This window comes from Trichosurus vulpecula, chromosome 3 (assembly GCF_011100635.1).
Source record: "Trichosurus vulpecula isolate mTriVul1 chromosome 3, mTriVul1.pri, whole genome shotgun sequence".
Classification (NCBI taxonomy): domain Eukaryota; kingdom Metazoa; phylum Chordata; class Mammalia; order Diprotodontia; family Phalangeridae; genus Trichosurus; species Trichosurus vulpecula.
In genome coordinates, this window is record NC_050575.1 from 304,654,826 (window position 1) to 304,776,721 (window position 121,896).

The 121,896-nt window shown below is 37.8% G+C and overlaps 1 protein-coding gene across 1 annotated transcript; it reads right to left on the reverse strand.

The window, feature by feature from the left end:
- Positions 1–19,835: 19,835 nt before the first annotated feature.
- LOC118842520 (disintegrin and metalloproteinase domain-containing protein 18-like) lies at positions 19,836–119,241 on the reverse strand. Its single transcript, XM_036749998.1, has 20 exons — positions 119,196–119,241; positions 114,319–114,398; positions 105,693–105,748; positions 104,228–104,306; positions 102,483–102,559; positions 94,828–95,005; positions 91,797–91,865; positions 88,928–88,999; positions 88,541–88,707; positions 87,127–87,208; positions 83,955–84,091; positions 75,047–75,230; positions 67,792–67,896; positions 61,482–61,680; positions 56,119–56,224; positions 55,024–55,213; positions 50,570–50,653; positions 42,758–42,872; positions 21,239–21,389; positions 19,836–19,878 (listed from the first exon to the last, which is right to left on the reverse strand). Exons 1-20 carry the CDS (start codon positions 119,239–119,241, stop codon positions 19,836–19,838), a joined length of 2,220 nt encoding a protein of 739 aa, XP_036605893.1.
- Between the last annotated feature and the right edge of the window lie 2,655 nt (positions 119,242–121,896).

A 121,896-nucleotide genomic window follows, 5' to 3' on the forward strand; every position in this document is an offset into this window, starting at 1 on the left:
CACAACCTTAGGGGACACCCACAGTTAGCCGATGTGATCTGGATGAAGATCTAGCAAAGGAGACTGAGAAGATCAGGTAGAGGAAGAACCAGTAGAAAGCAGAGTAATGAAAACCTAGAGATAAGTATCAAGAAGAGGATGATCAACAGTGCCAAAGGCTAAGAGGTCAAGAAGGATGAGGACTGAGGAAAAATCATTTGTTTTGGCAATTAAAAGATTATGTCTAAACTTGGATGGAGCAATTTTAGTTGAACGATTAGGTCAGAAGTTAGACAACAGAGAGTTAAGATGGGAATGAGAGAAAAGGCAGCGAAGGCATTGATTGTAGGTGGCACTCTGAAGGAGTTTAATCAAAAAAAGAAGAGAGGATGATTGCTAGCAGTGGTGGTTCTTTGAGGATGGGGATGACATGGGCATGTTTATAGGCAGTAGGGAAGCAGCAAACGACTTCAACTTTTTCCAGTGAAATACGAGGCAAGGTTCTCAGCTAAGGGTAGGGGGAAGAGAGTCCATGGGAGATTTGAGGAGGGATAAAAAGTTTTGAAAGATTGGCTTTGGAGAGCAATATACTGAATCAGGGATATGTAAAAGGATTACATTGCTACAATGAGGGCCCAGTTGAGATTATGTAACATAAATTTGTAGTAGAACTAATTAGCACAGCTTTGTGATTTTTCTCCATCTTTGTCAATTATCAGATGAACAGGTGCAAACACAGAAATAGTATGACAATACAAGGCTGAGATTTTCAAGGGCAAGATCAGTGATAGGATAAGGATTCCAGGAACTCTTGAGATGAGGACAGTGTAGAGTTGAACTGGTTTCCCAAGGGATCAAGATGGAAAAGGTAGAAGAATATAGCCAGAGCAGGTGTGATGGCCTGGGAAAGTACTGAGAGGTTGGAAGGATTAAAGATCATGACAAAAGCAAAAACAGAGTTTTGGAAAGCCAGGCAAAGGGAGAGGTAAAATGATAAAAGACTGTGAGCAGATAAAGGAATTTCAGAATTCATGAAATGGAAGTTGTGTAAGATCAAGGGATCTGACCATCTGTGTGTGCAATTGTAGTGGGATATAGGAGTAGGACATGGGAAACGAATTGGTTGAGGAACTCAGAGGTTAAGATATTTGAGAGTAAGAATATGTGTATTGAAATCTCCTAGTATGAGGACAGGAGTTGGGGAGGAGAAAAAGATTGTGAGCTAGGCACTGAATTCATTGAGGAAGGAAAGGGGATGCTATAGGGGCTAGTAGACAACAGCTACTTGAATCTTGATTGGGTGATAAATATGGATTGAATGAATATCAAAGGAAGAGAGGTTACTGAGTGATGGTGGTAGAGAGAGTCTACAAGTGTCATCGAGGAACAAGAAGTATTCCAACTACCCCACTTTGACTAGTGAGTTGGAAGAATGATCGAAATTGCAGCTAGTGCTGGAAAGTGTGACCAGGGAAGCTGTGTCATCAAGAAAGAGCCAGGTCTCAGTGATTGCAAGATGATGGTGAGTGCAAGAAAGGAAAAGGTTTAAGATAAAAGATAGTTTGTTACCTGTGGAACAGGCATTCCAGAGAGCATAGTGGAAGGGATGGGTAACTTAAAAGTGGGGCATAGGTGGGTTTGAGAGAGATGTAAGGGAACAGTCAGTGGAAGATCAAGAATGAGGTTTGAACAATGGCAGCTGGTGGTCCAGAGTTACTAGGGTAAAGAGGGAATGATGGGGTAGGATGATGTAAATCATTGTGGAATGAGTTCAGGTAGGTTATCATTGTCCACAAGGTATCAACTTGGGGGTAGAGTCACCCTGGAGCGTCAAGCAGCAGTGTATAGTGGAGTAGGACATCAGGGGGAATGGAGGAGGGCAAAGCAACTGCTTTGGAGTTCAAGTGGCCAGAGTGTGCCTAGAATACGATGTGTGTGGGACAATAGACCACTGACTCAAATAAAAAAACAGAGGTGACTCAGCTTTCTCAAGGTAGAAACAAAACAAAAGCTTTATTTGAGCAAGTCTTGCGAGAATTGGGCATCTCCCACTACCAGGGCGGAGAAGGTAGTGAAGAGAGGCAAGGGGGAGAAGGCAAGCAAGGGGATATATATCCTTGTACAAACAATTCTAAGAAATCCCACCCCAGAGGCTGGACTTCTGTCCCCATTTGCGGGGACAGGTGGCCTCACAATCTAACCAGGAATAAATTTAACCCAATACCAGCACAGAAACTACAGAATTACCTTATAAGGAAACTTTAATGTTAAGATGGCAGTTTGTGAGTAGGATAGGGGAGGGGGAGAGAGGAATACTACCTGATTTCCCCAAAATCATATGATTTACAGAAAAATGAAACTTAGGCCTAGTGAGGTCCACATCCTAACTAAATTTGTACTATTTGAGTATCACCTTGCCTGAGTTGTTCATAGGGAAGCTTTCACAATCTTGTATTCCATTCACAACTGAGGTGACATCTACAAATCTAAAGAAGAAGGGGGAGAAAGACATTCCTAAAGGCTAAATAATCAGATTCACACAGACTCAAATGTATCTCATTTCCCTTTTCTCTAAATATTGATTCTCAAACATTAATAATACACACACATATATATACATATATATACATATATGTGTGTATATATATATATACATATATATACATATATGTGTGTATATATATATATATATATACATATACATATGCCCTGTGAAGTCTTCACACTTTATTCTCTCACTACCTCACACAATCCCTCCTCTCCTTAACACCATGTTGAAGACTTCACACATACACCATTGCTGATATGAACTATCCACCCACCTATCTTCATTCATCACACTTATATACCACAGTTTCTTTCCCATCATGATGGTGTCCCCATTACCTTTTTTAATAAATATCGGAAGGATTTATCAGTGTCTTGACAAATCAAAGGGGGCAGTCCCCTTTACAAGTACAACTACAGAGACCCAAAAGAAAACAACAATACAATCATCCCTTTAACATTCAAAAGTCTCTTCCCATACAGCTGTCTGGCAGGGAGCATCAACGAAGTCTTCTGGTCCTAGGTATTTGTTTCAGCCATCCCCACAGCATATTCTTCTTGGAGGAACCGGCTTTCTGTCCATTCTCCTACAAAATTTACCTTAGCACAATTTTAAGTTACCATTTCTAATAATGATACTCTGGTCATCTTTACAAGTTCAAAATTGAAACCTTGGCCAATTGCCATGTTGAAGAAATTCACATCAGAACCCAAATTCCCATACTTTACATGACTCATCATTAATTTCCCCACCAGAGGGATGAGACTCCAGTACATACATAAATACAACACAGTACATATAAAATCTTAACCTAGTCATGTCATGTTTCCTTGATGGCACTACAAGATAACCCAGGCCACGAACCATTTTTCTTTTTAGCATAATTAATTGTACCAAAATTTAAACATGCATGATATTAATCAAATAACAAAATAACATTCTCACATTGCTTAGGGAACATTTACAAAGTGAGTTCTAAGTGGCTCGTATGCATTTCTACTCTTCTTCACAAAGCTTTACTAAGTTGGTGCAAAAGTCCATAAGTAACACTAATTCCAAAGCATCATAACAAACAAAGTTTCTAGTTATAGCAGAATTCCTAAATATTACAAAGTTTCTTAGTCAAAAAGGTGTTGTAATGGCATCTCACATTGATAGCAGTAAGAGATCATAGGAAAATACTACTGCTCTTAGAATCCTTTTAGACAAAGGGAACATCTTAAAGTGAGCCTTAAGCAGTTTGTTTAAATTTCTGTACCCACCCTAGTTCTAGATAAAATAATATTAGATTGCCCAGTAAGATAACACAAAAAGAGCTCATATCTTTTACTGACTACTTGCTCTGATCACAGAAATTTGCTATAGAAGGAAAAAAGGCAGGGACACGTAATATGCCAAATATGACAAGATAAAACATCCTTGGCTCTGTTTATAATCCAGATATAGTTTTGATTCCTCAGTTATGTAGTATCTCTGCCACCGCATTGCTACACTCAGAAATAGGTGGGAAACTTCCTTTCAAAAGGAACATAGGGGGAAACTGAGGACAGGAGGATCCCATCCTAGACTGAGGCTAAGATTTTCCCCTTGGCTTTTGTCCCAAATGCAGATCTCCACCGTTAACAGTATGGATCACGTTCCTTCTGAGTAGCTTGTGGCATTTCTCTCAGATACTGATGCAATGTAGACAACTATACTCAGATTCAAACTCAAAACGAAAGTAGTTATGGTCCCAAGTGCCTTTTAACCTTAAACAGCAAGTCTCACCAGTCACAGCTTAGAGTCAGATACAGAGCTGCAATAAGCAGTAAAGATTTACCAGGACTCACATACATAAGGGATTTAATTAAACATTTTCGTTCTCCACTTTAAACTTGTCCTGTTGTAAAAGCCAAATATTAGAATCCTTTCTGTCTATTGTACATAAACTTTTAATTTCTCAGCAAGCTAAGTTCAGTGTTTAGGACCTACATAACTCAAACAAGTTCCTTGTCTGGGGCTGATGACCTTGCCCATGCAGATAGTTTCCAGGTGCCTTGGCAATTTTACAAAATAAGGAGAAGTAACATGGGCCCCCAAGAAGGGGTTAAATAGAAAAACCTTGGGTCTGTTTGCTATCTTTTGCTGTTTCTCTGAGCACACTTATTCAAGGTTGAGGCTTTCTAAAAATCATGCAAAGGATTTTACAAAACTTTTCTTCATAAAAAAAAAATCTCTCCTCAGAAACAGCTCATAATTTATCCTGATATTATTATTAATTCCTAAGTGCTAAACAATTCCCAAATTTTGATCACCAAACCTTTTCCACATAATTGAGAAAAAACCAAAACTAAACATACTCTGGTAAATACTATCTCTAAGCAGTAACATCAACAGCTTAATTAACGATCTCACAAATTTCCCAAATGATAGCAAAACAAAGACAAAATTTGGTAATTTAAGATTTCTTAAATTACAATTCTTAACCTAATAACATTTAGATTGTAAAAGAAATTGCTTCTCTAACAACACAGATGATACAGCTGCTTACCAAGTTACGCAATAAGAAAAATTTTAGACATATAACAATATCATAAACAATTATCATCTATTTAAACTTGAAAACCAAAACCAATTAATTTCCATTGTGGTGGCTTTACCTCAGTCAGATATGGCCCCGAACTGCCTGATACAGAGAATCATTATCTCATCACCAAAACTTCACAGTGAAGAAAATACACATAAGGCTAATAAATATGAAGCAATTATTTTTAACTTAAAACAGTGTACATTCAAATAGCATTTATTCTATGCCAAGCATTGTGCCGAGCACCTTTACAGTCATGTGATCTTTGTAATATCCCTGGGAATGGATTCCACCACCATCCCCTTATTGAACAGTGAACTACAGTAAATAGAATTTTCTTGGGGCTATATAGTTAATAAATTTCTCAATGCCAAATAACAATATGCACTTTTTCTAGAAAATTATTCAAATATGCATTTCTAAGTTCCATTCACATTTTCCTGGGAAAGTTTTACATATAGTTTGCAATCACCTATTATAATTAGATCAGTTTAAAATGTGCTGGGCCAGTATTTTAATTACTTCTTTTGCCCCAGGTAAAAAGGAAGCCTAAGAAATTTGAATCATTGTTAACAAGGTATAGTCAGTTTCCCTTCCAGGTGGAGAGGGTTGATAATTAGTTGAACAGCAATAATAATAACTTACAATAATCAATATCTTTAATCAATATCCATATAAGATTTAATAGAACCCACCCACAAATCTAGCTCGAAAGGTGGATGGACATAATTTGTTTTATCTCTTCAGAACTTTCTTGGTTTTTAACATTAAAACAGTAATCCCAAATAACCTAGTTAACAATCTTACAAGTAAGTGCTGGCTGAATTGTTTTAGCTGTGACCTTCCATTAACTACAGGTAAAGTAGAAAATACCTGGTCTTCTAAATGGCAATTAAGGCTGAGAAAGTAACTTAACCAGTTTTACACAATTGTTTTCATATCATTTTTTTTCTTCTCTTCAACAAAATTCAGATTAATAATTGCTTTGTCTAACACTATTTTTAGTCACTTAAGTTTTGCAATATAGGACATTTTACTACAATTTAGAAGCATAATAATAGTACAAATAGAAAGATTTTCAGATGACATTAATTGCGTTCCCAAAACATAACATATTTTAGGCTTACCAAGCATAGAGGCTTTTCTTCTCTCCTCATAGTTGCAGAGCCTAGCTGTGGACTGAAGGGGGGGTGGTGCTGGGAAGCTGCAGAGTCCAGCACCTGAATTAAAGGTCTAAGGAGTCATTTAGGAGGGTCCCTGAGAGATCTTTACTTTCTAATAGGGGTTGTTGGCTTTGGAAGACTAGGAGCAAAAATTCCAGGTTCCAGTGGTGTGGGAGCAATTGCCTAGAAGTGTGGGCTTCAGGGTGCCCAGGGGTCCAGGCCTGTTGTCAGTGGGGTAATTATTTTTGAAAAGGAGCCAACTCTCTATTGTACATTTGCAACCGAATCACTTTTTAAACTTTTCAAGTAACAAACTTAGGAAAATCACAGCAAGTTTAGAAATATCTATATCTATTGAGCTAATTCCTATTCTAGGAAGTATTTTTGTTTCTCAGGAATGTAATAAGCAACAATCTTTTGGGTAAAATATGTTCAGATGGTTCTCATTCTCTGGTCATATTTCTCTATTTTGGAAGCTTTAAGCCACTTTTTTTTCTTCTCTCAAATTCAAATAGGAACGAGGGTCACTAAATTGCACATAAGGATCTCTGTAGTTTTATGTAAAAAAAAAAGTACTTACTAACTCAGTACTTACTAACTCTAGAGATTTATTTAATACCTTTATATTATTAAATATTTTCCAATTCTATTTGTAGGATCATTACTTAAAGTTCTTAATTCTGAGAACTGGGAAACCATAATTACAATGCAGTGTAGTACACATTCTAGGTTTTTCCGTTTCTCCTCATACTAGGGAGCCCAAAGTGTCTCTTTTTCATATCTATGCATTTTCCAAATTTGCCTTAGTACCAAATAGCATAATAAATTCTGAGCATCAAATTAGGAGTAACACATTTCACTTAAATTTAAAGGAAAAGTTCCCGCTTTCTTTCTTATCTCCCCTCACATTCCAAACTGGCCAGATCTGGAATGGAGGGAGATAAGAAAGAGCGTATATATATATATATATATATATATATATATATTTTTAACACCTTGCCAAAAGTTTCCACCCTGTACTCTCAAAACCTGTATTGACACTGTTTTGTGCAAATAGATTATACCTTTCTTAAACTTCCTTCACATGCCTCTTAACATAGTTAAACTTTCTTGCCTTTCCTTTCTGGTGGACTTTGATGAAAGCCCCGTTAAAACTGCGTGCACATACCTTATTTCTTTCTAATTCTGACCTGACACTCCTCTTTACCTTGCCTTTTCCATCACATAACTTAAACAAGAAAACATTTTTCTCTCTCTTTCTCCCCCACTCTCCCACTCCTCTGAAGAGACTAGAGTCAGGGAGGGAGAGAAAACCAGATAGTGGACATTACAGGGTGTCAGATTACACACAGAGAGAAGCACAGATACAGACAGACACAGACACAAAGATACAGAAATCCAAAAGCTTTTTCGCTTTCCCTGGGAGAGCTTTCCTCGAAGCACCAGGAAAAATCCATTCTACCCACCTAGGTCAAATAATTTAAGAGCTCTTGTCTATGGCCATTTTCCTCTCTATTTTGCTCCAAAGCAATGGGTTTTAATTGCCCTTTCCCTTATACTTTTGTTATTCATTCCAGTTTTGCAATCGATTGCCTAAAGGACTATCTACAGGTACCTCACACTTGTGCTCCGACTGCACAGACCCAGATTGTTTTGTCCCCATAATTTATGAGGGCCATCACCGCACCCTCCAAGTTCAGAAGAACTTAGCCGAACTGAACGGGAGGGTCGCCAACTCCCAGGAAGTCCCCCATGAAGCGTCCTCGAGAGCATCCTTGACCTTGGGGTTGTATCCCACCCTAATTTGGTTGAGAGCCGTCACCAAACTCCCCGAGTCTCAGACTCAACAGATAACCCCCAGACCTCCGAGTGCTTACCTCCGGAGAGTACGCATACTTGTTTAGGACTTCACCACACACCACACCAGCCGGCCGGGCTTTTCCCCTTACTTTGGAATGCCGGAGCCTAGCACAGCTTCTGTTCCTCCGAGTCTCTCTCTTCGGGATTTTTCCCCAACGGAGAGGAACCCCACACCAGGACCAGGAACCCCCAATAAATCTTTGTGGTGTGCGCTGGATCCTGCTCCCTGGTGAGGAGAACCCCCCCCCAATCGAGGGGAATCCCGGAGGAGCCCCCAAACTGTGTGGGACAACAGACCACTGACTCAAATAAAAAAACAGAGGTGACTCAGCTTTCTCAAGGTAGAAACAAAACAAAAGCTTTATTTGAGCAAGTCTCGCGAGAATTGGGCATCTCCCACTACCAGGGCGGAGAAGGTAGTGAAGAGAGGCAAGGGGGAGAAGACAAGCAAGGGGATATATATCCTTGTACAAACAATTCTAAGAAATCCCACCCCAGAGGCTGGACCTCTGTCCCCATTTGCGGGGACAGGTGGCCTCACAATCTAACCAAGAATAAGTTTTACCCAATACCAGCACAGAAACTACAGAATTACCTTATAAGGAAACTTTAATGTTAAGATGGCAGTTTGTGAGTAGGATAGGGGAGGGGGAGAGGGGAATACCACCTGATTTCCCCGAAATCATATGATTTACAGGAAAACGAAACTTAGGCCTAGTGAGGTCCACATCCTAACTAAATTTGTACTATTTGAGTATCACCTTGCCTGAGTTATTCATAGGGAAGCTTTCACAATCTTGTATTCCATTCACAACTGAGGTGACATCTACAAATCTAAAGAAGAAGGGGGAGAAAGATATTCCTAAAAGCTAAATAATCAGATTCCCACAGACTCAAATGTATCCCATTTCCCTTTTCTCTAAATATTGATTCTCAAACATTAATAATACATATATATGCACATATATATATACATATATATATACACACATATATATATGTATATATACATATATATATACATATATATATGTATATATATATATACACACACATATACCCTGTGAAGTCTTCACAGTTTATTCTCTCACTACCTCACACAGATGGAACAGATGCTCAGAGAACTATGATGTCCTCCTAGTCAATCTCAAAGAAAGGACAAAGACCATTAGCCTAGGACTGGCAAAAGCCTATTCAATTTTGACACCTCATGACCTAGGCTCTGAGGTTGTCATCTCCCACACAATAGGTTAGAGAACAGATATAGCCTCTCCTCACAACTTTTCCTTGTTAAGGATTGGGCCTCCTCAGTGAAAGTCTTCACCCTAATTATGAACATCCAGTACCTTGTCCAAATCTTCACCTCTATGGGCTAGGCCATATATCAGGCAATAGCCATTTGCCCAACGAATCCCTCAAACCTCTGGGATTCAGGTTCTCCACTTTTCAAGCTCTAATATTCTGTTGGTCTATTCAAAAGGAACAGTTAGATCAAAGGTGTTAAGGCAGTCTGGGGGAAGGCAGTAAGTTCATTGTCTCCACTGGCCTTTTTGTATGCAACTAAGCTACTCAGAACCTCATATAAACACTTTAATAAGGTTAGAATGATTCAATAGTGTTTTAAAGGGCCTTACTCTCACATCTCATCTCTGTTCTCACCCCTTACCACTTTGCAAACTTGCCCACTTCTTCTTGGCTGACTACTTCCTAACTATCAGCATCTTAATGATAGAAGAGAGAATGTTGTAAGGGAAGAAGCTTTGGGAACAAGGAGTGAGGAACAACCTTCAAGACCCATGTTAGGAGTAGCTGAGACAGAATTTGCTCATCTGGATGTGAATTTCATGGAACCAATGATACGGAGAAACTACATTAAGACTAAGCCTCCTCTCTCTGGGAACTGAGGGAGTATAGGGCGGTGATATCAAATTCAAATAGAAATGGATCTCTGCATTTGTTAAATATCTGCCAATTGCATTTTAATCTGGTTTGGGCCTCATTCAGGAATAATGTGGGTTGCATGGGGCCTGTGGGACTGAGGATTGATATCTGGTAGACTAAAAACAACTAAACAACAACAAAAATAGGGGAGAGTGTGCCCCCAGTGTGTTGGAGGGAAATGTGTGTACCATTATAGTTCTTGCTATAGCTTGAAAGTAAATATCCCTTTATAAACTTTAGTTTATGTCAGCGGATTACCTCTAGCATTAGGCAGTGATGGAGCGGCAGAGTCCACACCCAGAATGGGGGCTTGAACCAATAGCCTTAGAGAAGAAATATAACAACCCCTCTGAACCCTGAAAGGAAAATACAGTTGGCTTTGTTCTGGAATAGTGAAGCCAGAGAAATCATCAATACAGTCTGGCAAGGCGAAGGGCAACCTCTTTACCTGAAACTGGAAAGGAGGAGGAAATTGTGGGAAAACATATCTGAGTGATGTGAGATGAGGGGAGAAGAAACGGGAGCACTTGACAAATGCCTTAGTTTGTTTTGGTTTTTTTTTTGGTGAAGTATGAGGTAAGACCCTCAGCAGATAGAGCAAAGGAAATGGGATGCCATGGCAGGCCTGGGGAGAGATGATATGGTTGAGAATAGCCCTGGTGGGAGTTGGGAAAGTGAATTGATTAGGGAGGAGTAAAAGATTTGCCTTGCTTCATGAGGGCTTGGTTGAAATTAGATAAAAATTTGTAGTGATCCCAGTTTTGTTGCTTCTCATCCTGTGATGGTCATCATGTTCCCCAAGTTCCCCAGTGTGTAGGAGCTACAAGATGCTGAAGGGTACCTCATAACAATGCCTCAACAGTACCCCACCTTTTCCCGTGGCTCATCCATTTAGATTTTCTTTTTGTTCCTGTCAACTTCCATCTTTTCCCTACTACAAACCTGATCAAGGATCAAAAGTTATGGCAGACCAGATGAGTAAACTAAGCTGTCTATCAAGTTAGATTTCTTCCCCAAGTCTCTATGCTTCCTGCAGCCATGGCCAAAAAGAGGTGACAAAAGCATCAGAGAGACCCTGACAAGTGAAGCCAGAATATTGCTACTTGATGTTCAAATTATACATTACACACCTAACTAATTAACAAGATGATAATCCTAAAAAAAGAGTTAAGGAGATCACAAAATGAGAAAAGAAATGTTTGATTACATGAAACTGAAAAGCTTTTATATATACACACACACAAAAATGAAAAATAGAGGGAAACCATTTATCAGGGGAAAAATATATCTTTGCAATAAGTGTATCTACTGGAGCTTTTGAGCTGAAGCTGGATGACTAGTTAGAGGGTAGAACAGGAGTTCTTAACCTTTTTTGTGTCATGGAATCCTTTGGCATTCAGGTGAAGTCCATGGACCCCTTCTCAGAATGTTATTAAATGCATGAGATACATAGGATTACAAAGGAAACCAATTGTGTTGAAACACAGATTTTTATAAATACAAGTTCAAAGACCCAAAGTTAAGAACCTCTGCTAAAGGAAATTCTTATTCTGGGATAAGCTGAACTATAGTTCCTAATCTTTTCAAGTCAGGGAACCTCCCCCCCCCCAAAAAAAATATTTTATTGCAAACAACACTGAACCTAAAAAAACAACTAAAATGGTTTAATTTATTTTACAAAAAGTTCACTTTTTTATGAACTTATCAACAAACAAACATTTCAGGATAACACAGGAACAGGGAAGAGGATTGTGTAAAGAAACTAAACTGCTACTTAGTTTTTTGATTGGGTCATTTTTTTTAAGAAAAATAGAGTTTAACAAGTTGGCAACAAAATATTCTATTTATGTCTAATGTATTTTTTTCTTTTGTGTCTGAAGTTTGTGGGTAGAAACAAGGTGATTGTGGTGACAATCTGCTGAAGACATAAAGGGGGTGAAATCAACGATATATGTAAGAGAGCAGTGGCAAAGAAAAGATCCACCTCATTGTCTCTAAGCTGAGGGAAAGGAAAAGAGATTGAGGGGTTATTTTAAAGCTTTATGGAGAGACAAAGAGTCAAAAATACCTTCAAGGAGTTTACATTCTATAAAGAAGGAAGGAGAAAGGATAAAGAGCATAATGAGAGAGATTGGCTTTGGTGAAAAATAAAAGGGCCATCTCTTCCTCTAAGACTGGGGAAAAGGAATAGAGAATGGGGAATGATATAAGAGGTTTTGAAGCATAGAATATGAGATAAGAGGGAATTTATTACAGATGTCCCAATTCTCAGTAAAATAGAAGGTGAAATCTTTGCTGAAAGCAAGAAATAAAGCAACAATGTAGGAGGCTTGATGAGGGAAGATTTGAAACAGTCTCATGAGAGAGTGTGATTAGAAACTGGGAAAGACTACCCCAGTGCCTGGTACTTTTTTTTCCTGCCACATCACACTGTTGACTCACATCAGTTTTGCTTGTGTAATTAAGATGACTCGAAGGGTAGAATTTGTATCAATTTAATGTCATCTATTAGGGGTTTTTTAAACCAGTACCAAGTTGTTTTAATAATTACTACTTTATAGTATAACATCCCAAAGTATCATCAAGTCGAGATATTTTTGGATCCTGATTTTATCATCCAAAATGTTGGCTAAATTTTATCTGCAATAATATAGTTAACATTTAAATAGCACTTTCAGGTTTGTAACTCATTTTAAATATATTTTGTCATTTGGTCCACAAAATATCCCCAGAGACAGGTGCTAGCATTATCCATTACAGATGAGGTGAGTGACTGAGGCTGAGAAGCTACGTGAAGGGAATGCATGCATAATAGTATCATCAGGTTAAAGGGTCACAATTTTATGATTTCATGGTTACAATTCTAAATTTCTTACTTCTTATCCTAACTGAATTTATCGTGGTATGCAAAAGCATTTCAATTTAATGTAATAAAATTGTTCATTTTATCTTTTATGATCATTAATTAACCTGTTCAACCCCAGATCACCCATACTGGAGTTCCTTTGCTTGATTGGTGAAAGCTTCACTGGGCCCACTTTATCTAGGGAGTCTCTAGCCATAGGTCACTTAGCAACCTGGCTATTTTCCCTCCATCAGCCTTACTGTCCAGGGTGGAGATCAGGCACTAGAGTACCTCTTCCTTTTAGCTCCATTATCCTGCCCTGGAACCCTGCTATCCTGATTGGTGAGTGCCTCATGTGGTTCATTACATTTAAACTGGCTCCAGGAATGCTTCATTTTATTCCCCAGCTGTTTTCCTGACAGCAGCCATGCATATCATCAGTAATGCTATTGCCCCTAGAAAGTATCTTATCTGGTACTCCATCTTCCCTGTAATTTTCTAAACCAAAATTTCCCTGGCCACCTGTCTCTTGTTATTAAAACAAACTCCTCAAGGTCCAGGACAGTCTTTGCTTTTGTATTTGTATCCTCAGGATTTAGTACTATGTTTTGGCATCTAGTAACTGCTTAATAAATGTCTATTCATCCATTCATCTCCCTTCCTTACGTAAGAATTCTTCCCACCAACCATAGTTGTAAAAGGTATATTCTTCCGCCCTCTAATTTTTAAAAAATGAGAGTCTTTTATATTTAATATATTAACTAGGAGTTTATTTTGGTATATGGTGAGATACAGTCTAAACTAGGCAACCAGGTGGCACAGTTTATAAAGCACTGGGCCTGGAGTCAGGAAGATTCATCTTCATGAGTTCAAATCGGGTTTCAGATACTTACTAGCTGTGTGACCCTGAGCAAGTCATTTAACCCTGTTTGCCTCAGTTTCCTCATCTGTAAAAAGAGCTGGGGAAGGACCTGGCAAACTATTCTAGTATCTTTGCCGAGAAAACTCCAAATGGAATCACTAAGAGTCAGACACAACTGAAAAAACAACTGATAGTCTAAACCTGGTCTGCCATACTGCTTTTCAGCTTTCCCAGCATTTGTTGTTGAATTGCTTCTGGGTCTTGTTTAATCTCTTCTATTGATCAAATTTTCTATTAGGATAGGGATTTTTTTAAATCAGTAGTAAGTTATTTCAATAATTACTATTTTATAGTATGAGTTGTGATTTGATACTACTAGACTCTGTTCCTTCTTACTATTTTCATTATTTCTCTTGAAATTCTTTACCTTTTGTTTCTCTAAACTACATCTTGAAATGTGTTGTCTAGATTTATAAAATTATTTTTGGTATGGTACCAAAATTTTATATTAATTTAGGTAGCATCATATGTTATTGTTATAGCCTAGCCATGTACAATTAAAACCTTCCCAATTATTCAAATTGCAGCTGTACTTGCAGCACAGGTTCTTTCTAAAGGCAAGTAACTTTAAAGGGGTCAACATTCTTACTTTAATCAAACATATATATAGATCATTCACTTAGTTCGGGGGAAAAGTCAGCACCCTGAATGTTAGAGAAAATACAAACAGAAATTACAAGCAGAAATTATATAAACAGAACAAATACAAACTGCAAAGACCAACAGACAGGGCTTCCAACTGTCTGACCAAAAGCAATACATACATAGTTACCAGAGAGAAAAGTACCAACATCTGGGTTTTTCAAAGCTGGGGGGCTCCTTAATGGCTACGCAAAGTCTCATCTGGCTAAATCACACAAACATTCTTCCAATGAGTGAGCCCCAAAGCAAAATGCTAACCTCAGAGTATATATACACTTCTTCAGGGCCAGAGGGCATCACAACCCTCGTGACCTAGGCTCATGTGACTCAGGCTTCCATGTGACTCAAGTTCAAAGCAGGTCACATAGGCCTATTAAAGGACAGTGAAGATCTTCAGATTGTATTAACATTACACACCATTACACTAATTAGTTAATTTAAGCTTAGAGGCTTAGGTCCTTGAAGTTTATTCCTATTTGGCTTTCAGGAGTTTATTTTAGATGAAAAGTTGTGAGTTCAGTCACAATTTCTCTGAGCCCCCAGTTAAGAATATTCCTAACCTTTAGGAAGAAATTAAATTCTAACTTTATATGTGTGTGTGTAGATATATAGTTAGTTTAATTAGCTCCTAGAATCTTTGTAGTTGAGGCAGAATTCAGTTTATTAATGTTTGGATAATGAAACAGATTATGTTCTAGTGTCTATAGACAGACAAGTACTAGAAGAAGTTGAAAAGAGCTTAACTTTTATTGGGATTTCCATCAGCCCATGCCTTCTGATCTAAGATGCCAGGACTTACCATTATTTCCTTTCTCTTCCACAGTCAGTGCTTCCAAGGTGTGCTGGAAAGCTACATTTTCTCCTACCTCTCAAATGACTCTGATTCTCTAACTTGATAATTTATAGAAAATCTTGTGATTTGGCCAAGGTTCCTCAGCCTATCTGAACATGATTCTTGTAAAATATCACTACAGTTTTACACATTTAGATTTAAATTTTACAGATTTACACATTTAATCTAAAGAGATGCAATTTATTGGACATCTTATCACTTAAAGTGGGGTGGGATTGAGTAAAACAGTTATTCCACCTTTAAATTTCCTCTGTTATATCTGCTATCCCTATAAAATCTGCTTTAGTGTGTTTAGCAAAGACCATAGTGCCAAATACTGTATAGCAATAGTGTCAAATTCAAATAGAAATGGATCCTTATGGTACACATATTGACTTAGGAAACCACAAATATTACCTGTTGTATTTTTATTTTTTTGTTAAACATGTCACAAATACATTTTAATCTTGGCAAAAATGCCAAGTACAGGCAGTGAGTTTGGCCCTTCTGCTCTCTAGTTCTTTCATGTCTTTAGAAGGTTCTGCATTGTTCACTTTGGATGCCTTTCCTAGTGCCTTGTACTAAGTCTTAAGAAAAGACTACATGCCCGGTTTGTAATCAAATTTGGCAATTAACATTCTTCCCTCTTCAGATGATTCAAACTCTTATTTAAAAAAAAAGCCTGCCATCCACTTCTGATCCTGACATCACTTCCTCTTTTCCCAAACTAGTCAAAAATACAACTCCCAATTTTTAGAGACTTAGAACTCCTCTCCTCTCACCCCACCCCGCCAACCCTGCAAAGCAGCCAAAGTCTTACCAGAATGACTGTTACATACATGTGATAACATGGATAGGCTATACAAAATATATAGATTTGCTAACAAATTAAGCATTGTTAACAAACAATACAATAGGTTTGTGATGGTGACACAAAGGAATTACCAGAGAAAAAAATAGAAGCATAAAACAAAATTTGCATCAGTGAACACATATATTACATGCTAGATGCATACTTCATGGGTAAGCATACAAGATGAAGCAAGGAGCCAATAAACTTGTGCTAATTCCTTTTTGGTGAAGTGAGAAGAGAAGGGAGGCTAAGCTCCTCTAAGAAGTAAGGAAATGCTTTTGAATCTGAATATTGGGGCTTATAAGAGAAAAGGGGAAGTGTGACTACTACCAAGTAACAAAAATCTCAGCAGTTTACAAACCCACAGCCTTACATTGTTTTTCTTTAAACCTTATGCTGACTTTAGCCCAGTTTCTTTGTGACATCTCCTGAAATCCCTGGAGTAGTCCTTTAGATGCTGGCTATTCTATTCTTTATGGAATGAAGGGGCTCAGTAGTGTTTTCTTTGGTTTTGTTGTCCTATGTGGCCATCTTGATTGTTGACAGGTGTTTCTCTGGGGTGCTAGGATTTGCTTAGAACAGGGATGGGGAAACTCTGTCACTACCATCTTAACCAGAAGTCTCTAAATTAGTTAATTTCAATGCATATCATAACATTTTTCAGTTCCTATTTCTTATACGGATTGAAAATCCCTGTAAGGATGTTTAATCCATTCTCACTCTCCTCCTACATAGTTAATATATACTCATTCTGATTTTTAAACTTTGTATTATTTCATAGAGATCTTTCCAGATTTCTTTGTGTTTCTCATACTTGTCCATCTTAATTGTATTCTAGTGTTCCATTATGTTAATGTACCCCAATTAAATTAACCATTACACTGTTATTGGATATCATAATGGTAACTACATACATTTGAAAAATAATTAATATATTTATTGGCAAGATATTAACTTACTGCCTACAGAAGATATGCTTGATTATTTATGGAGTCACAGATACATCAGTGGACTTCTTATAATAATTAGGTGGCTCTTCAGAGATAACCACTGGACTAGATCACTAAATAGGAATTACTCTGATGCCCTTTTTCAAATTTCTACTATATACCTCTTCCTCATTCTGGTCCACAAGATCTGGCCCCAAAATAGAAACCTCCATCTAAAAATATGAGAGGGCACTTATTCGAGTACATGAATCTATTCTGTAAATTCCTTTCGCTACAGTATTTGATGACTGAGATAGGTGGATCTCTCCCTCTGATTCCTACAGTGGCTAACTACTTTATTGGGCAGTGTCAGAGCTGCCAAAAAGGTAATTATTCCAGATTACCTTACGGTCCATTCACTCATCTTATTTTGGACCTAGAGATCATAAATTAAAACAATATCATTAATCACTGTTAGAGAAAAACTGGAAAGAAAGACTATAAAGTAAACAAGTTTTCATTCATTTGATTTATTATTGTGGGAATTGATACCTTTAACAAGAAATGAACAGAAAGCAAAGTTTTTCCTTATTTCATTAATCAGGCTTCTGTGAAAGTATGGTCATTTCCTCACTGTAGATTCTACTTTTTGGCAACTTAGGTGCTGTGATCACTGAGAAGCAAAAAAAAAAAAAAAAAAAAAAAAGACCAAATATTTAGCAAGGAAGCAAGAACTTTCCCAATTCAGCTATTACAAATTTCTCAGTGAAAAAATGTAATTAGTACAGTTAGTAGAAGAAGTTGCCTATCTTGTTCTCCCTTTCCCTCTGTCTTTGTTAAATTGATCAGTTGAATCTAACCAGACCTTTGGAGCATAATATTCTCTCCTTCCCCTTGGGAAGATCTGTTTAGAGAGAATAGCTCTCTCTAGATCTCTAAGTGCCTAACTCAATCTGGAGAAGGAATTTTGGTCTTGTAAAAAATGGATATTAAAACTCTATTCGGGGAACTAGTAGTAATTCTGGGGAAAATAAATGGGCAGAAAAAAATACATTGGCCATTACTGAATAGGAAGGAGATGAGAAAAGGAAAGCAGGAAAAAGTTTGACAATATGAGTTAGAACCACAAAAGAACAGTAAGTCCATCCTGACTTCTAATAAGTTTGTTCTAATAATTCCAGTCTCTACTGGAATGCAGAAGACCTTTTAAACTGCTTTCACTTTGCCTCACTTCAGCAGAAGTCATGGCTCTATCTTATGAAACCCATCAAAACTTGAATTTGGTGTCAGAGATTAGGGGAGAAAACGAGCACTAATCCTGGAAGAGGCAATATCCTATGCTTTAGGAGTCGGAGTGTTTTCTCTGGGCTGAAATGACTGCTCTAAATATAATTATGAGGTAATTACTGAGGACTCACAGTACTGGAGAAAAACAGTTCACGTACTTCAAGTTCTAATTACATTGATTAACTTCTTTAATTGATAACTAAACACCTATTCAATTAGGATAGATTGGAGATTGTTTATTATTTATTTTATATATAATGTCTTGTCTTATGTGGACACTCAGTTAATATGAAAAATGAGCTACAGATTACAAATTTCTGGATAACAAGAAGTAGATAGTTCTTATCACCACTTTAGCACAAAAAATGTCCAGTCCTTGCATCTCCAACTTAATTAAGACACAGTGAACCTGGAGAATATATATAGCCTAACCAGAAATATCTGTGGGGAAAGTTCAATTCATTTTTGTTTCACTATAGTAATCTCTAACTGCCTCCTGCCCACTTCCTATTCATACTTTTTCTCCCTACCACCTTCTATAAAATACTAGATTAGGATGAGTGAAAAAACATGTATTACTGCCTACATTATAGAATTGAAAAAGAGAGAAAACAAAAGTTAAACTTAAAAACAATTTCTTTGAATACAGCATTTTATCTTGTACCTATGGTACCCTAGTCTTGGAATACAAAGATAGATAATACCACATAGGCTCTGGCCTCATGTATGGTCTAACAGGGTGAGTGTGATATGTATACCAAGTGTAGCTGAGGAAAGGTCTGATGAGGACAAAGGAGAAATCCAGATAAAGTACATTAGGAACATTTGAGGAAACTAATTTGAAAAAGACAACTTGAGAAAGAAAACACTTTCAGCTGGGTGTGGAAGGAGGAGGAAAGAAAATCAGCAAAGGTTTCAGAGAGAAGGTGAACCTTGGAGAAAGGAAACGATTGTGAAAGGTGCTGAAAAGAAAACGGATTCCCTAAGCATAGGAGATGCCCTGTAAAATGCAGAGATGGAAGAAGTAAAGCCAACTTCATCTAACTGCCAGTAATCTAGTTTGGCTAAAATATACAATTTATGACAGGAAGTAATATGAAGTAAGACTGAAAAAATAGACTGGAAGCAGACTATAGAAGGCCTGGCCTAAAATGCCAGGATGATGCCAGGTAATTTTATTTAATCTATAAATTAGAGGTCTCTAAGGTCAGGGTTGGGGTCTGTACTCCATGAAGGTATTGTGACATGACCCCAAGGAACATAATGATCATAAGCAAAAGTGTTAAATGCTGCAGGAAGGTCAAGGAGGAAAAAGCCCGCAGACAGCAATTAAGAGAATGCTGGTGATTGTTACAAGAGATGTCTCAGTACAATGGTGTAGTTGGTAGCCATATTGTAAGGGGTTGAAGAGTGAATGGGTAATGAGAAATCAATGCAATGATTCTTAGTTCTTCTCCAGCAGAAAACTTCACCTTGTACTATAAGATATGCTGCTGTCTCCTGATAGGGATCTGTTTTAAGAAAAAAAAAGACTTATTTTAAAATTAATATAGAATCCTGAGGACTTAAGTGGTTGGTTGAAGCAAAATCTCAGAAAGAATCATTCTTAATTAAACATAGTATAGACAATAGCAAATAACTGGTACCCACTTGATCTGGCTGTATTCTCCCACCCACTTTTCCTTTATGGCTACCTTTCATGGTGTATGTTATGGTGAATTTGTTTAAAAGTTGTTTTTTTTTCTTTTGGAAAGCCTGGTTACCTTTAGATGGTGATCCATCTACTAAGAGGAGTACTACAGTTTACTAGGGCTGGTGAAACAAATTTTGCAGTAGTTAATCCCTGAAATAGGACCTACAAAAAAAACCATTATATTCCCTCTCTCCTAACTTTATCCCCAATTTTATTCCCTCCTATTCACTCCAGAAAGCAATGGGTAGTCATTTCACAGTGTCTTGAAATACAAGAGGAAAAAAAGGAGTTAGACTAGAATTCATTCACTTAGATTTAACTATAGGAAATTGCTGCTTAATTCCCACCTAACTCTATGGCTACAAGTGAGACGCTAATCAAAATGTACATCACCCATATAGCCTTATAGATCATTCTCTCAGCTAGATAAAAGTCTCCTCCATAAAGACAGACAGTCCTTAAGATAGACATAGATTTCCCAGGCATAAATGTAGAAGCCAGACTGCCTTCTCTCTTTACCAAAGCATTACAAAACTAATGCTTCTTACAATCACTAGAATAGGTCTCTTTTACACTATTTACAATGGATGATAATTTTGATAACTGATTTTGATCTGAAGATAGAAATATCTGCTGAAAGGGAAAACCCAAGCACTCCAGGCAATTTCCAAAGTGAGGACTATTCTATTACCTTCTCTCTCTCATTCTCTGCCCAGATTCCTAGTCTTTCTTTGATTTTTTTCATGTCTGTTTATTCCCAGTCATCATTAACAGGAAAGAGTTATTTTTGATTGTTCCTGTTATGATTCTGAGATGTTTGGGAAGTTCAATGCACATCATAAAACATTCTTAGCCATCATGGTTCCTTGCTATGGTGGGGACCAGAACTCTCTCTCTCCTAAGAGCTAGAGAAAAGTTAAAGTTAAAGGACCACCTTAGCTCTTTAGAAAGGTTTTTTTTTAAAAAAAATGTTTATTTCTACATCATATCTTCCCAGCTGGAATACAAGTTGCCCAGGAGCAAAAATATATTCTCTTCTTTATTTAATCTTTTACATAAGCATTCTTTTTATGATCTTACTAATTTACTCAGCAATGACTTTAAACTTGGGATGCTCCAAGTGTAAAGTTGGGTATTTTTTCCTTCATTTTATCTAAAAGTATACAAAATTAATTTACCCTTCACTTTGTATTTCTTCTACATTGCATAATTCTTTCACTTTATCCCATTTTGCAACAATAATGATAGTAATGATGAGAAAAGGTAGAGAGATGTAGAAGCCTAGAATAAGCCAGTTCTTTCGAGTAGTAGTATAACCTCGAGTAGTAACTGAACCTACAAAGAGAAGACAGATCAACAATCTCATATGAATATAAACTGTGCAATTAACCATTGAAGGACAAGTTGTATAAAATTATATATGGAAACAAAATTACCCAGGATTAATAAAAGAAAAGAGGCCCAATGATACTTCATACAGTCATTCTGTCTATAGGGATTATATCAAGCAGAATGTAATTCATAGGATTTCCTACTCCTGTTATTTAGGAAGCTGCAACTCCTGAGTAGAAACATAATTGCATAATTGCCCTTTTTGTGCAACCAACTAAGTTTTTTATGTAGTTTGTATAGAAAAGAAAGTAGAAGAATGTAGCCTGCAATATACAACATAATCAAAGGAACTAATATTTGAGAGGATTTTGAAAAGAAGGTCTTGTGACAGAGAGAAACAGATGGTTTTTAAGGACAGGCAGATGGATAAAAGCAGGGATAAACAAAGCAAAATAATCTCTTCCTCCTTAGATTTCTTGTATTTTACTTGGTAGCACCCCTTCTGAGCTGACCAAACTCCACTTGTACAAGCAGAATATAATCCATATGAGTGAGTAACCTAGAGTCCCAGGACCTGTCTGCCAAAGTCCTAAAATTGTTTTTATATTCCCCTTGCCTTGAGGGCCCATAGCTGAGTCCCAGATCAATCCACATGAGAGTGTGGTTAAGTTAAATGGCTCTGGTTCTGCCCCATAAATTCTTGGCTTTCCATAGCAAAGGTTGGTGTTGTGGGAGTGTGGTGGATTAACTCAAACCTTCCCAGTTCCACTAGGGGTCTGACCCACAATGACATAATATCTTATTACCACTTAGGCTTAATTTTCCTTATTCAGAATATTATATTACTATGATTATTATAGTAATGCTGATTGTACTAAGTCTGAAGTGGTTTTCTGTAATTGTGTAGTATGCTGCTTACAGAAGATGTGACTCCTGATTGGCAGAGAGGAGCCTAGCAAGGAACTGCTGACATAAGTGAAGAAAGACCTGACTAGAGATTACTGGAGAATTTTTATAAGAGATGATCATGAGAGACAAGTCCAAGATCTCCTTAGATTTACAAATACATAGAAGATTCTAACATGTTGAACTTCCAGAATTTGTAATACAGGGAGAATTGCCTATGGGTGAGACTATTCTCTCTCTCCTAGTTTGATCCAAAGTCTCATCTCACTCTCAGGTGAAAATCTCATTCACTATTGCACGGTCTTTAATATATTTTAATCTTTATAACTTTTTCAGTTTGTTCTTTCCTTGGATACGTGGATTTGATATTTGCAATTTGTGATGATCTTTTATGCAATCAGCATTTGTTGAGAAGAAACTAAGCCAGTCCTCCTCAAGAGTAACTAGAGAAGCAGCTTTCTTTCCAAATCCAAGATCATAACTCTAGATTGGTTGTCTTGGAGAAGTAGCAGTTAATATGAAATTCTAGCCCAATATCCCAGCCCAGCCTAAGAGGAATTACTAGGGCCTACCTATCTCCTCTCTCCTCAAATAGTGTACTGACAGGGCCCTTGGCTTTTCTCCTTTCTGCAATAACAGGCCAAGCTTCAGATTGTATATTCCATGTCATGCATGTGCCATCTTTATGCATTTAGACAATACATGTGAACATACCTGTCTTATACTATTATATTATCATTATTTTTAAATAGTGTTCATATAGAAACAGTCATGGGACAAGTTCGGCATTCTACAGAACATCTCACAGGTAGATTAAATAAGTACTACTTGTAGTTGAATCCTCTGTAGGCTCAGTGAACCATCTTTAGCACACCTCTGGTAGGAGACAGGACCACAAGGATGCCATACATCTCATCCTGTTTCCACGTGATGATGTCCTCTGTTATGCCTCTGTCTTTTGAAAGACTTGTGTTCTATGTTGTTTGGAAATTATGATTATTTGGCATTGTGACATCTTAAAATATTGTTAAATTTATATGGATTAATGTTATGCCCAGGCAATTTGGACAATAGTTTGATTTGTGATGATAGTCTCATTCCAGTACAATGAATTAGTTGAGATCTGTAGGATATTTTGAAGTCAGTATTGTCAGTGATAAGTCTGTGAAAGGTACCAAGCTTTTGACATATAACGTCAGCCATGTCTTCCTAGGTATTTAGTAGGTAAAAATCTTTCGCAATTTGCAATAATATGTTACATGGTCTCCACTATTTCTTTACATATTTTACACCGATTTTCTAAGGAAAATCCTTCTGTTGATTCTGATGGCAATAACCTCATCGTGAATTGCTGTCACAAACCCATTTTCACAAATGAATCCGAATGGCAGTCAGTCGCCTGGCACAGGGGTTCAGGTGCATGACTCCCACTGAGGGCTCTTTGAGTCTGCTCTGGTATTTGCACTTTACACAGGCTCCATCAAAAGATAGGGCGCTCACAAATCCTCGGCATTCCTGTGTATGACTAACAAAGCCCAACGGCAAGAGACAGAAAGAGAAATTCCATTCAAAGTTACTGCAGACACTATCAAATATTTGGGAGTCTGCCTGCCAAAACAAACCCAGGGCCTATAGGAACACAGATATGAAACACTTCTCACACAAATAAAGTCAGATCTAATGAAATGGAATAACATGAGCTGCTCGTGGTTAGGCCGAGCTAATATAATAAAAATGACAATTTTACCTAAATTAATTTACTTATTCAGTGTCATACCAAACTACCAAAAAAATATTTTACAGAGCTGGATAAAATAATAACAAAATTCATCTGGAAGAACCAAAAGGCCTGAATATCAAGGGAATTAATGAAAAGAAATGCTAGGGAAGGTGGCCTGGCCATACCGTATATCAAAATGTACTATAAAGCAGCAGTCCTCAAAACTAGCTGGTACTGGCTAAGAAACACAGTAGTGGATCAGTAGAATAGGTTAGGTACACAAGACGCAGAAGTCACCAGCTATAGCAATCTACTCTTTGATAAACCCAAAGAATCCAGCTTTTAGGTTAAGAATTCACTATTTCACAAAAACTGCTGGGAATATTGGAAAATAGTATGGCAGAAACTGGACATAGACCCATATCTTATACCATATACCAAAATAAAGTCAAAATGGGTACATGATTTAGGAATAAAGGCTGATACTATAAGCAGTTTGAGAGAGCAAAGAATAGTTTACCTGTCAGATTTATGGGAAAGGGAAGAATTCATGACCCAACAAGACATAGAGAGCATTATAAAATGCAAAATGGATAATTTTGATTATGCTAAACTGAAAAGTTTTTGTATAAACAAAGCCAATGCAACAAAGATTAAGAGGGAAGCAGAAAATTGGGAGAAAATCTTTACAACCAATGTCTCTGATAAAGGCCTCATCTCTAAAATATACAGGGAACTGAGCCAAATTTATAGGAATAAAAGTCATTCCCCAATTGCAAAATGGTCAAAGATATGAACAGGCAGTTTTCAAAGGAATAAATTAAAGAATCTATAGGCATATGAAAAAATGCTCTAAATAACTATTGATTAGAGAAATGCAAATCAAAACAACTCTTAGGTACCACATCTCTCCTGTCAGATTGGCTAACATGACAAAACAGGAAAATGATAAATGCTGGAGAGGATGTGGGAAAATTGGAACATTAATACATTTGTTGGTGGAGTTGTGAACAGATCCAGCCGTTTTGGAGAGCAATATGGAACGATGCCCAAAGGGCCATAAAAATGTGCATATCCTTTGTCCCAACAATACCACTCCTAGGGCTATATCCCAAAGAGATCACACAAGTGGGAAAGGGACCTGTATGTACAAAAATATTTATAGCTGCTCTTTTTGTGGTGGCAAAGAATTGGAAATCAAGGGGATGCCCATCAATTGGGGAATGGCTGAACAAGTTGTGGTATATGAATGTAATGGAATACTCTTGTGCTATAAGAAATGGGGAAAATACGGACTTCATAATAACCTGGAAAGACCTACATGATCTGAGGCTGAGTGAGTGGAGCAGAACCAGGAGAACATTATACACAACCACAGACATATTGATTCTGTGATGACTAACTCTGATAGACTTGGCTCTTCTCAGCAATGCAAGGTTCAAAGACAACTCCAAAGGACTCATGATGGAGAGAGCTATTTATATCCAGAGAAAGAACTATGGATTCTGAATGCAAATTGAGGCAAACTGTTTGCTCTTTTTTTCTTTTCTCCTCTTTTTTGGGGGGTTTTGTTTCTTCTTTCTCATGATTGATTCCATTGGTCATAATTCTTCTTTGCAACTTCACTATTATGTAAATAAGTTTAATTCAAAGGTTTATGCAGAATCTATATCGGACTGCATGCTGTCTTGGGGGGAGAGGAGGGAAAGAAAGAAAATTTGAAACTCAAGAACATGTAAAACTAAGTGTTGTAAACTAAAAATAAAAAATCTAATTAAAAAAATTTTTAAAAAGAGGTATGACATTTTGGGGTGCACTGGATAAATCCAATGGTATATACCCATCATCAGCCTTGAAGAAATGAAGTCTGCTTATTACAAGATGTTTATTAGTATTTCTGCTATCTATGTTTTCAGACCATACAATCCAATTCTCATGATAGCACACAGTCCCAGACTAGAAGTCTAATCACTTTACATTGGGCCTTTTGTTACATTCACATACAACTGTTTATCCAAACTAATGATTACGCACATAGTTTCTTTTCTATTTTTACTTTGCAATTTTACATACTGTTGCTAGGAATATTTTAATGTAAAATATTGATATTTTTCCAACAGTAACCTTTTTTTAAAGTGAGATTGTTGGATATAAATGTATGAACATTTTTGTAACTTTTGTGATTACATGATTTCCTCTGTACTGCAAGATCACTAAATGCGGAGTCAGAGAATCTGGGTTAAAATCCTAGCTCTGGCACTTAATACTTGGGAAAGCTTTGGACAAATCACTTCACCTTTCTGGGCTTTAACCCCCTCATCTATAAAATGGGAGGGTTGGACTTAGGAGAATAAGGAAAAACACACTTTTTAAACAAATAACATGTGCAAAGCTAAGCACAGGGGATTCAATAGAAAGAAAGGCAAAATAGTAAAAAAGCAAAATGGGGAAATGAAGATGACAGAATTATAGTTTCTGTTCTCAATGAATTTGCATGCTACTCAGAAAAAAAGTAAAATACAAGGTAAGGCATTATGGGTAAAGATGGGGGAACCGGATGAGGTGTTCTACAAAAGAAAACATGAAGGAGATTCCTTTAAAAAAAAAACAACTTTGTTCAATCAGCAAAAGTCCACCTCACTCTCCCACCTAACACACTCCCAATTGAAAAATAAAGGAAAAAAAAACCCTGACACAAATATGTATAGTCAAGTAAAACTAATTCTTGTATTGGCCATATAAAAAAATGTATTTAAAGTGTCAGTCTGCATTCTTTATCCACCACTTCTCTATCAAGAGGTAAACAGCATTGTACACACTGTACTTTCCATAGTGATGTCATTTTGGTCTTCTTCAATTATAAGGGACAGCAACCAATGACTCGTTATGCCTAAATCATTAATCCTCTGGAATCATGCTTAGTCATTACATTGATCAGAGTTGCTGACTCTTTCAAAGTCATTTAATTTTACAGTATCTTAGAGTAAGATGTTGTCCTGCTTTTGCTTACCTCACTTTATGTCAGCTCATATAAAATCCCTGGTTTCTGTGAAACTATCCACTTCATTTCTCACTGCACAACAGTAGTCTACCACATCAATATACCGTAGCTTGCAATCTCTCAGATTCTAATTCTTTGCCACCACAAAAGAGCTGGTATATTTATGTACATCCTTAAAGTCTGATTTGCTAAGGGCTAATCTCTCCCTTAATCTACTGCCTAGTTTCCTCTTCTCCATTTTCATGTCTACATCCCAGTTCACTTCAACATATTTTTGTACCCAATTATGCGTGCATGTATTCTTCCCTCCTCCAACTAATTCATACATGAGGATCAAGTGTCTGCCACTCTCCCCTTTCTTCTTGTCTATATAGATTTCTACTTGTGCACCCCAATTATGAGATAATTTTCCCTAACCTTCCTTTCCCTACCTGCCCTAGTATATTCCCTCTACCATTCTCTATTTTAAGATCATGAAGATATAACAGAACCATTACCAGGCCTTCTGTTTATTGAGATTCCCTCTATGGCCCCTGATGATGATAGGTGTTCATCTCACCTTCTTAGAATGTAAACAGTTTAACCTTTATAGTCCCTTATGATTGTTCATTCATGTTTACCTTTTTATGTTTCTCTTGACTTTTGTGTTTGTACTTTAAAGTTTCTATGTAGCTTGAGTCTTTTCATTAGATATGTTTGAAAGTCCTCAATTTAATTTAAAGGTCAGTTTTCCCTTGTAAGACTATACTCAGTTTTCCTATATACATTATTCTTGGACATACCCCGCACCACCACCACCCACCCCTGGATCACTGCCTTGTCATACTGGAGGGATTTGCAGAGCTCAATGAAACTATGAGTTATGCTGTGCAGAGTTACCCAAGACAGACAGGTCAGGCTGTTTGAATCCAAACTTCACAAAACAAATCCCCTTAAAAAAAATTTGTTCTATAAAACTTGGACTCAGTCAAAAGGCCACACTCAAGGACCTAGAAGGCCACATGTGGCCTCAAGGCCGCAGATTCCCCACCCCTGCCCTGTACAGTAAGTTAAAACAAGAACTGGAGCTGACTATAGCTCGGATTATGAGCTTCTAATTGCAAAATTCAGATTTAAAGAAAGCCATGAGGCCTTATAGGTATGACCTAAACAACTTCCCTTATAAATATGAAGTGGTGTTGTTGAATAGATTTAAGAAATTAGATCTGGTAGATAAAAGTGCCTGAAGAACTATGGATAGTTTTGCAGTATAGTACACTTGCTCCTTGGAAAGAAAACTATGGCAGATGTGTACAGCATACTGAAATCAGAGCTGACAAAGGTCCATACAGTCAAAGCTATGGCTTTTCCAATAGCAATATTTAGTTGTGAGAGTTAGACTATAAGGAAAGCTGAGCACTGCAGATTGAATGACAACAAGCCTAATAGTGACAATTTTGCAATATTGCAACAGAAAAACATTCCAAAGAAAAAGGAGAGCAAGAAAGCAAAACAGCTGTCTGATGAGGCTTTACAAATAGCTGAGGAAATAAAAGTAAAAGGGAAAGGAAAAAGGAAAAAATATATCCAACTGAATGCAGAATTCCAAAGATTAAGGAGAAAGTTTTCTTGAATAAGCAATGCCAAGAAATAGAAGAAAACAAAAGAATGGGAAAGATAAAAGATCTCCTTCAAGAAAATTAAGAGATAACAAGGGAAAGTTTCATGCAAAAATGGGCATGATAAAAGAAAAAATGATAAGGACTTAAGAGAAGTAGAAGAAATTAAAAAGAGGTGGCAAGAATGCACCAACATCCATGGTATGGTTACTGATCTAGAGCCAGACATTCTAGATGATGAAATCAAGTGGACCTTAGAAAGCATTCCTAACAAGGCTAGTGGAGGTGATAGAATTCCAGCTGAGCTATTTAAAATCCTAAAAGATGATGGATATCAAAGTGCTGTACTCAATATTCCAGAATAATTGGAAAACACAACAGTGGCCATTGGATTGGAAAAGATCGATTTACATCCCAATCCTAAAGAAGGGCAATGCCAAGGAATGCTCAAATTACTGAACAACTGCACTCATTTCACATGTCAACAAGGTTTTGCTTATGATTCTGCAAGCTAGGCTTCAGCAATATGTGAACCAAGAATTACCAGAAGAGTAGACTGGTTTTCAAAGAGCTGAAGAGGAACTAGAGACCAAATTGCCAACATTTGCTGGATTATGCAGAAAGAAGGGCATTTCAGAAAAACATTTACTGCTGCTTCATTAGCTACACTAAAAGCTTTGACTGTGTGGATCACAACAAAATGTGGTAACTCCTCAAAGAGATGGGAGTACCAGATCATCTTGTCTTTTAGGGAACCTATATGCAAGCCAAGAATTAATAGAAAGGAACATGAAACAACTGATTAATTTACGATTGGAAAAGGAGTACAACAAGGCCACTGTCACCTTATTTAACTTATATGCAGAGCACATCATGCAAAATGCCAGGCTGGAAGAATCAAAAGCTGGAATTAGTGTTGCTAGGAAAAATATCAACAATCTCAGATATGCAGATGATACCACACTGAAGGCAGATAGTGAAGATGAATTAAGTCTCTTGATAAGGATGAAAGAGGAGAGTGTAACAGCTGGCTTGAAGCTTAACATCAAAAGATCTTGACAACTTTTCCCATCACTTCCTGGCAAATACAGGGAGAAGAAATGGAAGCCATTTTGGAAACTTAAAGATCACTGCAGATGGCAACTACAGCCATGAAATCAAAAGATACTTGCTCCTTGGAAGGAAAGCTATGGCAAATCTGTACAGCATACTAAAATCAGAGCTGACAAAAGTCCATATAGTCAAAGCTATGGTTTTTCCAATAGTAATATTTGGTTGTGAGAGTTAGACTATAAGGAAAGCTGAGCACTGCAGATTGAATTTTTATCCTGAAATTGTATTCCAAACTCTCTACTCCTTTATGACAGTAACAGCTAACTCATGTATCATCCTTAATGTGGCTCCTCAGTGGTAGAATTCCTTCTTTGTGACTGCTTGAAAGATTTTTTTCTTTGTCCTAAAAGCTGAATTTTGGCTGTAATGTTTCTGAGATTTTACATTTTGAGGTTTCTTTCTAGAAGTGGCCAATAGATTCTGTTTCAGCTTTGCCCTATGGTTCTAAGAGGCCTAGGAAGGTTTCTTTTATGATTTCTTGAAATATAATGTGGCTTTTTTGGTCATGACTGTGAGATATTCCAGTAACCCCTGAATTTTCTCTTCAGTTTTCCATGTCAGTTGTTTTTGCTATGAGATACCTTACATTTTTCAATTTTTAAAAATCTTTGTTTTAAAACTTTTAATATTTCCTGTTGCCTCATGAAGTCATTGGCTACCTATGGTCTTTTGAGTTTGTACTGATCTGATCAGCCACAGTCAGACACCCTATACCTTGACCCTAATATAGTGATGGCATTTTTGGTTCTCTTCAATTATGAGGGACAGTCGCCAATAACCCCTAATGTCTAAACCACGTATCCATTTTGACCTTATCTTGGTATATGGTATGAGATGTTGGTCTACGGCTAGTTTCTGCCACACTGCTTTCCAGTCTTCCCAGTTTTTGTCAAATAATGAGCTCTTACCCCAATAGCTTGGATTTTGAGATTTATCAAACACTAAGTTGCTATAGTCACTTACCTCCATATATTCTGTACCTAATCTAATCCACTGATCAGCCACTCTACTTATCAAGTACCAGATTGTTTTGATGATTACCACTTTGTAGTATAGTTTGAGATCTGGAACTGGTAAGCCACCTTCCTTTGTGATGCAAATATGGTGCTGATACCAATCAGGAAAGGCAAAAACAGAAAACTAAACCAATTACCTAATGAAAAATCCTTCATTTTCTCTTTGATCTGGGGGCTTTGGAATTTGGCTATAATATTCCTCGGAGATTTAGAAATTTCTTTCAGGATTCCTCCAGGTGGAGCCAAGATGGCAGCTGGAAAGCAGGGATTTGCGTGAGCTCCCCACCAAGTCCCTCCAAAAACCTATAAAAAATGGCTCTAAACAAATTCTAGAACTGCAGAACCCACAAAATAGCAGAGGGAAGTAGAGATCCAGCCCAGCACAGCCTGGATGGTCTCTGGATGAGGTCTATTGCACATGGAGTGCAGGGGAGCAGAGCTCAGTGTCGGAGGCAGCAGGACCAACCAGACCAGGAGCCGGGCAGGACAGGCCCTAGCACCCTGAATCAGTGAGCTGTGGCAGTTACCAGAATTCTCAACCCACAAACACCAAAGACAACAGAGAAGGTTAGTGGGAAAAGCTGCAGGGGACAGAATTCGAGGTTCAGCCACCGCCTCAGGGGTAGCGGGGGAGGTGCAGCTACAGAACTACAGCTGCAGTTACTTCCGGCCCCAGGCCCACGTGGTGGGAGGAATTAAGTGGCAGATCAGAGCAGGAGTGCAGAGCCTGCTGAAGATTAGCATCAGGTCCCAGTTGGTGGTTCTTGAGGAAGGAGGAGTGCTGGTGTGGTAGAGCTGGCTTTAAAAAAAAAAAAAAAGAAAGAAAGAAAGAGCTCTGAAATCAATGGCGCATCCCCTCAAGCTTGGAACAAAGTACTCTTTGCTCTACAAGCAGTCATACCCCAACGAAAATCTCAAAGGTCAAGTAAGTTGGCTGGGAACATGGCCAGGCAGCGAAAATATACCCAGATTCAGTCTCAGACTTTGGAATCCTTGTTTGGTGACAAAGAAGACCAAAACATATGGCCTGAAGAAGTCAACAAAGTCCAAGAGCCTACACCAAAAGCCTCCAAGAAAAACATGAACTGGTCTCAGGCCATGGAAGAGCTCAAAAAGGATTTGAAAAAGCAAGTTAGAGAAGTAGAGGAAAAATTGGCAAAAGAAATGAGAAGGATGCGAGAAAGCCATGAAAAACAAGTCAATGACTTGCTAAAGGAGACCCAAAAAAATACTGAAAAAAATATTGAAGAAAACAACACTTTAAAAAATAGACTAACTCAAATGTCAAAAGAGCTCCAAAAAGCCAATGAGGAGAAGAATGCCTTGAAAGGCAGAATTAGCCAAATAGAAAAGGAGGTCCAAAGGACCACTGAAGAAAATACTACCTTAAAAATTAGATTGGAGCAAGTGGAAGCTAGTGACTTGATGAGAAATCAAGATATTATAAAACAGAACCAAAGGAATGAAAAAATGGAAGACAATGTCAAATATCTCATTGGAAAAACCACTGACCTAGAAAATAGATCCAGGAGAGATAATTTAAAAATTATTGGACTACCTGAAAGCCATGATCAAAAAAATAGCCTAGATATCATCTCTCAAGAAATTATCAAGGAGAACTGCCCTGATATTCTAGAGCCAGAGGGTAAAATAGAAATTGAAAGAATCCACCAATCGCCTCCTCAAATAGATCCCAAAAAGAAAACTCCTAGGAACATCGCCAAATTCTAGAGCTCCCAGGTCAAGGAGAAAATACTGCAAGCAGCCAGAAAGAAACAATTTGAATATTCTGGAAAAACAATCAGGATAACACAGGATCTGGCAGCTTCTACATTAAGAGATCGAAGGGCTTGGAATACGATATTCCGGAGGTCAGTGGAGCTAGGATTAAAACCAAGAATCACCTACCCAGCAAAACTGTGTATCATGCTCCAAGGCAAAATATGGACTTTCAATAAAATAGAGGACTTTCAAGCTTTCTCAGTGAAAAGACCAGAACTGAATAGAAAATATGACTTTCAAACACAAGAATCAAGAGAAGCATGAAAAGGTAATCAAGAAAAAGAACAAGAAAAAGAAATTGCAAGGGACTTACTAAAGTTGAACTGTTTTGTTTACATTCCTACATGGAAAGATGATGTGTATGATTCATGAGACCTCAGTATTAGGGTAGCTGAAGGGAATATGCATATATGTATATAAGTTTATGTATATATATATATATATATATATATATAAGCAAATGTGTATGTATGTATATATCTATGTGTATATATATTTATATATATATATATATATAGAGAGAGAGAGAGAGAGAGAGAGCGCGGACACAGGGTGAGTTGAAGATGAAGGGAAGATATCTAAAAGAAATAAAATCAAATTAAGGGATGAGAGAGGAACATATTGAGAAAGGGAGATAGGGAGAGACAGAATGGGGTGGATTATCTCACATAAAGGTGGCAAGAGGAAGCAGTTCTGTGGGAGGAGGGGAGAGGGCAGGTGAGGGGGGAATGAGTGAATCTTGTTCTCATCAGATTGGGCCTGAGGAGAGAATAGAGAGAATACCATACATACCCAATTGGGTATCTTACCCCACAGGAAAGAAGAGGGAAGAAGATAAAAAAAGGGGGGGGGGAATGATGGAGGGGAGGGCAGATGGGGGTGGAGGTAATCAAAAACAAACTCTTTGGAAAGGGGACAGGGTCAAGGGAGAAAATTCAATAAAGGGGGATGGGTTGGGAAGGATCAAAATATAGTTAGTCTTTCACAACATGAGTATTGTGGAAGGGTTATACATAATGATACACATGTGGTCTATGTTGAATTGCTTGACTTCTTGTGGAGGGTGTGTGGGAAGGGAGGAAGGGAGAGAATTTGGAACTCAAAGTTTTTAAAAACAGATATTCAAAAACAAAAAAAAAATTTTTTTGCATGCAACTAGAAAATAAGATACACAGGCAATGGGGAGTAGAAATTTAGCTTGCCCTACAAGAGGGGAAGGGAAAGGGGGACGGGAGGGGAGTGGGGTGACAGAAGGGAGGGCTGACTGGGGAACAGGGCAACCAGAATACACGCCATCTTGGAGTGGGGGGGGAGGGTAGAAATGGGGAGAAAATTTGTAATTCAAACTCTTGTGAAAACCAATGCTGAAAACTAAATATGTTAAATAAATAAATTTAATTTAAAAAAAAAAAGAAAAAGAAAATGAAGGACAAACACAACAAGCCCTATGAACAGAATATACTTCTTTCTCACTTTTACTTTTAGAGTTCCTTTGTCCTTCAAAGCTCAGTTACAACACAAACACTATCTCTGCCTCCATGCCCCACAGCTATTTACTAGTCCTTCATTCCTTCTGAAATTACTTGGTATTTGCATGGTAAAGGATTTTTAAAAATATATTAGAAAATATGGCTTGAGATCAAGAAAACAAAGGCATGTCAACTATGCAGGAGCCTCAAACCTCTGTATCATGAATATCATAAGAAAATAATAAAGAGATACTAGGCAATTTGAGGACAACCCTGAGTGGTCCATTGGTACTCTCCTAACAAAATGATGGCAGCAGGGAAATGGAATGTTGCATATGCTGAAAGAAACAGCTTCCACTTTTGGCTTCTTGTCTATGATTCCCCTATAGAGCAAGTAGTGTGTTTTCAGCTCTGTGACTGGCCCCACATAAAGGGTAGACTCAGCTTGCTGTGCCTAGACTCTTGATGCCCATTTCCATTTTGAGTGCTTTTTTAGTTTGAGTGTCATTGTCTCAGTAGATTTGACCAGGAGTTTCAAATTAAGTTAGTGAGTTCTGTTCTTTTAATGCACATTTATAAGGGTTGTTTTTTTGTCTATTTTGTTTTGGAGTTTGTTTTTTTAATGTTTAGTCCTTGTGAACTTGTCCAACCATTCTGGAAAGCAGTTTGGGAACAATTCCCAAAAAGCTATTACACAAAACTTGGCCTGGATGTCTGCTCAATTAAGCCAAATTATTCCAAGAGCATTTAGGCATAAAAGTGGAAGAATAGAAAAAAAAATGAAAAGGGATGTCAAGATTTCTGTGACGCTATATTTCTATAATACACATGAGTATATAGATGGCACAGTAGATAGAGCAGTAGATGTTGAGTGCCCATGGACATTCAAACCCCTACCATCCAGATCAGAGTGTTCCAGTAAGAAAACCAACCTCAGTAATAAATTTATATGCTCCAAATACCTTTACATACAAATTCATAAAGGAAAAATCCAAGTTTCAAGGAGATATAGACAGTAACACCACAGTGACAGGAAACTCCAACATCTTGGCCACAAGTCTCTTTTTATTACCTGATGTGGTAAATGGGATAGTAAAAAGATACTTATGGCCAAGATGGTGGAGTGAATAGAAGTAAAAAAAAGGCTGTGTCCTACACAACTACTCCTAAAAGTTTTTTTTTTTAAGTATGAGATTGAATGATTAGGAAATAAACAAAATTGAAAAGCTTCATCCAGTTGAGGTTGGCAAAGGGGGAACACCCTGAAGCCTGTGAACACTAGAGGAGGTGACCTAGACAAAAAAGCTAGATTTTGGAACCTTGCCAATTCTTACAATCCTGAAGCCCCAGGGTGGTTAAGCAATGAGGTCAGAAGACTAGAAAGTTAGAAGCAATAATTGCCTCGGTATTTAAGTACCTGCCAACCAGAGGATTAGAGTGCTTCAGTGAGCAAACCAACCTCAATAATAAACTTATGTGCTCCAAATGCCTTTGCATCCAAATTCATAAGCAAACATTATTTAAGCTTCAAGAAGATACAGACAGTAAGACCACTGTGACAGGAGACTTCAATATACCTCTATCAGTTTTGGATAAGTCTAACAGAAAGATAAACAAGAGGGAAAATATGGAACTGAATAACATTCTGAAGAAACTAGAGTCAAAAGACTTACGGTATCTTCTAAATGGGTCAGCAAAAGAATATGCATATTCCTTTGTACCACATGGAACTTTTACAAAAACTGACCATGTAAAAGGGCACAGAGATATTACAAACAAATATTAAAAAGCAGAAATAATCAGTACATGCTTTGCAGACCGTAATGCAATAAGAATAAAAATTGGTTCAGGTTCCAAACAAAAGATACACACCCAAATGAAGACAACAATAAATTCTTAAATAATGAGTAGGTCAAAGAATAAATCACATAAATAATAGCTATGTAAAAGAAAATGATAATGATAAAACAACATGCCAAAATTTCTGGGATGCAATGGGAGCAGTCCTTGGGGAAAAAATCCTTACAATTATACATTATTATTACATTACTATCTGAGTATAATCCTATAAGAGAAAACAGACCTTTAATGAAAAAAAGAAATTTCAAAGATTTCTGATGAAAATGCCAGAGCTGAACAGAATCTTTAAAATACAAACAAGAAAATCAAGAGAAACCTAGAAAGGTAAATACATTAGAGAAAATAGAAGGAATTGTAGAAGAGGAAATGTTTATAATCTAATAGGTGAAAAGAAACAAGAGAACTCAAAATCTTCAAGCAGCATAGAGAAAAATAAAAGACAAAGCAAAGGCCCCAGAGTGATACTGTTCTGTTCTGGTGATCTTGAGTGGAAAGAAAAAAAAAAGATAGGAAAGGGAATAAGGGAAGAATGAAGGAGAAAAGGGGTGGAATTTACTATTTTACATAATAAGTGAAAACGAGACATGGAAAAAAGAGTACAAGAGCAAAAGTCACATAAACCTAACTTTCATCTGAACTAGGCAAGGGAGGATTGAACACATACTACTACAAAGAATTTGATATAGAAAAATGTCAAACTTAATAGGGATCACACAAGAACATGAAAAAGGGAAAGGCTTTGAGAAGGGCAGAAAAATTTAAATATTAAACATAAGGAAAGCAATGTCCAACTTTGGGGAGTGAATTGTGAAGAGGGAGTTAAAGGGAAAGAAATAAAAAACAAAAATATGAGATTGGGTTCTGGCTAAAGGGAAGAAAAGAGTGGCAGCAGAATGGAAACATACTGCGTAGCAGTACTTAGTATTTTATTTATACATACATACATATATATACACAGATGTGTGTGTATATATATATATATGTGTGTGTGTGTGTATATGTATGTATGTATACTAATTTTGTAAAGCAGGGAGACAGGAGACAAAGAGAGAAAGAAGTATAAGGGGAAAGAATAGACAGAAATACACAATTAACAATCATTATAATGAATGTTAATGGGATGAACCCACTTATAAAATGGGAAAAGATAACCAAAATGAGTTAGAACCAGAGTCCAACAATGTTTCTTACAAAACTCTCTTATAACAGAAAGATTCAAAAAAGGTAGGAATCATGCTATCAGAAAAAAAATAATAAAACTAAACATGATTAAAAGAGAAAAGTAGGGAAACTGCACTGTGACTAAATGCATCATATGCACCAAATGACATGGTATAAAATTCTTAATATAAAGTTAATCAATTTACAGGAATCATCAATAAACCTAGAGTACCTGAAAACCTCAATGTACTTCTTAAAGACTTGAAAAAAAACTAAACGTATTATGGGATTAAAAACCTAACATTCAGAAAACCAGAAATATGAAAAGCATCCTTTACTGAAAACAGTACAATAAAATTATATTTAATAAAAGCTTTTTGAAGAAAACATTAAAATTAAATTTTAAAAATATGTAATTGTAAGGAATTCCTGGGTCAAAGGGAAAAATAGGAACAACAGTAAATTATATTAAAAATGACAATAACGAGACAACATAAAATCTGGCAGACGAAGCCAAAGCAGTGCTGATTTGAAATCTCAAAACACTTTCATCAACAAAAAAGAAAAAGATCAACAAATTGGGCAGGCACTTGCTCTGTTTTGTTTACTAAAAGACTGGGTTTTTTGAAGAAAGTTGACAGCACAGTAGAAGTGTTGGATTTGGGGGAGGAGGTCAGGAAATCTGAGTTCCCTGACCCAGCTCTGCCACTGACTGGCTTAGGCTTAGACCACGAACCTCCCTAAGTATCAGTTTCCTCATGTACAAAATGAGAACGCTTCGAGTTCCAGAATTTATAATCGACCTATACAGCCTCCAAATAGGAGTAGACTTAAAGGTCCTTAGAACCTAAATTCTCCCTTCCTTAGCCAAGAAGGAGGGGAAGTTATCTCCCCTTGGACCACCCCCACCCCATTCCACATCCCTGTGTACAGGAACCCTTAGAAGGACCAGAGCCGTTCTACATTACACTTTCTCTGATAGGGAAACTGTGATCTATGAACTACGAAGGACAAAAAAAAAACACATTTTAAAAACCAAACTAAATAATGAAGTAGGAAATTGGGACACTAATGCATTGTTGATGGAGCTGAGAACTGATCCAACCATTCTGGAAAGGCATTTGGATCTATGCCCAAAGGGCAACCAAACTGTGAATACCCTTTTTGATCCAGCAATACCACTACTAGATCTGTATCCCAAAGAGATCATAAAAAAGTGAAAAAGACCTACAGGTGCAAAACTATTTATAGCAGCCCTATTCGTGGTGGCAAAATATTGGAAATTGAGGGGATGCCCATCAGTTGGGGAATGGCTGAACAAGCTGTGGTATATGACTGTAATGTAATACTAGAGTACAGTAAGAAATGATGAACAAGCAGATTTCAGAAAGATTTGTACAAACTGATGCGAAGTGAAATGAGCACAACCAGGAAAACATTGCACATAACATCAGCAACATCTTGTGAAAATCAACTATGAATGACTCAGCTCTTCTCAACAACACAATGATCCAAGAGAAGTACCTCACTTGTCCCCAGATGTGGATTCCAAACTAGCGCCATCTCAAGAGACATTGACACAGCAGCCTAGTTCATTGGGGCTGGGGCTGCCACTGTAAGGGTGGCCGGCTCTGGAGCTGGGATTGGGACTGTGTTTGGAAGTCTTATCATTGGTTATGCCAGGAATCCTTCCCTGAAGCAACAGCTCTTTTCCTGCGCTATCCTGGGCTTTGCCCTATCTGAGCCCATGGGGCTCTTTTGCCTGATGGTGGCCTTCCTCATCCTCTTCCCCACGTGATGGAGCCATTTCTATCCCCCAACGTTTCTGAATGTTCCTCCTCATCCTGATCCTTCCATGTCTCTTTTCAGCCTGTGTATATCTCCCCCTCAATCTTACCAGGCAGCCCTGGGGAAAGCCATGGGCTCAGGGTTTGACAGAGGAAAGATAAATAAATACTGTATTAATAAGCTGGGGAAAAAAGACTAGAAAGGTGGGAGGGGGCTAGGTTATGAAGGGCTTTGAATGCTTTGAACTGAACATTTTATATTTGTACCTGGTGGCAATAGGAAGACACTGGAGTTTATTGGGGGTTGGGGGGGGATTACATGATCAGACCTGCATTTTAAGAAAATTACTTTTTAGTGGTTGAATCGAGAATGGATTGGATTTGAGGGACAGACCCACCATCAGACTATTGCAGGATTCAAGGCATGAGGAGGTAATGAGGGCCTGCACTAGAGTATTGGCAGGGTCAGAAAGAAGGGAGTGATTTCAAGAGACATTACAAAGAGGAAATTGACAGGCCTTTGGCACCATCTTGGATATGATTGGTGAGAGAGAGTGAGCAATCCAGAATGACTCCTACATTGGGAGCCTGATGGACAAGAAGGGTGGTATTGCCCTTTACAGTAATAGGGAAGATAGGAGTGGGACAGGGTTTAGGGGGAAAGGTAATGAGTTCTGTTTTATATATGTTGAGTTTAAGATGTCTATTGGACATCCAGTTCAAGATATCTAAAAGGCGGTTGGAGATGCAACACTGGAGGTCAGTAGAGAAATTGAGGCACCATAGCTAGATTTGAGGATCATCAACATAAAGATGGTAATTAAATGAAATCACCAAGTGTGAGGGAGAAGAGAGAAGAGGATATAGACAGAACCCTGAGAGATGCTTATGATTAGAAGTCATGATCTAGAAGAAGGTGCGGCAAAGGAGACAGAAAAGTAGTAATCAGATGGTAGGATGAAAACCGGGAAAGAATAGTGTCCAAAAAACCTGTTTTGGGACACAGGACAATGGAAAAGGAGAATCCACAGGACCAACACAACAAGGCAGTGGCAGAAATTGCCTAGAGAAAAGAGAGAGACCTGACAGTTACGTGCATGGAATCTTCCTCATTAGAATGTGAGATCCCTTGCAGGTGGGAATAGTTTTGCCTTTGTTTACATCCTCACCACTTAGCACAATATCTGGCACATAGTAAGGGCTTAATAAATACTTATTAGAAAACTCACTGCCTATGAATATGTCCAAGCTCTTTTGGCTTCCTCATCATTGTGGATTCTTTAAATCATTTAAACTTCCATAAGAAATGGTGACACTCCACATCAATGTCTTTTTATCTAGTTCCCACTTTTTGACACTGGTCATTTGTTTAAGTCAGTCAAGTTAGTTATGTTTTATTGTATGTTGTATCTTCTCATTTTTATTTTTTCATGTACTTTAGTGTTTTTTATATTTTTTTACATTCCTGGTGCAGGCTTTCATCACCTCATACCTGGACTATTGAAATATCCTTCTTGTTGGTCTCCATGACTCAAGTCTCTACCCCTCTCAACTATTCTTTTCTCAGCCATTGAAGTGACTTTCCAAAAGAACATATCTGACCATGACACCCCCACTACACATTAAATTCAAATATAAAATGCTCTGTTCAGTATTGAACATCCTTCACAACCTGTATCTTTCCTAACTACGTAGTCTTCTCAACGTACTCTGCAATCCAGTGGCACTGGCCTTCTTACTTTTCATGGCACAAAGACATGTTTAGAATTTGTGCCTCTTCACTGGCTATCCCCCATGCCTAGAATGGTCTTCCTCCTTGCCTTTACTCCCTGGACTCTTTCAAGACTCAGACAAAATCCCACCTTCTAAAGAGGTCCCCCTACCGCCATTGCTAGAGCCTGCCCTCTGAAATGTTCTTCTAATTACTCTTATATGTAGATAGATATTTTCATTTGGTCTTCCCTCTTTAGAATGTGAGGTCTTTGGGGACAGAAATACTGTTTTTGCCTTTCTTCCAGTTCCTAGCACAATTTCTGGAACACAATGAGCATTTTATAAATAATTGTTGACAGATTCACCATATTCAATGACTTGATGCTCTTCATGGAGGAAGTATTCATAACATATGACTTCTTACTAGGAGATAAACCTTTGGAATATTCTATTTCTTAATCCTATACTGTATTCCCAAGCATAGTTTTTGCTGTCCTCTCTGTGTCCATCATCTCATTAAGGTTGCCAAATACTAAATGTTAACAGTTTGAGGGATGTTCAACTCTATTCAACAAATATATACTGTATGTAAGGTAGTCCTTAAGCACTGGAAATACAAAAAATAAAAAGACAAGTCTCTTCTCCCTAGGAGCTTACATTTTATTTATATTCTTGTCAAATTGTTTATAGAATTTCTTTAGAATAGTTGGTGGTGCATAAGAAGCAATTATTTTAAGAGTGGTCTATTTGCTTAGACCCATCTTGAGCATGCAACAAGACAAAGTAACCAGTCTTCCATGGGACAATGTTTCTTGTCCTTTGGCATATGATAAAAACTACTCTACAACTTCTGTATTCATGTCCCCAAGAAAAGCCTGTAAGTCATTCTTCTAGTTCACTGTAATCTCATTTTCTAGTGATCCTATAATCCTAAGATGTCAATATGGATGTTTCAGTTTCTCTAGTAATGTAAAAACTCACTGATGTTTGAACAAATATTATACTTTAGGAATACTAATTGTTGATTTAATGTTTGTAGATGGAATAAGAATTCTCTGATTCTTAGTATCATGTATCCCCTCTCTCATCATCATTGTGGAAACAGAATGAGGGGGAGGGGTCATAGGACTAAGAGTTGTTTTCTCTTTTTAATCTGCTTCATAGGTCTCCATGATCTAAAAGTTCATCACCTAGTGATCAATATTCTGTTGATTAGCCTTTCTCTGTTGTCATTCAGTTGTTCAGTCACGTCCAACTCTTCGTGACCCCATGGACCATTTATTCCATGGGGTTTTCTTAGCAAAGTGGTTTGCCATTTCTTTCCCCAGTGGATCACCATTTTTTTGGTCAGAGTTCTCTACCATGACCGTCTGTTTTGGGTAACCCTACATGGCATAGCTCATAGTTTCACTGACCTATGCAAGCCCCTCAACTACAAGGCAGTTGTCCAGAAGAGGCCTTTTTAGACAAATAGGGGTTGAGGGACTTGCCAAAACCACAGAGCTAATAACTGTCTGAGGCTGCATTTGAACTCAGGTCTTCCTTCTCCAGGGCCAGCACTCTGTCTGTTGAGCCACCTACCTACTTATAAACCTTCCTCTTCTTAGTCACTTGGTCCTCCACCTTTCTGAAATGACTAACACCACTGGATGGCCTTTATGCTCTTACAGATTGTAGTAGAATGCATCAGAGTTTGTTTTGTTGTGATAACTTTTAAGAATGCAAAATAAGCCCCTACCACAAGAAGGCATCTGAGTAGAACTTTTGATCTTAAAATAAGAATAGCTAATGGGCCTATGATTTCATTCACATAAGGAACTACAATTATGAGAACAGTACTTCTACCAGTGCAGACTGGCACCTTTTTGCCATTTATAATCTTACAGAATTGCTTAGAGTATATCTGATGTTTTATATAATGTATTATGTATGATTTACAAAGTGTTTTTAGATAGTATCTCATTTGATGCTCACTCATGACAACTCTTTAAGGAAAATGGTGTAGGTGTTACCACCATTTAAACATGAAGAAAAGGAGAAATGATTTTTCCAAGGCGACAAAGCTATTAGTCAACCTGGGATTTGAACTCAAGACTTTGAAGTCTCTTTTCTGCCTCCCATTAGCTATTCAGAGTCCATGACAAGAGGGCATTGCCATAAGGTAAACACTTTGGTTTTATGTACCAGAACTTTTAAATTATACCACTACATATAAACAAAATTTATTTTAGATACTAACCAGGCTTTGCTAAATGCCCATCTTCATAACTTCCCCATGACAAGAAAGACATTCTCTTGCAATCTGGAGGTAAGTAGTGAGTATTACAATGACAGGAGTTGAAATTATTGCAACGCTAAAAAGAAAGAAATTAGTGCAATTGGTTATTATGCTAAAATGTTTTTTGAAAAGGAGACATCATATTATTCATCACATTTATTAATTCTTGAAACATGAAGAAATTCTTAAATCTTTAAATTAACCTCAAGTTTTTCATCACAATCAAGCAAGGTCTTAGTATGAGAAAGGAGGGCATCAAAAAGTGGTGGAAAAGGTTAAGAGGAAACTATTCACTTCTTTTGATCCAAACCTTTAATCAAAGTACATTCAAATAGCAGGATTATTTCTGAGTGCCTACCTTACATGACCACATTAGTTAAATCCCTATGTTGTGACTATTCATCATCTTCATACCATTAAGACTTCTAAGGCTATATATTATATTCATCCTTATTAAGGAGGAATACACCCTTCTGTGGGAATAAGCAACAAAACACAACCTTAACCATTTATACCACCCCTCAATTCCTCTTCTGCAGAGGTAGTGGTAGAATAAGAAAGCAGGAGTATGCTCTGCCTAGAGCAGCAATGTGCTGTGCATTAGAAATGCTCATCAAAAGAACCTAAGAACAGAGGAAACTAGGACAGGGCAGCAGTGGAAGCTGAGACAGTTTTGAGGTCTGGCCTTAGGGGATCCACCACCAAAAGGAAAGGAGAAAGAAACTGAGTGATAAGAAAATAAGGGCAACAGACTGAAATTACCAAAGATTTTAGCAGGAAAGAAACTCACTTTGAAGTGCTGAAGACAAGAAAAAAAACCAATAGAAAAGAGATTCTGTATCATTATGAATGAATTTAATGAATTTAAACATCTCAATAAATATTGTAACACAAAGGAAAATAAATGACCACCTAAAGGGGCAGAGGAGCTTGTAGATTACCAACAGAACATGGAACCAGAGAAGTATGTTCCCAAACGATTCAGGAGAGAAATAAGAATTGTGAATTAAGAATTTGTGGCCTTCACAGCAGAAATAATAGGCAGAATAGGAACACTGAATTCTACAGTTTCACATCTAACCAAAGAAATGAAATAGAGAACTGACTGGAAATTCAAATACATAGAAGTGAAGGTCAATACAGAAGAAAGGAAAAAATGTTTTAAAACATATGAAAAAACAAAACATATTGATCTCAAAGACAAATTAGATAGAGACTCCTTAAGTAACAATCATAGGTCTCCCAGAAGAGCTTAACAAATCAAAAAATCTGAACATCATAATGGTGAGGAAAAAATGATTATTTTCTTGTTATGTTAATAACCAATTATATTAGAGGATCCAAAGATCCACCTTTTGCTTGCTCACTGAAAGCCCAGTTTTTCAAGAACATTTCTGACCTTGCCCCAAAATTCACCCCACCCAGACCATCTTCTCTAGGTAAATTCCTACTGTAACCCCACCACTGTTCGGCTCAGGTAGGACTCGGTGGAGAACAGATTCTTTTGTATAGGTTGCTGGAGGCAGAATAATCTGGGAGAGTGCTGACATAATCAAAGTCACATCCCCCAGCCTCTCATTAGAAAAAGCCTACTTGAATTACATATATCTCCTTTTTAAATGCTTTTTAGACACACTTCTAATCCAAGCAAAATCTTTTTTCCCTGTATTACTAGAGGGAGATACTTCTGTTGCCTCCTAAATACAGGCATTACAAATCAGGATGCAGGAACTCCTGCTCAAGATAAACTCAAGCCATCTCTTAGACATCCAGTGAGATTAATAGAGATTTAATTCTTTAGCAAAGGCAGTCTTGCAGAATTCCTTGGCCTTCATGACCCCAGGCCTGGTTCTCTATCCACTATATCATCTTGTTGCCCCCCCAGAGAGAGAGAGAGAGAGAGGAAGAGAGAGAGAGAGAGAGAGAGAGAGAGAGAGAGAGAGAGAGAGAGAGAGAGAGAGAGGAAGAGAGAGAGAGAGAGAGAGAGAGAGAGAGAGAGAGAGAGAGAGAGAGAGAGAGAGAGATGAGAGGACACTCCCAACTCATGCTTTCATGGAGGTGAGAGGTCCACCAGTTGTTGCACATGGCACATACTTTCAGACTTTATCAATGTATTCATCAATTGTGCTAATTTTTTCCTCTTCATTTTCCTTTTCTTTTGTCCCTGAAAAATATTATCTGTTATATGAGATGGTTTTCTGGGAGGAAAGGGAGAGGGATACTGGGGAAAACTATGAGGACAGAAAAAAACAGAAGCCATTAGTAAAATAAGAAAAAAAACCATTATATGCTCCAAATACCTTAGCATCTAAATTATTAAAGAAAAAATTAACTAAATTAAAGAATATATAGTAAAACAATAATAGCAGGAGACTTTAATGTCTCTATCTCAATTTTGGACAAATCTAACAAAGATTTTTTTTAAAAAGAAAAGTATATAATTGAGTAAATTCCTGGAAAAATTAGAGTGAAAAGACTAATGGCATCTTCTAAATGGGACTGCTAAAGTATATGTATACATACAACACACACACATATACTCTTCGTGGATGTGTGTGTATATATGTATATATATATGTATATTTCTCAGCACAGAACTTTAAAAGAAAGGCCCATTTATCAGGGCATAGTAATATTGCAAATAAATACAAAAGGGTAGAAATACTAAACTAAACACATCCTTTACAGACCTTGGCACAATAAAATAATCAGTCAAGTAGCACAAATAAAAAGACCTAACTAGAGACTTAGCAATGAAATCAAAAACAATGATTGGGCCACAGAACAAATCATAGAAATAATTATGTGAAAGAAAATCATAATGATAAAATGACATAGCAAAATTTCTGAGATGCAAATAAAGCAGTCCTAGAGTGAAAATATATTACTAAAAATATATATGGACATAATGAAAAAGTAGAGGACTAATGAAATTAATATGCATTTAAACATTAGAAACCCAATATATAAAACTAAAAGAGGCACAAAAGAGGAAATATTGAAAATGAGAATAAAGAGAGATAAATTGTAATACAAAACTTATAGAATTTATAACCAAAACTAGAAGCTCATTATTTAAAATGCCTAACAAAACTAATAAGATCAACATCTTACATCATTTACCAAGATAAGGTCAAAATAGATACATGATCTACATATAAAGGGAGATATAAGAAAACTAAACGAACATGGTACACATCACATACCAGACTTATGAATAGGAGAACAAATTATGAACAAGGGATAGAGATATAAAATGGATAATTTTATTACATTAAATTTAAAAGGTTTTGTACTAATAAAACCAGAAAATTGGGGTAGGAGGTTGTTATAGACAGTTTATCAGATAAAGGTCTCGCATGTCAAATATAGAGAACCTTGTCAAATTTATAAGACTATAAGTTATTCCCCTATTGATAAATGATCAGAGAATATGAACAGGTAGTTTGGGGATAAAGAAATCAAAGTTTACATATGTCACATGAAAAAGTGCTCCAAATCAGGGCTGTCCAACCTTAGGTTATCTTAGGGCCACATTAAAATAAAATAATTATTCGAGGGCCGCACCCAGAATAAAAAATACAGTACACTAATAGAAAGTGGGGGAACGTGGTCATCAATAAGACAAGCGAAGGCGCGAAGTGCGAAAGTAAACACAAAACAACAAAGTGTGAAAGCAAACACAAAACAACAAAGCCACAAGACAACAGTATAAAGGTAGGTGCATCGTACAGACAGAATGCATCCCACAGATAGATTGAAAATTCCGTGCAATATATTCCATCCGTAATACTGCTTTAAAACTCCAAAGAAAATTAACATCAATGAGATTATTTGTTAGTGATGGAATTAAAAAATCAAATATGCATTTCCATGCAAATTATTATTTTATTTTTTCGCTGGTGAAAATTAAAACCCATAGGTGGGCTAGATAAAATCGCACTGTGGGCCAGAAGTGGCCCGTGGGCCATATTTTGGACAGCCCAGCTCTAAATCATTATTTATCAGAGAAATTCAACTTAAAACAACTTTGAGGTAAATTACACCTATCAGATTGGCTAAAACGGTTGAAAGGGACAATGACAAATGTTGGAGAGGATGTGGAAAAACTGTTGTCAGAACTGTAAAATGATCCAACCATTCTGGAGAGCAACCTGGAATTATGCCCAAAGTATTATAAAACTGTGTAAAACCCTTTGACCCAGCAATACCACTATCAGGTCTGTTTCCCAAGGTGACCAGAGAATAAAGAAAAGAACCTCCGTGTTCTAAAGTAGTTGTAGCAGTTCTCTTTATGGTGGCAAAGAACTAGAAGTGAGGGCATATCATCAACTGGGGAATAGCTAAACAAGTTATGGTACATGGTTGGAATACTATTGTGCTGTAAGAAATGATGACCTGGTTGGTTTTAGAAAAACATGGAAAGACTTGCATGAAATAATGAAAAGTGAAATAAGCAGAACCAAGAGAATGTCTTAATAAGTCTTAATAAGACTTACATAATAAGACTAAGTTATTTTGAGTATTATAAATACTCAAATCAACTAGAAAGGACCTATGAAGGAAGATCCTATCCACATCCAAAGAAAGAACTACTAAGTAGAAGTTGGTGTGTGTGTGTGTGTGTGTGTGTGTGTGTGTGTGTGTGTGTGTGAGTGATGAGGAGGGGGGGAGAGAGAGAGAGAGAGAGAGAGAGAGAGAGAGAGAGAGAGAGAAATGGCCTTCTCCATGCAAGGTAGGGAGGCAGGGAGAAAGACAATTTGGAACTTAAAATGTAATAAAAAATATTTTTTAAAATTCTGTTACTTTGAAGATTTCTAAAGGGAAAAATCAATCAGCCAGAAAAACTGCTAAAAAGCTGCAGCCGGAGAGTTTATTATGCTGGGAAAAATTAATGAAGCTTCATACATGAAGTAATTGTCCAGTAAGCAGCACTAATTCTCACTTAAGGCCTTCAGCAGGAAATTAGATTGTTAGAAAAGAGAAAATAACCTACAAGATACTTTTTCTCTATACTTTAAGCCCTGGTCATGTTGGAATTACAGAGATGAAGTCAGATAATCATAGAAAGGCAAACTTTTTTGGTATATAGAACTGCTGAAAACATTTTAGTAGATCTTGGAGGTTTGGAAATTAAGGAGGATTGGAGATTACTCATTAAAGAGTTTGAAGATTAATCATTTTAAGATTGCAGGGGAAAACTCCGGGGCCTTTGGTTAATTTTAGAAACTCACTCCTTTCTGAAATATCTTAGTGAGTTTTGGGGTACCACTCTGTAGAATTTGTTTTAAAGAAAAATAAGAATTAAATTCTGTAAAAGTTTCAGAGGTAAATAACACTTAGATCATTTTTGCTAAAGACAGACAGAGCTATTGTTTTAGTGAATGAATGGAGGCAGCTAGCAATCTCAGAGTGAAGGGGAAAAAATAGGTATGCAGTTTGCATTTTATAGCCACCTCTTGTTAACTCTTCCTTGATCATGAAAAGAGAAAAGGTTGTTTAAATCAGGGAACAATTTAAAAATGATTAAATTTAATTAAGGAATGGAAAGACTTATCTAAACTGACAAGGGAGGGCTACCCTGAATTCTTCCATCCCAATTTAGCTCACCCCTAAACAAGATCAGGGAGCCTCTGAGCCCCCACCTCCACCGCAGCTCAGAGATTGCCCTCTAACCCCCATCCCAACTCAGAGATTCCCCTCTGATTCCTACTCTAGTTCAAAAACCCATTGTGACTCTCCCAGATCAAAGACCCCCTGTGACTCTCTCAGTTTGTAGACCCTCCCCACCCCACTCCATTAACCCCTTTCATCTCAGATCAGTTTCCCAAATAAAGGTATTGGACAAAAACAAAAAAATGCTGGAAAATGCAGGAAAACTTAAGTTACATTCTGGTCTCAGAAATTTATTAGGTATGCGAATTTAAGCAAGTGAGCTTATCTGTTTGCCTCGGCTTCTTACTCTATAAAGAGGAAAATAATAACGATACCTACCTACCAGGGTTATTGTGAGGATCAAAATGATACAATGATTATGAAGTGCTTAACACATTGACTGGCATATGGTAAGCACTATATAAATGTTGACTATTATCATTATTTCTTTAATTGAATGTCATTGCATAGTGTGTTTTAAATGTCATTAGTATAAAATGCCAAAAGGTAATAAGATTAATGATTTTTAATGTAAGATACTTTGGAAATGCATTCAGCTAAATTGACACCATGTGACTAGTAATAAGTTTTGTTTCATGTTTTAAATATGTGATATTATATTATTATTGTACTTCTAAATTCTCTTATATTGTGAAATTTGTAGAATCATTCTATCAGAAATGCTGTTAGACAAACAACTTTTTTAAGCTAGAGGATGTTACGTTATGAATTGAGATTTTAAAAAAGAATGTAGTTAAAAATAGATATTTAAAAACAAATATTTAATGTGGCATATTTTGTTTTTAAATAGCTGGAGAAATGATGTAGTACTTCTGGCAAGGCTATATCTATATGCTTGAAAATGACAATATTACCAAAGTTAACTTATAGTTTTAATGCTATACCAAAGAAACTACAAAAGGAATATTTTACAGGACTTCATAAAATTATAACAAAATTCATTTTGATTAACAAAAGACCTTGAATGTTAAGGGAAATAACGAAAATGGGAGGAATGAAAGGGGAACAGCACTTCCAGATCTCAAGCAGTATCATATAGCAGCAGCCATATGAACCTTAAAAATGAAAGGAGATAAATGGAATAGACGAGACAATGAAGAATTAAAAAATAATGGAACTTAATAAGCCAGTGTTCGATAAACCATAAAACATAAATTACTTATGAAAGAATTTCCTATTTGATATAAACTTCAGGGAAAACTTGAAAGTATTCTGGCAAAAATTAGGCTTGCACCAACATCTTAGACCACATTCCATAATAAATACAAAATAGTTATGTGACTTTAATATTAAAGAACATAGCACAAAAAATTAGAAGAGAAGAATTAGAAGAGATAGGAGATGTACTCTTAATCAAACAAGAGATAAAGGCTATATTATAAATTAGATGACTGCTCCAGTTACCCAAAAAACTAATTAGGCTTAAAGTCATACTATCAAATTCCTTTAAACAGGATCACAATCAATAGGTATTATAAATAATCCACATCCACTTTTAAATGTATTTGGTTAGTTTTGTGTTTTTTGAATTGTTTCTTGCACACTCCTTCCTACTGTTTCCATAGGGTGAACAAAGTGATCACCCAGTTCACCCACAATGCTAGTGCCATGAACTGAACCATCTGAAGTGGAAGAACTTCGACCTGGGCATGTTTGTGTTTGTTCTGTGCCTCTGTCCTCAGTTTCAGGGGTCACACAGTGATCTTTACCAAACCCACCACATCCAGGAGTTCAATCCATGGCAAACTTGGAGGAGATAGGATGGTAGACAAGATGCTGCAGCTATCAGGGAAGCCCTGAGAAGCAAGAGCACCTGAGACTCAAACCCAATGGAATTTTTGAATTTGGAACTAGAACCACACTCTACACGATTTGAGCTAAGCTATGAACCTAATTCCTTTTCCTTCCCCAGACACTGAAGTGGTATTCAGAAGGAGGCAAGAGAGGAAAAATTATGCCCCCCACATGTTGGTGGAATAAGTTAATATGTTTGTGGTTATATCTTGAAAGTAAATACTTCTCTGTAAAAGCAAAAAAACATGGCTGGCTTCAAAGCATGTTACTTTAAATAATAATTACTGTTACTTTGTTACTCACTCCTTTTCCATGACACTTTTCAGTGGCATTACAATTTCTTTCAATCAAAAAACGAGACTCTATGCAAGAAAAGTGTGAACATACCTGAAAAGAAAAAAAAATTTAAATGGTAAAGATCTATACAGGCATACCCAATATAATGCTGATCCAAACCAGTATCACTTCATAATAACATCATTAGGACATAACCTTACCCCCAATAAAATCCACAACCAACCCCAGTGTAAAATTTAAAACTTCCTGCCTAGGTGTCTCTGCCTCCTGCTCTCTACTCATTAATCAGACAGCTCCTATTCCCTGTTCTCCCACTTTGACCCATCAGGTCAATACTCCTTCCCCTAATTTCTTGAGCTCTTTTTTTCTATAAGCTCTTATGGAACACTGAATAAACATTCTGAATTGAACAATGAATGAAATATTTCTATGGAAATAATTATAATACAAGCAACATGACACAGTCTGAAGTTGGCTAAAGAAATGTATCCATTAAAGTCTGAGGTTTAGTAAAGAGAACTACAAGCAATAATGGAAGTAAAATATCCATAAAGAATAAGGTCACTACACTGTCCCCCATAATCCATATTTTATGGATTCTAAAGACTATATTTTAGTTCTAAAGACTATATTTTAGGGCTGATATTGAAAAGCTGGAACAAAGTCTATAAGAGGGCATAAAGAATGGTTAGAAAACTTAAAACTATGTCTTATGAAGAACAACTAAGAGATCTTTAGTGGAGAAAATTTAGGAGAGACTACAATGATCAGAGCCTCAAATATTTGAAGATTATGTAGTATCAGGAATAGATTTATTCTACTTGGCTCCAGAAGACAGAACTAAGACCAAAGACTAAAAGCTTCAGAGAGGCATATTTCAACTCAATATATAAGGAATAACTTTCTAATAATTAGTTTGTCCAAAAATAGAATAAGTACCTTAGGATATTATGAATTCTCCAAACACAGGAGGTCTAGCAAATAGACTGAATAACCACTTGCCAAAAATGTTATAGAGGATCATGTTTTAGCCAAAAGCTCAACCTGAGAGAGGACCTTCTGGAGGTCACACCTAAGCTACCAATGTCAGTACTACTCAATGAAAACCAGGCACCCTTGGGAGGGCAGAGGTGTTCCTAGCTTAGAATAACATCCCTCTTAATGGGACCCAGTCTCACTTGCAGCAGAATCAATGAAAATCGTTAAGTTTATTATGTGCCAGAAACTGGGAATGTAAATACAAAAGCAAGACAGACCCTTCCTTCAAGTAGCATATATTCTAAAGGGGGGCTGAACATATACATGGGAGTAGTGACCAGATAAGGGAGTTTTGGTCTGGAACTGACCTTGGTCAACTTCTTTTATCTTTCTCACTTGCACAGAGAAGGAGATGGACTAGGTAGCCTCTGAGGGAACCTTTCTAGCTCTAAATCTATGATATATGAACTTGAGTTACAAGGATAATAAGTCGATCCAAAGAAGAGTCAACTGATATGTCTTTCTGGAAACAACTGTAATATTTATTGTCTGGATTACTATGACTAGGGTCAGAAGTGGAAAAGGGGTCTCCATGCAGTGTCAAAGTAGATGGCAAAATGGAGAGGAGATTCAAAGTTATAAAAATGCCAAAATAAGGCCAATGCAGGGGTGTGGATTCTATTTCCATTACTCTGAACACATCCCTAACTGTTAGGAATTCCTGAGTGATGAAAGACAGAGGGGAGAGGCTACCGATAGAATAGAGAAGTCCCAGGCAGGCTTGGACACAGCAGGAATCAAAGGTAATATTCTCTCTGTTCCACACAAGACAGATACTATGCAAAGTTAACCATTAGCGTACTCAGAGTAGCACCAGAAACAAGAAAAAGCTGAAGACATTCAATGTAAAGGTTTCCTAGTGGTCTAGTCAAGCTTATTACATATTACATACATATTACATATTGCATATACTACTAGCCTAGACCAGCACTTCTTAAACTGTGGGTCACAACCTGTGGTTTAAAAAGTGCTGAAGGGGGTACAAGTGGAAAAGTTTAAGAAGTCCTGGCCTAGACCCAAGGAAGGGACCATCAATAGTTTCCATTGATACAAGTATAATTCACAGCTACACTAAGATTCATTCTTGCAGTCCAAGGAATAATCCATTATTTCCAGAGGCCTCTGAACACATAAAGACTTTGTGAACTTAGTATACTTGAGTAATGAGGAAGTGTAAGACCAATTGCCAGAAACAGGTGTCTAACAAGCCTCAAGAAGGGGGAAACTACAAGGAAGGTCATTCCATCAGAGATCCCCTTACAATAGGATGTTATTTCCCTCTTGTTGACTCTTATGATTAACGGAAAGGGGTCATGGAAGCTTATAGATAAACAGAGGTCTGTAGAGGAAAGGGAAGGGGAGAATAAAAGATACAAGGACCACTTGGATGGCATTTCTTTCACATAGAGAAACTAAACCTTAAAATTCAGTCTTTTATTATAATTGTTTGTTTAGGTGTCATAATCTTTTACTGGGTAGCAAGGTGGCTCAGTGGATGGAGCACTGGGCCTAGAGTTAGGAAGACCTGAGTTCAAATCTAGCCTCAGACATTTACTAGCTCTATGACCCTGAGCAAGGCCTTGGTTTCCTCCTTTGTAAAATGGAGATAATGACAGCGCTTACCTCCCAGGTTTGATGTGAGGATCAAATGAGATAATAATTGTAAAACTGAGGCAGCATTCTGACCTATCCTTTAATTACTGAATGGGCATTGCCTCAGAAGACATCACCAGTTGTCTTGACCTATGTCTTGCCCCTGGACTCCAATGACTCTGAAGGAAAGAGTGAGGCTGATGACTTTGCACAGCTCTGCCTCGCTTAAATCCAATTCGCTTGCAAGTCAAGGCATGATGTCATTGGTCCTCTTCCAGAACAAAGGATGAACAACAGCAAGATGAGCAAGTACTAGCTAGACTGGTCATAGTATAAGCCAGGGGTGGGGAATCTATGGCCTTGAGGCCACATGTGGCCTTCTAGGTCCTCGGGTGCAGCCTTTTGACTGAATCCAACTTTTGCAGAACAAATCCTTTTATTAAGGTCATCTGTTCTGTGAAGTTTGGATTCAGTCAAAGGGCCACATTTCAGGACCTAGAGGTCTTTATGTGGCCTTGGGGCCACAGGTTCCCCATCCCGGTATAAACACAGGTCCTGTGGCAAATGTTAAGGGGGTGGGAGCTTGCCGTACCAGTTCATTATGCCTGGGGTTCACTGGTCCATTAGTATAGTTTATCACATCAGATCCTCACTTAGGGCATAGAAAGCACTAGAACGGTCCATTATAAATTCTCTGCCTTAACAGTACCACTTCATATGCCATCTAGTAGCGCTGGCCAGAAGCAGCTTGTCAAAACTGTACAACTCCTAGAAGAATTCTTCCAATATCTCCATTATAGTGCCATATTTGGCCACAAAGATCATAATCTACTGGGACATAAGAGAAAAGGAAGCCAATCTTCACTCAATTCATGGAAAAATATCTAGGATGAAAATCCAGATACAATCTGACATAAGCAAGGACACTCTGCAGCTGTTCAGGATGCTCTGCATTTTGGAAGGGTGTATGAGATTCACCCTGAAAATCACTATGAGGTTCTACAGTCACATTCTCCTCCCTATGGTTGTACCTGTAGAACAGAATCTCATTTCTGTAGCCTAGTTGACAAAGATGTTACCCTGGATTTGGAATAAGAGGAGGGTGGTTCTAATCCTGGCTCTGTCACTTATTACCTGTGACCTCAAAGCAAGTGACTTCACCTTCTGGAACTCAGTCTCCTCATCTGTAAAATAAAGTAACTAGACTTCTGAAGTTCCTTCTAGCTCTTAAGTCTATGATTCTAAGATTCTGCAATAACCAAAGGGGACCTGGAGCAACATGGAAGTAGGTATAGCTGTGCCATACTTGTGGGGGAAGGATGGAGGGGGAGGGGCACGGAGAAAGGTGGCAGAGTTAGGCAGAGAGCTTGAATACAAACCCAGAGTACGAGATGATCTGAGTTCTAAATGCTGGAGAAGCTTATATGTGAGGGAAAGAGTTGAAGGATGGTAGAGAAAGTAAGAGTAAAGTTAAGTGTAACCTGAAAATGCTGAATCAAAAATTTGGTGCCAAGTGGATCAGAGGGAGAGGGATTGATTTACAGGTAGCGTCACATAGAACCGAGTTAATATGGGGACCAGACAGAGCACATTTAGTACTGACAGATTTGCTTTATTCAGAGATCTGATGCTGAGGATTCCCTTTTACATATGCACTGCCCCTTCTTTCTCATGGTTCTTAAAAGTTTACATGGCTAGAAATGTACATACAATGAAAAATCTTAAGACCTAAAAAGACAACTACTATACTTCCTAATTATAAATAGCACGATACTAGAACAATAAATAATTGAAAAACTGAATAATAATGCTTATGAACATTTAGTTACCATGTTAGGACCACATGGAGTACCATCATGCACAAATGTAAAATCTCGTTGCCCTGGTCGCACTGGAGTAGTATGTGTAATGGATACACATATATCGTCATAAACACGTGAATAAATCACAGATACATCTCTTTTGAAGAACAATGATCTCTTTGGCCAAGTACAAACTAATTTTCCACACAAGAGATTGCTACAAACACAAGGCAGACAAAATAGTTAAACATTTCAACAGTTAAACATTTCAGCAGTTAGTACAATGTCTGGTGTATGGTAGGTACTAAATAAATGCTTCTTGACTTGATGGCCTTTGGTACTTACTGACACATCATCAGTACCAAACAAAAATGCCTTTGATAACAGAAAGTGTTGTTTGATTTAGATCATTATACCAAATAAAAAGAAATAAAAAACATGATCATACCAAGTATAACATATCAACTTATTAAAACATTAGGTTTATCTGCCCACGTATGATTAATATTCTTTGACAATAGTCTTCATTATTCAATAAATTTAGAATTTCTCAAAAGATTACAAAATTAGAGATGGAAAGGACTTTAAAGGTCAGCTAGTCCAACCCCCTCATTTTCATAAAATCATGGACTATGAAAATTGGAAGGGACTTCAGCAGCCACCCTGTCCAATGGATTCACAAAAAAAAAATCCCTACTATTAACCTACCAATGAAGTAACCAGACAGCCTCTGCTGAAGAGCAGGAGAAGCCTACCCTACTCAAGAAAGTCTATTCCACTTTGGGGCAGCCATAATTATGAGAAGGTTTTTCCTAACATCATGCCTAATTCACATTGTGAATTCCAGCCCTTGTTCCTAATTCTTCCTTCTAGGGTCCAACAGAACAAATCTAATCCCTCTTCCACATGACAGATCTTCAAATAACAGAAGACAGCTCTCAGATCCTCCTAGTCTTCCCCCAGTTCAACATTCCTAGTTCCTTTAACCAATCCTTTCATAATCTCATATAACCATTTACCAATGAAGACACCAATGTCCAAGGTCCAAGATATTAGCTGATGTGAATGGAAGTCTACTAATACATCTTTTCACTGTACCCTACTGCCTTTATAAAGACTTACTCAAATGGACATGGTTTAAACGAATCTTTTTCAATACCACAGTTCCCAAATGGATCATTTCTGCCATTCATTTCTTCAAAACATGCAAAAGAACCAGCTCTGGAAGCTGTGAACATAAATAGATTAAGGCAAATTAAAATTCCAAATCCAATTTAATCACAGCCATTACAGGTCCATAAAGACTAGAAGTTATTGAGTACAAATACTTAATTTTATAGATGAGGAAACTAAGGCCCAGAGAAGCTAAATAATTTATTCATACTCACACATTTAAAACAGTAACAGGAGTGGGACTAGAATGTAGGTCATTTCTGGTCCAGTGAACTTTCGAGAGTTTAAAAAAAGCTAATCAATTAATAAGCATTTATTAAGCATTTATAATGTACATGGCACTGTGCTAGGCCCTGGGGATACAAGGATAAAAATGAAACAGTATCTATTTTCATGAAACCTACATTCCACAGAGGGAAACAACGTGTACAGAGAAAAGTAAATACAAAATATATACAAATTATAGAGAGAGTAGTAATATGGGGTGTGGGGAGGAAGAAGATCAGGAAGTGCTCAAACTTTTTAGACAGCTAAAGATTTTAAGAGGCAGAGATTAGGAAGGAGATTATTCTAGATTTGGAGGATAGCATGTACAAAGGCATGGAAATGAAACACTGTGTGGGAGAACCAAAAAATAGGCTAGTTAGCCTGGAATGTGTAGTATTTAATGAATAAAAAATATGGAAAGGTAGACCAGAAGTCAGATTATGAAAGGTTTTAACCAAGGACTTTGTATTTTATCCTAGAGACAATAGGATTTCACTGGAGCTTTTTGAGTATGTAAATAATGTTGTCAGACCTCTACACTTTAGACATATCACTTTGGCAACTATGTGGAAGACGGATTGAGGAGGAAAATTATCTGAGACAGGGACACCAATTAGAAAGTTAATGCAATAGTTCAAGTAGGAGGTGATGAAGGCCCAAATTAGAGTGGTGATGTAAACAGTGAGAAGGGGATACATGAGTGATATATCATGGAGTAGCATGAACATGATTTGTCAGTTTGGTTATGTTGAGTGAGAAAGAAAGGAAGAGGCAAAGAAGACTCCAACTTTGCGACTGGAAGGATGGAGGTACCATGGATAGAAATGGAAAAAATACATAGGAGGTTTAATTTGGGGGAAAAGATAATGACATGTTTCAGACACATTGAATTTAAGATAATTATAGGACACTGTCCTATAGGCAATTGGTGATGATGGGACTGGGCAGTCTCTGACCATGAGGTGGAACTTCTTCTTACCATGGTTAACCTGTCTACTGATTCCTTCCCTTCTGCCTTCGAACATGTCCAAATCTCTCAAAAATCTTCATATGACCGTACCATCCCTTCAATCCTATAATCCTATAATCCTAAATGCCTTTCCTCTTCTAAGCCAAAATTCTAGAAAAAGCTGTCAATAGTCATTTGCCTCTACTTCCTCTTTTACTCACTTTTCAAAACTCTGCAATCTAGCTTCCAACCCCATCACTCATCTGATATGGTTCTCCCCAAAGTTACCAATAATCTCTTAGTTGCTAAATTTGAGGGTCTTCTCTTGGTTCTCACTCTTTTTGACCTATTGCTACATCTGACACTACTGACCATCCTCTCCTACTGGAGAGTCCTTCTCCTCTGGATTTTTGTGATACCACTCTCCTTATTCTTCTCAGTTTCCTGGTTCATCATCCGTACCACACCCTTTAACTCTGGGTGTTCTCAAGGCTCTGCCCTGAGTCCTCTTCCCTCCTACATTTTCTCTCAGTGATCTCATCAGCTCCCATAAGTTTCATTTTCACTTCCATGCCAATGACTCATATGTCCATATATTCAGCTCATATCTCTCTTGAGCTTCAGTCTCATATCACCAATGTCCCATGAGACATTTCAAATATAACACACCCAAAATCAAACTCATTAGTTTTCCCCTAACAAAATTCATCCCTCTTCCAAACTTCACTATTTCTGCTTAAGAACTACCAATTTTCCAGGCTCCCAGGTTTATAACTTTAACATTATCCTTCACTCCTCATTCTCCCTTATCCTACATATCCAATCAGTTATCAAATCTTGTCATTTTTATCTCCACAGCATTTCTTCAATATGATTCCTTCTCTCCACTCACACAGCTAACACCTTAGTTCAGTATCTCATCACTTATCGCCTAAATTATTGTGATAAATCTCCTAAATGGTCTACCTGCCTCAAGACTGTCTCTGATCTACTCCATCCTACACACTGCTGCCAAAAGAGATTTTCCTTACACACACATTCAACTATGTCCCTCATCTAGACAATCAACTCCTATTGCTCCCCATTATTTATAGGATAAAATAAAAACTCCTCTACTTAGCTTTTAAAATCTTTTACAACTTGGGTCCAATCAGTTTTGCTATCCTAATTCTGTATTACTCCCCTTCCAGCACTCTATAATCCAACCAAACTTGTCTTCTCTCTATTCCTCACACAAGCTGCCATTTCCATATTTTTGCACTACCTATCTCCTATTCCTGAAATGTACTCTTTCCTCACTTGCACGTCATAGAATATCTCTCTTCTTCCAAGATGTAACTCAAGCAATACCACCTGTATCAGAGGTGTTAAACTTATAGTCTGCCCAGCCATGTGCAGCCCACAAAACTCCCCAAATGCCTGAGAACCAGATTAAAATGTAACTATAAAATGCTTAAACAAAATAAATAAAAATAATTTGCAATTTTCTAAGGCAGTATACGGCTCACAGGGATCCATTTCTATTTGAGTTTTGAAATGATCAGAGTGATTCTGTGTCTTTTTAAAACTGAACCTATTTACACTTAATTGGTTCTGTCCTGTTAGTCATGGTTCTTTGTCTCTTTGGCCTGCAATAAGTTAAGTTTAGAAATCTAGTTCTCCTGCTAATCACTATTCTATTCTTGCTTCAAAGAAATCTGTTATTCTTGATGGACATGGGTGAACACCAAGGATTCTGATATAGCATCTTTACACCAACCAAGCTCTCCTTCAGGGATGTCCGGTTTACTATCCAAAAAAGTCTGGTCCACTGTCTCTAACCTTACAGATGGGCTCAAACAATGAACATTTCTTAATCACAGGAGAGAAGGAAGGAGTTTTGTTGCTAGCCTCTTATTTCTAATTTCCAATCAAACATACTGTTCCCCCATGCCTTAGCCCGCTAACCAATCATACTGCTTTCAACATTCATGATATTGAGCTCTTGTAACCAATCATAACTTGTTCCCTCCCTATGAAATCCTGTTCTTCATTCTATATTCCACCCCCCCAAAAAAAACTATAAAAGGGAGTTATCCCCCTCATTCAAGGTCCTAGCTTTGCTAAGGAAGCTGAAATCCTATTTATTGGTAAATTCACATTTTACTAATAAAATTATCATCGTTGGAATTTTGTACCTCAGTTTACCTCATTTTGACTGTAAGTTTGACACTGCTGATCTGTAAGATGATCTATGAGATGCCTTTGCTGATCTGCTAGTGCCCTCCCTCCTAAGGTTCCTTATAGTTAACTACTTAAGAGCTTTTTGTATTTATTCTCTACATAGATAACTATGTACTTGTTTCCTCCCACCTTTCAAACAATTGTTTCATTACATGTACCTGTATCTTCAGAACCAAGCACAATTCTGGTTTATATAAGGTACTTAATAAATGCTTGTTAATTAATATGTGGTTATAAGTTAAATAGTAAAATTTTTTAAATCATTCTAAATATATACTGTTGTTCTCTTATATGCATTGATGGGTTAAGTCCTCCACACCCTAGTTATACAAGGTGAAGAAACTAACTAGCAGTCAATCAATAAGTATTTTTAGCACATTACTTCCCCTTTCTGGGACTCAAGATATTCCTTTGTAAAGATGGGGTTAGATCAGATGACCTTTAAGGTCTCAAAAATTATACTAGATGATTTCTAATACACACTTGTTAAATTTAATTGAACTGAAATCTAAGTTCTCTTCCAGCTCTAAAATTCTATGAATATATTCCAGATATCATTTACTATCCTTCCTATATTATTCTAAACCAAAAGATTATAGTAAGTACAGTAAGGAGTTAATTGCTAATGTGCCACAGAGAGGACAAAAAGGAAAAATGACCTGAATACAGTCAAAGGCAATATTCTAAGTTAATCTGGGAATAATGTCAGATCAGTAACACAAGACAATCACGAGGAAAATACTTTGTAAACCACAAAGCGCTAAACAAATGAAAGTTATTACAGATTAAATCAGGATAAATGGAACAACAGGACCAACTTTAAAGAGAAAAAGGTGTAACAGAAGATCAATGGCAAAGGAAGATAGAAAGGACAGAGAATATTGCTACTCCTTTGATAATGATGAGGATTTGCATAAGAGTTTGCCACCAGAAGGCAAATCACATCCATTTTCCCTACCAGATGTTTCCAAGTAACTCTCTAGTCATTGAAGTGTGGAATCTAGATGACCTCCCAGATTCTCTGTTCCCTGATGCTGACTCTATACAAACCTGCCCAACTTGGAAACCAGGCTTTGGCCCACTATTTCAGGCAGGAACCACCAACGTTTCACTTCCCTCCCCGCTTCTTGACCATCTTTTCTTCACCACCTCACCAGAAATCATGTCCTGGAGGCTTGGAAGCTCCCAAAATTCCACTGCTTGGCCCAGCTGACCTGATCAGTGATAACCTCACCTGGTCTACTCCCTGGCCATCTTCTCAATGGTCTTGCTGTTCAAACCAAAAACCATATCCTGGAAGTTTTGTCCCTTAATATATCTGGAAGTTCTAGCTTGGGTACCTGTTCTCCTGATTGTGACTCTCACTTGAACCACCATTTCTGGTATTATTACCCAATCATCTTCTCTATATCCTTGATAGCCATTAGGTTCCTGAACATGTACACTCCTAACCCTTGTATACCTACTCCATCCTCCTACCCCCACCAACTGTGGAGCCATGATCGAACCAGCTCTGTCCTTGTTCTTGACAGGGACGTTATGAATCTACTCCCCCAAGGCTCCATCCATCAATCTTACAACAAAACTTAATATTGTGAATCAAGTGTCCTTTCTTTGGTTACCCTTCCCCTATGCGTATTGTCTCCTCTTATATGTAAGCTCCTGGAGGGCAGGGAGGTCTTTGCTTTTGTATTTGTATACTCAAGGCTTAGCACAGTGCTTGGCACACAGCACTTAATATGTGCTTTTTCAGTCATTTAACCTACTGAATTCTATTTTCCTTCAAAATGTTTAAGTCAATCCTTTTCTATAGTTCAAGTAGTGCTGACTACAAGCTTCAGAGGAATCTGAATTTAGTAGAAACCTCTCTTACCTGGTCCAAATATACTCTTACACTGGTCGTTTAAGTGAGGACACTTTCCATTAATACAAATGGCAGTATTCCTACGGCAACTTTCACCATTCTGTACAAAAGTATCAGGTACACATTCATGAGATGTTCCATTGCAATAATCATTAAAATCACATTCTTCATTTGCTTTAGGCCTACACAGTTTACCTCTCTTGTGAAACTAAGAGGAAAAAGGGAAACAAGAAATATGGCATTGCAGCAATGATACTGTAGTGGTTAAAAACATCTTAACTAGGGGGCAGCTAAGTGGCACAGTGAGTAGAGCACTGGCCCTGGAGTCTGGCCTTAGACACTTGACACATGTACTAGCTGTGTGACCTTGGGCAAGTCACTTAACCCCAACTGCCCTGCCAAAAAACAAAACAAACAAAAATATCTTAACTATCATTGAAGTGAAACTAACATAATCACCTTAATTTATTTTGTCAGCTTGTGATGAAACCAGTCGATCTTTTATTTCATGTCTTTTCAATTCGCTGTTCTAAGGGAACCTGTCACTTCAAACTCTGTAACTAAACCACATCTCTAAAGAAACAAAGTGTGCTACATACAGTACAAAGAACCTTAGACAAGAAGGAAGTCCAGTGGTCTTGGGTGCTTCTCCTTGATACTCTCTTTTGAGTTTTCCTGACACTACTCTTTCCTGGTTCTCCTCTCTGTATGAACACTTCTCAGTCTCTTTTGCTAGATTTTCATCCAGATAACGCCCACTAACACAGATGCCCAACAGGGTTCTGTCCAAGATCCTCTTCCCTTCTCCTTTTATATTATTTCACTTGGTGCTCTCATCAGCTTCCATGAATTTAATTATAACTTCTATGCTGATGTTTCTCACATCTATTTGTCAAGCCCTAAATTCTCTGCTGACCTATAGTCTCACATCTCCAATGGCCCATTAGATATTTCAAACTGAATGTTACATCAACAGCTTAAACTCAACATCCCCAAACTGAACTTATTCTCTTTCTCCCAAAACCCTCTTCTTTTCCTAACTTCCCTATCACTGTTGAGAGTATCACCATTCTTTCAGTCACCTAGACTCACAACTTAGGCATTATCTTTGATTCCTCACTCACCACCTCCCTCCCCATATCCAATCAGTTGCTAAGTCATCATTTCTACCTCTCATATATGCCCACTTCTCTCCTCTGACACTGCCATCTTCACCATGCAGGCCCACATCACCTCATACCTGGACTAATGCAATAACCTTCTGGTTAGTCACCCTGTCTCAAGTATCTTCCCACTCCAGTTCATCCTCTACTTGGCTGTCAAATTGATTTTCCTACAATAGAAGCCTAACCACATCACTCTGTCTATTCAATAAACACCAGTGCTTACTCTCTCCTGTAGTATCAAATACAAAATCCCCTCACTGGCTTTTAAATACTTTCATCACCTGATCCCTTCCTACTTTTCCAGTCTTCTTACATCTTTCTTCCTCCATCCCCTCCATGTACTCTTCAATCAAGTGACACTGGTCTCCATGCAGTGCTTCATACAAGATACTCTATGTTATGACTTCGGACATTTTTACTGGATGTTCCCCACTCCTGGAATTCTCCCCCTCCTCATCTCTGTTCTTGTCTTCTCTAACTTCCTTCAAGTCCCATTTAAAATCCCATGTTCTGCAAGAAGTCAACCCTAGTGTTTCATAATTTTAATGCCTTCTTCATGAGATTATCTCAATTTTATCCTGTATATATCTTGTCTATACATTGTTAGTTCTATGCTGTCTTCCCCATTAGCCTGTGAGCTTCTTGAGAGAAGGGGTTTTTTTTTGGTTTTGGTTTTTGGGTTTTTTTACTTCTAATATATCTTCAATGCTTAGAATAGTGCCTAGAAAATAATAGGTAGTTAGCAAATGACTTGACTTGAAATTATGACTATATGATTTTTGTTAGTGTTATACTGATAGTGGGACTATTCCAATAACTACAAAAAAGAATCTTCTGCTGACATAGTGCTAGGCACATATAGATTCACAAAAATTATTTATTAATTAATTTTTAGTTAAGTGATTTATATTAAGATAAATTAAAATGAATTGAAAAGCATTTATTAAGCACCTACTATGTGCTAAGCACTGGGGATACAAATGCCAAAGTGAAATTCGTTGCTACTCTTAAGGAGCTCACATTCTAATATAAGAAACAACACCACGTAGTGGGGAAAAGAGGCCAACAAGAAAGTTACAGGCACAGTGGATGAAACTCTAATGAATTAGATGGACATATCCTATCCAAAAGCCATGACAGATTTGATTTAATTATAGATGAAGAACTGGAAAACTAGGTAAAGAGGAAGAAGTACCTTGGTATGATAAGCTATACAATTTTCCATTTTATCACTAAATGACTTAGTACCATACATACTAAACAACCGGGAAACATAATATGAGAGAAGGCTCTAGAAATAGAGATCCTAGAGCATCTTTTTGAGCTCCAACACAAAGAGGCTAGGTAGGGAAACTGGAGACGGAGAACATGTCCCCTGCGAAATGGAACTACCATGAGCTATAAAGAGAACTACAAGAAGTATAGACTGTAGGCAGAAGGCAGATGGTGAAAGAACCACAAAAAAATAGTAGGAACCAGAGTCATCTGCAAGAGATGCCAGATGTATAAGCTTCAAAAGAAGCCACGATGCATAGTTATCCAGATGAGCATGGAGGAAGGCCCTAATGATAAGCTTTGAGCTTTCCTTGCTAAAGCCCTAACCTGGGTAGTAATAAAACGACTGAAATTACATGGGTTTCTGCAAGGCTTGCTCAGTACTGAGTACTGTTATTTACTATGAGCTCTGGTACGAATTTTATTTGTTTCCCTTAATCTTTAAATAAACTTAATAATGTTTTGAGTCTGGTAATCCTTCTATGCTTGTAAAGGACTAAAGTTCCATTATCTTACTGGGAGCAATGACCCAGAGAAGTAAGAAGTGCCCTACTGTGTACCTGAAAACTTTGTGTTGGGAAAGAGTCTTTGGCAAAAGAATTTAGTAAGAAAATATGAGCTATCACCTCAAGAAAAGCATCTAGCTAAACTGCCTTTTTAAGTGAAGACATAAAAAATACACTCCAAGACTTAGAGAACCTGAAACAATTTATCAACAAAAATCCATCGCTTCAAAGAGCAGTGAAAACATGTTCCTCAAGATGGGAAAATGAGTGCAAGGTGAATATCTCAGATATCACTACTCCAGCAGCACCAATGAGCATTGGCCAAACAATGATCAAGAAATCCAAGAAAAACTAAAATAAATTCATTTTTGCTAGCTCCTCACAAAAGAACCAATACTTCTCCTTTCTCCTCATACTATCAAACTTGGTGATCTCCTCAGCTCCCATATGTTCAAATATCATCTCTACCGCATATGATTCCCAAATCTGTATATTCTGTCTGACTCTCCTAAGCTAAAGGCACAATCACCAACTACCTCTTGGGCATTTTGAACTGGGTGTACCTCAGGTATCTCAAATTCAACATTTTTTAAAAAGAGAACTATTATCTTTTTCTCAAACCTTCTATTCTTCCCAACTTTCCTACTGCTGTCAAAGAGATGATCATCATGCCAGCCACCCAGGCTAATGGCCTCAGTGTCATCCTCACCTCCTCACTTTCACTCATCTCATACATCCAATCAGGTGTCAAATCTCATCATTTCTACCTCCACAAAATGTACTGTATTTGTCCCCTTTTCTCTATTTACACAGACACTACCCTAGGTCAGGCCCTCACCTCTTCTCCCCTGGACTATCACAATAGCTTTCTGAATGGTGTCCCTGCTTCAAGTCTCTCTCCCATCCATTCTCTATATAGCTTCCAAATTGATTCTCTGAGGGTTTCCTCTTCTCCCCTCCTCTTCAGCTCACATCCTACAGATGCTTTCAGTCACTCTCCTTCTTCACCCTCTCTCACACAATGAGGTGACCCTTCTCCTTTCACAAGTGATTCCATTCTTTTCCAGAAGATTGCCTCCACTAACATCCCCACTCTCTCACTTATTTTCAGTCTCTCCCTATCTATCAGCTGCTTTCCTACTGACAACAAACACACCCATGTCTCCCCCATTCTCAGAAAAACCCTCATTTTATCCATCTATCCCTATTAGTTGTCACCCCATACCTCTCCTTTGTTGTTTGACTAAATTCCTTGAGAAAGCCATCTACAATAGGGACCTCTATTTCCTTTCCTCTCCTTCCTGCCTGACTGATCCTTCTCGTTCTCCATAGCTGGATAGTTACCACAGTCACATCCATTAACCATGAGTGTCCTACAGGGCCCTGTGCACAGTCCTCTCATCTTCTCCTATGTTATTTCACTTGGTTGTCTCATCAGCTCCCATGCCATTTCAATGCTCATGATTCTGAAATCTCACCCTTAACCTCTCTGCTAAAGTAGACTCACATTTCCAGTTGCTTTTGGACATTTCAAACTGAATGGCTCCTATACATCATAAGCTCGACATGCCCCAAACAGAACCTTCCCCTTCCCTAACTTCCATATTACTGTCAAGGAAACCAGCATCCTCCTCGTCACTAAGGCTCACAACCTGGTGTCATCCTTGAGTCCCCACTGTCACCCCTCATAGCCAATCTGGGGCTAAGGCCTGTTGATTTTACCTTGATTACACCACTCATATATGTCCCCTTCTCTCCCCTGACACTGCCACTATCTTGGTGCAGGCCTGGACTACTATAATAGCCTACTGGTTGGTCCCCCTGGCCACAAGTCTCTTCCTCACTTCAATTCATCCTCCACTCAACTGTCAAAGTGATCTTCCTTAAAATGCATACAATGCATACAATGATACAATGATACATTCTAACGATGATACCCTCAGTGGCTCTTTATCAGCTTCAAAACCAAATGTAAAATTTTGTTTGGCTTTCAAAGCTTTTCATAACCTACATCCCCTTTCCAGTGTTCTTAAACCTTATACTCACACCCACAGATACAAAGTCTGCAATCCAGTGACACCAGACTCCTTTTCTTTCCTCAAAGCACTCCATCTCCTAACTACAGACATTTTCACTGGCTGTCCACTATGCTTGGAATGCTCTCACTCCTCACTTCCATTTCCTGGTTTTCTTCAAGTCCCAGCTAAAATCTTACATCTACGAGAAGGTTTTCACAATCTTTCTTGCAGAGCTTTCTATCTGTTGGTCATCTCCAATTTATCCTCTATATATCCTGTTTATACAAGTTATCTGCACGTTGTTTCCCTCATTAGACTGAGTTCTGTGAAAGCAGTGGCTGTCTTTTGCCTTTCTCTCTATCCCCAGTGCTTAGCACAGTGCCTAGATATAGCAGACACTTAATAACTGCTAGATGACTGACAACATATATATGTATGTGTATATGTAATATATACACACATATATACATATATAATGAATTATGGCAATATATACTTATATGTCATTTATAATGTAATTATAATTGTATAATATATATAACATAAAATATATAAACATAAATTACATAAATATATAACTATAAATTATATGTGGATATTAATAAATTATAAATAACTGTTAATAGTAATAAATATTACATAAATGTAAATATATAAACATATAAAATTACAAATATATGTGTAAATACATATTCATCTTCCTTCCAGAAAGAACTGTATGCCATATATCTTTACATTATTATGAAGAATTTGGTTTTTGTTTTTATTTTGATTCATTTTTATATGTTTGTTCTGAGCTAAATCTCCACTGATAGTCCACATGTCTGATTAACTTTAACTTATACCAGGTTTTTTCATTTCTTATCGATGTTAGAATTTTAGTCTATATGTATGTGTGTGTACATATAATATATATAGTCTATATGTGTATATATACATATTTATATAGAGACTATCTACATATAGTGTCTGTATGTGTGTGTGTCTGTGTATGCGTGTGTGTGTATATATGCTATATATAGGCTATATGTTTATAGCCCTCATTAAGCATCTCTTATTTTCTCTTCCTAACCTCTAGCAAAAGTGTTTTTATTTAGTGGAATTTAACTTACCAGATGTGTCAAGTGTCAAGAAGATCTCAAGAATACTGAACCTCAACAGATTTGGGGGTATAGATCAGTAACAATTCCCTTAATTCAATTAAACATGCAATATTCAGCAACTACTACATGTCAAGCACTATGCTAGGGTACAAAGATGAAAAAAACATCAGTCCCTTCTACAGCTTATATTCTACTAGACTCAAGTGAAAAGTATATTGAAATATTATTTTAGAATGCATATTTGAGCTTACCTGACACCTGTATGTGCAACATGGTCCAAAGCCACATTTTGCTGATGGCTTGAGTTTACATGTCTCCATAACACAGCAATTTTTAAATTTACACCTAGAGAATTCCTAAAAATAAACACTAAAAGTTATAAACCGTACAATTTCATACAATGCAATGAAGAGGCAGAAATATTTCAAGGACTTCTCTAACAAATAACTAGGCTTATTCAATTTCATAAACTCCTCTTTTGCTATATGTTTATAGGTCAGTGTTGTTCAATATGGATTATGGTTTCAAGAATATATAATAAACCTGACAGTTTTCCATAGTTGAAATCCTTAAGGGTCCTAATTTACTAAATGGCTAAAAATGATAAAAATTAGTGTAAAGTGCTTCAAGTTTTTTTTTCTTATTTAGCTTAAATCCTTGCCTGTAATCTTACATTAATTTACTTAGCAAACATTTTTTTTAAAGAACTGAGTCTCTATATCTCATCCATCCTACTCACATGCCCAGCTCCACTCTGATGAGCAAAAGCACACTGACCTGCTCTGTTTCTGACCGGGGCCAGTTTGCCCCTCCTTAGGAAGTCTGGAGGCCTCCCTCTCCTGGAAGCTCAGTGTATTAGTGTAGAAATTAGTGCAGACACTGCAGCTCAAAACTACTGAGCTCAAGTGATCTATTAGCCTCAGCCTCCTTGGAGGAAGGGATTTTACAGGCATGCTAACCCCTTTCTTTAGAGACAGCACAAAGATAAAATTCAGCTGGATCTCTGTCCAGATTTTTCACAAGGTCTAAATTAGTGAAGTCTGAATTAAATGAAATTTTGTTATACTATAAGCAAAATGGGCAGCTAGGTGGCACAATGAATAGAGTGCTAGGCCTGTAGTCAGGAAGACTCATCTTCCTAAGTTCAAATCTGGCCTCAGATACTACTAGCTGTGTGAACCTGGGCAAGTCACTTTACCCTGTTTGCCTCAGTTTCTTCATCTGTAAAACAAGCTGGAAAAGGAAATGGCAAACCAGTCCAGTATCTTTGCCAAAATCAAAACCAAATGGGGTCAATAAGATTCAGCCACAACTATAAACAACTAAACAGCAACAACATGAGCAAAACACACTCCAGGCAATCCTTTCCTTACAGAGGACCTATTCAGCTGAATACTACTCCTGTTGGGCAGCTAGGTGGTGCAATGGATAGAGCACTAGGCTTAGAATCAAAAAGACAGCTTCATGAGTTCAAAATCCAGCCTCAGACACTTACTAGCTGTGTGACCCTCAACAAATCACTCAACCCTGTTTGCCTCAGTTTCTTCATTTCTAAAATGAGCTGGAGGAGGAAATGGCAAACCACACCAGTAACTTTGCCAAGAAAATCCAAAAATGAGGTCACTAAGAGTCAGATACAACTGAACAACAATGGTCCCTGCTATTCTATCGCCATAGTTGGAAACTCAGAGCGAAACCTATGATCTCACGAGTAAGAGAAAATAAAACCTATGAAAAGTATAAACAGTTGAGGTGGAGGGAGAGGGAGAAAGGTATGATGCTACAGACAGACCTGCTTCTGTTATATCCACCTGGTCCAAAGTGCCCACTCCTATATAGTCTAAATTTTTTTCATTTTATTTTAGCATACCTAAGAAGCAATGCGGTGGTACAGTGGATAAAGTATAGGGCCTGGAGTCAAGAAGACTTCAGCTCAAATCTGGCCTCAGACACTTACTAGCTGTGTGACCCTGGGCAAGTCACTCAATCTCCGTCTGCCTCCGTTTCCTCAATTGTAAAAGGGAATAATAATAGCACTTACTCCCAGGTAAGGCTCAAATGAGATGTTTGTAAAGTATTTAACACAGTGCCTGGCATGTACTAGGCAATTAAGAAATGCTTGTTTCCTTCCTAAGATGTTGCCACAATTAAAGCTACATTTATACTAACAAGTTTCCACTTTAAAAATTGCAAATGCCCCTGCGAAGATTATTGGTCATTCACATATTAATTTTATAAGATCATAGGACTGAGAACTAAAATGGAACTTTGATATCATCAAATCCAACCCCCATTTTATAGATGAGCAAACTTTGACCCTGGGAGGATATGTGAGTAATAGAGCAGAGCTCCAGCCTGTCTCAGGGCCTTGGGCCTCTGGCCTCACCATCCAGAACAGTTTGAAACATGCCACATGATCAAAGCAACTGGAGTTGGAAGAAACCTAAGACCTCACCTAATTTTACCCCTTTGTTTGGTGGATGAGGACATTTAAATTACTTGCATAGTGTTCCATGATGAGGAGGTAACAATCCTAAGGCTTGATCCCATACCTTCTGACTGAGTCACTGCTCTTTCTGTGGCACTGGGACTATCTCTTAGTTAGGTGTTAAGGAGCTAGGCATCTGTTATCAGAACAGGGATTTATTTCTACAGATGTACCACAAGGCTCTGTCCTGAGCCTTCCTTTCCCTCCTCCTCCTACTATCTCATTTGGTAATCTCCTCAGTTCCCATTTCATCTTTATGCAAATAATTCCCATTCTCTCAAACCTTCCATTCTTACCAACTTTCCTACTGCTGTCAAAGAGATGATCATCATGCCAGCCACCCAGGCTAATAACCTCAGTGTCATCCTCACCTCCTCACTTTCACTCATCTCATATATCCAATCAGGTGTCAAATCTCATCATTTCTACCTCCACAAAATGTACTGTATTTGTCCCCTTTTCTCTATTTACACAGACACTACCCTAGGTCAGGCCCTCACCTCTTCTCGCCTGGACTATCACAATAGCTTTCTAAATGGTGTCCCTGCTTCAAGTCTCTCTCCCCACTCTCTCCCATCCATTCTCTACACAGCTGCCAAATTGATTCTCTGAGGGTTTCCTCTTCAGCTCACATCTTACAGTTGCTTTCAGCCACTCTCCTCCTTCACCCTCTCTCACACAATGACGTGACCCTTCTCCTTTCACAAGTGATTCCATTCCATCTCTTCTTTTCCAGGAGATTGCCTCCACTAACATCCCCACTCTCTCACTTATTTTAAGTCTCTCCCTATCTATCAGCTGCTTTCCTACTGACAACAAACATGCCCATGGAGTCCCCATTCTCGGAAAAAACCTAATTTTATCCATCTATCCCTATTAGTTATCACCTCATACCTCTCCTTTGTCATTTGACTAAATTCCTCAAGAAAGCCATCTGCATCCACTTCTTTTCCTCACTCTCTTAACTCTCTACAATCTGACTTCCAACCTTATCATTCAACTGAAAATGCTCTCTTCTAAGTTACTAATGAACTTGGCAAATATAATGACCTTTTCTTAATTCTCATCCTTCTTGACCTTTCTGCAGCCTTTGACACTGTCAATCACTCTCTTCTCTAGGTTTTTGGGACCTTACTTTCTGCTGGTTCTCCTCCTATCTACCTGACCACTCCTTCTCATTCTCCACTGCTGAATCTTCATAAAAGTCACACCTATTAACCATGGGTGTCCTGGTTCTCTTCTCCCTGTATATTATTTCCCTTGGTTATCTCATCAGCTCCCATGGAATTAATTTTCATTTCAATGCTAATGAGTCTCAAATATACTTGGCCATCCCTAACCTCTCTGCCAACCTAAAGAATCACATTTCTAATTGCCTATTAGACATTTCAAACCAAATGTCCCACAGACATCATAAGCTCAACATACCCCAAATTGAACTCATCATTCCCCCAAAACCCATCCCTGTTTTAGATTCCATATTACTGTAAAGGGAAGGCTCACAATCTAGGTATCATCCTTGACTCCTTATTGTCACTCCTCATATCCATCCCGTTGCCAAGATCCATCGATTTTACCTTCATAATTCCCCTCATATATGTCTCCTCTCCACTGCACTGCCACTATGCTGGTGCAGATCCTCATCACCTCATGCCTAGACTACTGCAATATGTGCTAGTTGATATTCCTGCCATAGTTCTCTCTACTCTCACTCTAGTCCATCCTCCACTCTACTGTCAAAGTGATCTTCCTTAAAATTCAGGTCTTACCATGTCACTCCCCACTACTCAATAAACTCCAGTAGCATCCACCTCCAAGATCAAGTATAAAATCCCCTAGCCTTCAAAGCTGTTCATAATCTGCCCCCCAACTTTCCAGTACTTTTATATCTTATACCCCCTGTATCAGTAAGGCAAGATTCATGATATCGATGGTGACCATGAATGTGCCTGTATAGTTTGTAATCGCAAACTATAAGAGACTCTCTGCATAGAAGGCAGAAGAAATAAAACATTTATTCAGACACCAGAGGATCAAACCCCAGAACCAATAACCCCAATTCAACATAGCAGTAATTGTATTCCAAAACCAGTAAGTCCCTCTCAGTGTAACAGCAAGGAGATTAAAACACAGTTATCACAACAAGGAGCCAAGCTATCCTGTAACCTTCCCTTCTGCTAGGGCCTTCCTGTAAACACTAACTCACAAATCCTAACTGTCTGCTTGCCTGCATCCTCTCCTCTCGCAGTTCTGAAAGCCCTTGCAGTTCTCAGAGTCCTTCAAGTTCTCTTTCTCTTTCTCTCTCTCTCTCTCTCTCTCTCTCTCTCTCTCTCTCTCTCCCTCCCCGCTGTCTCACAGTTCTCTTCTCCACAGCTCTCTTGACTCTGCAGCTCCCTAATCTGAGCTTAATGGCTACCCACTGGGTATATATACTCTGTGTAGGCCTCGGACTTAGCACCTAATAGCAAAAGGCTGTGAGCCTGCATACAAGTAAGCCTCTCCTAATCAAGCTTCCCTTAACTAGCTCCCCCTGAGGCCTATTGAATGGGCAGGGAAGATCTTTGATCACATTAGCACCACACCCCCACACAAACACTTCTTCTTCAATCCGGTGATACTGGACTCTTTACTGTTCCTCAAACATGATACTTCATTTCCCAAATCTAGGTATTTTTTTTCTGGCTTCCCATCATGCCTGGAACCTCCAGGTTTTCCCAGCTTCCTTTAAGTTCCAACTAAAATCCCTTCAAAAGGAAGCTTTTCCTGCTCTCTCTTAATTTGAGTGTCATCTCTCTTTTGATTATTTCCAATTTATCCTGTACATAACATTTGTACATAGCTGCTTGCATGATGAATTCTGACTGTAAGGACCTTAAGAACAGGGACTGTCTTTTGCCTTTCGTTGTATCCCCAATGCTTGGCACAGTGCCTGATACATAACAGAAACTATTGATTGACTGTCTATCCTAAAGTGTAAGTCTAACCATGTCACTCTCCCTACTCAATAAACTCCAGTGGCTCTCTATTATCTCAGTGATCAAATACGAAGTCCTTGTTTGGCTTTTAAAGCCCTTACCACCTGATCCTTACAATATTTCACAAGCTACACGACATACAGTTTTCTATTACTGTACTCAAATATACACTGAATGACCTTTCCATTCTACACTCTCTTCCATTCTTTCTATTCTACACTTTCTAAGTAGAAGACTACTTAATTTTTTTGCTGACTGATTAAACTTGAGGATGATCAAAATACACTTAGGTGTGACTGAGGTAAAAAGGATTTTGTTTGTTGATCTAGATGTCTCATACTTGCACAACAGAAACTCCTTATGCCTATAGCTTTGAATGATATAGAATCGAGGTGTTTGCAGTCCCATCTCCCCTTCCTCCCACCAATCTGACTATACAATACTTCTGTCTCCTAGTCTCCCTCACAAAGCTCCCTGTGGAAGAAGACAAGGTGACATAGGCCATGTAAGTGAAATTACCACCACCACCTAAACTACCAATTCCCTTCAGACCTCAATAGAAACAGCCCTTGACTTTGAACCCAAGAGCCCTGGAAACAGTTGTACCCACCTAGTCCAAAAGTCCTGTTTCCAGTTTGGACTCCATTACTATCATAAAGGGGAGTAATTCTCTCTAAAGATCACCTTCTTCCACACCAACACCACCAACCACTGACCAAATGCCAAAAGGAGCTTGTAAGCCAAGAGCCCTGGCACCAAAGTCCTACACCAAAAGTTCTGCTTCTAGTCCAGTCCTTGCATCCCAGAAAATAACCCTTGTGGAAATGCAACCTCACAGGTGCCAACACTTCCTTAACAACCTAAGGTGCTACTGAAGACACAGAAAAAAAGTCCTTAACACCAAAGACTTTGGCACTTTTTTCATTCTGCATTATTTCATAAATGTATTGTTCATATTCCTCATACTTGTCCATCTTAATGCATTTATAATAGTCTATTACTTAGGATCACAGATTCAGAGTTGAAAGGAACCTTAGGCTAAAACTATCAAGTCCAACTCCCTCATTTTACAGATGTGGACCTTGAAGCTCCAAGAAGTAAAGTGACTTGCCCAGGATCACAAAGGTAAAAACTGATTGAAGGAAAACTGAACACATTGAACTCCTCTGACTCCAATTGCTGTATAACATGGCCATAATTACAAATGATGCTACTATCAATATCTTTGAAAAGTTAGCTTTTTATTTTACCTGAGATAAACTTTCAGGTTGCATTTCCAATAATGGAATTGCTGTGTCCAAGGGAATGTAATTTTTACCATATAATGTCTGATTACTCTCCCAAAAAAATTGTAATTTGCAATACCATCAGCAATGAATGAATAAAACTATTTCTCCACAATACCACTAGTATTTAGTTTTATTGTTTTTAATTATTTTTTTCCAGTTGAGTGGGGATGAGGTGGTACCTCATAGTTTTAAGCAGATTAAGCATTTTTCACATGATTATAAACAATTTGTTTCCACTTTTGAAAGGCATTTTTACATCCTTTGACCACTTATCTACTATGAAATATAAGTTATTTTTGTAAGTACTTAATTCCTTCTATGTTTTAGATATCAAAATTTTTATGTCATACTTGCCATAAATATTTATCACAATTTGTTATTGTAATTTACAATTTATTGTAATTTTTTTTGTCTACAGAAATATTTTCTCTCGATGCAAGTGAGTACATCTATCCCTAAAAATTCCATCTATTTGTTGAATAAGAAAAAAGTCCTGTCCCCCCAACTGTCATATATAATTCCTTTTTTGTTCCATCTTTTTCAGAATTCCTTTTTTAAAGATTTAAGTCTCTCATCTAGCTAGAATTCACTAAGTTTCTGGTATTAGACATGAGTATATGCTTATTTCTTAAGTACACTTTAATTTTTACAACCTTAAAAGAAATGGCCCCAACTCTTATTTCATCTATTACATGTACATATGAGAAACACAAATATAAATCCTTTCACCAAGTTTCCCATATTTACTACTAACCTTTTTTGAGCCACAATCACACTCTTCATCACCTTCCACAAAACCATCTCCACATACTGCATCTTCTTTGTAAACTGGGTTCACATATGGCTGATTTTGAAGACATTCAACCCCATTCTTTGAAATGAAATGTTTAAAGTCATTCAGACTGCAGCTGCTGAAAACCTTTACACCACTGGAATGCCTAAAATTAAATTATATTCCTCAGGCAAGCAAGTATGATTATCTTCACAAAAAAACACATCTGAAAAATGTCTATGATATATGACAATGCTTACAATAACATCTTCCATAGAGAGGGGGAAAAATAAACTCATGGAAAAACTATGTTTCATAGTTAATGTCAAATTAAATTTTGCTTCAAACTTCTCCAAGAAATTTCTTAAGAAATATATCCCATTACTAAATCATCAGAGTATAAGGCTGTCATTCACCTTTATTTGTAAAGGACAAATCTATGTTCTGCTTTATCTACCTATAGTACCACACATCCTGAGGTCCTATATTTTTTCCTAAAACACCCAAATCTTCTGATCTACAATCAAATTTTAGTTTTAATCATATTTCAATATTTAACATATTCTCATTTAATTAATCTTTCATTTGTACAGGCTTCAGCAATGCCAAGAAAAAATTATATTCATTACAACCATGTCTTGCCACCTTTAATATCTATCTGACCAAGTGTGATATCACATTCAAAATTCTAGGATGAAAGAACTCCTTTAATTCAGAAATATAGACATTTCACAGCAAATACAGAAAGGTTTTTTTCCGCGCGTATGCTATTATAACAGCAAAATCATAAAATCATAACCTCTTAAGGCTAAAAGCATTTGTGAACTTGTTTAATCCTTTATCTTATAGATGGGAAACCTGGGACCTAGAGAGGTTAAACAACCTGTCTAAGGTGACATAGTCAGTAGTAACAACATGATCGCACCTCTGACACTTACTGGCTGTTACCCTAGGCAACTGATTACTAGGCAACTAGGTTAACCTCTCAGTGCCCCAAGTAACTAAAACTCTTAAGTTTTAGAGGACTTTCAGTATACTCTGCATTAGCAGAGTGAGATTCTTCACCAGGAGTTCCCAATATCAATGAAATCTCAGGTCAATTACAAAAACACACACACAGATAGATCATATTTTGATAGAAAAGCATGAAGTGAGAAAACAAAGTACAAGTATGAAGGTATGGCATGGCTAAATTTAACTCAATAAAAATTTCTTAAATGTCTATTATGCGTAAGACATTGAGTGCCAGGTGCCAAAGGGGCTTGCTCTTTTTTTTTTTTGTTTAAATACTCTGTCTTGTAGAAAGATGATACAATTACAGCTACTCATACAAGACCAGTAAGATGACAGAGGAAGCTAACCCTCATAATAACTTCTGCATCCTACAACCTGGAATCAATAAGTAATGTACCAGATACACAGTAATGAAAGGAAAGGAAAAAGAGAGCAAACATCCACATGCTGTAAAGCCTTCTAAAAGAATATGAAGGGCTAAGTGAAGAAAACAAGCCTCAACCCCCATGCTGCCAACACCATACCCTATGTTTTGAGCTTTGGGTCAAGTAGCTTGGGTCACTCCCTTCTTCGAAGGGAGTTAGTTTAACTCCCTACACATCCACCCCTAAACCAGGTTTGTGAGGGAGGAAGAGCATTGAAATCAACCAGACCTACAGATAAATAGGTTAAACAGCTACATGACAGGAGAAGTACTCAAAAGTGCAGACCTGATCTTCTGAGCCATTAATTTAGATGCTCCCTGCAACAATGCATTTTACAACCCATCCATGTGTGCTCTTTCTATCCAACTATGGTCAATGTTTTCCCAAGGGAAAAATATCCTCACTTTCTCCAGATATCACAACGATACCAAGGAGCACTCATGCTGTCCATCTGTCATTCCTCACAATGGCTACATGATCACCCAAATCTTCTTTTCTAGTCATCTATCTCCTTGATGACATCTTTTGCTCCTTTTCTTCTTTGAAGTTACTCATCTATTATATGTTGCAGTCTGCTCACACATCCTACAGCTCCCCATTGCCCCATGTAATGTTCATTTGTTAATTCTTTGGAGAGTGTTATGTTACTGATTACTAGTTATGTTCCATGTGTCAGTTATAAAGCCATACCGGTAGAATAGTTGTATTAAAAAGGTGGGCCTTCGTTCTGGGGGATGCAGTCATTAAGGGAACACAGCAGTTTCCTGTAGGCAATCCAGCCTAGTCTCCTCAAACTTCTTAGTTTCTGACCCAACTCATTGTTTGTATATATTTGTGTATGTATGTATACATATATCTATATAGTTGTATAAACGGATAAGTTAGTCATCCAACTGCACATCATACTCTGGGCAACAAAATTAAAGACTGAATTAATTCTTTTGTATTAAGAATTTTTGCTCAGATCTCTTCTAGATGGCCCAGAAATGCTCTAGGTCTATGATATGAAAGCAGAAGTATCTGAAGGGACTTCACCATCCACAGGGAATTTCTCTTCAACATGAACTTTGCCTTGGATCTCCTCCATTACAGTACTGGAGATGCTCAGACTCAATTAGGTACTATGATCACGAGGTCACTGAACAAGGTAAGTTCTGGCTGTTAATATTATTCAGGGGGGCAGAGCCAAGATGGCAGAGTAAAAGCAGGGACTTGCTTGAGCTCTCCCCCAAACCCCTCCAAATACCTGTGTAACAAAAATGTTGCTATGAGGGTGAAAAACCAACAACACCAGCACACAGGAAGGCTGCCAGCACAGGGTCTTTGATCTGTTTTTCTAAGGAAAGCAACCTCAAGGAATTACCAATCTCACTTTAATCAAACATGCATATATCATTCACTTAGTTCAGGGGGAAAAGCCAGCACCCTGAACTTCAGAGCAAATACAAACAGAAATTACAAACAGAAAACATCAACAGATCAAATAACACAAACCAGTAGACAGGCTTCTAGCTTTCTGTCCAACATCTCAGTACATAGTTACCAGGGAAGCACCAACATCCGGGTTTTCAAGCTGAGGGGCTCCTTAACAATGGCTACCCAGACTCTCATCTGGTCAAATCACACAACACTCTTCCAGTGAGTGAGAGCTCCAAACAAAATGCTAACCTCTGAGTTTATACACCCTGTTCAGAGTCAAAAGATGTCACAACCATGCAACTTAAAACAATGCAACACTACTTCAGGCATCACAACCATGCGACTCAAACCTATGTGAAGTAGGCTTTCTTGTTTCTTAGGCAGGTCATCAAAGACTTCCGGATTTAATCAAAGAAACAAAGGCCAGACTCATCAAAGGCACTTGATTACTTTAGTGCTCCAAAAGGGAAAACAATAAAAAAAAAAGTCCCACCTTAATTACCAATACAACCTGTAAAAAATTAAACAAATCGTAGAGCAGCAGAACCCACAAAATGACAGAGTAAAACAAATTTCCAGCTCAAGACAACCTAGATGGTTGATGCGAAAGATCTGTTGCACCAGTCTTGGAGAGGAGCGTAGTCCATTACAAAATGTGCCAGCACAGACCAGCCCCAGCAAACTTGAAGCAGGCCTCAGGGGACTAAACCACTGGCAGCTGTAGCAGTTTCCAGATTTCTCAACCCACCAACACCAAATGCAACTTAGAAGGTCAGCAGGAAAGGTCTGTTGGACCTGGATGACAGAGAAGTGTGGTCCAGCCCAACCCCAGGTTGGCAGTGGCAGGAGCTCTCAGCCCACAGAGTTGGGGGGGGGGACAGATCGATCAGAGGGGGACTGAAGGGATCTCTTTGCTGGCACTGAGGCAGGATTCTCTTGCTTTGCCCTATATGTATCTGGGTCATAGTCCTGGGTGAGCTTATGGTGGCAGTGGAGAGGGAATCCTCCTCACAGTTCCAAGGCAGAAAAGAGTGCTTGTGGTCACTCACAGACCAGAGCATAGGCCAGCAGAGGAGTAATCATCTCTCCTTTGATCATGCCACCTTGGTCCCCAGAAGTATCTCCGAAAACAGCTGCACAAAACCCCTGAAGCTTGGGACAGTACACCCTCCATACTGGAAGCAGAGTCCTACTTTAATAAAGAGTTAAAAAGTCAAGTAATTGGCTGGGAAAATGAGCTAACAACAGAAAAAAACTCAGATTACAGAATCTTATTTTGGTGACAAAGAAGATCAAAACATACAACCAGAAGAAGACAACAAAGTCAAAGCTCCTACATCCAAAGCCTCCAAGAAAAATACAAATTGATCACAGGCCATGCAAGAGCTCAAAAAGGATTTTGAAAATCAATTAAGAGAAGTAGAAGAAAAACTGGGAAGAGAAATGACAGTGATGCAAGACAATTATGAAAAACAAGTCAACAACTTAAAAAACAGACTAGACCAAATGGTAAAAGAAGTCCAAAAACACAATGAGTAGAATGCTTTAAAAAGCAGAATTGGACAAATGGAAAAGGAGATCCAAAAGCTCAGTGAAGAAAATAATTCCTTAAGAATTAGAATGCAGCATATGGAAGCTAATGACTCTGTGAGAAATTGAGAAATGGTAAAACAAAACCAAAAGAATGAAAAAAACAGAAGACAGTGTGAAATATCTCTTTGGAAAAACAACTGACCTGGAAAATAGGTTCAGGAGAGATCATTTAAAAATTATTGGACTACCTGAAAGCCATGATCAACAAAAGAATCTAGATATCATCTTTCAAGAAATTATCAAGGAAAACTTCCCTGATATTCTAGAACCAGAGAGTAAAATAGAAATGAAAAGAATCTACCAATCACCTCCTGAAAGAGATCCCAAAAGGAAAACTCCTAGGAATACTGTAGCAAGATTCCAGAGTTCCCACGTCAAGGAGAAAATATTGCAAACAGTCAGAAAGAAACAATTCAATTATTGTGGAAAAATAATCAAGACAACATAAGATTTAGCAGCTTCTACATTAAAAGATCAGGGGGCTTGGAATATGATATTCTGGGGGCCAAAGGAACTAAGATTACAACCAAGAATCACCTACCCAGCAAAACTGAATGTAATCCTTCAGGAGAAAAATGGACATTCAATGAAACAGAGGACTTTCAAGCATTCTTGATGAAAAGACCAGAGCTGAATAGAAAATCTGCCTTTCAAATACAAGACTCAAGAGAAGCATGAAAAGGTAACCAGGAAAGAAAAATCATAAGAGGCTTATTAAAATTGAATTGTTCACATTCCTACATGGAAAGATAATATCTATAACTCATGAGACCTTTCTCGATATCAGGGTAGTTGGAAGGAATATATTATACATACACACACACACACACACACACACACACACACACACATATACACATATATGTATACATATATACATACATACACACACTCACACACACACATATATATAGACAGAGGGCACAGGATGAGTTGAATATGAAAGGATGATATCTAAAAAATAAAATTAAGGGGTGAGAGAGGAATGTACTGAGAAAAGAAGAAAGGGAGGGGTAGAATGGGGTAAATTATCTCACATAAAAGAGGCAAGAAAAAATGGAGGGAAAGAGGGCAGAGGTAAGAAGGAATGAGTGAACCTTACTCTCACTGGATCTGGCTTAAGGAGAGAATAACATACACACTCAATTGGTATGGAAATCTATCTTACCTATAGAAAAGCAGGGGAAAGAGGATGAGGGGGGCTGATGGTAGAGAGGACAAATAGGGGGTGGGGAATCAGAAACAAACACTTTTTGAGGGGGGAGACAATCAAAGGAAAGAATAGAATAAATGGGGGTGGGAGAGGACTATTATGGAAGTGTTTTGCATGACTACAGATATATAACCTATACTGAATTGCTTGCCTTCTCAATGAAGGTGGGTAGGGAGGGAGGAAGGGAGAGAATTTGGAACTCAAAGTTTTAAAAACAAATGTTAAACATTGTTCTTACATGCAACTGGAAATAAGATATACAGGCACTGGGATATAGAAATCTATCTCACCCTACAGGAAAATAGAAGGGAAGGGGATAAGAGAAGGGGTGGGGATTGTTAGAAGGGAGGGCAGACTGGAGGAAGGAGTAATCAGAATGCATGCCACCTTGTGGTAGGGGGAGGGAGGGGAGAGATGGGGAGAAAATTTGGAAATCAAAATCTTGTGGAAGTGAATGTTGAAAACTAAAAATAATTAATAAAAAGGAAAAAATATTATCCAAGGAATCTTAAATAATACTGATGCATGGTTGAAAATAACTCAGTTGGAAGAAAGGCTGTGAGGTGGTGTTTTGTTCTATGGAACAAATGCTTTTCCATAATCAACAAATAATAAACATCACAGAATCTTATGTTCTTTCCAGCAATTAAATAATGGTAGGATGTTGTTTTTAAAAGCCTACCTTTTCTTTATTAATATCTTCATTGAAGTTGACCTCAACAAGTATGGAAAAGTCTCAAAAGTTTTATACAGATGAGAAAATAGACATGCAAGTTAGTAGTTGTTGATACTCTTGTGGTGCTAATCATGATTAAAAATCTTCCCTGCCCATTTAATAGGACTCAGGTGGAGCTAGTTAAGAGAAGCTTGATTGGGGAGGCTTGTTTGTGGGCAGGCCTACATCCTTTTGCTAAGTAGGTACTAAGCCCCAGGGCCCTAAACATGGTATACTACCCTGAGGGCAGCCATTAAGCTCAGACTAGAGAGCTTTGAGGAGAAGAAGAAGAGTAGAGAGAGCTTCAAAGAAGACAGAATTGTGAGAGAGATGGAGAGACTGAGAGAGAGGGACACAGAGACAGAGACAAAGAGAAGTGGAAGGGCTTTCAGAACTTCAGCAAGAGAGGATGAAGGCAAGCAGTTAGGATTTGTGAGTGTTTTAGGGAAGGCCCTAGCAGAAGGGAAGGTTACAGGATGGCTTGGCTCCTTGCTGCTATATTGTATTTTAATTGCCTTTAATTGCCTACATTGAACTAGACTTACTAGTTTTGGAATACAATTATTGCTATGTCGAATTGGAATTATTGGTTTTGGGATTTGATCCTCTGGTGTCTGAATAAATGTTTTACTTCTGCCTTCTATATAGAGTCTCTTATACTTTGATATTCTGAACTATAAAGGCATATTCATGGTCAGCACTGATATCATGAATCTTGCCTTACTGCTACACCTTTTCTCGGTATTGAGGTCCAAGATTTTTTTCCACAATTTCGGTATCTTACCTTCCTTCTGATACCTATTGACTCAATCCTTTAATTCTCTCACAATAGTACCATCTTCAGGACAGATCTTCTCTATGTATATTTTTGGTCCAATCTAGCAGCTTTTTCTACTTTTGTTCTCTTTAATAATATTTCTACCTCTCTCTAAAAATACATTCAGGACTAACATAAAGTCCAAGTGTGATGGATTACAGTACTTGACAGGGAATAGTTTGCCATAAAAAAATTTTCTGGACTTTTCCATTTTGTTTCTGTTTGTTGTCTTTGCATTTAAATCCTTAAATGCCCTCAGGAAGACTTTACTTAGTTTAACCTTTTGTGAAGTTTTCTTTAAACTAGTTTTACCTCCATTGCCTCTCTCTGCTTTGTGATGTGACAGTCCTCATAATAATCCATTATTCTTCTTTGTAAGATTTAATAAATGAATTTATATTTTAAACAAGTATTACATTTGACTGTTATCTCTTTCCACTTAGTAATGCAAGTCTTTGCTAAGTCATTTTTAGTCTTCTTGTTATGGCAACAGATCTATATTGATCAATCTCCTGCATGGTATTGCAATTAGCATCAGTGTCATTCCTGTTGTCCATTACCCAATTTTCACTATCAATTCTTTGTTTAAATAGGTCAGGATTGAGTTGTTTCTATTGTATGCCATATATTTTTCCCATTACCATTCTTTTTTCTAACTTTTTTAGTAATTCTCACTTTACTTCTAAATGAGTGATCTAAAGTGTACACAGACTGCTGGTTTGTGGATGACTCCCACATCAACAATGAGTCTTTTCTTATATATTTATAACAAATTTCATTTTTTGTAATGTCATCCAGTACCAGGCCGTACCTAGCTCCTGATTCTTTTCTAGAAAAAAAGGTCCTAAAACATTCCTAAACAATCATTTTACCCATTTTCTCTGGATCGGTGCCCAGGAAGGGGCAAGGCTATTGTCAGAGACAGAAAAGCGGGAGAGTTCTTATCCAAATTACTATGATCTTTTTTCCCCAGCTTAAGTATTGTGCACTATATTTTAATCCTAGCCCACTTTCCCCAATTTTCTAGATAAGAGAAGGTAAAAGAAAAGAATTAATGCCTTCCTCAGAAAACTACTGAACTAGCATTGGTTGGAAATGCAAAAGAAGATACTCATTACTTCCACCCTTTATGGACCATTACATAGCCAAGAACAATAGCCCTAAAGCATTTCTGGATGGTACCTTTTATTTACTTTCTGTGAGTATTGCTAAAGAGGATCAGAGGGGATAGCAACAGGAATGAGAGTAGGAGGATAAAGACCCTGCCCAAATTTCTTTATTTTTCTTAACCACTACTGAGCCACCTTCTTTTTCAATGCCCTCCATACTAGACTTCTCACCTCCTTAATTCATACCTTATTGCCCAATTCCTTCCTACTTACCACTTCCCTTTAGGGCTATCACTACACTTGGGAAGTGAATTAACTCTAATTCTGGGCATTAGGTAGGTGCTCGGTAACTATTTAGTAGTTCTAAAACTCTTGCCATGAATACCTAGGGAAGTGAATCACTTTCAATCAAGAAATTTACTTTAAATGGACTTTAAAGTATATTGACCTCCCTTCTTGCACACTTCCCTTTACATTTTGTTAGTATTCAGCTGAATTTCAATGGACTATAAATCCTAGAATATTACAAAAACAACTCCCCCCACCAAAAAAAAAGATGGAAAACTGATAGAGAAAATATCTTACACTGCTTCAGGGCTCATTATGCAGGTAGCTCCTAAACAATGACACATGTTGAGGTCATCATATGTCAGTCCCAGATTAAGGCCAAGTAACTGTACCATAATAACTGAAAATGTCTCCAATGATACTGCTTTTGGATACTAAATTGAAAAAACAATTTAAAAAGTTATCTGAGAACCTTATTCAACTATAGAAAAAAGGAATTACATAATCAAATCTTTATTTTCCTCTCAAGAATTTGTATTCATAGTTTTTCCATTTTTCTTTTTCTGCTATAAATACTATTAAGAAAACTATTTGGAAAAAATTACAAAACTTTTTTATTCATACTAATGATAAGATTAGGAAATATGAATGAGACAATAATGTATTAAATCATTAATGTATTTTTGTATCACACAGCACACGTTTTGTAGCACATAGCACAATGCCTGGCACACATCAGGTGTTTAACAAATGGTCAATCAATAAGAATCCTGAAAATCAAAGATAAGGAAGTTCTGAGTTTGTCATTATATGATCTGTCATTATATTTTCCCTCCTTTCTCAGGACCTCAAGACCCAACTCATAGTCTTCCTTTTCACTCCAACCCCTGCCCTAAATTAAGAACTTCAATATACATACTGATATCCTTTTGAATATGCTGGCTTCTAAGGTCATCCGCCTCAACTCCCCTGTCTATCTTCACTCCTTTCCAGCTACTCACAGTGATGATTTACCATACCCTTAGAGCTCGATTATAACCTCATAATCTTGTACTCAGAAATCTGCCCTGATCTTAACCATCTGTTATTCTTCCATGTCTCTCTCTGCTTCACTCCTCCTAAACTCATTCCTCCTCACTGTGTCCTTCCTTATTCTTCTAGTTCTTTACTTCTACTCTGTCTTTCAATTACTTCCCTGCAAAGTCTTAACCTTATAGCTAACCCAATTCAACTATGCATTGTCTTTCACACTTAAATCCTTTGCCCCATGTCCTTCCACTGTTCAATCCCTGGCAATTTTCACCCTGGGTTCAACTCGACCATCTGCTTCTTATGTTCCTATTCTCATGCTCCTGAATGCTATTAGAGAAAGCCACAGTTGTAGCAGTTGGTTGCAGTGTAAATTCACTTTAAATTATCTCAACTAGGCCCTCTCTATTTCAGCCCCTCCCTAACCTCATCTGGCCTAACCTCATTATTCCACTCTCTCATGCTATAATCCTTCATCTCATATTTTACCACATCTCTACTATTCCACACCTTAAAATCTACTTCAACATCCATCTTCTCTTTTATTCCAAAATGTATCCATCAATTTTTTTCAAAAAACATTTCATCTGACCATGCCACCTCCTCCAGCTACCATCCTGTATTTCTCCTCTCTTTGAATGCTATCTCTATGTTACCACTTATTCAATTCTCAACGCCCTGCAATCTGGTTTCTGAAGCACAACACTTCAATAACACTGCTCTCATTCATTACCAATAATTTCTTGGCTATTTAACAGCCTTTTCTCAGTATTCATCCTCCTTTATTTTTCTGTACTTTTGACACTGTCAGTATAAACCTCTTAGATGTATGTTAGATTATCTCCTTTCTGGGCTACTGTGAATTCAGGTTCCTTCCTGGTTCTCCTCTTTTCTATGTGGTTGCTTTTTCAGTCCCGTTTACAGCATTATCAACCAACTCCCATTCTCTTAGTTTGGGTGTACCCCAGAGCTAATCCTGGACCTTTTTCTCTCCTTTTATCCTCTTCATTGGTTTAATTTCAGTAACTAACTCTAAGACCTATTTATCCAGCCCTAATCTAACTCTTAAACTTAAGTTCCACATCATTTCTTGAATATCATTTTGGCATCTCAAACTTAACATGTTCAAAATAGAACTATTTTCCTTCCCTACACAAACCACTCCTCCTTACTTCCATTTTTGTTGAGGGGCCCACTCACTCTCTCAAGTTCATAACTTCAGTATTATCCTTTACTCTTATTTCTCCCTCATAGTCCATATTAAATAATTGCCGAGTCTTACAGATTCAACCTTCAGAATGCTTTCATATATTTCCCACAAGTATTCTTGTCTGTATTACTAAAATAGCTTCCTAATTGGTCTCCCCAATTCAATATCTCTCCTTCCTCTAACGCACTCTCCCTACACAGCTTTCAAAATAATTTGACACTCACTTCTCTGCTCAAAAACCTGCAGTAGCTCCTAATTGCCTCTAAGACTGTTTTATTTTAGTCTTTATACCACCCTAGTGCCCTGCAAATTACACACTTAATAACTGTTCATGGAGCTGCTTGATTGAAAGACACAGCATACATCCTCTCACAGTCTCTATTAATCTTGGTAATGTTGAGGCATCTGAAAATCATGCCTCTTCTTAGTACAGGTTGTTACAAAGGAAAAATAATGAAAGTACCTTCTAAGCAAAGTTCTGTCCTGGAAGAACAACCCATATCAAATACAAAAACTATGTAGAAAGCAATTTTCCCTAAAACATCTAAAAACTATGCTCTTTTTCTTAACTATGAGGACAAAGTGTACAACAAATACAGTATCCTGATGCGGTAAGGTAGAAAGAGCATTCAACCTCATCCCCAAAGCAATTGATTTGACATTTATGGGAACTATTTTGTACTTTCTAATAGTCTCCCTGCATCTTATACAGAGGAAAGTGAATATTAGATTGTGAAACCCTCAAGGGTAGGAACTGTCTTTTGCTTCTTTTTGGACCTCCAGCACTTAGCATAGTGCTTGCACATAGAAGGCACTTAAAAAATGCTTAACTAACTGAAACTCTTTTATACAGTAAATTTTTTTAAAAATAAAAGTAAAAAATCATCCATAACTTCTAATGGCTAATGTAAAAACTAAACTTGGGTATAAACTAAAAAAGACAAACCAGTATTGTTGTACATAAAGATTGAGATTTGACCCCAAGACTGAAATTATCTTTTAAAAGATAGCAGGATCACAAAACCAAAAGATAGTAATTTCTTCTCTGAGACTGTGATATTCTTAATTCTCTAAAGTTTAAAAAGGCTGCCTAAAAATAACAATACAGATAATAAAGATCTATGAAATAGAGCATGAAATGATAGACTATACTTACTATGCTTATAAAAGTTGATTGGCAATATACACATGTATATATAAATATTGACAAGATTTGTAACAATTACATACCATAGCAATTCCTGCAGAATAGCTTTTATTACATATTTTTCCAGGAAATGTTGCCCCAATATAGTTAGGATGATTCCTATAACTAAAGCATAAAATAATTCTCTTGTGTATAAACATACTTTTCACAGGGTTTCCAACTTAATTTTTTTCTAAAACTAATACCTATTCCTCTAGTAAGAAAGCTTAAATTTTAAGCACTTTTGAAATTCTACCAATTTTATATTCACTCAATATCTTGTTTAGATTAGCTAAAATAGCATATTTAAAATATACAGCTCACCTATAGGTGCACTTTTTATTCTAGGTTCCAGTTTACCTCCTTTTAGATTCACAGGCATATCTCATATCTATTCAAAACCCTTCTACAACTTCCTCTACCTAATGAAGCTCAAATTCCTTAGCTTGGTATTCAAGGCCCTCCAAAGTATGTGAATGCTTTAACTTTTTAGCCTTATATTTATACTAACCCCCTCTTTCTATGCATCCAGCAAACTGTTCTATTTCCCATTCCTCATATCCATTTTATGCTTCCCACCTTGATGCTTTTCCTCAAATTTTCCCTATGCCCTTCTAATGTTCCTCCTCACTCTGCTACAACTCTACTCACTGAATTCCTACGCTTGCACAAAAACTTAATTAAAACACTGTCTCTTTTAAGAACCTTTCCCTGAACCCCTCTTCCCAGTAGGTCAATGGATCATGGAAAGGACCTCAAAGAGCACCTACTCCAACCCCCTCAGAAACTAAGTCCCATGGAGGTTAAATGACTTGCCCAAGGTCACACAGATATGAACCCATTTCTTCTGACATGTGAGCCACTGAACCACACACATTAATGACCTTTATCCAACTCACTTCTCATACCCTACTTTGCACCTTTCTTATGCTCTTTTCATTATTAACATTATAGTTGTAAAAGGCACTGTGATGCAGTGGAGAGAATGTTGGACTAGAGTAACAAAGACCTGATTTCAAATCCCAACAATTTCCAGCTATATGATGATAAGCAAGTCACCTTAGACAACTCCTTAGGACTGCCTTACTCAGTCATAGGTTGCAGTCTGTGGGATCTGAGGGAATTTCCATAGTCATAAAATCACAGATCCTTTGCATGTAAGTGTATCATTATTTCTATGTATTTTTAGATATAGATATAGATATTCCTACTAAATTATCATCTCTTTGAAGGCAAGGACTATGTGTTATCTATACTTCTGGGTTATATCGCAAGAGGAAGTTATTTCTCAGAAGTTCAAGGATGCCTCCATTGTCCATCTCTATAAAAGAAAGGGAAATAGGTTGCCTTGTGACAATCATAGGGAGTTGGGGCGAGTCCTCTCTCTGTCATTGCCAGTAATATTCTTGCCAGAGTCTTCTTTTGTTTAGAATTTATTAATACAAATACTGTACTTACATAAGTAAATATGCCATATCATGGGGCCTTAGAACAAGAAACTTGTGCTTCCATGCCAAAAATCTGTGTAGTAAATTATTAGCATCCCCAGTGGTAGAAATTTTGTTTTTATCTGACCAAAATTCCAACGAAGACAATATAACTGTCATTTTAAGCTGGGTAAACATCTAAAAGCAAAAGATAAATATTTAAATAACCTTGAATAACACATCAAAATTCCATAAACAATAATATGAGAGGCTCACTTAAGTATTTTGGGAAATATGGATGAATGAAACTGTTCAGTAATGTTTCTACCTTTAGCAGTCTATGATTTTAATAGTGTACAAATTAATTCAAACAAATGTTTTTTATAAATTATGTAAATTCAGAAAAGTAAAAACTTACAGTATTAATAAGACCAATGATCTGGACAATTTTCTGCGTTACAACTGCCATTTCAGAACCCATATGATCATACTGGAAAACAGATTTCAGATAGTAGTGAAAATGATGATGATGCCACATTTTCTTTGAAATACAAAACCTAACCTCATTAATTGGTAGGATAGGTAATGGAAGAAAATAAGCGCTTACACAGCACCTACTATGTGCCAGGCACTGTGCTAAGCACTTTTTACAAATATTATCTCATTTGATCCTCACTAAAACCCTCAGAGGTAGGTGATATTATTATTTCCATTTTACAGTTAGAGAAACTAAGGCAGGCAAGTTTAAGTGACTTGTCTAGGGTCGTAAAGCTACTAAATATCTAAGGCCAGATTTTAACTCAGGTTGTTCTAATTCCTAACGCAATGCTCTATCTTATATACCACCTAGACAACTCTAGAATATAAATACATGGAAAAATAATGATCCCTCCTCTCAAGTTGCTTATTCTAAGTGGAGAAACAAGAACATATTTAGAAAACAAAGAGATCAGCTAGGGCTGGATACATGGATCCAGGAGGCATCTTCACAGAGCTGACAATTGAATCAACAGGAGCTGACTTGCTGTTGTTGTTCAGTCACTTTTCAGTTATGTCTGACTTCATGACCCCATTTGGGGTTTTCTTAGCAAAGATCCTGCAGTGGTTTGCCACTTCCTTCTCCAGCTCATTTTACAGATGAGGAAGCTGAGGCAAACAAGGTGAAGTGTCTTGCCCAGGGTCACACAGAAACTGATAAGCTCACCATAAAAATGCAGACAGGAAAGAGACAAGGGCCCTGGAGAAAGACTTGGACTATACATCACAAATTATGGAGCATGACATGGTTGATGATTTAGTAAAGGAGTATGAGAAGGAGGGGGCAGCTAGGTGGTGCAATGGATAGTGCCAGACCTTCGGTCAGGAAGCCTCATCCAATATCTTTGCCAAGAAAACCCCAAATGGGGTCACAAAGAGTCAGACACAACTGAAAACGACTAAACAACAAATGAGAAGAGGAAGAAAACCAAGAGAATAGTGTCAAACACACACACACACACACACACACACACACACACACACACACACACACACATACAGAAAAATGAATGAGGTTATAGGAAAAGTGGTCCACTGTCTTCCTATGAATTAAAGGGAGACAATGAGAATTAGGTCTGGAAAGCTAGTAATACATTCAATACTTAAACCATTCCTTTCCCTAGAGTCATCCAAAATTCCCACTTCCTGTGCCCAAGCACAACCTGGATAGTCAATTTTGTTTTTAAACTGCTAGACACATACAGAATCCTAGAATTTTGGAGTGGCTGGAAAACTGAGGCTAGGCAGTAGGGAGAGATATTGTAGGAGGTAAAAGGTCTACAAGCACCTCAAGGGTCTTGGTCAAAACAAAGGCAAGCCCAAATGACATAAAGCATTATATTTTTCAATTAAGTTTATTAACCTACATGCATGATAACAGTTATGTCTTGTTTTGAGAAACCCAATAAAACACAAAATTACAAATAAAATTGAATTTTATTACTTTACATCATTTGGAATAGGAGTCCCCAGTTAGAAGATGAAGATCTACCAGGACATCTGCTTACTGGTGTCTTTTCCCAGAAGAAAAGGGAGAACATGAGACATCACTACCGCTTAATCTTTCTTGACCTGTCCATAGCCTTGACACTGTTGATTACCCTCTCTTCTTTGTTACTCTTCTCCTTATGTTTTCATGAATCTATCCTGATTTTCCTCCTACCTGATGGTAGATATTCATCCAAGTTATACTCACTAACCATATATACCTCATAGGGTTATGTCCTGGGCCCTCTTTTTCCTCTATGCTATGTCACTTGGGGATCTTATCAGCTCCAAAAGATTCAACTATCATCTCTCTGAAGATGATTCTCAGATTTATTTGTCCATACCTAAACCCACTCTTAACCTCCAGCCTTCCATCTCCAATTACTTTTTAGACATTTCAAAACTAATGTCCCAGAGACATCTTACGCTTAATATATCCAAATGCAAAATTCAATATCTTCTTCCAAAAACCTTCCCCTCTTCCTAATATCCTTATTATTGTCCAGAATGCCACCATCCTCCCAGGCACCCAGACTCACAATGTAGGACTCATTCTTAACTTCTCACATTCTCTTACCCAATCATATCCAGTCAATGGTCAAGTCCTATTGTTTCTACCTTCTCAATATTTTGTGTGTGTGTGCACACATATACACATATCTATATGTATATAAATATATACACAAATGTATGTATATATGCACCTAGACATATATATATATATATATATATACACACACACACAAACTTGCATGCATACATACATACCCCTCATCTCCTTTGACACTGATATTACCCTAGTATAGACCCTCATCACTTCATACCTAGACTATTTAATAGCCTTCTGGTTGATCTTTATCTTATATATCTTGTTTCTATATAATTGTTTGCATGTGGTCTCCCCTATTAAATCGAGCTCCTTGATAGCAGGGGCTGCTTTTTGTTTTTCTTTATATCATTTGTTCTTATAACTGTACCAAGTACACAGTAGGCACTTAATAAATGACTGACTGAATTATCCCTTCCCCTATGCACTCAGGACCTTTTCTATCCTCAGGTAAACCCCTTTTCACTAATCCCAAAGACCTAGAAAATCAAAACTAGCTCCTCCTCACAAAATGTTAGGGATCTCTGGTTTAGAATATAATCTGGCTAACAAAAATTTGATATATACACAACTTTCAGGAATCTATACTACAAAGAAGAGGAAATTTTTTATTCACCTTTGAAATTAGGTTAAAAGCAGATATAAGTTTACCTACCAAAACTTTATCCACAATAACATGCATTTCCAGATATCGAGGCAATGTCTGTGAAACAACTGTTTTTTCCTGAAATACATAAAATGTGAATGCTGAGGAACTTTAAAATGTCTACCTTCTACTGAAGCTATTACTAGCAGTGTAACCCTAAAGACAAAAAGATGGGATCCTCACTAAATATAGAACAAAGGCCTTATCTTATATCCAGGTATAAATCAGAAGCCACGACTTCAAAATCTGTCCTTGGCTACTAAGAATTCTCATTGTGGCTGCTGAAACCACAGAAAAATCCAGGTCACTTCAGATTTTGCTAGAAATATACAAGATGGAGCTTTGCTTTTCTTTGTACTGTAGCATTATCATGATAACATGACATTAACCTTGCACATAGCTTTTTCCCCTGAGGTTGTGCCACTGCCCCCATGGGAAATTTACAGGCATCTCAAGAATATGAGAACATTTTAGATACTATATTAGTATCTTACTACAGTTGTAGATGATATATTGAGTCATTTTTTTTTAAACCAACAAATCTTTAGACAACATCTCCATTAGGACGAGGAGCAGAAATATTTCAGATAAATTAACAGGGTTGCCTCGGTATCCTTTTGCCATGATTAAAAGGAAAGCTATTTGGCTATAAGAGAAGAAAGCATTATTACAAGGGCCTAATGCTACCAAGCTCTAAATAACCATATCATCCTTTGTAAACCAGACACCAACATTAGATATGATCTTTCTTTCCTTGACCAACAAAGACATAGGGTTTATATTGGAAACAATTTATACAATCCAGCCCCCCCCCAAAAAAGACTTTTACTTGAAATACAGAATCATAGAATCATAACAGTTCAAAGGGGCCTCTCATTTCACCTAGGCCAACTCACACCTAAACCAACACTTCTGCAAATGGAGATCCATTCTCAACTTGAAGACAGCTATTGATGGTGAACTTATTATCTACCAAGCCAGCTGATCCCACTTCTGGATATACCATATTTCCCCATGTATAAGATGCACCTTTTTTTTCCGAAAAATTTGGGGTATAAATACTGGGCGCATCTTATACAGTGGTTTGCAGATTGTTTTACTTGCATTTCCCACTTTTTTGTGCTTGTTTTTGCACTCATTGTTGTAGATTCTTTTACTTGCATTTCCCTCTTTTTCGAGTTTGTTGTCTTTGAGCTCATTGTTTAAATTTGTTACTGGTATATTAGGTTACGTTTTGCCACGTTCTGCCCAGAAATGGCTCAGAAAAGATTTTCATACAGCACTGAATTCAAGTTAAAAGTGATCCAGTTTGCAAAAGTGAATGGAAATCATGCTGCTGAATGTAAGTTTGGTCCTCCTCCAACTAAGCAAACAATCTGAGACTGGCTATGAGAGGAAGAAACCCTACTGAAAACACCATGGCAGAAGAAGGCCATGAGAGGCAAGTCAGCAAAATGGCCTGATTTAGAGAGGGAACTGAAGATATGGATTGAAGAGCAAAGGGCAATTGGAATTCCTGTGTCCACAAAGATGGTTCAGCATGAAGCAAGAAGAACTGCTGATGAAAAAGAAGTTACTGATTTCAAAGGAGGACACAATTGGTACTTCAGGTTCATGAAACAGAATAGACTAAGCATGCGTACAAGCACCAAACTTGCTCAAAAGATGCCTGAAAGCTATGAGCAGATGAATAAAACTTGAGTTCAATAACTTTATGTAATACAATTTTTTTCAAATTTCAGGACCCAAAATTAAGGTGTGTCTTATACATGGGGAAATACAGGAATTAACTGACAAGTTTTTCCTCATATAGAGTAAGAAATTGTATCTCTGCCATGTCCACCTAATGCTCTAGTTTTGCCTCCTATGTCCAAACAAAACAAGCCTAATCTCTCTTCCATATGCCATACTTTATGTACTTTATGGTATCTATCATGTCTCCCCTAAGTCTTCTCTGCTCCTGGCAAAACATACCTGGTTCCTTCAACTAAACTTTATCTGGCATGGATTCTAGTCCTCTCACCATATTACTAACTCTCCTCTGGAAAGACCATACCTTGTCCATATTTTTGATAAAACATGGTACCCAGAAGCAAGCACAATATTGAAGGTATGTTCTAACTAAGACATAGGACAGCAGGTTTATCATCTCCTTTGATATGGACACTAAGATGCTTACATAAATCTGAATAATCAGGGGAAAATTTCATATTTATTTTGATCCAATTCCCCAAATATTCCCATAAAGATAAAATTTTTTAATTTCTCTTTCTTCCTCTTGAGAGAAATGATTATTTCTCTCTCATATTAATAGTCAATTATTAACACTGGGGAGGCTAAGCTTTTTTTTTCCCAGTCCTATTTCCTTGTCCAATCTCCCAAGGACAGGGCTGATGGAAGATAAGATTAATATTCTCCTCATTCTGAGTATTGCTACTCCACCCAACCAGCTCAAGCTTGGGTGGGGGATATAAATTCTTTGTCTAGGCTGCCCTAGGCTGGGGGTGGTCTGGGTTTAGGGATAGTCCCTCTACCCTAGAGTGACATGATATCATTGTAATATTCATTTTCTCATTAACTGTTAACCAATCAGAGTTGAATGCCACTTTGGGAACACCCTCTCCCAATGGGCATATAAGCCTTGAGCCTGCCACCATGACTGTCTTTGGTCTAAGAGAGAGATAGACAAATGATCATACTTTTATTAATAAACATGCTGGCATTATTAATAAAATGATTAAATTACCCAGAAATTATGTCTCTCAAACCTTTTTAAATGCCACACTATAGGATTTCTGTTGTCTTAAGAACAATAAGATTTAGCCTCAACCCACAGGTATGGACAATAATATAAACTAATGCTCCAAACTCTTTAGAAGTAGCAAAGTGCCTTCATTAAAAGGCATAGCAAATACATAAAGATTTTAAGATCACTAATCAAGTTTCTCCGGTGATTTTTTAAACTTAAAATTCTAAATTAGCATTTTAAAGTATAACACTAAAACAATTTTCAGTGAATATTAAAGTTGTTAATACTTACTTCTGAACCTATATGAGAGTTATAAGGTAAATTTCTATACCAGATATCTGTATCATTTTCTTCCAAGAGAGGAACACTGATATTTTCATTCTTTACTTGGTAAATAAGGTGTTCAAACCCTGCAGTGGACTCCAAGGGTTCAATTCCATAGCTGATATTTTCAAACTGGAGTAAGCCCCTGAACATTCAAATAACAAAAACAGAAAATGATCCTACCAAAACTATAATCTTAGATGCCTAACAGAGAAACTATAGCCAAATTTAAATGTTTTAAAGTCCACACTTTTATTTTAAATATCACAAGTTCTAATACTTTCCCTGTTGTTACCATTCCCAGAAACTATACCTATTCTAGCTATGGAAAACATTCCCCAAGAAGAGGAGTCTCCTGCTTCTATTTCTACTGCAGTAATGGTAGCTAGAGGTATGCTTAATTGGGAAGAGATTCTTTCATTTCCAGTGTGGGAATTTTCTGAGTAATATGGGTGGTACCTTAACAAAAGCACTACATAGATGCCTTCCACCAACATATGGAAATGACCCTGAGTTCTCAAAGGTCTTAACAGCAGAGAACAAATTCAGGCATGTTTTACTAAACTGGAAATATGTACAGCACATTGGGTTCCCAGGGACAGATGATTATCCAAGGACCAGCCAAAGCAGAAGGGACTTATCACTACCATGAGAACCAGATACTGATGAATTCTTTGGCTGACTTGACCCATAAAAGACATAGCCCTTACTCCTGTAAAAGGCCTTTTTTTTGTTTCCACAGTGATGGGAGAAAAGCAGAAAAGGCAGAAGAGGGTGCTAAAATCATTTAGCTTTTAGATTATTTACAAACATTAACTTAAAGATAATCTAAATATGCCTCCATGGAATCTTTTTCCAATGTCTTGCTAAGGCATGAAGGTTATCCTGAGTTCTCAAAAGTTACGCCAATTGATCACAAACTCTAGAATCTAGGTGGCACAATGGATAGAGTGCTGGGCCTGGGGCCAGGAAGACCTGAATTTAAATCTGATCTGAGACACGTACTAGTATGTGACCCTGAGCAAGTCACTTAACCTCTGCTGCCTCAATTTCCCCAACTAAAATAGGGATGATAATTGCATCTACCTCTTACAGCTGTTGTAAGGATCAAATGAGATAAAAATTGTAAAGTACTTAGCACAGTGCCTAATACACAGTAGGTACCTGATAAATGTTTTTCCTCCTACTAAGTTAGAAAAGCTTTAAGTATTATCATGGCAATAAACAATTATTAGTGAACATCATGGAGAGTCATGCCAAACTAATCTTATTTCCTTTTTTGGCAGTGTTAGTAGATAGGCAGATCAAGGGAATTTTGTAAATATAGTTTAACTAGATTTCAGCAAAGCATTTGATAAAGTTTCTCATACTACTCCTATGGAAAAGATGGAGAAATGAAGGTTAAAAATAGTACAATTAAGCAGATTCAGAACCAGTTAAATAACCTGCCTCAAAATCTTAATGTGTCAATTATCAACTTAGAAGGTGGCCTGGGGTGAAATTATCAAGGGATCTGGTCATTATTTTTTTTGCTTAATATTGTCATAAAATACTTAGATAAAGGCATAGATGGCATGCTTACCCAATTGCCAGGTTAACACAAAACTAGGAGACACGTCTAATACATTGGATGAGTCTGGAATCAAAAAGGTCTTAATAGGTTAGGATATTTTGGGGGCTGTATCTAGCAAAATGTGTAGCCCAAATTTGGCTTACCTTTTTATCTCTTTAAGTTATTATTTTCCTCTGAGCTCAAGGAAATGATTTACAAAGAGAGAGAATGGCAAAGTAATTCTGGGACCATGGCACAGAAAAGGCCAGCTTCTTCCTATCTGAGAATACAATGATCCACTCTTTTCATGACAGGTAAAGAATCAAGAGGTACCTACCCTCTACTCTCTTCTCCTCTCCCCTCCTCTTCCCTTCCCTTTCACCTTCTCTCCCTTTCTCTATCTGAGATGACAACATCAAAGAGGTTGAAAGAAGCATTGGTAAGATGAAAAGTGTAACCAAGATGTGGGAGCAGTCAAATCAATCTAGACAGCATGAGTCACAGAGATCATCATCTGATAGTGTCAACTGAGGTCCAGCAGCTACCATGACTTCCATTCGACTGGATGCTGGAAAGCAGAGGAAATGAAATTTTCCCTGCTTTCCTTTTAATCAATGAGCTAGAAGGGAGGGGGACTGAACACCCCTCTTGGTGTTGCTTTTCATGAACCTGTAGTGTTTGTGCCTGGGGGCTTTCTCCTCCATACAAAGAGATTTGAGAACTTGTTAGCCCAGCAAAGAGTTTATATATTCATTCTGCATTTTATTCCATGTTATTAAAAACTATGTGATCACAACAAAAATTAACTATGTGAATCTATGAGTGCCTTGGGAAATGACCTAAAATAGTGGAAAACCCCCAAGAGGTGAGAGCCCTGAGAGATATAAATAATAAATTTCATATTTTAATACTTAATCTAATATTTCATTTTACCTCCTAGACTAGATGAACATAAGAGCCAAAGGAAAATGCGAAATATGAATAAGAGTTCATGTTGGTGTTGGGTACTTCTACTAACCTATTCAGCCTGCAAGGTATTTGTGGGCTTTGAGCAACAGTAAATGGTCAGCTTAAATATTGTGAGTTAATTTAAAGTCTTATAGCAGGAAAATTAATTGCCCAGTGACAATGTACAGTGGAAAAGGGAAGCAACGTGGAGCCAAAGTGTTACAATTAAATTTAATAAGAATGACTATAAATTTTTTCACTTAGGTTTGAAAAATCGACTCCATAAGAAGAAGACAAAGGAAATGTCTCTAGAAGCAAGTTCACATGAAATGGAAGAGTCAGTTTTAGTAGACTATGAACTCAGTATGATCAAATAATGTAATATGACACCTAAGAAAACTAATGCAACCTTAGGGTGTATTATGAGAACAACAGCGTCTAGAACTAGGAAAGTAACAGTACTACCCTGTTCTGCCCTGATCAAACCACATCTGAAGTACTTTTAGATCTGCTAAACGTTAGAAAGAACATTAGTAACCTAAAGTCCACCCAGAGATCAGATAGGATAGTGAAGAGCCATAGGAGGATTAGCTGAAGATACAGGGGTTATCTAGTTTGGAGAAGAGAAGATTTACAGGGGACATGAGAGCTGTCCTCGAGTATGGGAAAAACTATCACACAGAAGAGGAATTAGGTTACTTCTGGTTAGCCCCACAGCACTTAACTAGAAACAATGGGTAGAAGTTTCACAGAGATACATTTAGGTTTGATGTTTAAAAAAAAAAAAAACCTTTCTAACAAAGTTATCTAAAAGTAGAATGAAATTCTTTAGAAGGCAGTAGGTTTCTCCTCACTAGAAATCTTGAAGCAAAAGGTGTAGAGGAGATTCCTGTTCATGTCTGAAATCCCATCCAACTCTAAGATTCTATGTAAGCTGAAGTCTGGTCACTATAAAGTCTCCTTTCAAATTACTTGGTGGATTAAAGCTTTTTCTAAAACTTTTAACACCCATTGGCAAGCTGTACTCTGAAGCCCACATAAAACGGCCAGATGTACTTCCCCTACCTTTATCTTATCTACAGAGGAGACCAAGGGGGAAGCTGCATATCTAAACATTAAAACCTATCACAGAGCAGAGCAGAACCAGGAGAACATTATATACAACCACAGACATATGGATTCTGCGATGACTCACCCTGATAGACTTTGCTCTTCTCAGCAATACAAGGTGCAAAGACAGCCCCAAAGGACTCATGATGGAGAGAGCTGGCTACATCCAGAGAAAGAACTGTGGAGACTGAATGCAAATTGAGGCAAACTATTTGCTCCCCTTTTTTTTTCTTTTTTTTTTTTTGGTTTTGTTTCTTCTTTCTCATGATTCATTCCATTGGTCATAACTCTTCTTTACAACCTGACTACTGTGTAAATAAGTTTAACGTGAAGTTATATGCAGAAGATATATCAGATTCCATGCCATCTTGGGGTGGGGGGAGAGAAAATCTGGAACTCAAAATCATGAGGAACTGAGTGTCGTAAATGAAAAATGAAAAATCTTAATTTAAAAAAAACAAAACCTATCACATATTTATTTATATATACTTTAAAACATATGTGTCTGTGGTGAATTTTGTCTTCAACAATTATACTAAATATATGAAAACTTTATCTGTTAATGAATACTGTATGAATTTAAAATAACACTGTTAATGGTTATTGTCACAGGAATACAATAATTATATCCTACCCACACAGATGATTAATGAAATTCTGCTATTTAAGGCAGAATCTTGCAGGACTTTAATTTGATACACTTCTAGGTTTTGATTTCAGGTATAAGTGTCTGATCTCTCATAAGGCCACTGGGCCATCATTCAAGAAAAATGTCAGCAGCTCAATGGCAGTGGCATCTATGAACTCCCTTTGGATATCAGTCCCTGGGGAATTGGGGGGGGGGGTGTGTGGCACAACCTTAGGAAGACTAAGGTAAGGACCCTCTTGACTCAATTTCCCATACAAGACATTTTCCCACCAGATTGATTCTAAGCCTGGTTGTAAAATCCTGTCATACAACTGGCTGCTTTTGACTAATACCTGAAATCAAACAGAACCAATAAAGAGTATTAGTACTGCTATGTCCCTCTCTTTTTCCTCACATAGCAAATTCCATTAATAAGGGCAAATATACAATGATGCCTCATTCTCACTGTAATAAACAAAAGAGATAAACTCTATTAGTGACTTCTGACTAAATAATATATTCTAGTATAGTACTACAATAAGTGAGGAATAATATTTAATTATCATCTGAATTACAAATAGGGATCATTACGCCTTACAATTGATAGGATATTTAATTTATAAAAGATCAGTACTACAATATCTTTTCATTATGTTAATATAATAACATCCCCAGAAGGAGAGAATTTGTGGGATATGTGACACACAATTTTCAAAACTGGATTAAGAATTTTACATGTAAAATTGTGTAACTGTTTTCCTATGTGAAGTATCTGATAATTTTAAGAGAGACAAAGATTCATTTTCCAATTCAGACCATCATGGTGTTAACAACTGAAATTCTCTGAAGTTTCTGGTGAATTAAGTGTTCTTAATTTCATATTCTTCTTATAGCTCTATTTTATTGAGTTTGTATTAAGTCTTCCTACATTACTTTTGGAACCTGAGAAGCAGATCTAGAAGGAAGAACCACTTCCTAAGAATGTGATGTGTTCCAGAAATGTACATCTTCCTACAAAGCAGGCTGAAAGCAATCCATGGCAATGAGGGACTAAAGCACAACTAGACCTTTGAACTTTTTTGTGTATGTCAAGGATTTCTGGTGTAACTCGACAAAGGACTTTGTCTTCTTTTTCCCGTGTGCCATTACTTCTGTACCAAAGGAGACTGCCCCCTAAACATTCTGTCAATGCACTGACCATAAGTAATAAGGCTTTAATCTGTAAGACAGCCCACTCACTACTAAAATTCTACCACTGCCATCAGTCCTAGCACCATTGCCCAAAGCCGTCTCTTATGACAACTGAGTGATGAATAATGCTGCCTGTCCCTAGACGTCATAATCAGGTATGACATAATCTGCTCATTGGGCCCCACAGATGTTAGATCCGTCACCAGCCCCACCAAAGCATCCCCAAATCATGAGTACCTATTCCTGTCTACCTATCTTCTTGTTTACGAAATAATGATTGTATAACCAATAGAGTTAGTAGATGAAGTTATTCAACATGTCCCTTAAGAAATGTTTCTGGGCTGGCATAGACATAAGAGATTGGGAATGAAAATCAATACCTTATATAAAGATTCCCTTTCATTTGATCAAGATTCATACACCACTTCTGCTACTGCTTTACAGAATTCTAAAGATTTGATTATACAAACTGGGCACATCATTTTAACCCTGCAATCTCAATCAAATTTCCTGGGCAAACTGGGTTATATTAAAACCACAGGCTACCCAAAGGAGTTTAAGTCTCTGCTCAAGTGATCCATAAGAAAGCTGATTACCTGAAGGATCAAAAAGGGGAAATGAAAAGGATTACTTTGATTTACTGTAGGATTAAGTTTCCCTTCTTTAGGAAAAGCTAACTTTAACAGCTAAGCTAGCATAAATATTCCCTTAAGCCTAAGTTACCTATAGGCTTAGTAAACAGACACATTGATAAGATTTTATAGTAGACAGAGTAAAAAATACAACTTCATAGGAATAAAATGATCATAGGGTTAAATTAGACACAATAGGACTCTTTGCTAAAGGTTAAGTTCCCCTTTGTGGCAGCTAGAGGGTAGGGGATTGACTTCTAGCTTACTAATTATAAGTTCCTCTTTTTAGTAAGTTAGTTCTTTTCAGTGAGCAAACACCCTTGACAGACCACTAAAAGGTACTTCCCCCCAAAAGTTCGCAGAATGATAGACATGAGTTCTAAACCAATAAAATATTAAATCTAGTAGTTATCTCACCCTGGAAATTCCCCGACACATCCAGCAGCCAAATACTGCAAATCTACTGTTCTTGTAATACTTCTTTAGTCCTGTAAATCCTATGAATAATCATTAGTGTCAGGAATATGTATTAACCTCATTAATATAGTTGCTCTTTTTCTGTTATAAAAATGAGTTCTGTAAACCTATCAAACTGTCATTAATCTCTGAGGGGTTAGTGACCTCGATTTTTTGGCAACAGTTGGCCTTGCTATTAAATCAAAATACTCAGAAGTACTGTCCCTCAGACTTTTCCCTTTTTAGATACAAATAACAAAACTGAACTTTTCTAAGTTTAACCAATGCAAAATAGTTATCACAACACCAAGGCCTAAAATCCCCTGAAACCTCCTTAGCCAACAAACATTTGATCTTCTTCAAGTGAGAAGACTTATAAAGGCAGAGAAGAAAAATTGTTTAGAATATAAGCTCATTTACAAAACATTACAGAAAAGGAATATGGCAGATTGCAAGCTGTATCAAACCACAAGCCAACAAATAAGATAAAAATTCAGGAGAAAGCATATGATACCTAAATAAAACAAGTCATCCCGAGAATATTTATAGATAAAGCTAAAAAGGGAAGAGAAAATGGGTGTGAAAGGGAACAGATCTGCCAGCATTTCTATAATGATTTATTCTGATCATTGGTGAAAGTTGGACCATCACATTTATACCCTAACAGAAAAAAAAGTAAATGATATGAAGGATAAATGGCATTCAGAAAAAATTGAGAAGACCAGCTAACCTAACCAAATAACTCACACTAAGAAAATTTGTGTGAACAGTGTCAAACTTTTAAAGGTACTCAGGGAATGATTTCTAAGATAATTCAAAGACATGACAATTCCAAAAGAATGGAAAAGATCACAAATGTTATTAGTATTCCCTCTCCCCACACTCAGCCAGTGTGATGGAAAGTATGAATAGAAATATAAATACATAGAGAAAGCAATAGAATAGGAGGAAAGCAAAAAAGAAAAGAGAAATAAGGGCACATGGGGGAAACAGTTTCATTCATTTGTTTTCCCTTCTATTTTCCATGTGGTTACTAGCCACTAAAAGTTATTACAAAAGTATTCTAAGGTTTTTAAGTACAGCCACTTAAGGAATATGTCATGACCTGAGTCCAGAACAGGTGTTGAGTGTCACGAGTGAATTTGGAAAACCTGCAACGTATCCATGGTAATTGCACTGCATCTGAAAAACAGTATACACAAATAAGTAGTTTGTTTCTATCCAAAGACAATTTGTCAAGTATGTCATTCTTTTTTCAGTTATCACAAATGTTTCAAAAATCTCAAAGAGTTGACAATCAACCAACTGGGCCATAAACAGATTACATGTCTTCCACTAGAATTCTATATTGATGCCTCATACTGTCATGGAAATGACCCCAGGTTCTCAAAGTCTAACACAGCCCATATCCTCAGAGGTTGTAATCAAACTGCAGAAAAAAAAGCTTGGTGTATTGGCCAAGTAATGCCTGTCTTTCAAGAACCAGCCTAAGTATGAAAAGGCTCATTACCATAAGACTGGCCACCAGATGATGAAGAATTTTGGCCATAGCAACTCACGAATGTCATTTAGAAAGGTGTGGATACCCAAAGAGATCAAAGGAAAAAGGAAAAGGACCTGAATGTACAAAAATATTTATAGCAGCTCTTTTTGTGGTGACAAAGAATTGGAAATTGAGGGGATGTCTTTCAATTGCAGAACGGCTGAACAAGTTGTGTCATATGATTGTGATGGAATACTATTGTGCTAAAAGAAACGACAAGCAAGACGCCTTCAGAAAAACCTGGGAAGACATATGTGAACTGATGCAAAGTGAAGCGAGCAAGATCAGGAGAACACTGTACACACTAACAGCAATACTATACAATGATCAACTGTGAATGACATAGCTCTTCTGAGTAATACAATGATCCAAGACAATTATGAAGGACTTATGATGAAAAATGCTATCTGCCTCCAAAGAAAGAACTGATGGGGTCTGACTGAAAATCAAAGCATATTTTTTTTACTTTATTTTTCTTGAGGTTTTTGGTCTGTGTTTTCTTTTGCAAGATGGCTAATCTGGAAATATGTTTTATATGACCTCACATGTACAAAGCCTCCTCAAGGAAGGGGGAAGAGAGGGAGGAAGAGAACTTGGAACTCAAAACTTTAAAAAATGAATGTTTAAAAACTTTTTACAAGTAATTGAGAAAAAAAACAAGAAAAGAAAAGAAAGGTGTAGCTAGGTTGAGATCTTAATCAGTGGAACTAATTCTATCACAGATCTTTTTGGAGCACTGACAAAGTTTGGGTAGTACAGAAACAAATATCTTTTGCCAATTTTCTTCACTTCTTTTCTATATACATACCAACATCAGATATTCCTAAGAAAATGAGAACTTCTAGGTGTTTCAAAGTTTTCCTCCACTCAATAGTCAATTCAGAGGATTTATCTTCAAAAATTCATAACTTTGTCACTGTGCATTCTATTTACAAAGCTGAGCACAACACTTCTATTCTTAAGCAGCAAGTCTTCCTGAGTTGCTGGGATCCCAAAAATTCATCATCTAGTGGTCAAGCTTCTGGTGATAAACTTCTTTAAACCTAACGATACTGGTCTTTGAACTGATTCTTGAAACATTTCCACCTTGTCAGAACCTTTAGAGCATGTGCTTTGTTGGCACCTGAAAGTATCTCTATGCCAAAATAAAGCTCTAGGTAGGTCTTTAGGAGATACTGGAAGATTATCAGAGGTTAAATAAAGTATAAACCTGAGCTTTGAATATAAAAGATCATAGATTAATACATCCACTTTCAAGTTTTTTTAAGTAGTATGATAAATCTTTAAGACTATAAACTAATTCTTACCATAATTTTTGAAGAAGAAGAATGAAAGACACCCTGTTTGTTGTAAGTATAAACCATGAAGTCCTGGGGTAAAAACATTCTATAGAACATAAAAAAGAAATTTAAGTCATAAAATAAACAGCATGAATAACACTGTTTAAAACAATAAAAATGAAACTTGAACTTCATGTTTGCCTTCCCACCTCCATCCCCTCCCCTCGGAAGCTCAAAGTGGCACAAAATAAACTGGTCTTGATTCTAAGTACATCCCTAGTGCTTTGGTTAAGTATTCCTTTTTTGCTTTTGGTCTATACCTATGATTTCATCCTATAAGGAATTCTGGATGTAGAAATTCCCTACAGGCCCTATCCATACCATGGGGTGCTAACTTGTAGTCACAGAGAATTGTCTAGGGCATCAAGAGGTAAATTTACTTGCCAAAAGTCATAGCTAGGATAGGTCAGAAACAAGATTTCAATCCAGGTCTTCTTGACTCATATGTTAGCCCTCTAACACCATTCTGCCTCTCAAGTTAGGTGCTTAAGTAGGCAAAGTAAGCACATGATGTTTATAGCTATACAGTACAGTTGAAGGATCAGTCCAAATTCATAGAGCTAGGCAGGAGCAGAGTGGAGGCTTCTAGACTCCCAGGTGGTGGTGGTGGTTGTTTGTCCTTCATTCTCAAAGAGGACCATGACATCAGGGAGGTGATGCCATGACATACAAGTGAATTGAATGGAAGTGAGGGAAGGCTATGCAAAGTCACCAGCCTCACTTTTTCCTCTGAAATCATCTGGGTCCAGTGGCAAGATACAGACCAGGACAACTGGAGACGGTCCACTCCCGTAGGACAGAGGTTTCTTTTCAGATTGTGCTATCCATGTTTATCATGCTAGACTATAGTAAAATTAAATCATTTTTCTAGCTCTCAGTATCATATGCCCTATAGCTTTAATTTTGTCAGTGTTGAAGAGCTCCCCAGTGAGTAAACTACCTCTATGAGAGCCGATCAGCAATCATTCTGTAACTTATATTTTATAGATCTCAGAGCCTGGGGTACTAAGAAGGTGACATAACCTGGATCACAGAATCAATAAAACTGTATTGAACCCAAAGCAATCTGATTCCAAGGTAGGTATTTCTTCCATTACACCACATTACCTCTATTATTTCATGTTTTACTTATTATTGAGCATATCTTACAATGATCACATAGGCTCTAAGTTATAATGATTGTACTCATCAAATGTTGATTTGTAAAACTTTTGGTCCATTCAATCTCCTAAAACTTAGATTTTAAGCTAAAGATGCATCTAAAAGGTAACTGCTTGCCAATTCTAATAGTAATTCCTTGAATATAACCGAATTTGGATGGGAAAAAGACCAAAAACTATACAGTGATATTTCATTCTCAATTAATAATTAAAATTCAAGAAACTGGGGACAATCAGAATTCCAAAAATGGGAAACAAAAATCACTACTTACTGTTTTTGGAGCTGTAAAGTATATGGTTTTCCTTCTACTATAATAATATATGCCACCTGTAACAAGATTATACAGAAAGGTGGGTAATAAATAGTAAATCAGAAATTGTACAATTCATCATTTTTCCTACGAAATTTAATAAAAATTTGAATTTATGCCCCTAAATATTTAGTATGAATTTCATTATATATACTTATTATCTTTATAGAATATAAATTTCTGATAATTAAAAAGGTATCTGCTATCAATGCTAGTTGTTTATCATAATCATTTTATTAAACCATAGATTCTCAGAGGTGGCAAGGACTTCAGAGGCCATCTAGTCCAACCCAAAACTTATATAAATAAGAATCCTCTCTTTTACAACATACCCCAGAAGTCCAGGTCATATAAGTAACAAGATGACAAACTAGATATTTTCTCTGATCCCTATGAATTCTCAAAAATCTCCAAAAGGGAAATTATACACCAAAGATAAAGTAACTTCAATTATTTCCATGGTTGAGGACTTCCAGGATCCGAAAGCTAAAAAAAAACAACAGATGCTTATTGACCCTGAGTTCATTCAGTATCCCCCTTCCTCACCACCCTCCCCCATGCTACTAGTAGCAATATTATACTAGCAGACACAAGGATGGGCAGGCTTATATCAAAACCCATAATTACACCCCAATTGCTCCTTCACTCTTTTCAGTGCCTCAAGACTCTGGCTCCAGGCTCCAGGCTCCAGGCTCCAAGCTCCACAAGTCCACTTGGGCCTTGACAACCAGCTTGGCCAAAACCCTTCAGGAGCAAAATCCTGATCATGGACTGCAACCAAAGGGGCTGTTACTACAAAGCCCTGAAACACAGGTGCTAGAGAAAATAGGCTCTGAACTGCAAGTGCCAGGCCAGAGAACTGAACAATACAAGTGGCACAGGTCACCAGAGCAGGACATCATGCATGTGGGGACCTGTTCAGCATTCCACCCCACCTGAGGAACATCCAGCTCGAACTGGTTCTGACCCCTCAAAAAGTCATTTGGGGGCATAAACCTATGCTGCTGAACCCTGAATTTCTCAGTGTGGAAGGAGGCTGAGACTCTTTGACAACCAGCCCTCAAGGAAACGCCCCTCAGAGGGAAAGAATCAAGAAGTGAGTGATAAAGAGAATAAGGAGGGGAAAAGACGGGAAGTACCAAAGATTTCAGGAAGAAGAAATCACAAAGACCTTGAATGTAAATAAATCGACAGGAAAAACCGTAACAACAGAAGAACTTATGGCCTTCAGATCTAGTAAACTAGTAAATCTAGTAATTCTAGTAATTACTAGTAAACTAGTTCAGACATCTAGAAATAAATACTGCAAAATGAAGGAAAATGATCCAACACTTGATGAGACAATGGACCCTACAGAATTTGAAAGAACATGAAATCATAGCATATTCTGAGTGGTTTAAACCTGAGTGGTTTAAAAGAGAGATGAGAATGAGAGAAGAATTTATATACTATAAGGCAAAAATAATAAGAAGAATCAAAAAAACTGAATCTACATTGGCAAGAATCACCACAGAAACAAACAAATAAAAGTTCAAAAAGAGAAGGAAAGAAAGAAGGCCTTACTTCGGAGATGCGATGGGATCATCCACTGATGAAATGTTCCTTACCCTTTTATTTTTTTGAATGTTTGCTTTTACTTTGATAGAAACACCTGCTTTTTTGGATTCACTACAAAAAATTAAAAGGGATAAAGAAAGAAAGTATATTATGCTGAAAGGAACCATAGACAACATATCAATGTCAATAACAAACATTCTAAATGCTTTAGCAGCCAGATTCATAAAGAACACATTATCTGAGCTTCATCTCTGACAGAGAGATAGACATGGAGTGACAGAAGGCTGTGGTTTAGGGAATCACAAACGAAAGATAGAAATCCAAATGGAGATTTAACAATGAAATCATAAATAATGAGTAGGTCACAGAACAAATCATAGAACAATAACTACGCACAAGAAAATCATAATGGTGAAACAATATACTAAAATTTCTAGGATGAATCTAAAGTAGTCCTCAGGGGAGAAATCACATCCTTATAATCATATGTTAACAACATAGAAAAACAGATGATTAACAAACTGAATATGCACTTAAATAGAAAATGAACAAATAAGCCAAAAATAAGTACAAAAGAGGAAATATTAAAAATTAGAAGGGAAATAGATAAACTGGAAAAAACAAAAAGCATACAAATAATAAAACTAAAAGCTGGTTCTTGGAAAAGATTAACAAAATCAATAAACCATTAGCAAATCTGACTGAAAAGCAGAAAAACCAACACAATAGTAAATGAGCAAAGTGAAATCAGAGTTAAACCAAAATAAATAATATAAAGAGTAACCAGAACATATTATGCTGTTATATGCTATCAAAACTAAGAACACAAAAGAATTTGAAGTAATAGCTTCAAGCATATAAGATACCCAAACTACTAGAAGACCAAATAAAAGATTTAAAAACCTGATCTCAAAAAAGGGCTATAAAGTAAATACAAAAAGAAAAAACTTGGTCCTGATGGATTCACAGAATTCTATCAAACTTTTAAAAAGACAAGTTATTATCTATACTTCACAAAGTACTCTCAAAAGCTAAGAAAGAACCCAACAAAATCTTTTTATAAGATAAATATAGTCCTAATACCTAAAGCAGAGAAAGACAAAAATCAGAAAGAATGCCATAGGCCAATATTATTATTGAACACTGACTCAAAAACTTCAAACAAAATCCTATCAAACAGATTACAACATTTATCCAAGAAATTATCCATTATGATCAAGTGTGATTTATACCAGGGATACAAAGATGTTTCAACATTAAGAAAATAATCAACATAATAAATCATATTAAAAACCAAAACATCCAAAACCATATGATCATTTAATAGATGCAGAAAAGTCTTTGACAAAAATACAACACTTTTTTATGATAAAAATCCTGTAAAGTATAAATATAGAGGATATATATGGCTGTAAAGCAAGGATGCCCCACTCTCCTATTACTTGATATAGTTCTGGAAATGCTAGAAACAGTAATAAGACAAGAGAAAAAAATTAAAAGTATAAAGACAAGTAAAGAGGAAATAAAACTATCCCTCTATTTGCTGCTGAATTGATTGTTTACTTGGAAAACCCTAAGGAATCAGCAAAGATATTCACTGAGACAATTAATAGCTTCAGCAAAGTTGCAGGGTAGAAAATAAATACTCAACAAGTAATAATGGAAAGGGAAATACCATTCCAAATAGCTACAAAATGAGTTAAATATCTGGGGACTGGCCTCTCAAAGGACACAAACAAGTTTTATAGATTCAATTACAAAGCACTCCTTAAAAAATAAACTCATAAACAGATGGAAAAATATTCAGTGCTTATGACTAGGATTAGGCCATGCCAATATAACAAGAATGACAATACTACCAAAGTGTGTAAATTAATTTTGGTAGTATCACTAGTCATCATCCCGGTGAGGAACCCCTGTCAAAAAGGGATCTACTATAAATGCCACTACCACACCAACTGCTATTGCTGGGAGCAAGCCTATATGAAGCAGAAAAGCACCTGGGAGAAGGAGAGGCAGGAAATGGTATGTGCCAGGCAAGATAAATAAGAATCACTACTTTGACTGCCACCTTCCTTCAGGCATCAGTGAAAATGACCCAGGACTCAGCACCCAGCACCCATAAACCCTAGACACCATTCCCTAGACCACCAGTCCTGCTTCCAGCCTGGCCCACAGCCATCATCCCAGGAAGCAAACCCCACAGAGGCCTGCCAACTGCCCCCTATAGGTGCCAGAACTCCTGCCTGCTCCTCATGACCAAAGTCCTTGGCATCTTCTCTAAATGGTTCAACATCAGAAACAAAAAATGGTTTATTAATGGAAATGCCACTAAAGAAGATGCATTACCCTCTTGCCACTACATCCAAGAAACAGTGTATTTCATCTGACTTGCAGCTAAAATTCCCTTTATTTCTTGGCTCCCTCTATTAGAAAGTGAACTCCCTGACAGCGGCGATCATCTTGCTTTTCTACTGGGAAAAAAATGTGCAAAGCACAATACTAAATATTTATTCATTTAAAAGTGTACATACAAAAGATGGAAGTAAGGATGGGTAAATGATAAGGCCAAAATAGTATCATGGTCCTATAGGGAATAGTATCAGGAGCATTAAAGCATAATAATGTTAAGAATGCCAAAAAAAATGGTGTTTTTTTAGTTATGTTGTTGGCAAAAAGATCAAGACCTGTTGCTTAAGGTAGATAAGATAATGATAATGGATGATAGTGAGAAGACAGAACTACTCAAGTCCTATTTTGTTTATGTTTTCTAAGGTTAGTGAGAACATGTACAAAAAAAGTTTGGTTAAGTTGCTGATGATGTTAAAGATACTCTGAGAATTCCCATCTTTGTTGAGTCCTTGGTGGCTCATGTCAAGGAATAATAAGGTCTAGCATTATTGACCCAGTAATCTCCTATTTTGATGAAAATACTATTAGTGGAAATATTTCCTAAGGAACTAATTGTGATATTAGAGATTTTAATACCATCTTAGGTACTTCTCTAACCTAACCTAAAGAAAAGATATATTTACACACCTTTGCTCCCAGAAAGCAGTCAAAATGAAATATTGGGCATACAGTGGGCATTCGTTGAGCAAATAGTTAATAAATTACTACCAAGTGCAAGACACTGAATGAACAAGAAACATTTATAAAGTGCTTAATATGTACCAAGTGCTAAGGATAGAAAAGACAGACCAAAATTCTAATGGGGGAGACAACACACATGAAGGGTTTCAGATGGAAAAGTCCCATGGTACTTAGAATGTCACAACAAATCAGATGTCAATTCCTGTTCTTTAATGTCATTTCCACTGATAAAATCATTTTGTAATGCTAAGCCTTTTCTGAGAGACAAGGACTTTGATGGCAAGCACTTTCTTTTCTGAATCTTCAGTAGCTTAGGGTGAATTACAGAAGCAATAGTCAGGCCGGATCCCCAGAGGGCTAGCTTTCCAGGATGATGTCTTAGGACACTGGGTTGAAAACACTGCTATTCCCAAGTTCTTGGGTTGAGAATCCTGGAATGTCTACATCACGGTCTCAGGGAAGAACAGTGGTCAAGGTAATAGTGACGGTTTTATTTGTTGGCACATGACTCCTCTCGCCTCAGGGTGCCTTGCTATTTCAGCTAAATTGGCTTTTCTGCCTTACATGTAGCAGTTGGTTGAGAACTGGTGGGGATGACTGGCCTTCTCTGCACAGAAGTTGCTTCCTGGATGATGGCTACGAGGGCTGGGCTGAAAGCAAGAATGGTGGTCTGGGGAATGCTATCACTCCACTCCCAGGGCCCCTACCAGCGGCTCTTGGTCAACAGTTGTTGCTATTAGTGATGAGGAAGGTGGGCCTCTTCTCCACAATTATTTCTCCCCTCAGATTTAGATGAACAGATTGATAAGTCTTTATCATTTAGTAGCAGATAATTTAGAGGAATAAAATCATCATAAGATTATCAGGTTTTTTAAAAGGCTGTTTCCCTTTCTTGCAGAAAAGGGGATTGGCCAAAGACTAAGTCCCCCTTTATTTCAGAAAGGGGGGTTGACCAGAGGTTAAGTTCCCCTCTCTGGCAGCTGAAGAAAGGTTGGCTAGAAGTTAAGTTCGTCTTTCCAGTCTTAGTGGATAAGCTCCCTTTTTTCCTAAGCTAGAGTCTAAGCTGAATAATGGAATCTTCTAAGGAAGACTTGGGGGGAGAGGGGGAGGTTGACTGATTATTAACCGCAAGTTCCTCTTTCCCAAGATGCTTTCTAGTTACAAAAGACAGCATTTGTAAGGAAATGATTTCTGGGGTAGGATTAAGAAAGCCTGGGAGAAGCTGACTAGTCAGGTGATCTGCCTTGTCTAAATGAATTATGTTCGAAACAAGTTTGCCATTTTTTTTATTCCTCTTTTCTGTTAGAAAAATCAGCTCTGTAAATCACTAGGAATCTCTGACATCTGAGGAGTCAGGTGACCTGATCTGTTATGAGAATGCTAACTTCTGCAAATTAAATCATAGATGCCCAGCAACTTTGTCCTCAGTTTCCTTTTATTTCAGATAATTAACTTTAACACAAGAAATAGTAAAAAAAAAAAAAAAAGAAAAGAAAGAAAGAAAAAAAAAAGAAAGAAAGAAAAAGAAAAACTGGAAACAAAATAGGTGTCCATTAATTGAGGAATGGCTGAACCAATTAAAATATATGCATGTAAAGGAATGCTTTTGAGTTAAAAAAGAGGAGGAATTTGGAGAAACACAGGAAGATAAGTAAAAACTGATGCAGCAGTCTCTAAGTAGAATCTGAATGATTACTCTCATTGGAGGACTTCAAGGAAGCTGGATGACTATTTGTCAGGTATACTACTGTGGAGATTGGCTTTTCAAGTACAAGCTGCACTTGATGGTCACTGACAGTCCTTTCAACTCTCAAATTCTGAAAGAACAACATAAGCAGAACTAGAAAAATATACACAATGACTATATCAAAAGTAAATTAAAACAACATTAAAAAGCAAATGAACTTTAATTGTAATTCCTAGGCTTGGTCCCATAGAACTGAAAGAAATTATTATTTTTCCATTAATTAATAACCAATTATTAAATTAAGACTGAGGTTTTTCCTTTCTAGTTCCTCATTCAGGGACCAGCCCTTGCAGGTCAGTCAGTCAGTTAGTAGGTCTCTGAAGGACACTACTGATAGATGAGATTGCCCAAATCCTCCAGGTACATGCTCTGCAATCTTAAGCAGGATCTCACCCAACTAGAAGATTTTACCAACAGAATTTAATCTAGGGGAATTCTTGCCCTTAGGAAATGAGCCCTTGTCCCCTTGTCCTTGGAACCCTCCGTTAGAATTTAGGGTGACCCAGCTTATGAAGGAGAAAACCAACCAACCACACTTGTCTGGGTAGAGATGGATTCCTCTGACCAGATTGCTGGAAGCAGCTCAATTTCACAATCAGTTATGTTTTCAGCAGGAAGAGATGAAGATTTTTGGCCTACCTCCTCATTAATATGTCCACCTTCATTAACTGTTCACCAATCAATGTTGATTTTCACCTGTCAGAAGCACTTTCTTTTCTAAAGGTATTTAAACATTCATGGATCTCTGTGGTTTTTGTCTTTGGTTACTGAGGAAAAACCACTGACCATCAATTTATTATTTGCTAGCCTAATTAATAAATTGATTATTAATTACCCAGAAACTCATCTCTCAGGCTTTTTCATTCGTCACAGAACAAAGCATATTTCTCTCCTCTCAGCAGAAATGATAAGAGTAAAAATAGAAGAATCAAAAGAATATGATATTAAATAGAAATGATCTAAAGCAGGGCTGTCCAAAGTATGGCCTGTGGGCCACATGCAGCCTACAGTGTGATTTTATGCAGACTGCCTGTGTTTACTACGAGCATGGAAATTGACATCAATGCTTTATCTAAAGCATTGATGTCGATTTCTGTGCTTGCAGTAGACACAGGCGGGCTGGATGAGGGTGCACCGCTGTGTTTTGGACAGCCCTGATCTAAAGGATAGATAACAATATAATCAAATGTAGTAGAAAAGTCTAAAAGGATGAGACCTGGAAAATAAAGTACTGGATTTGCCCTGATGTGACAACTGTGAAAATACGAATGAATAAAAAACATTTAAGTTCTTACAAACAACTACGTTAAATATGAAATTAATTCACATCACCTGAGTATATAACTATTAGAATGGATGACTGTCACAGCACATTTTGGGAAAAGTCACTCTGATATTTAAACTTGTAATTAATAATTGTTGTGTTTGTCCTTCGTTCTCGAAGAGGACCTTGACATCAGGGAAATGATGACATGACTTGCAGTTGACTTTGATTTGAGTGAGGGAAGGCCTCACTTTCTCCTCCAGAGCCATATGGGTCCAGTGGACTGATATTCACCAGGACAACTGGAGATGGCCCAGGATGCAATGGGAGACCCTGGCCCTTTTAGGCTAAGATCTTTTCATGTACTTACCTAGAGTGAGGTAACACCCATTTAGTGAATAGGCCTCTTTAAAAAGTAAGTCAAGGGATGGCCCCATTAATTAGAAAAAAGAAAAAAAAATCAAGCTAGGAGGGGAAGACCCTCAGGGTTGCTGTTCCAAAGAGAAAGTTACCACTGACATTCACTCTGAGCCAGGAGGGCCCAAAATACATTAAGTTCCACTTAATTGCTATAATTAATAATACAAAAAATTAATAATATAAACAATAGAGATAATTGAGAGTTGACGACATGTATACATTTCTATATAAATTATAATCATATCTTGGTCTTTTGAAATAAGTGTAAACTTAATAAATGTTTGTATTTTAATGTCTAAAATCTATTCTGTTGCTTACAGCCACTACAACAAAACTTAATATTAGCACTCCCACAATAAATATGGACACATTAATTCTGATAAATTTGTAAACACAAAATTGTTTTTTGGCATGTTACATAGCTATTGAAGGAAACACCCCATGTGCTAAGGTACTAAACATTTTCAATTATTTTAAATTTTTTTAAATAGTTATTTCTCATTTACATGTTGTTCCATTGAATCTTCAGTTGCATTTGACCAAATCTTCCGCGGAACTGTGATTTGAAGTGGGGTTGGTTGAAAACCTGTAGTAAGCAAAAAAGTTTTAATATCTTAAAACCTTTCAACTTATAGTGTCATCTTTCATTTGCAAATCCAATTTTAAAGTTAATTCAATTCTCCTTAAAAATGTGACATGACCTCTCCAAGTTATTTCTTTTTATGATATTTTTCTCTGACTTCACTATTCAGCATAGTATGGTGAAAGAGCATGGGAATTGGAGTTACTAGCCCAGTGGCCTTGGAGAAATTCTCCCATCACCAGTTTCCACATCTGTAAATTGGAGATAATATCATTAGCATACCTACTTCATTTGGTTGCTGTGAGTAAAACCCTTTGTAAATCTGCTATCTCCACTCTTCTAAGGAGAAACCAAACTAGGATTTTCTGATCCCCTATTGTTTCAACAATCTGGCTAGCCGCTGTTGTAGGGGTGAAAGACCAACACAAGCCCAACAACAAGCATGCTACCAGCACGCTGCAAAAGCCCAAGTTCTTTTGATTCGCTTTAGTAAGGAAAGCAACGTTAAGGGGCTGACAAGCTTACTTTAATTCAGCATACAAATACCATTCACTTAGTTCAGGGGAAAAAACCAGCACCCTGAACTTCAGAGCAAATACAAGCAAATTACAAACATCTACAGGCAGACCAAATACAATTCATAGTTACCAACATCTAGGTTCAGCCCAGGAGCTCATAACAAGGGCTGGCCCAGAGTCACGCACACCACCATGGCTGTGAGTAAGAGCTCCGGAAAAGAGAAAGCCAACCCCTGGTTTTATATCTTTTTCAGGGTTAAGGGTGAGTCGCATGTGCGTCACAATCGTCACAAAGAGGCGACTTAAACCCACCTGGTCTAAAAGCCTCTAATTCCCAAACATGTCACTCAAACTCATGTGTAAACTAGGCCCTCCCCTGAGGCAAGGAGGCCACCAAGGACTCCCAAATCTAATCAAGGAAACAAAGGTCAAACTCTTCAAGGGCACTTGGTTGAACTGAGTGCTAAGAGCCCATTTTGTTTACCAACATACCTATTTAAGTTTATAAAACTGCCCACATTCTTCCTACTATCTCAGTCAGTCAGTGAATAAACATTTATTATGCATCTGCTATGTGCCAAGCTGTTGAATGCAGCCATCAGAGGGGCTACCTTACTGTGACCCCCATGACTGGAGCAGGTGTGGACCAGTTGGAGTCCATCTTGTGGATTTTCTGCAAACCCCCCATTGCTGCCCCTGGAGCCAGCTGTTCTGGCCAGAGGTCACCACTGCCCAAGTCTCCCCAGCCTTGTCTATGGGCTTTCAGCTATTTTGCAAGACAGCTTACGAAACAGCTTTGAGAGACTGTGTCTTCCATGAGACTCTCTCCCTGTTGAAATATTCAAAGCCTGCCCCTTCCACCCCTCCCAGATACCTCACTATTTTGGGGCTGCATAGTATCCCAAATTGCAATTCCCTCGCCTTAAATACCTTTGTTATTGTTACTTTGCTAGTCCTCTTTAATTTAGGTTGACAATGCTAAGCACTGGGGACAAAAGAAAGGCAAAAGAGAATGCTTGCCCCTGTGCTGTTCAACATTTTTTATCAGGGACTTGAGTGAAGGCAGAGCAGGCATGTTTATCAAATTTACAGTGATGGGAAGTTGAAAGGTACAGCTGGCATGTTGATCAACACATCTGGTTATTTATAAAGATCCCAACAAGCTGAATTATTAACTAAATCTAAATAGGAAGATATTTAATAGGAATAGATGGACAGATAGATACACAGAGAACATTTATTAATCACTTATTATGTGCTAGGTTCTGTGCCAAGTGCTGAGATTATTCCAATCAGTATTAATCAGCTTGCTATGATTCCACAGGGGTAATGATTGTAAGTTCTATATATTAGACCCCAGAGCAGTGAACTGCAGATTATAAGTTCATTTGTTTAATCACAGGACGCTAACCTCTACTCTTGTTTTTCCTTGTTGTGGTGATCAAGCCCAGCGTGGTGGAGGTGACTCAATGAAACGGAAAATTCCCCGTCCCCAGTTATTCTTATTGCTCCTCTGCTCCTTATCATCTCTCTATTGCCCAAGATGGGGAGATGGACACAAGCATTTGGCCAATAAAAGACCCTGTTTGTCAGCCTGTGGTCTGCCTTCCTATTGGCCCATCAGCCCACGTAGATGTTTTGACATCTGTTTATCAGCCCAGCCCATATGTCTGCTCCTTGGCTCAGCAGCACCTCCCAAAAGGTCAGGATAGGTCTGTCAAGGCCTGCTCACCGGATCATTTGTCAACCAATGGGAATCTGTATTTTATGTAGACCCTTCTGAAGAGTCAAGGACAAGATCTATCAACCAATGAGACTGTATTTTTAATTTGCTTCATCTGTATTGTCTGGGTACCAAATGCTATAAAACTAAGGCCCTGGAGGAAGGGTGCATCTCAAATCGTGAGGAAGATCTGAGTTCTACTACGTTAGAAGGGGACCACAGACCCTTTATTAAAGTGCTTCTGGCTTGGAGCTCTGCCTCAGTGGTTTTTCTTTCAGGTAGGACAATTTTGGACTCCACAGTACACAAATACAAGCAAGCAAAACAATCACTCAAGGAACTTACATCATAAGGGGGAGGGGAATAACATAAAACAGGGCTAAAATTGGGGAGAGGATACCTTTGGGGGTAAGGCCATTGATAAGGAAGAGGAAGAAGTCTGGAGAATTGAACTGTGAGTGAAGTGAAAGTATGGCTGAACACCTTTCTAAAATATTGGGCCAGGGAAGTGAATTCTATCAGGAAAGAAAACAGGAAGATAGTTTCTCCACCACAGGAAGGCAACCAGCTGAAAAAGAGTTGGAGTCAAAGTCGAAAGCAACTGACTGGTGAAGAGGAGGAGGCAGAGAAATCCAGAGTATTGAGTTGTGACTATAAACTACATACTTGGGCTCAAAAAAAAAACCCCAACTGTATAAGCACAGGTTATAGCTAGACACATAGCTGGACAATAGCTTCAGTAAAAAAAAAATATCTGGGAGTTTTAGTGCAACACAAGTTCATTATGAATCATGCACATCACACGGCAGCAAAAACTGCTAATGTGATCATAGGCTACTTTTCTTGGGTGAATCAGTAAGGAACTCTAAGGGAAAGACAGTAAGTAGGTGGTATGTGCCAGGCAATTCAAACCACTACCATTATCTTGACTACCACCTTCCTTCAAACCCTGATGGAGACAGCCTAGTACTGAAGAGCCCTGAGAATGGTAATGCTGCTGCAAACCACCAACCCTGCTTCTTGGCTCCTATAGCCGTCATTCAGGGGAGTAAGCCCTGTGGAGAAGGAGCACGCTTTTCCCATCACTACCAATGGTATCCACCATGAATGGACAGGTAAGCAAGCCCAATGGCCTCAGGAATGAGTGTCTACCATACCACTAGACCCACTTCCAGCTCAGACCCAGCAGCCATCACTTAAGAAAGCAATTGGTGTCCTTCAGCCCCAACCTTCAGCAGGTCCTTCAGCAACCATAGCTACTGAAGACCCAGAAAAGAAAGAAAACTCTTGTCACCAAAGTCCTTGGTACTGTCAGATGGTTCAATATCAGAAATATAAATGGTTTTATCAGTGGAAATGAAATTTTGAAAGATGAATTACTATCCTAAGAACTATGGGATAGCTTCATGACTTACAGCTTTATATGACATACTCACAGTCTCCTACTATGTGAGCTCTTTGAGAGCAAGGACTATTTCCACTTTTCATTTTGCATGTGCAACTCATAGCACACTGATTTGCATATGGCAAATGCTTAATCATTATTTTTTCAAATATTTGTTAGAGAGGCATAGTGTCCAGAATGAGGAAGGGAAGAATCCCACCTGTACTCTCTTGGTCAGACTACTCCTGAGGTCAGATATGGACATCCCATTTTTGTAAAGATGATGGTAAGTTGTAGAACACCCAAAGGACAGTGATCAAAGCAGTAAAATGCCTTCATATCGTGTCACTGAAGGAAATAGGGATGGCTACCCTGGAAAAGAGAAGATGTGTTTGGAGGTAGAGGGATCCCAACTAACATCAAGCTTTTGGAAATAGGGTCACTTGGAAAAGGAATCGCACTTGCTCCCCTTCATTTCAGAAGGCAGAACTAAGAACAAAGGGTGGAAACTGCAAATCACGGGTAGATTTCAGCTTCACACCGAAGAAAATTTCAGAATGTTCAGAGCGGAATGGGATCCCTCAGGTACGTACACGTACACACACACACACACACACACAGTAGGAGACCTGTTAGAGACCCTATAAAGGTACTGCTTAGCCCAAATGACCTCCCCTGAGGTCCTTTCAATTCCATCACCTGTGATTCAGGTCCCAGGTGTGCTTCTCTCCCCCCCGACTCCCAGCGGGACCCTTGCCCTCTCGGGCCTCAGTGTCCTCTCTTGTGTAGGAGGATCTGTATGCCTCCTATGGGATGTGGATAATCTGGAGTTTGTGTATGTTGGGCTCAGGGGGTTTCTGAGGTTCCTGCCTGCTCTCCTCGCTCCATGGGGCGGCTGGACCGGGCCACGAGTCGGGAAGAAGGCGTTCCAGCCTGGTGTCCCACCTTTACAGGATGCGTAACCCTGGCCAAGCTTCCTCCACCCTAAAATGGGGACAACAATTGCACCATCCTCCCAGGGGGCTGCTGTGAGGATCCACTGAGAGTCTGACGTCTGTAAAACGTTCGCTTCCTCTAAGGGTCCCCAAAACTGGTGGCTCAAACAAGATGGTTCCGACTCCACCTGCCTCCAAGACAAGTCTGGGAAAAGTTTAGGAGACGATGGGGACACCTACTTTGTGCAGCGCACAAGGCCCCGAGCAGTACCAGCAGGGGTAACATGGCGCGGCCGTGGCGGTGGGGCGACCCGGCAGGGATGACCAAGCGACCGTTGGACCCTTGAGATGTGTTCTCCCGCACGAGCCCTTACGCAGGTACTTCCCCACTGAGGCTGGGCGATGCCCTGCACGAGCCTGGGAACTCCCCCGCGAGCCCTACGGCGGCCGCGCACAGGGGGACCTGCGCTTACAGGCGAATCCCAGAGCGCTTGCGGGCTTGCTGGAGCCGGCTCCTATCTGTGAGCTCTAGTTAGGCTCTAGTCTAGTTTCACACTAGTTAGGTGGGAAGCGGCTGGCGGATATGTGCAAATGAGTAATAGAGATTTTCAGGAAGTTTTAAATATGCTATTTACATGGTTTGGAAGAGGGACATGGAGGGTACAGAGCATTGACTCTAGAATCAGAGGACCTGGGTTCAAATCTCCCCCGGGATGTTTACTACATGTATGACCTTGAATATCACTTAAATACACTGCACCTCGGTGTCCTCATCTGTAAATTGAGGGGGTTAGAGTAGATGGCTTTTGGGGTCCCTTGGGTGTTTCCACAACTGGCTAGCAGCTGTTGTGGGGGTGTAAGATCCACCTACAACCAGCACCCAGAAAGCTGCCGGCAGACCCGAAAGCACAGGTTCTTTTGATCTGCTTAACTAAGGAAAGCAAGTTTAAGGGGTTGGCAAGCTTACTTTAATTCAGCACACAAATATCATTCACTTAGTTCAGGGGAAAAAGCCAGCACACTGAACTTAAGAGCAAAATACAAATTACAAACAGCAACAGACAGACCAAATACAGATTCAGAGTTACCAACATCTAGGTTCAGCCCAGGAGCTCATAACAAGGGCTGGCCCAGAGTCACTCACGCCACCACTGCTGTGGGTAAGAGCTCCAAAGAAGAGACAGCCAACCCCTGGTTTTATATCTTTTTCAGGGTCAGTAGTGAGTCACACATTTGACTCACGCAACATGCCCTAGAATCATGACAAAGAGGTGATTTAAACCCACGTGGTCTAAAAGCCTCTGCTGTTCCAGACATGTAAACTAGGCCCTCCCTGGAGTTAGCCCCACCTTGGGCCCTACCTTAGTTGTTAATCCACACCCACTAAGGTTTTACACCTGTGTGGGACAAACCACAGGCTCAAAATAAAAAAACAGAGGTGTCTCGGTTTTTCAAAGGTAGAAACAAAACAGAAGCTTTATTTGATCAAGTCTCGCGAGAATTGGGCATCTCCCACTACCAGGGTGGAGATGGTAGTGCGGAGAGGCAAGGGGGAGAAAGCAAGCAAGGGGATATATAACCTTGTACAAACAATTCTAAGAAATTCCACCCCTAGAGGCTGGACCCCTGTCCCTATTTGCTGGGACAGGTGGCCTCACAATCTATCCCAGAATAAGTTTACCCAATACTAGCATAGAAACTACAGAATTACCTTATAGGGAAATTTCAATGTTAAGATGATGGCATGGGAGTAGGCTAGGGGAGGGGGAGAGAGGGAGACCACCTAATTTCCCTGAAATCATATGATTTACAGGAAAACGAAACTTAGGCCTAGTGAGGTCTACATCCTAACTAAATTTGTACTATTTGAGTATTACCTTGCCTGATTTATTCATGGGAAGCTTTCACAATCTTGCATCCCACACACACCTAATAGGGGTTTGGGCCTGGGGCTTAGCACCTAGTAAGGCTCAATGAAATAGACTGAATTACTCAAAGGAAACAAACCAAACTCTTCAAGGGCACTTGTTGAACTAAGTGCTAAGGAGCCCGTTTTGCTTACCAACACACTAGGTTAATGGACCTGTGGGGAGAGGAATTCACAATGACACTCATGGATTTGTTATAGGTACGTTTAGGCACCTTTCTGAGTGCCAAGAATGCCACATGGATCCGATAAAATTTACTGTCCTACTGTGTGATTTATCTGCCTCTGTAAGAACTGGTCTGCTAGAGCAGAACTGATACTAAATATATATGTATGGGTACACACTTCCCAAGGTCACAGGGAAAGATAAATAGGCTATCTTGGCATAGGGTCTCATAACATCCCAGCAGGTCATAGAAGGCAGTGATCACAGCTACATGTTCTCACAGGCTCCTTCTAACTGGGAGAGCCCATGAAATACTAAAATAAAGAGTCATTAATGCACCCAGTGGTGCACTGAGAATGTGTTCCTAGCAGTTCCACTTTTCTTATTTCCAAAAATGCAATATGTTGTAAACCCTCTAAGTCGGGGATCCAGTATTGAGTGGTAATTCTGAATTGCAACTGTTTACAAAACGAAATAGCTAGGGATGAGAAATTAGGTTTTTGTTATGCACACAGTTACAAAGAAGACTAGATGACTACAAAAGTTCTTGCTCCAAGGTTTATATATATATATACATATATATATATACATATATATATATGTATTTATTTAATTAAATATTTCCCAGGTGCATTATTTTTAAAAGTTTTTAACGTTGATTTTTAAAATTTCGAGTTTCAAATTCTCTCCCTTCCCTCAGACTCCTCCCATCCCTTGAGAAGGCAAGCAATATTATATCGATTATACATGTGAAGTCATGTAAAACCTATTTCCATATTAATCACAGGAAAACAAACACACAAAAACAAGTAAAATAAAGTGGGAAAAGTAATGCATCAATCTGCACT

Bases quoted from the DNA above. Each gene is read 5' to 3' on its own strand.
- LOC118842520 (XM_036749998.1), bottom strand. From the start codon at position 119,241: ATGTTACCCCTGCTGGTACTGCTCGGGGCCTTGTGCGCTGCACAAA. The intron at 91,866-94,827 runs GTAAGTATTAAC...TATGTATTTCAG, and splicing joins ACTCTCATATAGGTTCAGAA to GAAAAAACAGTTGTTTCACA. The intron at 55,214-56,118 runs GTAAGTCTTTAT...TTGTGTTTGTAG, and splicing joins TTTAAACCATGTCCATTTGA to CAATCTCTTGTGTGGAAAAT.